This window comes from Aegilops tauschii, chromosome 3 (genome assembly GCF_002575655.3).
Source record: "Aegilops tauschii subsp. strangulata cultivar AL8/78 chromosome 3, Aet v6.0, whole genome shotgun sequence".
In the NCBI taxonomy this organism is placed as follows: Eukaryota; Viridiplantae; Streptophyta; class Magnoliopsida; order Poales; family Poaceae; genus Aegilops; species Aegilops tauschii.
The window spans coordinates 494,046,727-494,190,905 of record NC_053037.3 but is presented as its reverse complement, the minus strand read 5'-3'; positions in this window follow the sequence as shown (position 1 = coordinate 494,190,905).

Genomic DNA, 144,179 nt, shown 5'->3' with positions numbered 1-144,179 from the left:
GCCGTTTGGGGGCCCGACATGGTGGGCCCATTCAAGACAGCCCGCAGCGGCATGACACATCTGCTTGTCGCCGTGGACAAATTCACCAAGTGGATTGAAGCGAAGCCGATCAAGAAGCCGAACGGACCGACTGCCGTGACATTCATCGCAGACATCACTACTCGGTATGGTGTACCACACAACATCATCACACAACGGCACGAATTTCGCCAAGGGAGCACTGGCACGTTTCTGCGCGACACAGGGCATCCGACAAGACTTAGCGTCCGTTGCCCACCCGCAGTCAAACGGCCAGGTCGAACGAGCAAACGTCCTCATCCTCTCCGGCATCAAGTCCCGACTGGTCGTACCACTGAAGCGTTCGGCCGGCTGCTGGCTCGATGAGCTGCCGGCTGTCCTCTGGAGTCTGCGTACTACCCCGAACAAGTCAACCGGCTTCACTCCGTTCTTCCTTGTATATGGTGCCGAGGCTGTCATCCTAACTGACATCGAGTTCGACTCGCCTCGGGTCACCATGTACATGGAGGCGGAGGCCAAGGAAGCGCGAGAAGACGGCGTCGACCTGCTGGAAGAAGGCCGGCTATTAGCACTCAGCCGGTCTGCCATCTACCAGCAGGGTTTGCGCCGTTACCACAACCGGAGGGTAAAGCCAAGATCCTTCCAAGAGGGCGATCTTGTGCTCCGGCTGATCCAGCGAACAGCCGGCCAGCACAAGCTCTCGGCCCCTTGGGAAGGCCCTTTTGTCGTCAGCAAGGCCCTAGGCAACGACTCCTACTACCTGACCGACGCACAGAAGCCAAGAGCACGCAAGAGGGATGATTCCGGCAAGGAGTCGGAACGACCATGGAACGCCAATCTCCTGAGAAGATTTTACAGTTAAAAGCAGTATGTATCATGCTACATTTTTGTATTAAGTACAAGACAACGGGCCCCCCGAGGCGCACTCGGGGACTGCCCTCCTTTATCTATGAATGACGAGTGTCATACCCATGAATGTACTATTACATTTGATTTTCTATCTCGCACCGGGTTCGACTAGTCGGCCTGGGGACTGGCCGCCTTAAGTTAGATTAAAAGTTCTACATGAAGTCAGGCAAGTAGTGTGCCAGCACCCGAGCCCTCTCTTGTTGTAAGTCGCAGCTCGAAGAACCGACTGTACGACTGGCAAGAGCCAAAGGCAGAAAGGATGCCCACACGAAAAACGGCTAAGGACTAACAAACTTATATAACACAAGCCAGCCTCCAACCACGCCTACCGGCTGTCAAAACAGCCGGCTGGCCGGCTTCCCAGTCACTTCGCTACAATCCAACAAAGCTAGAGTACTTGCCCTCCCAACCGGCCAAGTACTTCTCCAGCCACAGACTGCAGAGCAGCTGTCCGGCTGGGAAGGCGGCAACCAAGGGAGGGCGGCAATGGAAACAGCCAAAGGATGAAAAGAAAAGAACAAGGGAAAGCCAAACACATGCATGATTATATTTACACATAAAGCGTTCAACAGGCCGACAGTCAATATAGTTACACCCCTAGTGGGTGGAACTGTGCAAACTTAACAAAATACTGTTCCAAAAGTAATAAAACAGGAAAGTAGAGGCAGCAGATTAGACTAAGGGCATAGCAGGGGAGCCGGGCTGGTCGGTGGAGACGGCAGCGCCGGCTGGAGGAGTGGCCGGCTGGTGAGTCTCGGCTTGATCATCGCTGGCTGCAGGCGGTGCGCTCGCACGCGCCTTGTTGCTGGAGGCACGGTCAAGCTGAGGCTGATCGGCTGCTCCACCATCTGGCGCGGCGTCTTCACCCTCCTCCTCCTCCTCGCCCTCGTCGCTGGAGTCGATCTCCTTCGCCGAGTGCTCACCATCTGGCGGGTTCAGCCCGAACCACTCCTCCGGCTGGGCAACACCGTTGTCGTCCACCTCAGGAGTGAAGGCACTGGTGTCGATGTAGTCAGCGATCGCCGAGGCTCGCTGGATGATAGCCGGCCGCACCGGCTCCAGCTCCGTGTCGGCCTCCTGCCGCCAGGTCGCCAGCTGGCCCAAACTCAACTCAGGATACCAGGCCTTGACGAACTCCAGCGCCCGCCTGGCGCATGACCGAGCCGCACAAGCCTTCCAGGCCTCGAAGCGGCCGGCCGCCACCTCCAGCTAGTCGGCAGTCCGACTGGGAGTGCGGGGAATCACCTTGCCGGGCCAGAGAGCGGCCAGCACCTGCGCCCCAACACGCTGAAGCCGGTGGAGCATGCGGTGAGCCGGCTGGAGGCGGGCTTGAATCGCCAGGAGCTGTTCCTGAAGCGACCGGCGAGCGTTCGACGCAATCTTGGCGCCAGCCTGCCTTTGCGCCTTGCAGTGGGCCTCGACGACCTGGTTGGCGGCAGTAGAGTAGCCAGGGAAGTACTCTGCACCAGAAAGAAAGAGAAACAAGAGAAAAATACCAAGTCAGAAAGTGAACCAAACGGCAAGCGGCAAGCAAGGGGCGAAGAAGAGGGCGGCCTACCGTCAACCAAGTCTTCGATCTGGTCGTTGCCGTTGATCAACGACTGCCTCACCTCGGCCCTGCTCGCCGGCTCTGTCTCATATTCGGCTTGGAGGGCGGCCTCGCTATCCTGCACCGCCTTCAGGGCCGCCTTGTGGCTCTCCTCCTAGTCGGCTAGCTTCTTGACCAGGCGGTCGCGCTCCTAGGCCAAGGCGTCAAACTCGGCTTCCTTAGCACGAAGGGCGGCCTGAGTCCCACCCAGCTGCTCCCTCAGTTTGGCGTTGGCCGCTGCAGACATGGCAAAGAAGAAAAAAGCAATAAGAAAAGAAGTCGTCAAGAAAGATCCGACCCGACTGCTCAGCAGTCGGCCCGAATCTCGGGGACTACACCCAGTGGGTGCGCTGACGCGCCCCCACATGAGATGAAAGATGAAGCACTTACCCTAGCTCTTAGATAGATCAGCATTCTTCTGGGTCAGCTCCCGAGCCTGGGAGTTGAAGGCAGCCGCACGGAGGTTGTGGTAGTCCTGCAAGTCAGGCAGAGAAGCGAATGAGAACAAGATAGCAAACAAAGCCCACTAAGAAGTTCCAAGCCGCTTGCTCAGCAGCCGACTCGGAACTCGGGGACTACACCCAGTGGGTGCGCTGATGCGCCCCCACGGAAGAAACCAAGATCAAGAAGCAAAAATGGGAAGACTTACCCAAATGGCCGCCCGCTTCGCGAGGAACTCGTCATTATATTACCTCAACGCCACGGCCTGCGACTGAAGCCGGTTCCGGACTTCTTGCGCCGCCACATTCACCACGGCCGTCCCTCCACCCGGCGTCCACCCCGAGCTGGCGCTGGCCGCCTTCACATCCTGGGCCGACGAGCTGGACCCCGCGGCCTTCTGCGGGTCCGGAGACGAAGTGGCCTTCCCCGTGCGCTGGCGCGATGGCGACTGGACCACCAGGTCCATCCTTGCAGCCGGCTCGCCCCCAGCCGATGGCGCAGGCGGCACGTTAGGCCGGCTGCCTTGGGCCGCCCCAGTCGGCGAGGACAGTGCCGCCTCTCTCTCCTGGACGACGACGTCGTCCTCCCTCTCCAACCCCGGTAGGTCGCCGCCGGCTTCCTCCGGCGGGGGCTTCGGGTCCTCGGGCGCCGCGACACGCAGAGGGGTGACAAGCAAGGCCCCCTCCGCTGTTGCCGCGGCTGCAGCCTCCGCCTGGGCCTTGGCCGCCGCGTCGGCACGCACCTTCGCCGACTCCTCCTCCTCCTGTGCCCCCTTGGCAGCAGCCGCCCTCAGCTCCTCCTCCTCCCGCTCCTCCCGCGCCTCCCGCGCATTTCGCTCCATCGCCGCTTGAAGCTCGGCGCGGGGGTCCACACGGCGGGTGCTCCGGATCTTCCCGGCGATCCAACCACGGAGGCGGTAGCAACCTGCTCAAGAGAAAGCGGAGCCCTGATTTTTGAGACAAGACAAAGATTCAAAAATCGACAAGAAGAGAAGAAAGAGTATGCAAAAGAATCTACACTTACGCTGACACCGTCTCCGGCTGCTTCACCACCTTGCGGAAGCGGGCCGCCTTTGCGGCCGCCTCATCCCGCCTGGTCGCCGCCGTCCCGCCCTTGGGCTTCTTCGGTCGACTGTCGAACAAGCCCGACGCGGCCCGGCGCTTCTGCCCGCCGCCCCGAGCAGGCGGCGCGGCGGGGGAACCCGCGCCATGGCCGGACGCCGGCTGGCGGCGTGGGACGATTTCCGCCTCGTCGTCATCCGACCAGTCGTCAAAGCTGGCTCCAAGCCCGGAGCCGCCTGCTTCGCCGCCTGCCTCGCCGCCTCCCGCCTCGGTGTTGTCGTCCATGGCGGCCGCCCCCAAGTCGTGGTCCTCCAAGTCATGCTTTGCCCGGTCGGGGAGAAATCGGCGATCCCCCCCGACCCGGCCGCACGTCGAAGGAGAGGGCTCTGCCAAGACGTGCCGACTGGTCAGAGTCGGCCAAGAAAAACTTGGCGACGAAACTAAGAGAAGAAAAGATAAAGAAAGCATACCGTAGGCGGGGTATGAGCACGGGACTACGGCTCCTTGCCAAACCGCCACTCTGCGGAGAGCTTGCAGTTCGCAAGATAATTCACCATATGAGCCACCTCGTCGTGAGGCATATCCTTGGTGCACATCCGACTCGGATCGAGTTGGCCGCTCATCTGACAGATCAGATTAGGGCGGCTTTGAAGTGGAAGCACCCGGCGCGCGACAAAGGCGGCCAGCAAGTCGGACCCAGTCAGGCCTTCCGACTGGATCATCACCCGGAGTCGGGCGACGGCCGCAGCTCTAGCCGGCGACACCGTCACGGCCCGATAGGACCACTGGGCCGCCTCCCAGCCGGTGGGCCGGCTACGTAAGCCGGCAGGTTGACGTAGTCGCCTTGCGGGGCGACGTTCCTCACGTAGAAGTACGACTTCTGCCAGCGCTTCACCGACTGGATCAACATGATGACGGGGAAGGGGTTGTCGGCTGCCGGCCTCTGCATCACGATGAAGGCGCCGCTCTGAGCCGGCACGCCCTGCATGCGGGTGCCGAGCTTGGTCTGGAAGTATTCCCCCCAGAGCTCGAGGGTGGGGAGAACGCCAAGAAAGCCTTCGCACAGAGTGACGAAGGCGGACAACAGCACCACCGTGTTCGGAGTGAGGTGGTGCGGCTGGATTTGATAGAACTCGAGGAATGAGCGGAAGAAGGCGCTCGCCGGTAGGTCGAGGCCGCGCAGGAAGTGTGAGCGAAAGATTACCCGCTCGCCTTCCTCCGGCGCCGGCGTGATCTCCTTCTCCGGCGCCAGACGAACCCGCACCTGGTCTTTGCTGGGCAACCGCCGCGTCTTGCAGAGGAAGTCGATGTGGTCCATATGAACATTGGAGCCGTCCCAGTCCCCGCCGTACTGCATGATGGCGAGGAAGGGTGCGGCGGCGGAGTAAAGCACGGCCTGCGGCGGCAAAGCTGCGGGGTGGAGTGAAGATCGGTGGGACGGCGCGGCGGCGAGACGCTGCTGCGATGGAAAGGAGGAGGAATAAGGTGGCGCACAGAGGAGGAGCGTGCGAGCGTCTGCCGCTTCCCCTCCTCCCCTACTTATAGCCTCGTGCGATGAAGCCGAGGAGGCGAGGCATGGGGGTGAATGTGGGATTAACTGCGCCCACTCCCCTCACGTCCCGCGATTATTGCGCCCTAACGGCGTGCAGAAACTGCCGTCGGAAGGCGTGCGGACAGCTTTGGGCCACAGAGAATCCGCGCCTGGGCCTAGGCGTAGGAGTGGTGGGCCCCGGCCTGCGGCGACGTCCTGTCACGCGCGTGGGTTGGCAGGCTTTTTTCAGCCGGAGGATGCCACGTGGTTCGCGGGCGGGGAGCGGCCGGCCCGCAGCCCGGCGCGCGTGCCAACTGACTCCCGCCTTCCGACTTTAGAAATTTCGCCAAGAGGCGCGCCCAACCGAAGCCAGCTCCCAGCTGCTGCCTCGTTGAGATAAGAAGCTGACCGAGCTTCTCGACCTCCTCTCAGCCTCGAAGCCCAACCAGCTTCGGGGACTACTGTCGGAGTAAATGGCCATGGGTAACCTAACCGACTCCCCCTGGCTCTTCGAAAAATTATCAGGCCATTCGAGCCTTCAAGCATCCAGAGCATGGGGCCGCCTTCCTCCGGCCGGCTATCCCCAGGGCCGACTACCAGAAGGTGACCTGGCCTCAAAAACCTTCCCAAAGAAAGCTACGAGATGGCCGACTCCAGGAAGCCGGCCCCAAGAGGACTGACTCCCAGAAGCCGGCCATGAAGAGAGCCGACTCCCAGAAGCCGGCCAAGACTGCATCCACATAACGGTGATAAGACGGGGCGTGGCCGAAGTACAGCCCACAACCCCCGAATCCCAGAACAGGCATGGCCACAGGGCGCCGTACGGGTCAGCCATCTCCCGTCCGGCGCGGCACTGTAGCCATGTTGACCTCGATGTCACCCACGACAGGCGCCAGTACGGCCCGCGGGCGGCGGGCCCCTTTAGCCAGAGAGACGCTCGAAGGTGGCCCAGCCTCCCCTAGTCGGCCAGGGGCGTAGCCGGCTCCCAATAGCCGGCTACCTCCCTCCCTCAAAACATGTGCATCATTACGGAGACAAGACGAGGTGAGGCTACAGTGAGAGCCCACAAGGCGGCGGCACTGTAGCCACGCTACCTCGACAAAGCCCTCGTCATCAGAGGCGAGGCAACAGTAACCAACCGCCGACAAGGCCCCAAGCGGTGGGGCCGGCCTGTCGGCCAAGAGGCCGGCAGCCGGCGGGACCCACCAGTCGGCGAGCCCCAATGGCCGGCGGAGAAGCCGGCGAACACGGACACTGACGGCTGGGACCCGCGCCCAGCCGGATTACCATTGTACCCCTCGGGGGTAGGCCTATATAAACCCCCCGGGACACCCATGCAAAGGGTTGATCTCACATAGTTTCACACACCACATAGAGAGAAAAGGAGAGCTAGCCTTGCCCTTCTTCTTCCCCTAGCCAAACAGCTCAAGGAGCACTTGTAGCTACTTGTATTGATCTAGTGATCATGCGGAGACCCCGCAGAGCAGGACTAGGGGTGTTATGTCCACGGAGAGCCCCGAACCTGGGTAAGATCCGCCGGCGTGCATGTCTTCGCCTTATCCCGTTTCCAGGCACCGGCGATGTCTTACTGGCTCCCACAATGATAAGCCACCCGTTGGGATATGTCACACCTACCACCCGACAAGTACAGCAGGCACTGCTGACATATTGGCCAACTCAGGTATAGCGTAACAAGTAACAAACAAGCATTCGAATCAAGCAATATAGCAAAGTAGACAACTGAACTATTTATTATTCTGTAGGATTACAGGTTGAGGGCACAAGCCAAGAAAGCAGCCCACACGCATTACATTTCATAGGTACTAAAACACACTGGCTTACCATATGTTGCTGTGAAGCCTCGCTACTATTGCAATGTTCTTTGAAGATATCGTCAGCATCCCGTGGTTGCAAATCTACTTGTTGTAGTTTATTCTGCACCCTCTATTTAGGTAAAATTAATTTTAATCGCATGCACTGGTTCGAATTGATCATCAATGGTTCATCTAAACTAATGAAATAAGGGTGTGTGCATACACGACAATATATCTGCTTCCCTCTATTTTTATGCTTGTTCGAGGTGCCAGCCCCAAAAGAACAAATATTTTGCTTGATGGGGTTGGCAGCTCCATAATTAATAGAAGCATCAAATTAGTCATGCAACTTGGGAAGATCAAGAACACACAAAAAAGAAATGAACAGAGGCTCGGAGCAGTGATGAAATAGCTAGCATCAGAAAATGTACGGTAAAACAAACAAAAACCAGCGGAACCACATGCTAGTTTGCTGATGTGTAATTAAGCATAGAGAACATGAAGCAGTCTGATGGAACCAACAGGTGGCATCAGAACAACACCATTATCATAAATATAGCATGAAAGAATTAAAATACTAGGCAGTGATATCTAGGAAGTACAGTAATACTTAAACAAAACTAAAACATATTAACTATATGTGCACTGGTATGTAATTTAGCACATGTAACATGTTCACTGCCAAAAGTATGGCCCTACAGGTGCAAGCAGAATAACGCGTCTCATGAAAAACTGAATGATGCCCTGAAGAAATTCAAAGGTGCAGTGCTTATGCTAAGAAAGTGAACGTAGGCGCCGGCCGTTGGATAATAGTACCTGATTCTCGGCGGCGTATGGGTATCGTTGGCATACTTGATAGCTAAGGATCGTCGATGGTGCTCGTGTTGCGGTTGAGTTTGGGACGGCTGTCGCCATCGCTGAAGCGGCTCCGGTGCTACGGTTGCGGCGCCTGTCGACATACAAGAAAGCTCATCTGTGGTAAGTGAACAGTTGCACGATAAAGAGAAAAACCGAAGGAGTACAAATCGAAATAACCTGATGAGGCTGCGGCGTCGGTAAAGCAAGGCCGGTGGAGTTGAATATGGCATCCATGGAGCGGGTCTGGTGCAGTGGACGAAGGTTTCGGCGGGCATGTTGTACAGTGCTTTCGGCGAGGCAGATCTGTTGCGGCGGACGAGGGCTTGTATGAAGGGCCAGCGAAGGGACGGACGAGGGAGTCAGTGAAGGGCCTACACTGTGGTGGACGAGGGCGCCGGTTAAGCAGATCCGGTGCGGTGGACCATGATGGCGGTCAAGGAGATCTGGAGCGGTGGACAAGCCAGTCGCTGAAGCGGCTCCGGTGAAGTGGTGAGTTAGCAGTTGGGGGTTCCAAGGTGCGGAAGGTAGATCCGTCGGGGTGTGACGTCCACTGCACCGGCGGAGGACTATATTCGGCGGCTTGCCGTGGTTGGGGGGTGGGGGGTCGGGGAGGGGAAGGGGAGGGGCTCTGGGGAAGAATGTTGGGGGCAAAGAGGGGAAAACAATGGAGTTACCAAAGCAGCCCTTTTCCGTTCATGTGGCAGGGGTAAAACAGGAATATAGCAGGGCTAAACTTTCGGGCGCGAGATATTTCGATGTGAGCGGGAAGTTTGAAAGCTTTTGGCGCCTCAAATTATATTCTGCTCTTGTACGGCCGACTATGATATCATGGCCGAGAATTTGTTTGTTTTGCATGCAAAAAGTGCAAGTTTTGAAAATCAATGTCTCCAACTCGAAACTTAGATTGTCCATTCAATTCAAATATGGATCATTGAGCTACTACAAGCAAATACCATCATACGGTCCAATTCAAATGAAATTCCAAATGTGTTTATCCTAAATATGATGACAAAAGCAAAAATGTGTATGTGTATGAATAAAGTGGATGATTATAAAGTTTGAACATGCCCGTATGTGTATATCTGTAGGTTTGATATATGAATTTGAAATCACGAAATCCCGGCTTAAAAAATGTACCTCCGTTTAAATGAATTACAAAAGCTAATGATGGAGTCGAATTCCAAAATTCCAATCTTAGGTTTGTAATTCTGGTACATCAAGGTATATCACGCATGTTCAAAAGTATCGTTATCTCATAGTCCAAACTGTGAAACAAATTGCTCAACCATGAGTGCACACACTGTTGACCATGTATATCTCTATTATGCTAAAGTCCCTCAAATATAGACACCTCACTCTTTATCTGAAGCCACCCCCCCTCGTCGCCCCCCACACACATAGAGAAGTCATTCTCTCCCCCAAACACCAACACACGAGCACATTCACATCCCTCTCTCTTCTAAAGTTCGGACCCCAATATAGGTCTCTATCACTTTGTCTCTTGGGCATGCACACATCTCTTCCCCCACTCTCTAGCTAGGTCTCCCGACATCTCTCTTTCCCAAGCACATGCACTATGTAGAGTGTATCTTTCCCATACACACAAAACTTCGGCCCTGAACGTCTATCTCCCTAGTTATGTGGTTCTCGCACACTCACCTCACACACCACCCCCACTGCAAACAAGCACACTTTGTCTCCTTGTGCATCACTCTCCTCTTTCCTCGGCTGCCAGGACTTCGGTCCATCTATCCGCTAGTAGATCTTGATCAGCTCGAAGCTGTTGTTGCTTTTTCTTCAGGCTGTTTGCTGTGGCTATAGCCGGTGCTTGAAGCGCTCCTGCTCGACGGGATCCTCAGGCACGACAAATTCTTCATCGCCGAGGCTCACTTCGTCTTCGGAGAGAGGCAAGTAATTGTCATCCTCTGATTCTTTGTTTGCCACCTGTTCTGGAGGGCTAGCTTGTTCATCCTCCCGCTCGAGGTCCGGCTGGAGGGGATTATCGACGTCTTCGGCACTATCAGGAGCGTTATTGTCTCTTGTGCCGGTATCGCTGCTTTTGCTATGGTGAGACTTAGAGCGGCGCCGCTGACGTTGGTGCTTGGGTTGCTTCTTGGAGGGATTATCCTCCGTTGAACATCGAAGAAGGCGATAAAGGGGTGGTGCCTTTTCTCCTAATCGGGAGATAATGCGGCTTAAGGCCGCCACGCATCCAGTTAGTTTCTGAATTTGCTTGAGGTCTATTGGGATAGCCAACTGTGACAGAGCTCGGATTTTAGCCGGATTTGCTTCGATTCCTCTACTGGAGACGTATCAACGCATGATTCAGACATGCTTGGCGGCCTCTACCGGAAAAATGCGTTTTCCCAAGCATGTCTGAATCATGCGTTGATACGTTGCACCGGCGTTCTTAAGCCCGAAAGGCATGGTGTTAAAACAGAAGGGGCCGTATGGGGTGATAAATGCCGTTGCGGCTTGGTCGGACTCCGCCATCTTGATTTGATGGTATCCGGAGTATGCGTCGAGGAAACACAATGAGTCGTGTCCTGCAGTAGCGTCGATAATTTGATTGATGCGGGGGAGGGGGAAGGGATCCTTGGGGCAAGCCTTGTTAAGGTCCTTGAAATCGACACATTGGCGCCAGGATTTATCCTTCTTTGGTACCATCACCAGGTTTGCTAGCCAGTCCGGATGTTTTATTTCTCTAACGAATCTGGCCTCTAGTAACTTGGCTAGCTCCTCTCCCATGGCTTGTCGCTTAGGTTCAGAGAAACACCGAAGAGTATGCTTGACCGGCTTGAATCCCTTTAGAATGTTAAGGCTATGCTCGGCCAGCCTGCGTGGGATTCCTGGCATGTCTGAAGGATGCCAGGCGAATATGTCCCAATTCTCGCGCAGGAACTCCGTAGTGCGGCGTCTACATCGGGGTTTAATTGTGCCCCGATGGATGCTGTTTTTGTAGGGTCCGTTGGGTGGACTTGGAATTTGACTATTTCATCCGCTGGTTTAAAAGAGGTGGACTTGGATCTTTTGTCGAGTATCATGTCGTCCCTGTCCACTGTGGAGCGCAGCGCAGTTAATTCCTCGGCCACGAGGGCTTCGGATAATGCCTCGAGGGCCAGTGCGGCTGTTTGTTTTCGGCGCGGAGTGCTATGTCCGGATCACTAGCTAGAGTGATGATTCCATTGGGCCCGGGCATTTTGAGCTTCATGTACCCGTAATGGGGTATGGCTTGGAAGATCGTGAATGCCTCCCGCCCTAGAAGGGCGTGGTATCCGTTACTGAACGGGGCCACTTGGAATGTGATTTCTTCGGACCTATAATTCTCCAGTGTGACAAATACCACATCTAGTGTGATTTTCCTAGCGCATCATGCCTCCCGACTAGGGATGATTCCTCTGAAGGTCGTGCTGCTTTGCTCAATGCGGTTTCTGTGTATTTCCATTTTTTGAAGAGTCTCCTCATAAATGAGGTTTAATCCGCTGCCGCCGTCCATGAGCACTTTAGTAAGCCGAAAACCGTCCACAATTGGACTAAGGACCAAGGCGGCTGGTGCTCGGGCTGTTCGGAATTTAGGTTCGTCACTGGCATTGAAGGTGATAGCCGTGTCGCTCCATGGATTTATTGCTGCCACGTGGCAGACTTCGGCAAGGCTGCGGAGTGCTCGCTTACGCCTATTATTTGAGGCGAAGGTCTCGAAGACTGTCAATACTGTATTGTTGTTATCCACGGGATGGTGCTCTGCGGTATTTTTAATGAGGAGATCCTCACCGCTCTTGGCCACCTGCCGGAGTACCCAACATGCTCTAAGGCTGTGTGTTGGTATGGTATCCGCTGTACGGTGAATTTTGCATGGCCCATTAAGCCATCCCTCCAATACGGTTCCACGCCCTGTAGTGGGATTTTGCTTCTTTGTAATTGAGTCGGGCGACTTATGAGAGTGCACCCTTTTAGTTCGGACTGGGGGTTTTGTCAGAGCCAGATTATCCCAAAATTTTGTTTGGGTTTTCCAGGCGGTTTCCATCGCACAGTACTTCCGTGCTATGGCCGCCAAGTCAGCGAAGTGTGCTATGTCATGACGACTTATGGCGTTGAGGATTCCCTTGTCCGTGCAATTATTGCAAAATAATGAAATTGCGTCTTCCTCGTGACAATCCTTGACCTTGTTCATTACAAGGAGGAATCTGGCCCAATAGTGATGTACTGTCTCCTGGGGATCTTGTCTAATGTGGGAAAGATCGTTTATATCTGTGTGCGTGGGTGGATTTAAGTCCAGACCCTGACCCGATCTGAGACCCAGGGGCGGAGGAGTTTCCGATCTTGGAAGTTCAGGCTCTGGGATGTTGCCCAGTAGGTCTGGCCCGCTGCCTGATTCTAGGTTCAGGGTTTGGGCGATGTCCTCCCGTAGACGGGTATCCGGCTTAGAGAGCTCGGGAATCCGGACATAGTTTGTCCTCAAGATAGAGGAAGAATCGCCGCATTGCTCCTCCACCACCACTATCTGATGGGTGACCGGTGGGGAGTTAATCTCCCTTTGGTCGGGTTTAAGCCCGATCTGGTCATAGTCTGTAGCGACTCCCAAAGCGGCGATGCGATCCAAGAGCTCGTTCAAAGAAGAGAGCTCTATTTGGATCCAACTGCTCGGCGAGTCCCGAGCTGATGTGGAGGCTGTTTTCGATGACCCGAGAAGTCATCGTCGGCGCAGCGGCCGAACAGGCGGTCATGACGAAACCGCCTAGTCGGAGAGTTTGGCCTACAGCCAGGGCTCCCGTAGAGGTGATGTTGTCCTTGACAACAAGGCGAACCATCCAGCCTTATGATGACGGCATAGTGGAACTCTCAACGAGAGCACCAATGTCGGTGTCAAAACCGGCGGATCTCAGGTAGGGGGTCCCGAACTGTGCGTCTAAGGCAAATGGTAACAGGAGGCGGGGGAGACGATGTTTACCCAGGTTCGGGCCCTCTCGATGGAGGTAATACCCTACTTCCTGCTTGATTGATCTTGATGATATGAGTATTACAAGAGTTTATCTACCACGAGATCGTAGAGGCTAAAACCCTAGAAGCTAGCCTATGGTATGATTGTTGTTGTCCTACGGACTAAACCCTCCGGTTTATATAGACACCGGAGGGGGTTAGGGTTACACAGAGTCGGTTACAAGGGAGAGTCCCATCCGGACATGGGTCGAAGTCTTCAATCTTGTATCTTCATAGTCCAACAGTCCGGCCAAAGGATATAGTCCGGCTATCCGAGGACCCCCTAATCCAGGAGTCCCTCAATCTCTCCCACATGCGGACCCGCCCAGCTCCTCCATGTATACATATATGTCGTGACTCTTTCCATAGCTCCTTAATGTTTCATCGTTCTCGATCTCGCACATTTTTCTCTACGCCATCTATTCTAGATCTCTCATGAAGTCCCTATCACACACACGATGACTCGTTTCCCTTGCGTCTCCGTACATAGGCCAATTTCAAACAACATCAAAATTGTCTCCCTATCTATACGCCATTTATGGACACAAACGCCCCCTCTCTCGCCCCCTCCCTTCCTCTCTCTCTCCGTCGCTAGCTCTCTCTCTCTCTCTCGCTCTCACACCCCTCTCCCACACACACTCGATGTCTCTTCCAAATAGTCTGCTCCCCCCGCCCGCGCCCATGCTATCCCGCTACTACACATGTCACACCATTCCCCCTTCCCTTATACTAGGTTTACATCATTAGTGGTCTCTCTACTCCACATACACACACACCCTCTCACACACAAACGCGCGCACAAACACACACAGACACGCACAAACACCCATTAATCTGGATCCACATCTCTCCCCATGTCCGCATGTGTATCTCACAAACTCACTCTCTAATTATGTATATGTGTCTCCACGTTACACAACACAAAGCCCCATGTACACGTCTCTCTCTATCCTCCACACACATAGACACAAAGAATCTGTTATCATTGCCTCAGTCTCTAGACATATCACACACGCACACTGTCTCTCTCTCTCGTAAACACGCTCAACAAGGGTTTCCCCGTGAATAACTTATCGTCTATTCATCAACAGTCATGGCAGTACGGCGAACACGAGACGTGAAAAAGAATAAATCTACATGTGCTTAGACCACCTAGTATGACTACTAGGACTAGAGCAAGCCAAAAAGCGCGCCGCCGTCACCCCCTCCTTATCGGCAACGGGAAAACCTTTGTTTTACACATTCGAGAAGTCATTGTGCTAAGGCCTCACATGCTGAGGCATTGAATAGAATGTAGATGCTAGTTTACGGAAACAAGTATCGATAATACGTTTGTATCTCCATACTTATATTTCTTCTCTTATAAAAAACCGAGTTGGTGATAATGGTACGCGTGCCATATTGCAATATAGACCGTCCGATCTATATCTGACGGATGGAAATTAAACTAAAAGATACCCGCACCCCTCTCCACATTTGCAGAAAAGGCCTTTCCTCGTTCATCCTTATCTCCAACAACCTCATTGTTGAGCAATTAAGAAAGGAAGCCTCTGGAACAAACTGGCCTGGTGGCCGCTGCGAGCGTCGTCAATCCCCATGCTTCCGCCCAGTCCGACCACCAATCACCACCACGCCCCACTCCTCTTCACCTTATCTCCTATTTCTCGAGATATCATTAGTTTTTACACACGGGATCACTCCCGCATGGGTCAATCACAACAAGTGTTTTTACAAAAAATGCATCTTGATGTTCCGTGCAATGCATGGATCTTGCTAGTACTCCTACAGAAGACTAAGTTGGTGATGATGGTGTATCTGCCATCCATCGTTTGTGACCATTAGATCTACATCTAACGACTATGAGGTAAGTTGTTGCCTTTTCTCACCAACATCCCACTTGTCTACCAATTTGCAGAAAAACCCATAATTAGTATCTTAAAACCAACCACACCCCTCCCTGACCTGACCAGAACAGCCCAAGGAATATATTCTAATTGAAACATAATATATCTCTAGTGATATATGTATATCAAAATTAGAGTGTTTTGTATCAAGTTTGTGAATAAGTATTATTCTAATTATGATCCGTTGCAACGCACATGAACATTGCTAGTATTTCCAACCATGCAATTTTTTTCCTAGTACACTACAGGAAACAGCTATTTTGCCGTCTGCCACGGCGGACGGCAAAGGCTAGAACGGCGGACGGCAAAGGCCTTTGCCGTCAGCCGCGGACGGAAAAAGGCTCCGGCAAAGTAGGCTACGGTAAACAGGTCCTTTGCCGTCTGCTTTTTATGGCGGACGGCAAAGAGTCCTTTGCCTACAGCGGCGGACGGCAAAGTGGAGGGACGGCAAAAATACTGGACGTCCGCCAGCGTTAGTCCGTTAGGCGGCTAACGGCGGCCTTTGCCGTCCGCCAGCGGACGGCAAATTTGAGCGCCTCTTTGACGTCAGCAATGCGTCAGCGCCCGCTGTTTTTTGCCGTCTGCCATGGCGGACGGCAAAGGCAAAGTCTTTGCCATCAGCTTAGCTTTGCCGTCCGCCACGGTAGGCAAATTTGCCAAATGGCCCATCTCTCAGGAAGCACAGGTGGGCGCCACGTGCCCCCTTTGCCGTCTGCCACCGATGGCAAAGGTGTCTTTGCCGTCCGCGGCGGACGGCAAAGAGCCTGCACTGCCTCTTTTTATTCTGTTTTTCTTATATCCAACAATTATCACAGGAAATATATCACAGCAAATATATCACAGGAGCCAGCACATATATCCAACATAATAAATATCCAGCACATATATATCCATACATACATAGTAGGTTGCACATAGTTCCATCGATCCATACATATTACAATATGCAAAGTTTCGTCATAGCAATCTAGTTTCATCATAGCAAGCGAGCAGAATACAAGAAGTGCATCAAAGGAAAAAACAAGCAATCCATCATAGAAAGCTGGCTTCCGTGAAGTGAACGAAACCTGCAAAATGACAAATAAGAAAGTTAGAAAAAGAAGACTAGAAGAAGAATTAGACTAGAAGAAAAAGAATAGAAGAAGAAGAAGACTAGAAGAAGAAGTATATGCCATTTATTAGCTAACCTAGGTGAAATGGATCGTTTATGAGCTATCTTAGGTGAAATGGATCGTTTATGAGCTAAGTTAGGTGAAATGGACCGTTTATGAGCTAACCTAGGTGAAATGGATCGTTTATGAGCTAACCTAGGTGAAATGGGTCGTTTATGAGCTAACCTAGGTGAAATAGGTCGTTTATGAGCTAACCTAGGTGAAATGGGTCGTTTATGAGCTAACCTAGGTGAAATGGGTCGTTTATGAGTTAACCTAGGTGAAATGGGTCGTTTATGAGTTAACCTAGGTGAAATGGGTCGTTTATGAGCTAATTATGCAATTTTTGACATAAGTTAGCTAAGTACATATCGTTTTAGAGCTAACTTAGGTAAAATGGATGGTTTATGAGGCCAGTAAGCTTATTAAGTCATTTTGGAGGAAAAGAAGCTAACTCTAGGTCATTATGGTAAGCATATTGGAGGAAATAAAGCTAAGTCTAGGTCTTTATGCATTTGTTAAGCAAAACACTAGAGAAACTTACCGTGATCAGGGAGGTGTAGGAGCGGGGTGGCTAGTGCCGCTACCTGGAGAAGGATCGTGCGATGCGTTTCTGGAGTTAAGCTGCACCAAAGATCATTTCCAATGTCTCGTTACCATTATGACACTCAAATGTTAAGACTAGCAAGTAATGTCCATTCAAATTAAACTCACCGTGCTTCCAGGAGCAATCACTGGCATCGGCGGAGCGGGCTGACCGGACTTCTCGCACACAGACTGCACATTTGGTTTTCACAACAGAGTCATACTAGTTAGTAATGAGACTCAAATGTTAAGACTAGCAAGTAATCTGCAGAAGAAACTTACCACAAGGAGCTCGTACATGGCCCTTGCCTGCATGTCATTCCGTGCCGTCTCCTCCTCCATCATCTTTCTCGTCCTCTCCTCCATCTCCCGCTGCCTCTCCGCCGCCTCCGCCAGAAGTTTCTCCGTTCTATCTCTCTCAGTCTGTATAGCAGCCTGCAACACCACTCACATGACCATTTGTAATCATTGATGGAAGCGCACACAATGTAATGGAGAAAGATAACTGAGTACGTATCACTAACCTTGATGGCGAGTTGCACTGGCCGTTCACGAGGCCTTATCTCAGGAGCGGAGCTCGACTGGCGCGCCTTGATCTCCGGGAAAGTGCTAGGACAACGGATAAGTCCATCTCCAATGGCTATGGAGCCATGGGACCTCCCGCCACCAGATATCATCACCAGCTCTGGATCAATGCGACCCTGGCTCGGGTTAAAGTCCTCCCCTTTCCTCGCCTTCCCCTCATCTCTATATCTCACGAGCTTGTTGTGGGAGGAGATGTTGGTGAAGTTGTTTGCATCATCGAGGTCAGACTGAGAGAAAGCCTTGAATTTCTTGAAAGAGCCAGTGTGGGCCATGGCATACAGGTCGTACACCTCTGGCACCTTATCCGCCTTATTGTAGCGTGCCTGAAAGAGAGAAACAATGAAAATTAGTAATTAAAGGGCTCAAGCTAGCATGATGAATGAATTGCATGAATCATGAAGCAAACCACATACCCAGTTGCCCCGAACTGATATAAGTTGGAGCTGCCTTGATGGTGTGGCACACCTTCCATTTGGGCATGTTTGTCCTTGGCCTCGTTGTGGAGGGCTAGCCATTCTTTTGAGCACCACTCATCGACCAACACCTCCCAACAATCCATCCGATCCGCACACCATCTCGGAGGCGCCTAAGTTAGCAAATAGAAACTTGAGCGCTACGGCTAAGAATTACTAAATGATGGAACTTAAGTAGAAGGCCTTAAGAATTACCTTCATGTACTGCTCCTTACTCAGGAACTTATCGCGGCACGCCGGCTTGGTCTTCTTGATACCACGCAAGGCGTAGTAGTCTCGAACAGCCTGCACCCGAGCCTCGTGCCATAAGTTCTGGAGTAGGCGCTTGCAGACGTTCTGGATAACATTTGCCGCGTCCTCCTCGTATCCCTCCTCACACCTGTAGAATGTCTGCAATCAAATGAGACAATATTGATTAGTACAATTAATAACTAGCTAGTTGAAGATTTTGAAATGTGTAAAGGAGAAATTACCCAGAACGTCCTGATCACCATGTCTGCCCTCGTGTCGCACACGACACCGTCGATAATGACATCCGGCGGGGCCGGGGCAGCCACGTAGTGCTCCCAGCTCAACCCAAGCTCTGGAAGCCGACCCTCACCAGGCAACGTGACAAACCCCGGGAAGTTTTGCCGGCAAAGAACTCCAAGCACGGAGTTGGGCCGGCGGACACTATGATGGTGGTCCCAACCCTTGCAGCATGACAAGGCCAACGCATTAGTTATTTGAAGAAACATGAATGCAGAAGGTACAAAAATATTAAATGCACGTACGTACCTCTCCACATCAGGGAAAATCAACCACCTCTGCTCGCGGGTCGCCGGCACGGACGGGAGCCGTGTAGCACCACGCTGGTAGACGGTGCCACCCTCCTCCTCAAGATCAGTCGGCTCCCCGCCATCATCAGCATGGCCACTCGGCTCCTCTGGCTGATCCGGCCAGGTACCCCATCCGGACGTGTGCTCCTCCGGGGTCTCGTGGGCCGAACTCTCGTGGGCCGAAGGCCAGTCGACCCGAGGCTCGTGGGCCCAAGACCCGTGGATCGGAGGCTCGTGGACCGGAGTCCGTGTAGCCTCCTCCTCGGACGAGTCCACCCTAGCAGTCACGTGCTCGGGTGAAACAGCTGGGGGTGGCGGCGAGGAAGGCGCCGTAGCAGTCACCCTACCTCCTCTCCCGCGACCACGTGCCCCACCTCCTCTCTTCCTACCTCGTCCCCTGCTGGGCACCGCGGTCGACGAAGAAGGGCCCGGCGGTGTGGACATACTGTCCAGCAACGCTCGGCGGAGAGGTACGTCTGGAATCGAAGACCTCAGACCACGCGCCAACGAAGAAGGGGCCTTGGCGCGCTCCCGACCAGCACCCACCATCTTTCAACACCTGCCATGACAAACAGTAAACGAAATTAGTACAACATAAAAAAAAGACCGACATGAATAATAATATGTGTATCACTTAAGTGTATCATCATCAAGTACAACATTAAAAAATTTAATACCTGACACTACTAATAATCTCGATCAGTATCATCAATAAATGCATAATCATCATCATCACTATAATCAATGACGGCCTCATAGGGTTCAGTGGCATCAACATGTGCAAGGCCACCTTGACGTAATCGGTCAAGCAATGACAGGTCATCCGCAGCAGTAACCTCTTCTTGTTCCGGCTCTTCTTGTTCCTCCTCTGGGGTGATGTCGGGTTCACTGTCGCTGTCTACTTCAATGTTTTGGGGTGAAGTATAGCGGTTCTTGAAACGCTTTTTGGAAAGACGTGTCTCTTGGAAGAATTCTCCTTCATATGTGTCTGGGTTAATGTGAGGTTCATAATCCTCTTCCTTTGGGGGAGATAGTCTAGCACGTGGCGGCACTTCATAAACGACATCCCAACCTTTCAGATTTGGATTAGTTTGGCAGGCCCACGGTAGATAGAATACTTGGGTCGCCTGTTGAGCCGTAATATAGACATCAGGAACATCTAAATGGGTGCTTTGGTTGATTTCAACTAGCCCTATATGTTCATGAGTCCTTCTAGTCTCCTTCGGCTGAAACCAATAACATTTGAAGACTACGACATTCGGTGGGTTTTCACCATAGAATAGAAGTTCATAAATTGCTTCAACTCTCCCATAATACTCGGTACCTCCTTCGCCGATAGCAGATACACAACAATTTGTAGACTTTCGGTCGGCCATAGATAGCTCTTTGCCATAGGTACGAAAGCGATACCCGTTGATGTCGTATTTGTCAAATGAGCGGACCTTATAGTCAAAACCATTAGCAACTTGTCTCAATTCGGCGTCCATAGACTCTGAATTAGCCTACAAGTTTAATATGAAAGGATTGTCGCATTACGCACAAATTAGCGAATGAAACCGGGATAGCCGCCTACAAATTAGCCTACAAGTCTAATAGAAATTACCGTTTGTTTGAACCAAGAGATGAAACCGGGATAGCCCCCTCCTTGCTTTGCGAGAAGCTCATACTCTTCGACATAATCCTTTTGGATCACCGCTCCATACGAGAATAAGGCGACGTATCGACTGTATGAAATATCCAAGAATAAGAGCAGTTCAAAGGAAATAGAAGTTGCGAAACTATGTACCGAGAACTTACTCGATGTACGGCCGCACTTCTATCAGGTTGTTGAAGATATACAATGAAATGGTCCGCCATTGTTCGTTATCCAAAGATACTGGATTTGAAACACTGGCTGGTGCGAGATTCCCTTTGAATAGGCTGAGGTTGGATCCACCCTTTTTAGGGTCGTCAGCATTGTACCGAGGCTTCGGATTATGCAAATGACGATTTTTGGCTTCGTAGTGTGCTGTCACGAAGTTTGCCGCCTCCTCAGTGATGAATGCCTCAGCCATCGATGCTTCAATTCTACGTTTATTTTTACATTTTTGTCGAAGCGTCTTCTGCATCCTCTCAGTTGGGTAGCACCAAAGATTTTGCACGGGCCCCCCCAATCTTGCCTCGGTCGGGAGATGCAAAATCAAATGTTGCATTGGATTAAAGAAGCCCGGTGGAAAGATCTTCTCTAACTTGCAGATCAACTCCGGCGCCAACTCTTCCATTTCTTCTAGCACGCCAGGCGATAGTTCTTTCGCACAAAGAACACGGAAGAAATAGCTGAGTTCTGCCAGTACTAGCCATTCATCCTCAGGGATGAAGCCACGCAACATCACCGGCATTACCCGCTCAATCCATATGTGCCAATCATGACTCTTGAGACCAAATATCTTCAATTTATCAAGACTGGCTCCCCTCTGTAGATTCGCTGCATACCCATCGGGGAACATCAACTGCATTTTCACCCACAAGATAGTTTCCCTCATAGCTGGCCTTCCAAGATTAAACCATGACTTTGGCTTCGTCCAGTTCTGCTTTCCTTTCGGTTCTTTCATGTTTTGTAACGGCCTATCACATAGCGCCTCCAGATCGACTCTAGCCTTAGTATTATCCTTTGACTTCCCATCTATGCCGAACAATGTACCAAAAAGTGCCTCGGCGATATTCTTCTCAGTGTGCATCACGTCGATGTTGTGTGGGCAAAGGAGGTCTTTGAAGTAAGGCAGATCCCATAAGCATGTTTTGTGAGTCCAGGCGTGCTTAGAATTATACCCCTTGAAGTACCCTGGACGCTCTGGATCTGGCTCGAGAGCGTTTAACTGATCCAGGGTCTGTTGGCCTGTCAATGCAGGTGGTGCAGAGTTTTTGACAACTCTACCTCTGATGAAGTTCTTCTTGTCTTTCCTGAACTTATGGCGAGGATTCAGGAACTGTCTATGCATGTCGAAGCAAGAAAACTTGCGACGGGCCTGAAGCCAACGAAACTCAAGAGCTCCCTTGCATGTGGGGCACGGGAACCTTCCATGCACACACCAGCCAATGAATAGCGCATACGCCGGCAAGTCATGCGTCGCGTACATGTACCAGACACGCATTATGAAGTTCCGTTTGCTATAGGCATCGTATGTCTTGAACCCATTATCCCAGGCTTCTTGCAATTCGTCCTTAAGCGGTTGCATGTACACATTCATATTTTTCCCCGGATAGTTGGGCCCTGGAATTATCAACGTCAGGAAAATGTTCTTTCTTTGCATAATCTGTCCGAGGGGGAGATTGAGTGGAAAGACAAATACGGGCCAACAACTGTATTGGGCTGCCGTCATACCAAACACACTGAACCCATCCGTGCTGATGCCGACTCGAGGATGCCTCGGATCTGCCGCTTTGTCACCATGTAATTCATCAAACTTTTTCCACGCAACACCATCCGATGTGTGTACAATCATCAGATTCCCATCTGCATCTAGTTCGGTTCTTTTACCCGTTTTGTGCCATGTCATCTGTCTGGCCGTCTCTTCGACCATGAAAAGACGTTGAAGTCTTGGTACGATTGGCATATACCGAAGAACACTAACGGGGATTTTGGTCTGTGTCTTCTCACCCATACCGTTGTCTACCACAACATACCTAGAAGACTTGCAAATGGGACAATAGTTCAAGTCCGCATAGTCAAGCCTAAACAAGACACATCCTTTCTCACAGGCATGTATCTTATCATAGGGCATCTTCAGTGCACGGAGGATTTTGTCCGACTGGTACAGGTTTGCAGGCATTACATGGCCTTTGGGTAGAAAGCGTCCAAATACTGTCATCATTGCATCGTAGCATTCTCTGCCCAAGTTGAACTGAGCCTTCAGAGCCATTACTTGTGAGATGGCATCCAACTGATAAAGCTCAGTGTGCTCATGGAGCGGACGTTTTGAAGACTCCAACATTTCATTGAAGGCCTTTGCAGATTCCTCCATCTCCTCGTCCGAATCCCGAGCATCATCAAAGTCTTGCACCATGTTTTCCATCCCGGTACCATGCTCGTCGGTGCGACGACGATCCACCTCAGCTCGGTCACGTTGGGCAGACTCACCATGAAATGTCCACACCGTATAATCGGGCGTAAAACCACTCTTCTACAGGTGTTTGCCCATTTCAGCCTCTGTCCTCTTTTCCCAATTGCCGCACCGTAAACAGGGGCACCAGGTTTTGCTCTGGCCATTTGCAAATGCGGCTCGCACAAACCCCTTGGTTTTTGTGAACCATTCAGTGCTCCATTTGTTCTGACCAGTGTGACCGGTGTACATCCATGCACGATCACTCATCTTGACTTTCAGAGCTACTAGACACACAACAAATATATATATATAATTCACCATGTATATATTCATCAGTTGATCTACTTTGTCAATTTTATTACGTCCATGAAACCTACACTCTAATAGGTAATGATAGGTCCTAATCCCACCCGAGTATGTTTAGATTGGGTTCATTTTCCCATGCTATGCTCCGGATCCTACGCAAAATTTCGGCAGCACCTCCCCGCTGTTCTCCTGATACACGTCTCTGCAATAAACAGAGAGGATGTGTACCCGGAGAACAACAGGGGAGGCAAAGCATATGGGAAAACGAACCCAATCTAAACATACTTGGGCTGTCCATGGATAGCGTTGGACAATTCGAAAGAATCAAGGTTACGCATACTGATGATTCAAGACACATATGTAGCTAGCTATCAAGTTTCATCGGAATAGATCAAATAATTAATGGGGGAGGAGGACATGTCATTTGTGCTCACCCACGAACGAAGGGGCAGAGCTCGTCAAACGCACGGCGAGGTCGTCGAACACCAAACCTCGCAGCGATGAAACAACTGCACATTTAAAACTACACGATCAACACAATTATATATGATGTTTTTCATAACAAAATCGAAAGATATATGACCTAACTAATAATTCACAAATATATGACCCCGTCGGCTTCTGGAAGGCCAAAGAACACCTTTTCGGGAGGTGTCGGGGGTCGGGGTGTCGTGTCGGTCTCGGGGTGCCGTGCGGGGTCGGGGTCGGGGTCTCGGGGTCGGGGTGTCGGGTCGGGGTCGGGGTGCCGGGTCGGTGTCGGGGTCGGGGTGTCGGGTCAGGCTCGGGGTCGGGGTGTCGGGGTCGGGGTGTCGGGGTCGGGGTCGGGGTCGGGGTCTCGGGGTCGGGGTGCCGTGTCGGGGTCGGGGTGCCGTGTCGGTGTCGGGGTCGGGGTGTCGGGTCAGGCTCGGGGTCGGGGTCTCGGGGTCGGGGTGTCGGGTCGGGGTGCCGGGTTGGGGTCGGGGTGCCGTGTCGGTGTCGGGGTCGGGGTGTCGGGTCAGGCTCGGGTCGGGGTCTCGGGGTCGGGGTGTCGGGTCGGGGTGCCGGGTCGGGGTGTCGGGGTCGGGGTTGGGGTCGGGGTGTCGGGGTCGGGGTCTAGGGGTCGGGGTATCGTGTCGGGGTGCCGGGTCGGGGTCGGGGTGCCGTGTCGGGTCGGGTTTTTCCCCCTCTTTTTTCCTTTTCTTCTTCTTCCTATTCTTCCTTTTCTTCCTCTTCTTCTTTTTTCTCCTCCTCCTCCTCTTCTTCTTCTTCCTTTCCTTTTTCCTCTTCTTCTTCTCCTCCTCTCCTCTTTTCTCTTCTTCTTCTTCTTCCTCTTCTTCTTTTTTCTTCTCCTCCTCCTCTTCTTCTTCTTCCTTTCCTTTTCCCTCTTCTTCTTCTCCTCCTCTCCTCTTTTTTCTTCTTCTTCTTCTTCTTTCCTCAAACTAAACTAAACCTAAAACTAAAAATACAACTAAAACTAAATCTAAACTAAAACTAAAACTAAAAAGGAAAAAAACAGAAAAAAACAGAAAAAACAGAAAAAAGGAGGGCTCACCTGGGGGGTGGAGGAGGCCGGTGGAGCAGGGGGGCGGGGCGGTGGAGGAGGCGGCCTGGGGCGGCGGGGGGCCGGGCCCTGGCGGTGGGGGGCCGGGGCGGCGGGGGGCCGGGGCGGGTGGGGGGGCGACGGGGCGGTGGGGGCGACGGGGCCCCGGGGCGGCGGGGGCGACGGGGCGACGGGGGGCCGGGCCCGGGCGGTGGGGCGCGGGGCGGCGGGGGGCCGGGGCGGGGGGGGCGATGGGGCTGTGGGGGCGACGGGGCCCTGGGGCGGCGGCGAGCCGGGGCGGCGGGGGCGGCGAGGGCGACGGGGCGGCGGCGGCGGCGGCGGGGTGGGACGAGAGAAATGGCGAGGGAGAGAAGAAGTGAGTAACGGGCGGGGGGTACGGGCCGTTAGGTAGTGAGCTCTTTGCCGTCCGCCCCTCTTTGCCGTCCGCTTTTTTGCCTCTTTGCCGTCTGCTAGCGGACGGCAAAGAGGTGGCCCGTTAAGTTTTTCCCAAACGGGCGGGGGGTGGGGGCCACCTCACTCTTTGCCGTCCGCCAGCGGACGGCAAAGAGCTGGCAGATGGCAAAGAGCTTCTTTGCCGTCTGCCCTTTCTTTGCCGTCTGCTTTTGGGTAGCTGATGGCAAAGAGCTTCTTTGCCGTCAGCTAGCAGACGGCAAAGAGCTGGCAGATGGCAAATTAGCTGATTCCAGTAGTGGTATTCCATAGTTTCGAGTTTTCCATCGAGATATTAGTCACTCATGGTTGATATTTACTTTTAACCATGTACACATATGCACTATGTAACTAGCCTTGCTTATTGGGTTCCAAAGCTTAACTTTCACTCCTACTTACAATATGTAGAGTATTTAACAAAAAACTACCACTTTCAACCAGCCCTAGGAAGAATCTATTGTACAAAAAATAGCAAAAACATACCCAAAATTTCTTAATCCACGCCAAAAACTACTACCTAGTACCGATTAGGTTAGTTTAAACCCATTTATGACAGGGTTGGCCCACACGTCCGTGCTGACGAGGCAGCTTAAACCAACACATTTTGTTTGACAGTTGACACGAGGGACCCACATCTGACCTTCTATCCTGTTATTCCCCCTCAAATCATTATTTTTCCTGAACATTACTTCAAACAGTACTGATGCGTGTTTGTCGGTGGCGTCAGTGATGAGCGAGTTGACCGCCGCTCCGCCGGACGGGCCGGACGCCGCGCTGGCCTCCGCATGGGTTGGCAGGCTGGCCCGAGCGTGACTCACAAGCGAGCAATCCGCCGCACTGGCCTTCGCTCGAGCCAGATGGCTGGCCTTAGCGCGGCGCGCGCGAGCAACCCGCCATGCCGCCGTGCCAATCTAGCTAGCAAACCTCTCAGACAAGCAGATGGACGAAGCTATCTTGGCTAGCTAGTGGCCTCGAGCGCCGGACGAGCTGGCATCCGGGCTGCCGCAAGATGGGCTCTGCACCGCCGGCGGTTTTGACCTCGCCTTCTGCCGGCGGCGGTAGCTGCGTCCCATGGCCGAGGATGACTACATGGATGGGCCGGAGGTAGGAGGTCACTCGGAGATTTTTGTGCAAACTGACATGTAGGTCCCACAAGTCATAACGCCCGGTCGAATAGAAGGCGTTGACTTAATGGGCGACATGGGCCCTGTTTGGATACTCTAAGTCAGAGGTTAGAGTTAGATTCTAACCCTGAACTAACTCTAACCAAAGTGGTGTTTGGATGGCAGGGTTAGATTGACAACAAATGTATCCAAACAGGGCCATGGGTTGAAACGTGCCTATAACGGCACTTTGTAGAGTAGTCGTTTCTTGGTAGGGTTGGTTGGTAAAAGCATGTACAATGGTTGATAAGGTAGTCTTATCCTAAGTCTGCCATGTATGCAAGTGGTAGTAGTTTCTTAGCATTATTAGTGGTTTCTTGGATTATTAGGGGTTTCTTGTAAGGAACAATGTACTACTAGTGACAAAAGGCGATTCTAGGTTGCGTTGTACTCCAACGAGTACTACTAGTGGTCGCGGGAGTGTATACCTCGTTTTGTGGGTTCGATCCCGGCCGAACGCACGGCGGCCTTTCTTTAAATAGTAACTTCATTGCGAGCCAATATTTTACACGGGTAGTTTGAGTTTTGAAGTCAAACGGACGTGCGGCACCACAATCTGGGTGCACTGGATAGCCTAGCCACGTGAACGGGTTTTCCTTCCCAGCATCTCGTGGCTCGCGTGCTCTCCCTAGCCGCACTTCGCTTGCAGCTTCCTCATCAGCTAGTAGCATATTTAAACTAGCGCGTCCCAATTAAGCCCGAGAGCTGGAAAAGCCTGGCGGGGCATTGGGAATTGTGCAATATGGCTCTATACAAATGGAAGCGAAAGTTCGACGAGATCCATTACACCTCCACAAATGGAAGCGAAAGCCTAGTCTCGCTGTATCAAATAACTCAAATATTCTGCCCCCGCAGTAACCGTCACTGATAAACAGGCTGCTAGTGTGTGCGTGAGAGGAGCGGCTGAATAGAGCACTGGGAGTACCCACTAGGCCACTACGTAGGTGTACTTTCCCTGCATTGATAGTACAGCGATGGTTCTAGAGAACAGTAGTACCCTCCACTTCCAACTGTAGCTCCTTGGCCCTGAGATTCAAGAGTTCAAAACTGGTGCACTATACTAGAAGTACAGTACATCACACTACTAGTTGAGAAAGTAGTACTAGTACTGCTACAGTACGAGTACGTACTCCTCTGTAACATAATGTGAGACGTTTTTTGACACTAGTTGGTGTGTACAAAGAATAGCAAAAACATACCCAAAATTTCTTAATCCACGCCAAAAACTACTAGCTAGTGCCAAAAATTTCTTACTCGTGCTATTATTTATAGTATAATGCAATCCCATAACGTCCCATAATGCTAGTACTAGTAGTAAATAATAGCCTCACCCCTTCGCTAAGGAACGATCTACAGTTGGAAGGGACGAGGCCCTGCGGTTACTACGCTCTTATCTCCTCCTCGCCAGTTCCCCTCCGCCCGAAGAGAAGGCAGTTCGTCGATGCTCCCATGGATTCGCCAGGCGGCTCTCCTCCTCGTCGGGGCTGGGAGACCTTGGACGACGATCCTCTGGGAGAAATCGCACGCCGCTCCGACGTCCTCACCGCTGCAAGACTCAGTGCTTCCTGCACCAACTTTTTCAAGACGGTGCTTAAAAAGGCTTGGGAAAAGGCCATGCTTGTTGGTCTTCCATGCGTCCTCAAGGAGAAGGTTCTTCTATGGGACAATCCTTCGAATAGTCCACCGCTTCCTGGCCATGGTTGCACGTTGACTCCGCTAGAGTTGCCGACGTTGAGAGGTAGTCGGATTTTGTCCGATGAGCAGGTCAGTAATGGAGTTTGATCATGTAGTACTTAGTTATTCCATTTCCATCCCGTAATTTCTCCATTGCCCACCGTCTTATATATAGGTCTGGGTCGGTGCCAACAAAGATTGGCTTGCATACCTCCGGCCGGATACCACCATCATTTTGCACAACATCCACAGCAGTGCGGCCGTTCCGGTAGACCCCTTCTCCACCATTGGGATCGGCCTTCCAGACTGGCTGGGCTTGAATACGTATGATGATGCCTACATGAGATTGAAGAAGATAGCAATTACGGGCCCGCCGACAAAGCGACGCGGCTACGACGGTTACTATCTCATCACGGTGTTCGACATAAGGATTGCCATCAATGCAAGAGACAGTAACGGCAGAGGCTAGCGCATGTTGGCGGCGGCAGATTTGTACCCCTACACGTTCGAAGATGCCGTGCGCCATCTAGGCCGCATCTTTGTGGTGACAAGCCAGGGGACTTGTTTCATCTGGTTGCCATCCTACGGTACGGGATATTACAAATGGAATGCACAAACCATCATTTGCATCCCTAACGGTACTCCATTATTTTGCAGGGACCAGTCATCCCGCGATCAAAATAAGATCGCCGATCCTGGATGTGCATTTGCATCCGCGATTCGGTCTAACCTGGAACCTTGTACCTGACTTTGGCATATTGGGATCAACTATCTTAGCAGTCGTTACCCATGGTACCACTGATGTGCAACATGGTCACACAATCTACCACGATCGGACCGTCACCATCTACCCAGGTATTCCATTTTTTAACCCTCTCGCCTTCTCTTTCATTGTTGTACTAGTGCTCTACTTAAGCACTAGTAGGAGTACTTTTTACCTTGGAGGACGCGTATAGCTAGCTAGGCCCTTGAAGACTTGAACCCACTAGCTGCCACCATTTTTGTTTTTCCATGTCTTACTATCTCATCCATGTAGCCAAGAGTGGCTATATATAATAAGCCGGTTATTTTACTTCCTCTATACCGGAGTAGTACTATTTGTTGCACAGTATTACTGACCACCATATTTGAGCACAACATTATTATGCATGGACCTTGACTATGTATGTCACCATGTGTCCAGATTTGAGATGTCGCGTGCACCAGATGAATGGCGCCGAGTTCGACCCCCGTGATGCTACGTGGGTGCCGAGGAACACTCATGGAGAGTACTCACTTTTCATTGGGGACAGCTACCCCATTGTGAAGCGGATGCCACCTTCCGTGCACGACACGGAAGGCCTGCCGTTCATGAAGCATGGTTGTGTCTTCCGTGCATACCGCCGGATGAACGACATGCTGGGACACGCTATCCCTGATTTATGCCGCTTCAGCTTGGATGAGTCTCCATCGTGTGGAACCGGACTAGAAAGTTGCGACAATGATTCCCGTTGCCCACCGCTATGGATCGTGCCATCCATGAAGTACACCTGGGACTGGAACCTGGAGGAGGACATGTAGCCCATCTATAACGTGTAAGTGGAGTACGGTAAATTGTGAACGGTAGCGCTATGAATATATGTAGACTAGTCGTGCACAAATTTATCAGATGAATTGGAGATGAACTTGTGTGGCATACTGGCATTTGTCCTTTAGAATTTATTACTAGTAAATGTGTTATGTGTACGTGCAACTTGTGTGGTTGTTGCACGGGCTCCAACACGCTCTTTGAGAAAAAAAGGTGGCACAACTTTGGATATACGTGACGTGGCGGCATCATACAATAGCATCGTTCGCTATAGTTGCAGTACGCTCCGACTAGGACGACAACTCCTATAAAACCTTGCGCTTGGCTCTTCGCCTCTTCGGGAGGTTCAACAGTTCGTACTCGTGTGAACCTTGCACTTGGCTCTTCGCCTCTTCGGAAGGTCCAACAATGCTGATACTATAGTACACATTATGCTTCTGGCAATCTGACACCGATTGAACTGCTGCACGTCCATCGCGAGGGCGAGGGAGAGGGAGAGGGAGAGGGCGCGCTGTAGTCAAAACCCTCTCCTCGTCCTACGAACCACCGCGCGCGTGGGCGAGGGAGAGGCATAGTAAGCAAGCTTCTCCTCGTTCGGCGAGTTGACGGGACACATCAAGGCAGTACTAGTACTAGTCCATACTGCGTACTTTCCGGTTAATATGGCTTAATTTGAAACGAGAAAAATACACTAGCGGTCAACGTATGTAACAATACGCTCTTTACAGTCACTATATATAGTTTTGCGGTGATTATACGATCACTAGCTCATCGTAGAGCACCGTATTGCACCCTACCGACCGGCCACATAGTCGACGTGGCACTTTGTTGACTGGTTAAATTGTCACCTGGTTTTCGGGTCCCACCTGTCAATTGGCAGAGCAAAGAAATCAGTTAAACAAAACTTTACGCAGGCGCGACAGGAGTCCAACCCTTGCGCGCGAACCACCCTGGCTGTGTATGTGAGTGCATGCACGTGTACTCCCTCGGTCTTCCAACAAAGAGTGTACATCGGCTAAAAAACGAAGAGTATAGTACATCTACACTTCCAATGCATTTAGCCTTTAATTAAATGTCTATCCTTAATTACAGCATGCAACGACCTTCATTTAATCTTCTTCTCTCAATGGTCGCATGCACACATAAGTCTGCTACTTTTGGGCGTTAATTATGCCCTGGTCCATGTGTAAATCTCTAAATGTATAGTCTTTCACGGACGTAGGGAGTAGGTTGAGCACTTGAGCGTGAGCGTGTGTGTTGCGTCGTGTGCTGTGTGCCGCATGGGTGTGTGAGTGTTGCGTGCGTCCATGTGTACGTGTGAGTGTTGCATGTTGCATGCATGCATGCATGGATGGGGCTTACTCCCTCCCATTGACATGTTCATATTTCAAGCCTCCTCTGTTCCCTCCATATGGTGATACTCCCTCTGTTCCCAAATACGGAGTAAAATCCTCCCTCTGTTCCCAAATACGGAGTAAAATCCTCCCTCTGTTCCCAAATACGGATTATTTGTCTTTCTAGAGATTTCAACAAGTGACTACATATGGAGCAAAATGAGTGAAGTGAGCGTAGAGGCATAGGGATAATGTAGAAAGGAAGTCTTCGCGATCCATTATTCCCCATCTAGGTCAGAGAGAACTATTCAACTAGTCTTCGTAGTGAAGTGACAATACACGCTGCAGCAGATGGGACACTTAATGAATATGTTGAACCAGCGTGTTGGTGTTACTAAATCAGCCTTACCTAGTACTACCATCATGTTTGCCAGTAGAGCACGCTTCTGTCCTCCATTAACTGACATATGGGCCCTCTTGTGGTAGACCCACATGTCATCGGTGTAACTATTTACACTCTGAAGGACGGTATACCCTGGTAGTAGTAGTACAATTGAGATTTAATGCACTTTCTTCCCCGTCTTCCACTGTTCTTCCTCCTCTCTTCTTCTTCCTCCTCTCTTCCCCATCGTCGGCCACACACCATTTCCCCCCGCTCACTGCTCGCCCGCCTGCACTATCTTCCTTGGTAGCTCGCGCGTACCATATCCCCCCGCTCACTGCTCGGCCACACGAGGAGAAGCTTCTTCGCTCGCCCGCCCGAATCCACTTCCCCGCTGGCTCACAGGCACCGAAAACCCCAATGGCAGAACCGACTAACACGCAGAGCCGCGATTGGAATTCCCTCCCCGATGTTCTCTTGGAGAAGATCTGTAATCGTATGGACCTACTCAGCACCGTCCATCTGGCCGCATGCTTGGTGTCTTTGTACCGTCTACTCGTCTGCAATCGGCCGGCTCTTTTCAAGACACCCTGCTTGCTGATGCCCGATCCTCGCAGGTGGCCCAGACATTGACTTGACAATCCTACGGAGGTTGCCGTGGTGCCCCTCGACATGCTACCACTACCCGTCCACCTGTCCTTCATGCGCGGCCACTACTGGGCGGGCAGGAAGGCCAACTGGATCGTCCTCATCCGCCAATCCGGTAGTCCGTGGCGTCTCGTGGATATCTACACCCAGCGAGAGATCACCCTTCCATCATTGGATACTGCCGCCATCGAGCCTCGCGGCCTGCCGGACACTCATGCCTACTACGCACGAGACACGTCAAGCTTTTGGCTCGACCTCTATTTGCTGAAAGTTGTAATCTGCGAAGTGCCGACACCATCAGAAGACTACATGGATTACAAGCTCATTGCCTTGTTCAACATGGTATTAGTCTATCTGGAATCCGGTCGCCATACATGGTTATGGCTCATCGTTAATCCTGTTGAGACAACATTTCTGTCTGATGCTATAGTGCATGATGGCATCATTTACGCGGTCGACGCACAGATTGGCTGCCTATACTGGTGGAATCTGTCGTCATGTAATTGTTCTATCTCATATCATCTTTACCTTATGAATATGACTGTCTGTTCATTGTTACAAATTTAGAATAGATAGTATGTCTATAACCACATCATTGCTATATGTTCCTCTCATTTCCTAGATTTTTATGATCACACATGTTATTGTTAGAGTTGATATGAGAACAATTGGCATCTAATGATTGTTAGAATAGATATTATGAGCATAACATCATGATTGCTATATGCTACTCTCATTTCCAAGATTTTTATAACAACGCATGTTATTGCTTAGAGTTGATATGAGAACAGTAGTAGTAAGTGCTATGGTAGAATATGAGTAGGCTCTGGCATAGCTGTTTTCCTCTCATTGTTACATGTTGTTTGAACCATGACATATTGCTAGAATATGAAAGGCATTGGCTTATTTTTTAACTTGGGGTATGATTATGACCACGGCATTGCAATTCTCTGTCTATGATATGTCTCACTGTTATAATAATCTTAATTCCACACACACTCTGAACATGGTTGTTTATTTTTGTCCTTTTGGCCTCCAATTTGAATTGTTGCAACAGACGCAAATGTGTTGGCCTTCATGATTCTAGGACCTGGAATCATACCAGCCGATGGGTGGTGGTTTATCGCTCGTTCAGCTGACGGCGGTCATTTGATGCTCATTCGCACGTACCAAATTGACCAAACCATTACATCAAACCACATGCAGTACAATGCCTAGGGCGTTCGTGACATTGATGGCTATGGTTGCTTCGTGTTCGAGAAAGATCCCAGCTCCGTTGGGCCAGGCGTATTCAACTGGAGGCGGGTTTACAGCCTCGGCAACCACTCCATGTTCCTCGGGATCAATTATCCGATCATCCAACCAATCATCGATCATATCACCGGTGATGATTACCGTGCTATGCAACTTGCATTCGTCAGGGGGGACTGTGTTTACACATCATACCATGGGTTTCAGGAATCACCATATCCAGAGATTCGTCGACACAGCTTGTTGCCAGATAATCTTCAGTGTGTGAAAGGCATCAAGCTTCCATGCGATGGATGGCTTTTGCAAACCCGACATGCGGCGATGTGGTTCATGCCAACAACAAATATGCACAACTTGATTCGTGTTGATATGTAGACTGAGCCATGTATTCTCCTGCTGTAGCACAACCCTCTTTTGTTGGATATTATGTACTGTTGTTAGTTTGAAGCACTCCTCTGGTTTGAAGGATAGATACCTTTCTGGGATCAAGTGCATCCTAACTCACCTGCACAGGATGTACTGATAATGATGATGGAGATGCTGTGCAGTATATATATATCAATTAGGCTTCAAGTGCGTACTTGTTAGTTAAACCTATGGTTAAAATGTGACACTAAATACGACTAGTCAGTACTACAGTAACAGTACTAGTATACATCAGTCAAATTATTCATCATGTCCACACATTGAATTGACGTGACAACACGCTGCGCGTGAGGTGACACAAGAATCCCGGCGGCGTGTTTGGGTATTCTGGACTTCAGATTTGGAGTACCACTTATCTGTCGAAATCTTTCATCATTCACTTAAAACAGTTGATTGATCATACATTGAGTACCATATAACTGGAATTAACCAATGCAAGTCGAAGAAGGATTGGCCGGTGCTACCGGCTGGTGTCAAGTTCGATCCCACGGATCAGGAGCTGATCGAGCACCTTGAGGCCAAAGTGAGTGCTGACAGCGTGAGATCTCACCCTCTCATCGATTTGTTCATACCAACCATCGACAGCGAGCACGGCATATGCTACACCCATCATAAGAAACTTCCAGGTAAGACACCGATCGGCCGTCTACTTGCACAAACATATTCCTTTGTTTATAGCTCTATTTTTCTTTTTAGATGCAGGCCTGGTGAAGCAATTACAATTTGACAGTTAATAAAAAGTGAAACAAGTGACCGCAACATGCCAAAGATGTTATGAAAATGCCAACTACGTACACTAAAACCTGTATTCGACAATACTGCAGGTATCACACTGGGTGGCCTAAGCAAGCATTTCTTCCAGCACAATTCCAGGGCATTCAAAAGGGGCACGTGGACGCCTCGCAAGATACAGTCGGAGTGCGGCATGCACGCGATGTGGCACAACACTGGCAATACCTTGCCGGTGATGGTCAACGGCCGGCAGACGGGCAGCAAAAAGGTTCTGGTGCTGCACACCAACAAGAACTTCGACCAGCAGAGGACCAGCTGGGTGATGCACCAGTACCACCTCGGGGACCTGGAGCAAGAGAAGGAGCGGGAGCTGGTCCTCTGCAAGATTTTCTACCAGACGAACACTAGGGCCAGGAGTAAAAAGATTATAAGTTAGTTTGGTATTGGTACTTGTACTACCTTGTCGTCCGCAAGTTGGTATTGTTGTTAACGATCTTTTGGTATGAACTTGGCATTTGCTTCCAACCATCATGCCAAGGGTCGACGTGGATATAAAGCTGAATCATTTGTTTCGAAACGAATTTTCAGGCAGTTGATTTTTATTTGATGGGTAGCATAAGCACCTGCCGTTCGAATTCCCAGTTCTCCAAATTTTGCGAAACAAGTGCATGCACTTATTATCACGATGAAAAAACAATATCCCTGCTGCATCCCAGTTATCAGTGTGTACTTGCAGAATTCTCTCGTTTATTGAGCACGTATATGGTTTTTTCAGGTCGAGTAAGTTTCAACTGGGTTGTAGACTGCCCAGGCTTGGTTTTGTTTTTAACAGGCCCAGCCCATGACGACAACGGGGCACAAAGATCTAGCAGGTATCTACTGGCCTCTGGCCCGCCAGCGTTAGTTATATTTTGTCTTACAACATCCGCAGGCAGTTCTTTTACTGAATCAAACACACAGCCCAGTTCTATTTTCCTCTTGAAACGCATGTCCCACATCCGTTTTCTAATCTGTACCTATAGTTTTACTAGTTCATATACACATATCATTATATTGAAAATACATAAAATTCCCTTTTCATATTTACATCCTTATTTTTGTTGTTGTTTTCCCTCCCAGCGCTGATTTTTTTACCACTAGTTTTCCCTTAAACCAACTCAATTGTCCTACGTCTTATTTGCTTACAAAAACAAAACAATTTTTTTGGCAAATCAATAAGTTCTTAAAAATTATTATTTTGGGATTACAAAAGTTCGGACTTTACCGAAGTATGCAAAATAAGGTTGAACTTTTTGACCGTGGTCCTGGGCAGAAAATGGGCTGTAATAAATTACTTAAGAATTAGCAAATCGGCTGCAAATTATTAAAAAAATAGCAAATGGGCTCTATGTTGTCTGCCATAGATTTGGAGGCTGACTTGTGGGCCTACTAAGTTCACGCGTACACAAGGTTACTCAAAAAAGAAACTTAGTCAACAATCGACTCTACCAGCGTCAGACCGTTAGATGTCAATCTAACGACAATCGTGCTTCTTCAGTCTATGATCTTCCTGCCCCAGCCGCCCAAACCAGCACCGTCGGAACCGCTTGCTCCCGCCTCCCGTGGCCGGCTGTGCTGCCGGGCAGGCCTCACAGCCCCATCATATACTCGCATCCTTGGCCTGTCTATCCCCCTACTCACCCACACCTCCTGTTATTTTCCGGCGACGGCAGCCGAACCAGTCAACCCTCGTACTGTCCACCGCGTGGGCAACCACTGCCGTGTCTTCCCCGGCTCCGTATCGTTCCCTTTGTAGGCCTCACCGTCGTCCACCGCCCTGGTGCTCTCGGCGCGGCGTGGTCAACATGGTCAACGAACGACATCCATCGGAAGTGGACTGTACGTGGAGAGGCTAACAGCTGGGTCCACGGCCGCACACAAGGAAATGCCTCCTTATTACGCGCAAAATAATGATTCCTCCACTTGACATCTGGGTCCCACCGGAAGGGCCTCTGTATTTCATGAAAAAAGTGCCCCCCGCTGACAGGTCGGACCCACCAGCTATCTTCGCACGCAAGGAAGTGCGTCCTTATTATGCATAAAAAAATGAATACTCCCCCTGCCAGCTGGAACCCAGCATAGTGGGAGACTGACTTGTGGGCCTACCAAGTTGACGGGGATGGAGGGCTTTGTCAACTTAGTCAATATGAATGATTCTAGCTCCAGTTACCGTACGATGTTCATCCAACGGCCGTAGTGCTTCTTCAACCTCTGGTCTTCTTGCTCCAGCCGCCCAAACCAGCGCCGGTCGTGCCGCATGCTCCTGCCTCCCGTGGCTGGCTGTGATGCCGCGGAGGCCTCACCGCCCCCTACTACTCCCACCGCTGGCCAGGGCATCCCTCTACTCACCCACACCCCCTATTATTCTGCGTCGACGGCAGCCTCACACCGCAGCCGAACCAGTGAACCCTCGGACTCCTCTCCGCGTGGGCATCCACTGCCGCATCTTCCCCGGCTCCGCGTCGTCCCCTTCCTAGGCCTTGCCGTCGTCCACCGCCTTGGTGCTCTCGGCACGGCGTGGTCAATGTGGTCGAAGACCGACTTCCATCAGAAGAGTACTGTACGTGGAGAAGCTGACAGCTGGGTCCACGGCCACAACCCAGTTTTTTTGTGATTTGCCAAGTAAGTCACTTTGTCAGGCCTGTTGAGCTGCAAATATTTCAAGACGAGGAGAGCTTCATTCGGCTGGCCGAGAAAATGGCCTATCAGTAATGAGAAATGGGTTGTACATTTTTAAAACACATCAAACCGGCAATTAGTTTCAAATTTCTTTTTTTCATTTTGAGATTTTAAATTGCATTGATTTTTATGCGTGGACAATTTGTTGGATTTTATATTGATATACATTTATTTTTAAAATCAGTTTGAATGTGACTCGAAATTTCAGGATTAAAAACAGTTCGGACAGCACCGTGGCCACAATATGGGCTGTAATGCTAACAAAAAGAATATGGGCTCCAAAAAAACTTTAAGAATTAGCAAATGGGCTATAAATTATTAGAAATAATGGCAGATGGGTTGTATGCTGTTTTCCACAGATTTGAGGCTTTCCTAAAAAAAGGTTGATGCACAAGCAGTGATTGTTGGATGTCCATCCAACGGCCGTCGTGCTTCTTCAATCTCTGCTCTTCCTGCTCCAGCTGCTCAAACAAGCGCCGGCGGGACTGCCTGCTCCCTCCTCCCCGCGGTCGGCTGTGCTGCCGCGTAGGCCTCACTGCCCCACCGTACTCCCATCGCTGGTCTAGCCATCCCTCTACTCACCCACACCTCCTGTTATTCTCTGGCGATGGCAGACGAACCAGTAAACCCTCGTACAGTCATACTCCCCTCCGTGTGGGAAACAACTGCCGAGTCTTCCCTGCCTCTGTGTCGTTCCCTTCCTAGGCCTCGCCGTCGTCCACCGCCCTGGTGCTCTCGGTGCGGCCTGGTCAACGTGGTCAACTACCGACATGCATCTGAAGTGGACTGTACGGGGAGAGGCTGACAGCTGGGTCCACGGCTGCAGCAAGGAAGTGCCTCCTTATTACGCGCAAAATAATTATTCCTCAACCTGACAGCGGGGACCCACCGGACGGGCCACCGTATTTCACAAAAAACGTTTCACCCTGACTGCTGGGACCCACCAGCTACATCTTCGCACGCAAGGAAGTGCGTCCGGGTAAAAAAATACGATTCGCCCTCCTGACTGCTGGGACCCACCAGCTACATCTTCGCACGTAAGGAAGTGCCTGACACTTGGGACCCACCTGGTCGAAGCGTACGTAGCATTGTCATTCTGGTCGCGAAAGTGTACGTACATACTGGTCGATCGGTCTGTCTGCAGGCTGCAGCAGTGAACCGTGGCCGTGCAAGGAAGGGCACGTGTGGTAGTAGAGGCGCGCACGTGTGGTAGTAGAGGCGCGCACGTAGCATGTACACGTACGTACAACAGCCAGTGTGCAAGAAAGAAAATACGGCCACGTACGTACATACGGGCGGAGTCTCGAACGCCTACTCGCGCATACGTACGGCCATGGCTCGTGTACATGGCTGGGTCGGAACGGAGAAACTGCGTCGTCGTCGTGTTCATGGGGAGCCAACCGGCTGGGTCGGAACGGAATGCATCGTCGTGTTCATCGGGAGGGCTTGGACGGAACAGCCGATGGAAACGAGGCCTGGCGTACCACAGAATGGAGGAAACGACCTTGTGTTCGACCGGCCATGGTCGAAACGGGATCTTGTTCATCGGGAGGGATCTGGCGTACCGCAAAACGGAGGAAACGAACCTCCTACGGTCAAAACGGGGGTCCTGTTGATAAGGAGGGGTGTGGCGTACCGCAAAACGTAGGAAACGGACTTGTGTTGGAGCGCTATGGTCGAAATGAGGGTCCTATTCATCGGGAGGGGTGTGGCGTACCGCAAAAAGGGACTCCATGGGATACTGTTCATCTCCATCGTCGACCCCCCTCCAGCCTCCACGGGCTACTGTTCATCCATCGTCGACCTCCTCCAGCCTCCACCCGCGACTGTTCATCCACGGGCTCCTGTTCATCCAGCCTCCACCACGTGCTACTCCACCGGCTACTGCTCAACCAACCCTCTCCATAGGCTCCTGTTCAACCACCCCTCCACGGGCTAATGTTCATCTAGCCCTCCACCGTCTACTGTTCATCCAGCCCTCCACGGGGTGGTCCTGTTCATCCAGCCCTCCACGGGGTCCTGTTCATCCAGCCCCAACTGGCTCGATCGATCGGGGTCCTGTTCATCCGGAGGCAACACCACGGGGTCCTGTTCATCCACCCCCACCGGGAATTGTTCATCCAAACTCCCCCAGCAACACTCACTGTTCATCCAGAGACAGCATCGATCGGCTTCAGTTAGCAGCAGTAGCGAAGGAATCGCTCGATCGGGTTCAGTTAACAGCCATCGATCGATTGCTCGGGTTCAGTAACGTGTAGCCTGCAGTGCAATCGCTTGGGTTCAGTTAGAGCCAAACGCCTCGCTCGGGTTCAGTTAGAGCCCCATGCCTCGCACACACGCGCGTACGTGTACGAGAGAAACGCGCATCGCTCGGCCCCCGACCACCCACCATAACCGGGAACTCCTCGAAATTTTCCTCGCCCTCGCTTCTACCACGGTTTTTTCGTCATGGACGGCCCAAAGAATGTCACGTAGCTGCGTCTCCGGCCCGCCCAGGACGAAAAGCCCATTTTCTGTCATGATTTTTTGTCATAGAAGTAGGAGCCCACTACATCTATGATACCGGGTTTTGTCACAATTATCATCATAGAAGTGTCATAAGTATGACATGAAATTTTTTCGTTCGGCCCAAAATGTCACGGATGTGTCTTTTTGTTGTAGTGGTGAGTTCTTTTTGACTAATGTTGAGTCCATGGATTATACGCACTCTCACCCTTCCATCATTGCTAGCCTCTTCGGTACCGCGCATTGCCCTTTCTCACTTTGAGAGTTGGTGCAAACTTTGCCGGTGCATCCAAACCCCGTGATATGATACGCTCTATCACACATAAACCTCCTTATATCTTCCTCAAAACAGCCACCATACATACCTATTATGGCATTTCCATAGCCATTCCGAGATATATTGTCATGCAACTTTCCACCGTTCCGTTTATTATGACACGCATCATCATTGTCATATTATTGTGCATGATCATGTAGTTGACATCATATTTGTGGCAAAGCCACCTTTATAATTCTTTCATACATGTCACTCTTGATTCATTGCATATCCCGGTACACCACCGGAGGCATTCACATAGAGTCATATTTTGTTCAAAGTATTGAGTTGTAAGTAAATAAAAGTGTGATGATCATCCTTATTACAGCATTGTCCCAAGTGAGGAAAGGATGATGGAGACTATGCTTCCCCCACAAGTCGGGATGAGACTCCGGACGAAAAAAAGAAAGAAAGGAGGCCAAAAAAGAGAAGAAGGCCCAAATAAAAAAATAAAAAAATGAGAGAAAAAGAGAGAAGGGACAATGTTACTATCCTTTTACCACACTTGTGCTTCAAAATAGCACCGTGATCTTCATGATAGAGAGTCTCCTATTTTGTCACTTTCATATACTAGTGGGAATTTGAAATTATAGAACTTGGCTTGTATATTCCAACAATGGGCTTCCTCAAATGCCCTAGGTCTTCGTGAGCAAGCAAGTTGGATGCACACCCACTTAGTTTATTTTGTTGAGCTTTCATATACTCATAGCTCTAGTGCATCTGTTGCATGGCAATCCCTACTCCTTGCATTGACATCAATTGATGGGCATCTCCATAGCCCATTGATTAGCCGCGTCAATGTGAGACTTTCTCCTTTTTTATCTTCTCACACAACCTCAATCATTATATTCTATTCCACCCATAGGGCTATGTCCATGGCTCGCGCTCATATATTGCGTAAAAGTTGAAAGAGTTTGGAAAGGCTAAGTATGAAACAATTGCTTGGCTTGTCATCAGGGTTGTGCATGATGAGAGCATTTGTGTGACGAAAATGAAGCATAGCCAAACTATATGATTTTGTAGGGATAAGCTTTCTTTGGCTATGTTATTTCGATAAGACATAATTGCTTGGTTAGCATGCTTAAAGTATTATTATTTTTATGTCAACATTAAACTTTTATCTTGAATCTTTCGGATCTGAACATTCATGCCACAATAAAGAAAATTACATTGATAAATATGCTAGGTAGCATTCCACATCAAAAATTCTATTTTTATCATTTACCTACTCGAGGACGAGCAGGAATTAAGCTTGGGGATGCTTGATACGTCTCCAACGTATCTATAATTTTTGACTGTTCCATGCTATTATATATTCTGTTTTGGATGTTTAATGGGCTTATTTATACACTTTTATATTATTTTTGGGACTAACCTATTAACCCAAGGCCCAGTGCAAATTGTTGTTTTTTTGCCTATTTCAGTGTTTCGTAGAAAAGGAATATCAAACAGAGTCCAAACGGAACGAAACCTTCGGGAGAGTTATTTTTGGAACAAACGTGATCCAGAGGACTTGGAGTGGACGTCAAGAAATCACCGAGGAGGCCACGAGTCAGGGGGCGCGCCTACCCCCCTGGGCGCACCCTCCACCCTCGTGGACCCCTCGTGGCTCCACCGACCTACTTCTTCCTCCTATATATACCTACGTACCCCGAAACCATCAAGGAGCACCACGAAAACCTAATTCCACTGCCGCAACCTTCTATACCCGTGAGATCCCATCTTGGGGCCTTTTCTGGCACGCTGCCGGAGGGGCCATCGATCACGGAGGGCTTCTACATCAACACCATAGCCTCTCCGATGATGTGTGAGTAGTTTACCACAGACCTTCGGGTCCATAGTTATGACCTAGATGGCTTCTTCTCTCTCTTTGGATCTCAATACTAAGTTCTCCTCGATCTTCTTGGAGATCTATTTGATGTAACTCTTTTTGCGGTGTGTTTGTCGAGATACCATGAATTGTGGGTTTATGATCAAGATTATCTATGAACAATATTTGAATCTTCTCTGAATTCTTTTATGTATGATTGTTTATCTTTGCAAGTCTCTTCGAATTATCAGTTTGGTTTGTCCTACTAGATTGATCTTTCTTGCAATGGGAGAAGTGCTTAGCTTTGGGTTCAATCATGCGGTGCTCGATCCCAGTGACAGTAGGGGAAACGACACGTATTGTATTGTTGCCATTGAGGATAAAAAGATGGGGTTTATATCATATTGCTTGAGTTTATCCCTCTACATCATGTCATCTTACCTAATGAGTTACTCTGTTCTTATGAACTTAATACTCTAGATGCATGCTGGATAGCGGTCGATGTGTGGAGTAATAGCAGTAGATGCAGGCAGGAGTCGGTCTACTTGTCGCGGACGTGATGCCTATATACATGATCATGGCTAGATATTCTCATAATTATGCACTTTTCTATCAATTGCTCGACAGTAATTTGTTCACCCGTCGTAATACTTATGCTATCTTGAGAGAAGCCACTAGTGAAACCTATGGCCCCCGGGTCTATCTTCCATCATATTAATCTCCCGTCAACAAGCTATTTCTATCGCCGTTTATTTTGCTTTCTTTACTTTTAATCTTTATCATAAAATACCAAAAATATTATCTTATCATCTCTATCAGATCTCACTTTTGCAAGTGGCCGTGAAGGGATTGACAACCCCTTTATCGCTTTGGTTGCAACGTTCTTATTTGTTTGTGTAGGTACGAGGGACTTGCGTGTGGCCTCCTACTGGATTCATACCTTGGTTCTCAAAAACTGAGGGGAATACTTACGCTACCTTGCTGCATCACCCTTTCCTCTTCAAGGGAAAACCAACGTATTGCTCAAGAGGTAGCAGGCCCCAGCCTGCATCGTCGATGTAGAGCTTGCCGCAACGACTCTTGGTAATCCGGCCCACAGCGTATCCCTTGATCCCTTCAAAGCTGCCCTGTAAGAACTTGAAACCACCGTGCGCTGGCCCCACGGTGGGCGCTAACTGTCGTGGAATTCTCACAGAAGATGTCCTAGCAGAAGGACTTAGTCGTGGAGCCATCGCAACAGTGTTAGCTTAAAGGGGTTAAACGGGACAAAGGACACAAGGAGTTTATACTGGTTCGGCCCCTTATGGTGAAGGTAAAGGCCTAATCCAGTTTGAGGTGGTATTGCTTATGTCTCAATTACCGGGAAGCGAATACGCTTGACCTAGCTTTCAATCGATTGTTTCTTGTTCTAAACCGCCGTCGGGTCGTCCGTTTATATACACAGGTTGACGCCCAGCGGCTCATAGAGTCCCGGACGGCTCATAAACAATGTGTCCGGCTCGGTGACTAATTATACGTGCCTTACAACACAAGTCATACACATATGGCGGTTTACACCTATGGGCCTTAAGCCGCCTTTGGGCTTTGGGCCCTTAGCAAGTCTGCTTCATGAACCGCCATCTTCAACATCTTCATGGGCTTTGTCTTGATGAACCGCCATTGGTATAACACGGCCCCTAGGCGGGTCATACGCAATAGTCATATCCCCAACACATCACGTCCCAGATTAGTAGACGGACTCCTGCCTGCATCTACTACTATTACTCACACATCGACCGATATCCAGCATGCATCTAGTGTATTAAGTTCATGGAAAAACAGAGTAATGCGATAAGAACGATGACATGATGTAGACAAGATCCGTTTATCTATTGCGTAGATATAGATCCCATCTTTTTATCCTTAATAGCAACGATACACACGTGTCGTTTCCCTTTCTGTCATTGGGATCAAGCACCGTAAGATCGAACCCACTACCGGGCACCTCTTCCCATTGCAAGATAAATAGATCAAGTTGGCCAAACAAAACCCAAATATCGGAGAAGAAATACGAGGCCATAAGAGATCATGCATATAAGAGATCAAAAAACTCAAATAACTTTCATGGATATAAAAAGATATAACTAATCATAAACTCAAAGTTCATCAGATCCCAACAAACACACCGCAATAAGAGTTACATCATATGGATATCCAAGAGACCATTGTATTGAGAATTAAGCGAGAGAGAGGAAGCCATCTAGCTACTAACTACGGACCCAAAGGTCTACAAAGAACTACTCACGCATCATATGAGAGGCACCAATGGAGGTGGTGAACCCCATCCGAGATGGTGTCTAGATTGGATCTGGTGGTTCTGGACTCTGCGGCAGCTGGATGAATATTTCGTCGACTCCCCTGGGGTTTCTAGATTTTTGGGGTATTTATATGGCAAAGAGGCGGTCCGGGGGCACCCAAGGTGGGCAGAACTCACCAGGGCGCGCCTGGGCCTCCTGGCGCACCCTGGTGGGTTGTCCCCTCCTCGGGACTCCCCTAGGTGCAACCAGGGCCCAACTTCTTCCTTTTGGTCCATAAAAAATCATCGTGAAGTTTCGTTGTATTTGGACTCCGTCTGATATTGATTTCCTGCGATGTAAAAAAACATGAAAAAAACAGCAACTGGCACTTGGCACTATGTCAATAGGTTAGTACCAAAAATGATATAAAATGACTGTAAAATGATTATAAAATATCCAAGATTTATAATAAAACATCATGGAACAATCAAAAATTATAGATCCGTTGGAGACATATCAGCATCCCCAAGCTTAACTCCTACTCGTCCTCGAGTAGGTAAGTGATAAAAACAGAAATTTTGATGTGGAGTGTTGTTTATCAAGTCATATCATATTCTTTTCTTTATAGCATGGACATTTGGACTTTTATGTGATTCAAAGCAATAGTCTAGTTTTGACATAATAATTTAGATACTCAAGCATATCACCAAGCAACCATGTCTTTCAAAATATCAATGCTAAAATAAGTTATCCCTAGTCCATCATGCTCAAACATTGATCCATTCATGAAACACACTCGAATATTAGCTACACCCAATACTTAAGTACGATCATATTGCCTCCTAGTTGGTGCTTTTGTAAGAGAAGATGGAGGCTCAAATTCAAAATAAAAATTGCATAAAGTAAAAAAGAAAGGCCATTCGTAGAGGGAAGTAGGGATTTGTAGAGGTGCAAGAGCTCAAAGATAAAAGAATTAGAGATAAAAACATTTTGGGAGGTGCATCCATCCCACCAACGAAAACGACATAGAGCTACGAACAATTTCCATGCTAGAAATGCCGTAGGCGGTTCCCAAATAGAAAATAAAGTTTATTCCTTTTTCCACCATTCTTTCACTTTCCATGGCTAGCCGTATCCACGGGTGCCTTCCATACCAACACTTTCCAAGGGATTTATTATTTGACGACATAAAGTAAATTCATTTTTGCATTTCGGGACTGGGCATCCCTAAAACCTTTGCCTTACTCTCGTGCAATGACAAGTGAATAAACACTCATCGTGAGAATAACACATCCAGCATGGAAAATATTAGCCACCCGTTACCGTTCCGCGAGCGAAACAAACACACAAAAGAGAAGTTCATTTTGAAAATTAGAGATGACACATGATAATTTGCTTAGAACGGCAAAAGAATACCGCATATAGGTAGATATAGTGGACTCATGTGGCAAAACTGGTTTAAAGGATTTTGGATGCACAAGTAGAGGTCATACTTAGTGCAAAATGAAGGCTGGCAAAAAGAATGAGAAGTGACCAACCAAGAAATTAATAATCTCATAAGCAAGAATTAAGCATAATTAACACCAAATAATGCACCACAAGTAGGATATAATTTTCATTCCATGGTTATTGACTTTCGTGCATGCATAGGGAATCACAAACCTTAACACCAATATTCTTACTAGAGCACAATTACTCATCAACATAACTCACATATCACATCATCATATTTTAAAACTATTACTAAGAATCAATTTTATTTTGTCCAATGATCTTCATGACATTTTTTACTTTATCCTTCTTGGATATCTATCACTTTGGGACTAATTTTCAAGTGTTGCTTTTTATAAGTTCAAACAAATATAAGTGAAGATCATGAGCATAACAAATTTTCTTTCTCTCAAAATAACTTAAGTGGAGCAAGAGAGAATTTATTCAAAATTTTACTAACTCTCAAATAAATCTAAGTGAATCAAGAGAGAATTTCTTCAAAAAATACTAAGCACACCGTGCTAAAAAGATATAAGTAAAGCACTAGAGCAAGTCCTGACTCATAAAAGATTTAAGTGAAGCACATAGAGCAATTCTAACAAGTCATGATATAATTTTGGCTCTCTCAAATATGTGTGTCCAGCAAGGATTGATGACTTAAAACACAAAATAAAACAAGCAAAGACACATATCATACAGGATGCTCCAAGCAAAACACATATCATGTGACGAATAAAAATATAGCCTCGAGTAAAATACCGATGGTCGTTAGAAGAAAGAAGGGATGCCACTCGGGGGCATCCCCAAGCTTAGTTGGTTGCTCATTCTTGGATAATAGCTAGGGATGCTGGGGAATCTCCAAGCTTAGGCTCTTCTATCCTTCTTTCATCCATCGTAAGATAACCCAAAACTTGAAAACTTCAATCACACAAAACTCAACAAAACCTTTGTGAGATCCATTAGTAAAAGAAAGCAAACCACTACTATAAGTGTTGTATAAAACCAATTCATATTATGTTTTTGTATTATATCTACTGTATTCCAACTTTTCTATGGCAAAAACTCATCAAATAAAACCATAGAGCCATCAAAATAAGCACACAACACAAAGAAAACAGAATCTGTCAAAACAGAACAGTCTGTAGCAATCTGACTTTTGCGAATACTTCTGGAACTCCAAAAATTCTACCAAATTAGGAAGACCAGGTAATTTGTATAGTAATATTCTGCAAAAATAATCAGGGCAAAAGCTCTTTTCTGTGATTTATGAAAATTAATTTCGTGAGCACAAAGTTTCTGTCTTTTTCAGCAAGATCAAACAACTACCATCCAAGAAGATCCTAAAGGCTTTACTTGGCACAAACACTAATTAAAACATAAAAAAACAATCATACCAGTAGCATAATTGTGTAAACACTCAAGAATGGAATGCAAAAAGCAAAAATAAAATTTGTTCATTGGGTTGCCTCCCAACAAGCGCTATAGTTTTACGCCCTTAGCTAGGCATAAGGCAAGGATCTAAGTTTTGTCATATTTTGTTAGAGATACATAAGATGCCCTCATGATTGATTCATAAGGTGGACTAATTTTTGTTCTAGGAAAGTGTTCTATACCCTTCCTCAAAGGAAATTGGAACTTGATATTGCCTTCTTTCATATCAATCACGGCACCAATGGTGCGTAAAAATGGTCTACCAAGAATAATTGCACAAGACGGATTTCAATCAATATCAAGAATAATAAAATATATGGGCACATAGTTCCTATTTGCAAGAATAAGAACATCATTAATTCTTCCCATAGGTTTTTTAATAGTAGAATCCGCCAAGTGCAAATTCAAAGAACATTCTTCAAGATTGGTTTTCCCAAGCACATCACATAAAGATTTTGGAATTGTAGAAACACTAGCACCCAAGTCACACAAAGAAAAACACTCATAATTTTTAATCTTGACTTTGATAGTAGGTTCCCATTCATCATGCAATTTTCTAGGAATTTAAACTTCTAATTCCAACTTTTCTTCCAAAGCTTTCATCATAGCATCAACAATATGTTTAGTAAAAGCTTTGTTTTGTTCATAAGCATGGGGTGAATTTAGCATGGATTGCAACAAAGAAATACAATCAATCAAAGATCAACTATCATAATTAAAGTCTTTGTAATCCAAAATAGTGGGTGCGTCACTAACTAAAGTTTTGACCTCTCCAAACCCACTTTTATCAATTTCCTCAACAAGATTTTCACCCTCCAAAATATTGGGACGCCTTCTACCTAAAGTTGACTCTTCTCCAGTCCCTTTTTCATCAATCTTATCTTTACTAAACAAGGAATCAATAGAAGAAACACCAATCCTTTTAAGATCTTCATCATTTTTGCAAGAATAATCACTAGAAAAAGTTTTCTCTAAAAATTCTCTTTTAGCTCTAAGCATAGCAGTTCTTTTCTTACTTTCATCCATAGAAACATAAAGAGCTTTAATTGATTCATCTACTTTAGGCACAAAAAATTTCAACTTGAGATTTTCCAAATCATGAGCAATTCCATCAACACTTCTAGACAAATCATCAATCTTATTCAACTTTTCTTCTATGGAAGTGTTGAAAACTTTTTGAGTGTTGATAAATTCTTTAATATTATTCTCAAGGTCAGAGGTATTCCTATTATTATTGTAAGATTGATTTCCATAGGAATTACCATAATTATTAGAGGAATTACTAGGAAAAGGCTTAGGATTAAAATTTCCTCTATAAGCATTGTTGTTGAAATTTTATTGCGAGAAATAAAATTCACATCAATGGCATCACTATTTTGCTCAATCAAAGTAGACAAAGGCATATCATTAAAATCAATAGGAGCACTTTTACTAGCAACCAATTTCATAAGAGCATCAACTTTATCACTCAAAGAAGAAATTTCTTCAACCGAGTTAACTTTTTTACTAGTAGGAGCTCTTTCGGTATGCCATTGTGAATAATTTTCCATGATATTATCAAGAAATTTGGTGGCTTCACAAAAAGTAATTCCATAAAAGTACCACCCGCGGCGGAATCTAAAAGATTACAAGAAACAAAATTCAACCCCGCATAAAAATTTTGTATGATCATCCAAAGATTTAACCCATGAGTTGGGCAATTCCTTGGCATCATTTTCATCCTTTCCCAAGATTGTGCAACATGCTGATGTTCAAGTTGCTTGAAATTCATGATCTGGGTTCTAAGGGAAATAATTTTTGCGGGCGGAAAATACTTAGTGATAAAAGCATCTTTGCACTTATTCCAAGAATCTATACTATTGCGAGGCAAAGAAGAGAACCAATTTTTTGCAGAATCACGCAAAGAAAACAGAAATAATTTCATCTTGACCACATCATTGTCCACATCTTTTTTCTTTTGCATATCGCATAATTCCACAAAGGTATTAAGATGGGACGCGGCATCCTCATTAGGAGTACCGGAAAATTGGTCTTTCATAACAAGATTCAGCAAAGCAGTATTAATATCAAAAGTCTCCGCACTAGTGGCGGGAGGAGCTAGCGGAGTGCCAATAAAGTCATTGTTGTTGCAATTTGAGACATCACATAACTTGGTGTTCTCTTGAGTCATTATGACCACACAAGATTGCACTCAAAAACAGATCCGGCAAGAAAATGACAAACAGAAAAAGAGAGGCGAATAAAACGACAAATTTTGTGAAGTGGGGGAGAGGAAAACGAGAGGCAAATGGAAAATAATGTAAATTGCGAGGAGATGAGATTTGTGATTAGGAACCTGGTTATGTTGAAGATCCTCCCCAGCAATGGCGCCAGAAATTCCTTTTGATTGCTCTCTGACTATAGTGCCAAAAAAGCTCATGTCTGCTAGGACTACGTCGATATTTCCCCAAAGAGGAAGGGATGATGCAGCAGATCGACGGTAGGTATTTCCCTTAGTGAAGAAACCAAGGTTATCGAACCAGTAGGAGAACCAAGCAACACAACGTAAATAGCACATGCACACAAATAACAACACCTCGCAACCCGACGTGATAAAGGGGTTGTCAATCCCTTTCGGGTAACGATGCCAGAAATTTGTAATAGATTGAAATAATAAATCGCAAATAAAATAAAGTACAGCAAAGTATTTTTGTATTTTTGGTTTAATAGATCTGAATAAAAATGCAAAGGAGAAGTAGATCGCAAGCAAATATATGAGAAAGAAGACCCGGGGGCCGTAGGTTTTACTAGTGACTTCTCTCGAGAAAGATAGCAAACGGTGGGTAATCAAATTACTGTTGGGAAATTGATAGAACTTCAAATAATTATGACGATATCCAGGCAATGATCATTACATAGGCATCACGTCCAAGATTAGTAGACCGACTCCTGCCTGCATCTACTACTATTACTCCACACATCGACCGCTATCCAGCATGCATCTAGTGTATTAAGTTCATGGAAAAACAGAGTAATGCAATAAGAACGATGACATGATGTAGACAAAATCCGTTTATCTATTGCGTAGATATAGATCCCATCTTTTTATCCTTAGTAGCAATGATACATATGTGTCATTTCCCTTTCTGTCATTGGGACCAAGCACCGTAAGATCGAACCAACTACCGGGCACCTCTTCCCATTGCAAGATAAATAGATCAAGTTGGCCAAACAAAACCCAAATATCGAAGAAGAAATACGAGGCTATAAGAGATCATGCATATAAGAGATCAAAGAAACTCAAATAACTTTCATGGATATAAAAAGATATAACTGATCATAAACTCGAAGTTCATCAGATCCCAACAAACACACCGCAAAAGGAGTTACATCATATGGATCTCCAAGAGACCATTGTATTGAGAATTCAGCGAGAGAGAGATAGGAAGCCATCTAGCTACTAACTATGGACCCAAAGGTCTACAAAGAACTACTCACGCATCATATGAGAGGCACCAATGGAGGTGGTGAACCCCATCCGAGATGGTGTGTAGATTGGATCTGGTGGTTCAGGACTCTGCGGCGGCTGGATGAAGATTTCATCGACTCCCCTAGAGTTTATGGATTTTTGGGGTATTTATAGAGCAAAGAGGCGGTCCGGGGGGCACCCGAGGTGGGCACAACCCACCAGAGCGCGCCTGGGCCTCCTGGCGCACCCTGGTGGGTTGTCCCCTCCTCGGGACTCCCCTCAGGTGCAACCAGGGCCCAACTTCTTCCTTTTGGTCCATAAAAAATCATCGTGAAGTTTCGTTGCATTTGGACTCCGTCTGATATTGATTTCCTGTGATGTAAAAAACATGGAAAAAACAACAACTGGCACTTGGCACTATGTCAATAGGTTAGTACCAAAAATGATATAAAATGATTGTAAAACGATTATAAAACATCCAAGATTGATAATAAAACGGCATGGAACAATAAAAAATTATAGATACGTTGGAGACGTATTACTGGGCATAATAATGCAGGCATCCTAGAAGCAATTACTCCAAGAGTACACGAAGGCATGAATGATGTGTTGTGTGCCCAATACACCGAGGAGGAAGTGAAGAAAGCGCTACTCAGTATTGGGGATCTCAAAGTGCCTGTTCCTGATTGGATGCCAGCTATATTCTTTAAAAAGTTCTGGCATACCATGGGTGACCAGATAACGAGGGGGGTGCTTAATGTGCTTAATGGTGGAGAGATGCCAGAGGATTGGAATAATACGTTGGTGTTGCTTATACCAAAAATACCAAGGCCAGAAAAAATGAAACACTTTAGACCGATCAGCCTCTGCAATGTTCTCTACAAGGTGGTATCCAAGGTAATAACAAATAGATTAAAGTGTATCTTACCAGACATCATAGGACCCAACCAAAGTGCATTTGTGCCCGGATGTATAATTTCTGATAATATTTTGCTGGACTATGAACTAACACATTTCTTATAGAGGAAAAGAAGCGGTGCAAATGCCTATGGAGCCATAAAGCTGGACATGAGCAAAGCATATGATCGGGTCGAATGGAGGTTCTTGTATGACATGATGACAAGGATGGGCTTCAATGAAAATTGGGTCAATCTGGTTATGAAATGCGTCACCACTGTTAAGTATCAAATTAAGGTGAATAGGGGTGTGACTGATGTAATTATCCCACAAAGAGGACTGCGTCAGGGAGACCCCCTTTCCCCATATCTATTCCTAATATGTGCAGAAGGTTTCTCCGCCTTACTTAATGAAGCTGAAGCCAATGGAAGGTTGAAGGGGATACAAATATGTAGACAAGCACCAAGTGTGAGCCACCTTCTACTCGAAGACGATTCACTTCTGCTAATGGAGGCAAATGCGAATGCAGCACGGGAAGTGAACAATATCCTAAGCGCTTATGAAGGATGCTCTGGGCAAATGATTAATAAGGAGAAGTCAGCCATTTTATTCAGCAAAAACACTTGTGAAAGCAAAAGGAATGAGATGAAAAGAATTCTGGGAATAAATGTTGAAGGGTTTAGAGGTAAGTACTTAGGCCTGCCGGTATATATTGGGAAGAACAGAACAAGGGCCTTCAACTACATAAAAGAGAAAGTATGGAGAGTAATACAAGGATGGAAGGAAAAGCTCTTATCAAAGGCTGGCAAGGAAGTATTGATCAAACCTGTAGCCCGGGCAATACCAGTATACGCAATGTCTTGCTTTGACCTAACAAAATCCTTCTGTGAAGAGTTAAATTCAATAATCGGGTGGTACTGGTGGAGTCAGATGGATAAAACAAATAAGATTCATTGGGTGAGTTGGGACATAATATCAAAACCAAAGGCAGAAGGTGGACTAGGATTTAGGAACCTGCACTATTTTAACTTGGCCATGTTGGCCAGGCAAGCATGGAGGATATTGCAAAATCCTGGTTCATTGTGTGCACAAGTACTCGCTGCTAAATACTTTCCAGACGGTTCAATACTAGAAGCCAAGCCAGTGAATGGTATTTCATATTCTTGGCGAAGTATTCTTAAAGGAGTACAACTGCTCAAAAAAGGAATCATTTGGCGAGTAGGAAATGGAGAAGACATCCGAGTATGGGAGGACCCATGGATCCCAAGGGGAAGCATGAGGAGGATCAGCTCGCCAAAAGGAAGAAACTTAATAGGAAGGGTTTCTGAATTGATAAATCCTACAACAAACCAATGGGATGTTGACCTGATAAAGCAAACATTCTGTCCAGAAGATGCAAATATAATTCTTCAGATACCTATTCAAGAACAAACAGGTGACTTCCTAGCTTGGCATTATGACAAAAAGTGTCTCTTCTCAGTAAAGTCGGCATACAGGGTGGCAGTAGATAATGTAGTAAGAGAATCTTCTGCAGGACTAACTTCAACTTCTAATGCAGAAATAGAGAATTCAGGGTTCGATTGGAAGAAGCTATGGGCACTTCCCCTACCAAGCAAAGTGAGGCATTTTCTATGGAGAATAGCGACATACAACCTGCCTTTAAAGACCAAGCTAAAAAGAAAAGGTAAGCCTATTGACACTAGATGCCCAGTATGTTTTAGATTTGATGAAGATGGTGGACATATATTTTTGAAATGCAAAAAAGTAAGAGAATTGTGGAGAACATCCATTGTTAGAACACATTAGAATTAAACTTCTTGATTGTCCTGATTCAAAAAAGGTACTTGAGGAAATTTTTAAGCTAAAACAAGATGAATGCCTTAAAGTCTGCTTCTTAATGTGGCTATGGTGGAATGAGAGAAATAAAGCTAGTAAAGGTGAAAAAATTAGATCCATAGGGGAAGTTTCATCTTTAGCTGATTATCATCTTTTTAACTGTATGAAGGCCAAGACTCAAGGGAAAGAGAAGAGCACCAGGAAAATGCAGAAATGGAAATCACCTCCAGTGGGGAACCTGAAGATTAATTTTGATGGGGCTTTCATCGAGGCATCAAATATAGGAGGCTGGGGTTTCATGCTTAGAAATGATCAAGGAGTTTTATTGGCTGCTGGTGCAGGTAAGCTGAAGCATGTGTCTGATCCACTACACGATAAAACGCTTGCCCTGCAACAAGCTACGAATATTGCGATTGAAATGGGCTGCCAGTAGGTAATATTTGAAACGGATTCCATGATGCTGAAACAAGCAATCACTAGTCCTGAGTATGATTTATCAAAGTTGGGATCCTTATTCCAAGATGTAAAATTTTAGATGCGTGTAGGTGTGATAGTTGTAAGCTTTGAACATTGTAATCGAGAGTGTAATAAAGCAGCACATGTTTTAGCTGCGCATGGTCTCTGTATGGAAAATGGTTGCTTTAAGACTTGGCTTGGCAACTTCCCAGAATTTGTACTGGATGTTGTTGTTGGAGATATGCCAAATGCTCTAATGTAATGGAATACAATGTGTTCCTTTCAAAAAAAATCCTATTTAGCACTGCAGGCGCCTGTTTCTCCTTTTTTTGCTAACCGGCGCCTGTAGCAGGATCTCGTGGGCCGGCCCATCTTTCATTTTTTCCGCTTTCTAAATTCTATGGAAAACTGCAAAAACACAGCGCGAGCTAGGATTCGAACGCAGAGTCTTTTTTTATGTGGCTGCCGAGTCTTTTTTGCCCTCACGGGTAAGAGGAGAGCAAGCGCGGCCCACCCTGAAAATCAGGGGGGACATTTAGTTTTGGTGGAAGGAAGTTACGTAGCAACACGTAAAAGCTTACGTAGGTGCATTTCCTATTTAGCGCTGCAGGCGCCGGTTTCTACTGTTTTTGCTAACCAGCGCCTGGCGCAGGATCTCGTGGGTCGGCCCATCTTTCATTTTTCTTCCGCTTTCTAAATTCTATGGTAAACTGCAAAAACACAGCGCGAGCTACGATTCGAACCCAGCGTCGCTGGTTATCAGTGATCGTGGGGTGACCAACCCGACTACCTGACTTACTGTGATAACAAACACGCTTTTCATCCATTTCTATCTACCTTTTTTTCCTTTTTCTTTCTTTTTCTTTTTTCTCTGTTCTTTTCTTCTTTCTTTTTCCAAATTCGTAATTGTTTTCTTCAAATAGATGAACTTGTTTTCAAAATCCATGAATTGTTTTTTTAAACTCTTGAACCTTTTTCAAAATTGATGAACTTATTTTTCAAATTTGATGAACTTTTTCATTTTTTTGAATTTTTTCTCAAAATCGATGAACTTTTTTTCAACGTTGATGAACTATTTTCAAAATTGATGAACTTTTTCCAAATCCGATGAACTTTTTTCAAATTGATGAACTTTTTTTCAAATTCAATGAACTCTTTTTATTCAAATCGATGAACTACTTTCATTGTCCGATGAACATTTTTGAAAATCGATGAACTCTTTTGAATCTGTGAACTTGTTTTTGAATACATGAACTTTTTTCAATATTTTTCCAAATCCGATGAACTTTTTTCAAATTCGATGAACTTTTTTTATTCAAATTGTGAAATAATTTTATTGTTCGATGGGCATTTTTTGAAAATCGATGAACTCTTTTGAATCTGTGAACTTTATTTTGAGTACATGAACTTTTTTTATTTAGTGAACTATTTTTTGAATACGCAAACTTTTTTTGCATGTGTAATTGGAAAATCTAAACACTACAGTGTAATGCGAAATTAATAGTGCGTCTATGTTTCTATTCTTTAAAACGTTCACGCTCTAAATAATCATTACAATTTGGTTGGTCAAGTGGTTAGCCTCGCTCTTTGGAAGCGTGAGGGCGCGAGACCGATCTCGGTCGGGAGCACTTTTTCGGTCGCCTTTTTTCACGACGCGCCATTGTGGGCCGGCGCATCCAGCCGCGGCTGCAGGCGCCGGTTAGCTTGCGCGGCGCTGAAGGCGCTGACTAGGAGTTCCCTTACGTAGGTCTAGGATTTTCGAGTAGGTACCTGTCCGCGCATGGGTGGGCGACTGGCCTCGGGGTATGGATGAAATTGGGGTGGAAATTTTCCCTTTTTTCGAGGAAATATGAAAATAAAAATGAAATTTGTTTTGTGGAAACGAACAAAAAACAGAACAACGTTTCCCAGTGAAACAGGCGTGAAAATGAAACTTTTCGTTTCCATGAATATGGAATTTTCATTTTTATTATAGGCCTATAGCTGCTTCATAGCACAACCATCAAACAACACACAATGCCGCAATGAGCAAAATAGACCATTTAGGCCCAACTTCTACTACTACACACGTACTTAACTAGATCCTATACGCAGCCCAGTACTTGTATAATACAATGCCAAGTTGCTAAAATAATCAAATTATTTTGTAGCCATGTTAACGATTCATTAAACTGTGTGTTTTTTATATTTCTCTACCACTCATGGTGTGTTTAAGTTCCGGTTAATGCCCACTTCTGTTTTCGTGTTTGCTTTGTATTCATTTCATGTCTATTTTCGGTTGTATTTGTTTTTGCATTCATTTCCGGCGTTTCTGTATTCATTTCTGCATTTCCAAAAGAATATGAAAACAAATATGGTAGCACCTAGTTCCGTCTACTTCCACTCTGTTTTCATCCCTACGTCGGAGCTTTGTATGACGATGTGCGTGGGTTTGTTCGTCATCTTTTTTTTCAGAGTACAGATGCATGCGCTCATATACACGTGCATACACTCACCCTTACGGATGCATACACACCCTACCCTATGAGCACCTCCGAGAGATTTGTTAGAATAAATCCGAGGCCACCGTCGATCTATCGAGGACCAAGCAATCACACAAGCACGACACCAAGATTTGTTAACGAGGTTCATCAATATGACTACATCCCCGGGGCCTGACTACGGGCGCTCCTCCCCATGATAACGCTACAATACCGCACCCCGGCCGCCCGGGCGCCGGCACACGCCTCCGGCACCCCCGCGTGCCTGTACTGTTATGTTGGCATAGGTTACATCGTATGTCTACCTCCGATATATATGAGAGGCCTAGGATACAAGTGTCATTTTAGGACACAAGTCCTACCCTGTCTACACACGCTCCAAAACCATGTCCAACTTTAACCTACCTTGTACAATAATATTCGACACAACTCTAACAAACTCCACCTTGGCGAATATTCTCCACCACCTTGGATTTATCCATGCGTCAACCCTCCATGTACATTGGACTTGAGATACGCCATGAGTACCGCTGCTACTTCCAGACTCTATGTGACTCCACCTGCAACTGTAGTCCCTTCTCGTCTTCTTCACAATCAACACTCGAGCAAAATTAAGTTCCTCATTACTCTACTTTGTGCTTCCAAGTTCCGGAGTATCCATTCAGCGTCATCACACACCGATCACTGTCTGCGTGAAAGTGAACAACTCACATATTGGACACTACATATAAGAGTTACCTGAACTCAATGTCATCGCTCTTCCTTGACTGTCTCTTTGAAACTTGAAGGAATTTCACCGTCGCCCGGTGTCACCCTGAGTCAAATTCGCAGTTGTCTCACCCTTCTTCCTGAATAGTCTCTTACATGTCCCACAGCTATAGCACTCTGCCTCCTTCTGTACTTGTCGTCCGCACTTTGCCATGTGCACTGAACGCCGCAGAATATACGGCCGCGTACTCTCTCAACTTTTGACAATTTCAGACTTTCCGCCACTTTCTCAGATTCTCCATGGTCAACTTCTGTCCATCAACTAGCACCGATAGACCCGGTCACCAACTTAAATCTGATACTCATTAACACCGCTTCAGCACCCCTGCACACTTTGTCTGACCACATGTCTCACCATTGAAAGTGCGTTATATCGACTAGAGGGGGGTGAATAGGCGATTTTTATGAATTCTTCACTGAGGAATTTCAGGGTGAGGAAATACCTAAGCGAAGAACTACTTGCGGCGGAATAAGTACTCAGATGTAAGCATAACGAAACACAAGCATGGTCATCATGATGAAATAAAGACAAGCACAGAGTACAGAAAGCGTAAACATAGGATAGCACAGGATAAAGACAAACAGACTGAAGAAATTGAGCTGAGGAAATTGAGAAAGTCTTCAGTCAAAGTCTTCAAACAGATATGAACAAGCACACAACACAGTTATGAGGAAATGAAAGAGTTGAGGAAATAGAACCAGTAAGCTTGGTGAAGACAATGATTCGGTAGACCAGTTCCAACTGCTGTCTCAGTTGTACGTCTGGTTGGAGCGGCTAGGTATTTAAACCTGAGGACACACAGTCCTCACTGTAGGGACAGCTGGTGGAGTTTTATAGCCTAGGGAGCAGCCCGACATGATAAGACATAAATACCCTTCAATGATATGACCGTTAGGTGGGTAGATATTTTGGGACAGCTGGTGCGTAGCACAGCAACGGTCGCAATTTTAGGCTCGAATTCCTCAGGGCTATCATGTTCCTCACTGTGTAGGCAATCCGCACTGGCGAATTCCTAACTCCTCAGTCAGAACAAATTCCTCAGCGACTAGAAGAACTTCGTCTCTGTCACTGAAGAAATTGACTGAACTGTATGAGATTTCCAATGGCTTTACTCGAAGGGATTGGTAGGTGTAGGATTTTGAGTTAAGCATCACATGGAAAATTTTCCTTAGTATTTCCTCGACCCCCTTTAACAGTACGGTGTTTGCTATGACTCAAGAAAGAGAAAATGAAACTATGAAAACAAAAGTCTTCACGCTTCATGTTCCTCGAATGGATACCAAGTCTTCAAGGTCACACCAATTTCTTCACTATCAAAATCTTCAGAAAGTCTTCAGAATTACAAAGTCTTCAGGTGAAGAACTTCATTTTTAGGGGTCGACTTTCTCTATAAATATCAAAATCCTCATAGACTTATAGACCTGTGTACACTCATAAACTCATTAGTCCCTTAACCTATAAGTCTTCAATACACCAAAATCACTAAGGGGCACTAGATGCACTTACAATCTCCCCCTTTTTGGTGATTGATGACAATATAGGTTAGGTTTTCAATTGGGATAAACATATGAATGACCAAACAACGGGGATAAACATATAAACTAACTCAAATTTCTCCCCCTTTGCCATCGAATGACCAAAAGGATCGAAAAATGAGGACTAACGCCCCTGAAGAATATCATGTTGATGGAGGAGCGCCAGCGTTGTTGGGGTCGGTTGTTATTGTAGGGCCTGCCACAGTGTCGTCCAAGTCTTCATGCTCGTCGGTTTTGCGTGATGAAGAATATGAGCTGGCCACCAAGGAAGGAACCTTGACCTTCTTGAATTTCTTCGGTGGAGGAGCAGACCAGTCAAAATCTTCCTTGAGACCCATTTGCTTCAGATTTTCTTCACCGTACAGATGTGACAGAATAGCCCAGGTGTGACCGAAGACTTCATGGAGGTAGTAATGGTTTTTCTTCACAGCATTATGTGTAGTAGTCATGTTGTGAAGAATAGAACCAAACTGACGCTTAACCCATTTGTGGTTTCGATCCACCTTCTGGTGAAGAGTAAGAAGAAGCTCACGGTCAGTCATCACTCTTGGAGCAGTGGCTTGAGGATTTGGCTTTGATGCATTAGCGGCAGAATCATGAGTAGCAGAATCATCATTAGTGGAGTAAGATGCAGCTTTGCGAAACTGACCATCCAATGGACGATTGCCTTCATCAATAACAGCAGCGGCCTTTCCCTTTTCATCAGCTAAGGAAAACGTCCCCTTGAGGACTTCAATTGGGGGCAAGTAGCTGAGGTGATTCTGAAAATCAGCTTTGTAGTTGAGTGAAGACCTAATTCTGAGGAATCTCATAATCCAGGGTGCGTAAGGCTTCAACTCAAACGGAGAGAGTGCAACATTTGCCAGAGTCCTCATGAAGAAATCGTGATAATTGACACGAATGCCATGTATGATGTTGAATAGCAGATTCTTCATGACGCCAACAATTTCCTCATCAGACGAGTCGTGGCCTTTGATTGGACTCATAGTCTTCGTCAGAATGCGATAGACGGTTCTTGGCACATGTAGCAATTCCTTCACGAAGAATTTGGTTCTTGGGGCTTGACCGGGCTTCAGAGGCTTCATTAGCACTTGCATGTAATGAGCAGTGAGTTCAGGCTCTTGGTATAGACAACGAGCACCTTCAAGGGGAGGACTGATTGGCAGGGCATGAAGTAATTCAAAGGCCGGTGCTTTGTAATGCGTATTTTCGGTCATCCAGTCCAACACCCAAGGGTTGATATCATCTGCATCGCTTGTGATGTGCAGGGTTGCATAGAATTGAAGAATGAGCTCTTCATTCCAATTGCAAATATCCGTGCAAAAGTTGAGCAGTCCTGCATCATGAAGCACACTGAGGACTGGGGTAAAGCAAGGCAGTGATTCCAAGTCCACGTGAGGAATATGCTCGTGGTCGAAGACTTTGTCCTTGTTGAAGAGAAGTGAAGAATAAAAATTAGCATGGCTGGCAGTCCAGAAATGCTTCCTTCTAAGATGAGCAGAGTCATATGGGTCGTCGTCAGTGAAGAAAACATGCTTGTCGAAGAAGTCATCAGCCTTGAATTTCTGCTTCTTCGAGAAGGGATCCTTTGGCTTGGGCTGAGGAGTATCAGTCAATTGCATCACCACCTCAGGAATCGCAATCTCAGGATCCACAGGGTGAGGAATTTCAGGTTCTTCTTCAGTGACAGCATGGGTCTTCACTTCTTCATTAACATTTTCATCAGCACTAGTGGCTGGAATTTCTTCATGGACAGATGGGGTTGCACGAGGTTCTTCAGATCCCATTTGTACTGTAGTCACTGGGGACTGAGGAATTTGTTGCAGAGGTGTGAACAGAGGAGAATTGGGGTGCTGACTTTCCCAAGAGTCATCATTCAGCACTGGTGTTGTACATCTAATGTCCACATCTTCATCTTCACTCTTTTCCTCAACGCCGGCCTCTTCAGCAGTGAACTGAGGCATGGGCGATGAGACAATTGGGGTTGAAGGGATTGCATCCGCTTCAATTTCTTCATCCAACTGCTCTGGCGAAGCAGCAGAAGGAATCTCTTCATCTGATTCACTTGGAATCACATATTCTTCATCAAAAGGAACAAGGTCCTTTGATGGAATGGATGAGACAGGAATAGCATCAATTGGATTTGCAAAAGAGCTGGTCAATGGCTTAATCTTCTTCGGAGCTGAAGAATCTGATGAAGTTGATGCTTTACTTTTCTTCACCGCTGCACGCTCTGCAGCCTTGGTTTTCTTCACATCTGATGCAGACGGAAGGATCAGAGTTGAGGTAGGTGCAGGAGGAGCAGAGGAATTTGGTTCAATAACTTCAGGCACAACTGATGCAGTTGCCCTGACTTCTTCAGCTTCTTCAGGCGCAACACTAGTGGTTGCCCTGGTAATTTCTTCAATGGCTGGAATGCAGTCATCAGCCCTGGTACTTTGAGTTTCTTCAGCAGCCGGATTGTCATCAGCGGTGCTAGCATTTTCTTCAGTCGGCTGAGCAGATGCCTCAGCCTGAGGATTTTCTTGTTGCGTTGGGGCTGCAACATTGGAATTGAACTTCTCAGTCAAATTTACAAACCTGACTTTGGCTCCAAGCCAATCAGCGCGGTATACGTCAAATTCATCACTGAGTTTCTTGATCTCAGATTGAATTGTGACAAGTTCTTCAGTTGTCATAGAGACAACGGTTTTTCTTCAGGAAGCGCTCCTTCTTGTACTGCGCTTTCTTCAACTGCCTGGCCTTTTCAAATTTCCATTTTTCTTCTTGTATGAAGGCAGTCAGCATATGACTTTTGCCAGGAGTCAATTTGAAATCATGCATAGGAGTGTTGGGGTCCTTGTGCCAGAGATCAATGTAATCATGGATCAATTTTGGATCCAAAAGCAGAGGCACATTTGTGCCTTTGGTTCTAGTGGCCTTGAGCTGCCTGTCTCTGATGATTTCAGCAAGTTCTTCATCATCAGCTTCGTCTTCATCAGACGGTACTTGGAAGGCGACCTCTTCTTGTGAGGACTTGGGCGAGAGCCTCGTCCAGCAGTGGCCTTTTTCTTCAGCAGAGAGGGGCCAGTTGATGAATTTGGTGCAGCTCAAGAACTAGCATAAGCTCCTGAGGCAATAGATATGCCTGTAGTCCTTTGGCACGTGGCGAGATGCACAGGTGCTGAGGATTTTGTCGGAGGAGCTGAGGACTTTGGCGGAGGAGTTGAGGACTTTGGAGGAGCTGGAGCAGCTTGAGGAGTTGTCCGTGAGGGCTATAAAGAGTCTGGCCGTGAGGGCATTGCTGAGGAACTTGGCGGTGAGGGCATTGGGAGTGAAGCACTTGGCTTATGAGCAGGCTTCTTTGCCATGGCCTTCTTTGTTGGGGAACGTAGTAATTTCAAAAAAATTCCTACGCACACGCAAGATCATGGTGATGCATAGCAACGAGAGGGGAGAGTGTTGTGCACGTACCCTCGTAGACCGAAAGCGGAAGCGTTAGCACAACGCGGTAGATGTAGTCGTACATCTTCACGATCCGACCGATCAAGTACCGAACGCACGACACCTCCGAGTTCAGCACACGTTCAGCCCGATGACGTCCCTCGAACTCCGATCCAGCCGAGTGTTGAGGGATAGTTTCGTCAGCACAACGGCGTGGTGACGATGATGATGTTCTACCGACGCAGGGCTTCGCCTAAGCACCGCTACAGTATTATCGACGTGGACTATGGTGGAGGGGGCACCACACACGACTAAAAGATCAAACGATCAATTGTTGTGTCTCCAAGGGGTGCCCCCTCCCCGTATATAAAGGAGTGGAGGAGGGGGAGGGCCGGCCCTCTCTATGGCGCGCCCTAGGAGGAGTCCTACTCCCACCGGGAGTAGGATTCCCCCCTTCCAAGTAGTAGGAGTAGGAGTCAAGGAAAGGGGAGAGAGAAGAGAAGGAAGGAGGGGGCGCAGCCCCTCCCCCTAGTCCAATTCGGACTAGGCCTTGGGGGCGCCCAGCCTCTCCTCTCTCTTTCCCCTAAAGCCCAATAAGGCCCATATACTCTCCGGCGAATTCCCGTAACTCTTCGGTACTCCGAAAAATACCTGAATCACTCGGAACCTTTCCGATGTCCGAATATAGTCGTCCAATATATCGATATTTACGTCTCGACCATTTCGAGACTCCTCGTCATGTCCCCGATCTCATCCGGGACTCCAAACTAACTTCGGTACATCAAACCACATAAACTCATAATATAACCGTCATCGAACTTTAAGCGTGCGGACCCTACGGGTTCGAGAACAATGCAGACATGACCGAGACACGTCTTTGGTCAATAACCAATAGCGGAACCTGGATGCTCATATTGGCTCCCACATATTCTATGAAGATCTTTATTGGTCAAACCGCATAACAACATACGTTGTTCCCTTTGTCATCGGTATGTTACTTGCCCGAGATTCGATCGTCGGTATCTCAATACCTAGTTCAATCTCGTTACCGGCAAGTCTATTTACTCGTTCCGTAATACATCATCCCGCAACTAACTCATTAGTTGCAATGCTTGCAAGGCTTATAGTGATGTGCATTACCGAGTGGGCCCAGAGATACCTCTCCGACAATCGGAGTGACAAATCCTAATCTCGAAATACGCCAACCCAACAAGTACCTTTGGAGACACCTGTAGAGCACCTTTATAATCACCCAGTTACGTTGTGACGCTTGGTAGCACACAAAGTGTTCCTCTGGTAAACGGGAGTTGCATAATCTCATAGTCATAGGAACATGTATAAGTCATGAAGAAAGCAGTAGCAACATACTAAACGATCGAGTGCTAAGCTAACGGAATGGGTCAAGTCAATCACATCATTCTCCTAATGATGTGATCCCGTTAATCAAATAACAAATCTTTGTCCATGGTTAGGAAACATAACCATCTTTGATTAACGAGCTAGTAAGTAGAGGCATACTAGTGACACTGTGTTTGTCTATGTATTCACACATGTATTATGTTTCTGGTTAATACAATTCTAGACCGAATAATAAACATTTATCATGATATAAGGAAATAAATAATAACTTTATTATTGCCTCTAGGGCATATTTCCTTCAGTCTCCCACTTGCACTAGAGTCAATAATCTAGTTCACATCACCATGTGATTTAATACCAATAGTTCACATCACCATGTGATTAACACCCATAGTTCACATCGTCATGTGACCAACACCCGAAGGGTTTACTAGAGTCAATAATCCAGTTCACATCGCTATGTGATTAACACCCAAAGAGTACTAAGGTGTGATCATGTTTTGCTTGTGAGAGAAGTTTAGTCAACGGGTCTGCCACATTCAGATCCGTATGTATTTTGCAAATTTCTATGTCAACAATGCTCTGCACGGAGCTACTCTAGCTAATTGCTCCCACTTTCAATATGTATCCAGATTGAGACTTAGAGTCATCTGGATCAGTGTCAAAATTTGCATCGACGTAACCCTTTACGACGAACCTTTTTTGTCACCTTCATAATTGAGAAACATATCCTTATTCCACTAAGGATAATTTTGACCGCTGTCCAGTGATCTACTCCTAGATCACTATTGTACTCCCTTGCCAAAATCAGTGTAGGGTATACAATAGATCTGGTCCACAACATGGCATACTTTATAGAACCTATGGCCAAGGCATAGGGAATGACTTTCATTCTCTTTCTATCTTCTGCCGTGGCCGGGCTTTGTGTCTTACTCAATTTCACACCTTGTAACACAGGCAAGAACTCTTTCTTTGACTGTTCCATTTTGAACTACTTCAAAATCTTGTCAAGGTATGTACTCATTGAAAAAACTTATCAAGCGTCTTGATCTATCTCTATAGATCTTGATGCTTAATATGTAAGCAGCTTCTCCGAGGTCTTTCTTTGAAAAACTCCTTTCAAACACTCCTTTATGTTTTGCAGAATAATTCTACATTATTTCCGATCAACAATATGTCATACACATATACTTATCAGAAATGTTGTAGTGCTCCCACTCACTTTCTTGTAAATACAGGCTTCACCGCAAGTCTGTATAAAACTATATCCTTTGATCAACTTATCAAAGCGTATATTCCAACTCCGAGATGCTTGCACCAGTCCATAGATGGATCGCTGGAGCTTGCATATTTTGTTAGCACCTTTAGGATTGACAAAACCTTCTGGTTGCATCATATACAACTCTTATTTAATAAATCCATTAAGGAATGCAGTTTTGTTTATCCATTTGCCAGATTTCATAATGCGGCAATTGATTCGGACAGACTTAAGCATAGATACGAGTGAGAAACTCTCATCGTAGTCAACACCTTGAACTTATCGAAAACCTTTTGCGACAATTCTAGCTTTGTAGATAGTAACACTACTATCAGCGTCCGTCTTCCTCTTGATGATCCATTTAATATCAATGGCTCGCCGATCATTGGGCAAGTCAATCAAAGTCCATACTTTGTTCTCATACATGGATCTCATCTCAGATTTCATGGCCTCAAGCCATTTCGTGGAACCTGGGATCATCATCACTTCCTCATAGTTCGTAGGTTCGTCATGGTCAAGTAACATGACCTCCAGAACAGGATTACCGTACCACTCTGGTGCGGATCTCACTCTGATTTACCTACGAGGTTCGGCAGTAACTTGATCTGAAGTTACATGATCATCATCATTAGCTTCCTCACTAATTGGTGTAGTAGTCACAGGAATAGATTTCTGTGATGAACTACTTTCCAATAAGGGAGCAGGTACAGTTACCTCATCAAGTTCTACTTTCCTCCCACTCACTTCTTTCGAGAGAAACTCCTTCTCTAGAAAGGATCCATTCTCAGCAACGAATATCTTGCCTTCGGATCTATGATAGAAGGTGTACCCAACATTTTCTTTTGGGTATCCTATGAAGACACACTTCTCCGATTTGGGTTTGAGCTTATCAGGTTGAAACCTTTTCACATAAGCATTGCAACCTCAAACTTTAAGAAACGACAGCTTAGGTTTGTTGCCAAACCATAGTTCATACGGTGTCATCTCAACGGATTTAGATGGTGCCCTATTTAACGTGAATGCAGTTGTCTCTAATGCATAACCCCAAAACGATAGTGATAGATCGGTAAGAGACATCATAGATCGCACCATATCTAATAAAGTACGGTTATGACATTCGGACACACCATTACACTGTGGTGTTCCAGGTGGCGTGAGTAGTGAAACCATTTCACATTGTTTTAACTAAAGGCCAAACTCGTAACTCAAATATTTTACCTCTGCGACCATATCGTAGAAACTTTTATTTTCTTGTTACGATGATTCTCCACTCTGAAATTCTTTGAACTTTTCAAATGTTTCAGACTTGTGTTTCATCAAGTAGAATACCCATATCTGCTCAAATCATTTGTGAAGGTCAGAAAATAACGATACTTGCCGTGAGCCTTAACACTCATCGGACCGCATACATAAGTATGTATTATTTCCAATAAGTCAGTTGCTCGCTCCATTGTTCCGGAGAACGGAGTCTTAGTCATCTTGCCCATGAGGCATGGTTTGCAAGCATCAAGTGATTCATAATCAAGTGATTCCAAAAGTCCATCAGCATGGAGTTACTTCATGCGCTTTACACCAATATGACCTAGACGGTAGTGCCACAAATAAGTTGCACTATCATTATTAACTTTGCATCTTTTGGCTTCAATATTATGAAAATGTGTATCACCACGATCGAGACCCAACAAACCATTTTCATTGGGTGTATGACCATAGAAGGTTTTATTCATGTAAACAGAACAACAATTATTCTCTAACTTACATGAATAACCGTATTGCAATAAACATGATCCAATCATATTCATGCTCAACGCAAACACTAAATAACATTTATTTTAGGTTCAACACTAATCCTGAAATTATAGGGAGTGTGCGATGATGATCATATCAATCTTGAAACCACTTCCAATACACATCGTCACTTCACCCTTAACTAGTCTCTGTTCATTCTGCAACTCCCGTTTTGAGTTACTACTCTTAGCAACTGAACCAGTATCAAATACCGAGGGGTTGCTATAAACACTAGTAAAGTACACATCAATAACATGTATATCAAATATAGCTTTGTTCACTTTGCCATCCTTCTTATCCACCAAATACTTGGGGCAGTTCCGCTTCTAGTGACCAGTCCCTTTGCAGTAGAAGCACTTAGTCTCAGGCTTAGGTCCAGACTTGGGCTTCTTCACTTGAGCAGCAACTTGCTTGCTGTTCTACATGAAGTTCCCTTTCTTTCCCTTTGCCCTTTTCTTGAAACTAGTGGTCTTGTTAATCATCAACACTTGATGCTCTTTCTTGATTTCTGATTTCATCATCATGAAAAGCTCGGGAATCGTTTACGTTATCCCTTGCATACTATAGTTCATCATGAAGTTCTACTAACTTGGTGATGGTGACTAGAGAATTCTGTCAATCACTATCTTATCTGGAAGATTAACTCCCACTTGATTCAAGCGATTGTAGTACCCAGACAATCTGAGCACATGCTCATTGCTTGAGCTATTCTCCTCCATCTTTTAGCTATAGAACATGTTGGAGACTTCATATCTCTCAACTCGGGTATTTGCTTGAAATATTAACTTCAACTCCTGGAACATCTCATATGGTCCATGATGTTCAAAACATTTTTGAAGTCCCGATTCTAAGCCGTTAAGCATGGTGCACTAAACTATCAAGTAGTCACCATATTGAGCTAGCCAAACGTTCATAACGTCTGCATCTGCTCCTGCAATAGGTGTGTCACCTAATGGTGCATCAAGGACATAATTCTTCTGTGCAGCAATGAGGATAAACCTCAGATCACGGATCCAATCCGCATTATTGCTACTAACATCTTTCAACTTAGTTTTCTCTAGGAACATATAAAAATTAAACGGGGAGCAGCATCGCAAGCTATTGATCTACAACATAGATATGCTAATACTACCAGGACTAAGTTCATGGTAAATTAAAGTTCAATTAATCATATTACTTAAGAACTCCCACTTAGATAGACATCCCTATAATCATCTAAGTGATCACGTGATCCATATCAACTAAACCATGTCCGATCATCACGTGAGATGGAGTAGTTTCCATGGTGAACATCATTTATGTTGATCATATCTACTATATGATTCACGCTCGACCTTTCGGTCTCAGTGTTCCGAGGCCATATCTGTTATATGCTAGGCTCATCAAGTTTAACCTGAGTATTCCACGTGTGCAACTGTTTTGCACCCGTTGTATTTGAACGTAGAGCCTATCACACCCGATCATCACGTGGTGTCTCAGCACGAAGAACTTTCACAACGGTGCATACTCAGGGAGAACACTTATACCTTGATAATTTAGTGAGAGATCATCTTATAATGCTACCGTCAATCAAAGCAAGATAAGATGTATAAAAGATAAACATCACATGCAATCATAATATGTGACATGATATGGTCATCGTCATCTTGTGCCTTTGATCTCCATCTCCAAAGCATCGTCATGATCTCCATCGTCACCGGCATGACACCATGATCTCCATCATCTTGATCTATATCAATGTGTCGTCACATGGTCGTCTCGCCAACTATTGCTCTTGCAACTCTTGCTATCGCATAGTGATAAAGTAAAGCAATTATTTGGCGCTTGCATCTTATGCAATAAAGAGACAACCATAAAACTTTTGCCAGTTGCCGATAACTTCAACATAACATGATAATCTCATACAACAACTTCTATCTCATCATGTCTTGACCATATCACATCACAACATGCCCTGCAAAAACAAGTTAGACGTCCTCTACTTTGTTGTTGCAAGTTTTACGTGGCTGCTACGGGCTGAGCAAGAACCGTTCTTACCTACGCATCAAAACCACAACGATAGTTCATCAAGTTAGTGTTGTTTTAACCTTCTCAAGGACCGGGCGTAGTCACACTCGGTTCAACTAAAGTTGGAGAAACCGACACCCGCCAGCCACCTGTGTGCAAAGCACGTCGGTAGAACCAGTCTCGCGTAAGCGTATGCGTAATGTCGGTCTGGGCCGCTTCATCCCACAATACCGCCGAACCAAAGTATGACATGCTTGTAAGCAGTATGACTTGTATCGCCCACAACTCACTTGTCTTCTACTCGTGCATATAACATCTACGCATAAACCTGGCTCGGATGCCACTGTTGGGGAACGTAGTAATTTCAAAAAAATTCCTACGCACACGCAAGATCATGGTGATGCATAGCAACGAGAGGGGAGAGTGTTGTCCATGTACCCTCGTAGACCGAAAGCGGAAGCATTAGCACAACACGGTTGATGTAGTCGTACGTCTTCATGATCCGACCGATCAAGTACCGAACGCACGGCACCTCCAAGTTCAGCACACATTCAGCCCGATGATGTCCCTCGAACTCCGATCTAGCCGAGTGTTGAGGGAGAGTTTCGTCAGCACGACGGCGTGGTGACGATGATGATGTTCTACCGACGCAGGGCTTCGCCTAAGCACCGCTACAGTATTATCGAGGTGGACTATGGTGGAGGGGGGCACCGCACATGACTAAAAGATCAAACGATCAATTGTTGTGTCTCCAAGGGGTGCCCCCTCCCCGTATATAAAGGAGTGGAGGAGGGGGAGGGCCGACCCTCTCTATGGCGTGCCCTAGGAGGAGTCCTACTCCCACCGGGAGTAGGATTCCCCCCTTCCAAGTAGTAGGAGTAGGAGTCAAGGAAAGGGGAGAGAGAAGAGAAGGAAGGAGGGGGCGCAGCCCCTCCCCCTAGTCCAATTCGGACTAGGCCTTGGGGGCGCCCAGCCTCTCCTCTCTCTTTCCCCTAAAGCCCAATAAGGGCCATATACTCCCCGGCGAATTACCGTAAATCTCCGGTACTCCGAAAAATACCCGAATCACTCGGATCCTTTCCGATGTCCGAATATAGTCGTCCAATATATCGATCTTTACGTTTCGACCATTTCGAGACTCCTCGTCATGTCCCTAATCTCATCCAGGAATCCAAACTACCTTCGGTACATCAAAACACATAAACTCATAATATAACCGTCATCGAACTTTATGCGTGCGGACCCTACGGGTTCGAGAACAATGTAGACATGACCGAGACACGTCTCCGGTCAATAACCAATAGCGGAACCTGGATGCTCATATTGGCTCCCACATATTCTACGAAGATCTTTATCGGTCAAACCGCATAACAACATACGTTGTTCCCTTTGTCATCGGTATGTTACTTGCCCGAGATTCGATCGTCGGTATCTCAATACCTAGTTCAATCTCGTTACCGGCAACTCTCTTTACTCGTTCCGTAATACATCATCCCGCAACTAACTCATTAGTTGCAATGCTTGCAAGGCTTATAGTGATGTGCATTACCGAGTGGGCCCAGAGATACCTCTCTGACAATCGGAGTGACAAATCCTAATCTCGAAATACGCCAACCCAACAAGTACCTTTGGAGACACCTGTAGAGCACCTTTATAATCACCCAGTTACGTTGTGACGTTTGGTAGCACACAAAGTGTTCCTCTGGTAAACGGGAGTTGCGTAATCTCATAGTCATAGGAACATGTATAAGTCATGAAGAAAGCAGTAGCAACATACTAAACGATCGAGTGCTAAGCTAACGGAATGGGTCAAGTCAATCACATCATTCTCCTAATGATGTGCTCTCGTTAATCAAATAACAACTCTTTGTCCATGGTTAGGAAACATAACCATCTTTGATTAACGAGCTAGTCAAGTAGAGGCATACTAGTGACACTTTGTTTGTCTATGATTCACACATGTATTATGTTTCTGGTTAATACAATTCTAGCACGAATAATAAACATTTATCATGATGTAAGGAAATAAATAATAACTTTATTATTGCCTCTAGGGCATATTTCCTTCATTCTTTGGCTTGCTTGCAGAGGCCTCAGCAGTGGTAACAGCAGCAGCAGAGTCTTCATTAAATTTCCTCACTGCTTCCTTAGACATTTTGGCTAGTTTGGCCTGGCGCTTCGCCCATACATTAGGATAGTCCTCACCACGCTTGAGGCTGGTGGGATCTGCTTCTTGGCCAGGTGCCAATGGAGGTCTTGGGCATGGAGGATTTTGAGCGAATTTCTTCATATACTTGGGAGTAACATACCTGTACTCCCTCCATTCCCGTGCCCATCTCCTCTCTATTCTTTGAATACGCACCTTGCGCTGATTTTTTTCCTCCTTGCCAAGTTTGGCCTCATCAGGAGTGCAATAATCCTTGTATATGTCATCAGGGATCTCGAAAGCAGTATTGACCTCAGGCCTCTTTCCTCCCTTCTGTGGCTTTTTACCGTCAGCCATTTTCTTCAGCTGAGGAATATGAACAACAGAATTTTCTAAAGAGGTATGCAACTTTTCTTCGAGGAAGGCTGCAAATGAGTTAAGTTGATGAGAACCTAGTGATTCAGCAGCGGACATGAGTACCTGTGAACAGAGTATAGTTGCGAGGAATTTGGAGAGGTCATATGCGTTCTCAGAAGTTTTTCAAAAAGAACAAGTTTGAGGAATTTGACCAGATGAGTCTTGAAGAATTTCACTAAGCGTTCTTTGTCTTAAGTTCCAGAGTTGTACAGATCGAAAATCCACACAATTGAGGAATCTTGAAGAAATATGTTGCTTAGAGAAACGGATCAAGAACAGATGACATGTGAGGTGTTTAGTGTGTGAAGATTTGAAGAATAGAACACCTTTGAAGATTTTGTAGAAAACACTTGAATCAAAGAGGGCAGTAAAAGTAACTTTTAATTACCCTTGATGAATAACACGACGAACTGGGAAGTGTAGATGTGAAGCTCGTCAGTTTAGATCTTCCACGCCCTAACTTGGCAGAGGAAGACAGCTACGGCGGCGGCGGAGTGAAGAAATCCGCAGCCGGCGCGAGTACGACGGCGACGAGGTCGAGGCAGTGAAGCTCTTCCTCACCGGCGACGATGGAAGTAGCGGCGGCGCTAGGGTTTGAGAAGCTCGAGCGCGAAAGAGAATGAGTGGAGTAAAAACGAAGTGAGGAAGGGGAGGGGGTATATATAGCCAAGGTGAAAAACTGTTCACCCGAAGAAATTGGACGAACGTGCCCCTGACCCTTCTCATTCGCTTGACATGTGTCACCCACGTACCGAGAGGTGGCGATCATGTGAGATCGTGGGTGAATAGATAAGTATTATCGAGGGATGCGGAACGGTTTAGGCGACAACAGCCGAAAATTGAGATAAGATAAGTTTTAAAGTTCCGTTCGCAAATTCTTCAGCTGACAAGGACACAGTGAAGATTTTGAACGAGTTTCAAATAGAACGCACATGAAGAATTTGTGAATAGACTAGGTTGAATTTAGCATAGAGGGGGAAGGGTCCGATCACATTCACTTAGTAGAAAAGGCAACTTGAAGAAATAGCAATAAGTGAATGTTGTAGAGGACATAAACTCACATATATATATATAGCCAATGAAGAAAAACTATGGAAATAGTGAAGACAATGCAAAGTAGAAGAAAATGAACAACTCAGGAATTTCAAAAACTGAGGAAAAACTCAAATTGAAGATTTTTCAACTTTTGGTGGTGGCGTAACCCACCGTATAAGAATGATGATTTCAGACACCGTGTACAATTGTCGTAGGGTTCTGAGAATCAAATTCTTCGTTAATTTCTTCACACTTAGAGTGTTAGTCTTCATTGATTGAAGAAAAACGTTTCTTCATGTGTTGCACATCTAAGTCATCAAGTTTGCATAAGTGTTAGGATGAGTGTCCTTTTCAAAGAACATTCAAAGATTCTAGGATATTTAGCTCACACCGCAACTTGCTAAATCTCTTCTCATCCAAGGGCTTTGTGAAGATATCAGCTAGCTGTTCTTTAGTCCGTACATGCTCAATAGAGATGTCGCCCTTCCACACATGATCACGAAGAAAATGATGACGAATTTGAATGTGCTTTGTCTTCGAGTGCTGAACTGGGTTGTGAGGAATCTTGATTGCACTCTCATTGTAATTGTAGAGAGGCACATTCTTCATGTTGACGCCTTAGTCCTTGAGAGTTTGCTTCATCCACAGCAATTGAGCACAGCAAGAACCAGCAGCAATGTACTCAGCTTCAGCAGTAGAGACACGCAGTTCTGTTTCTTCGAGGACCAACAGACCAAATATCATCCGAGGAAATGGCATGTGCCTGATGTTGACTTGCGGTCCACACGATCACCAGCATAGTCAGAGTCTGAATATCCCATGAGATCAAAAGCCGAGCCCTTGGGGTACCATAATCCAAGTGTTGGTGTGTGAGCTAGATATCGAAGAATATGTTTCACAGCTTTATGGTGTGATTCCTTCGGTGTAGCTTGAAATCGGGCACACATGCAAACACTAAGCATAATATCTGGCCTAGATGCACATAAATACAATAAAGAGCCAATCATGGAGCGGTATACCTTTTGATCGAAGTCAGTACCATTTTCATCAGTGCATAGGTGGCCATTTGTGGGCATAGGAATTTTGACACCTTCGCAATCTTGCATGCCGAATTTCCTCAGTACATCCTTGAGGTATTTCTCCTGACATATGAATATGCCATTGCGCTGTTGATGAATTTGAGACCTAAGAAGAATTTCAATTCTCCCATCATAGACATTTGATATTCTTCACTCATCATATAGGCAAATTCATCACTGTAACGTTGGTCAGTACAGCCAAAAATTATATCATCAACATATATTTGGCACACAAACAATTCACCATCATAAGATTTAGTGAAAAGAGTTGGGTCGAGTGAACCGGGTTTGAAGCCTTTCTTCATGAGGAATTCCTTCAAAGTATCATACCACGCCCGAGGGGCCTGCTTGAGGCCATAGAGGGCCTTATTGAGTCTGAAGACTTTGTCAGGATGCTTTGGATCTTCAAAACCTAGGGGTTGAGAAACATATACTTCTTCCTCAAGCTTACCATTGAGGAATACACTTTTCACATCCATTTGATATAAAGTGATATCATGATGGTTAGCATAAGCAAGTAATATGTGAATAGCCTCAAGTCTAGCAACAGGTGCAAAAGTTTCATCGAAATCAATTCCTTCAACCTGTGTGTAGCCTTGAGCTACAAGTCGTGCCTTATTCCTCACCACAAGGCCATTTTCATCTTGCTTGTTGCGGTAGATCCTCTTTGTGCCAATGATATTGTGCTTGCGAGGATCTGGACGATTAACCAGTTCCCAGACGTTGTTGAGCTCGAACTAATGTAATTCTTCTTGCATAGCTTGAATCCACTCAGGCTGCCGAAATGCTTCATCTACCTTAGTGGGCTCTGTGATAGAGATGAAAGCAAAGTGCCCACAAAAGTTAGACAAATGTGAAGCTCTTGAGCGTGTGAGAGGACCTGGAATGTTGATGTCACTGATGATTTTCTCAATCTGAACTTCATTTGCAACGCGAGGATGAGCGGGTTGTTGTTGAGGAATTTGATCAGCATTTTCTTCAGGTGCATCAGCATGACGTTCTTCATGTTCTCGAATGATTTCTTCAACAGATTCTTCGGTAGGAATGACATCCGCAGTAGCCTTGAACTTGATAGTTTCCTCAGGTGATTGTTCATCTAACACAGAAGGTAGGTGCTCTCTTTGCGAGCCATTAGTTTCATCGAACCGCACATCTACAGTTTCAACAACTTTGTGGTGGACGTTGTTCAAGACTCTGTAGGTGTGCGAGTCCTTTCCGTAAGCAAGCATAAAACCCTCATGTGCTTTCGGTGCAAATTTAGAGTTGTGATGGGGATCTCTAATCCAACATTTAGCACCGAAGACTTTGAAATAACTCACATTGGGTTTCTTGTCAGTGAGGAGTTCATAAGCAGTCTTCTTGAAGAATTTGTGAAGATATACCCTGTTGATGATGTGGCACGCAGTATCAATTGCCTCAATCCAGAAACGGCGAGGCGTCTTGTACTCATCAAGCATAGTGCAAGCCATCTCAACAAGAGTCCTGTTCTTGCGCTCCATGACGCCATTCTGCTGAGGACTATAAGGAGCAGATAACTCATGAGTAATACCAAGTTCATCAAGATAGTCATCAAGACCAGAATTCTTGAACTTAGTTCCATTGTCACTTCTGATGTGCTTGATCTTCACTGTTGGAGCTATGCCCTAGAGGCAATCATGTGATGATGATATTTCCATATGTATTCATGAGTCCTTTGTATTGTCCTTGAACAACACCAATGATATGTATCAATAAGTATGTGACTTGTTTGTGGAACTATGTATCGTATGATGATTGTTTTAATGGTCCCTAGTTGATAAGGTTATGCGGACACATATCCTTGACTAGTATACGACTCGGTTGATGACTATGTTTCACAAGTCATGTGCATGGAGATGCTAAACCGATAGTATGGGCTCGGGGATGGAGATCACCGAGCCGGACAGACCCACTTTGAGACGCAGCGAGATATAGTCATCTGTTAGTCTCAAGTGCAATGTCTATGCCATGTCCTAGACCTGAGGTCCTCGCATGTTCTCGGGATGAGGATCGACTCACTTAGGGTCTATCAAACGCTACTCCGTAACTGGGTAGTTATAAAGGTAGCTTTCAGGTGAGTCGTGAGACATGCCGCGAGACATGGTTGACCAAGATGGAATTTGCCCCTCCTATTTGGAGAGATATTCTCTAGGCCCTCTTGAGTGATCAGATTCGGAAAGCATGGCCATGCGACTTGGGTTAAGTGTTAACCCAGTTCGGGAATCTGTATCATGGTTTCGAGAAGAGAGGTCGAGCTAACACAAGGGTGACAAGTACTCGCCTTGAGCTCGACAACAAATATCTTGAGGCAAAAGGAATGTTGCATATGCCACATTGTTGAGGTTCGTTAAACGACTTTACGCCCACATGGGAGTTGGCACGTTCTGCTAGGAGCCGCTACCAACTATCGACTCTGGTCGTGTCCATGTGTACGCGAACCTATAGGGTCGCACACTTAAGGGGCTGCAGCCCATTCGGATTGGATCTGAGTGGAAAATGGATGTGGACTCCTAGTGGGCTCAAGTGTTGAGCCCACCTCGGAGGTCTATATAAAGGGGAGTGGGCACACCACTTAGGGTTGATCGGATTGAACCCTGGTTAGCCACAGCCACTCCCCATGCCCATGCCGCGCGACCGGACCTAGCAGTCCGCCGCTCGACGCTGCTCCCCGTACGTGTGGATACCTTGGAGGCATCGCATCTGCGGTGCTTGGACGAACCGTTCGAGGGAACCGCGAGGTGCCGTTCACGGGAGATCACCGTTCACGGGTCTTCGCTGTTCGCGGGAGATCGGCAATGTGAGGAGGAGACGGCCCGGGAGATCAGCTACACGCATCACGAACTCTACTTCCGCTGTGGTGACTACGCGTCTAGTGGTAAACCCGATCCCGTGATCTATTTCCAGCAGCATGATCTTGGGTGCGCGGTAGAAAATTTTATTTGGCGCTAGCATAGCGTACCGCGTGTTCCGACATTCACACCAAAGTTGGTTGAAGCCCTCGAGGAAAATCGTTTGAAGACTTCCTGCACCTCATGTTTGTAAGTGACAGTATGCACCCATGTGTAACGAGAGTAATCATCAACAATAACAAAGCCATATAGAGATGCATTATTTGTAACTGCTGAATAATGATTAGGACCAAAGAGATCCATGTGAAGCAATTCAAATGATCGAGTGGAAGTCATGATAGTCTTCACTGGATGTTTGGCCTTGGTCATCTTTCCAGCTTCACAGGCTCCGCATAGGTGATCCTTGAGGAATTTGACATTCTCAACGCCAATGACATGCTTCTTCTTCGCGAGCGTGTGCAGATTCCTCATGCCTGCATGACCAAGTCGTCGATGCCATAGCCAACCTTCTGAAGCTTTTGCAAGTAGACATACGGCTGGTTGAGGTCCTGTAGAGAAATCAACAATATACAAGTCTCCTCTCCTAAAGCCTTCGAAGACTTTGGAATTGTCAGCTTCCATGATCACAACACAACAATACTTTCCAAAGACAACAACCATATCAAGATCACAAAGCATTGATACATACATGAGGTTGTATCCTAAGGACTCGACAAGCATGACTTTGTCCATGTGTCGATCCTTTGAGATCGCAACCTTACCTAGACCCAATACCTGACTTTTGCCTTTGTCAGTAAAGATGATATGCTTTAGATGCGATGGAGATAAGGGAACATCCATCAATAGATTCTTGTCACCAGTCATGTGATTTGTACATCCACTATCGAGGACCCACTCATTGGCTTTGGGTTGATCATCCTGCAGATGAATTAGTGCAGCTTATGAACTCATATACTTCATCAGTGAAGAATATGACATCAATTTCATCAGATCGATTTCATCAAGCAATAGAACAGATAAAGCAGTATGAGGACATGAGAAATGAGGATTCATTTCATCATGATTAGCCTGCGTCCTTTCAGGCATTTTCAGGTCTCCAGCAAATTCTTCAGACGTTTAAGCACGTCTGGAGACCTGACCCTGCATAAGAGATTAGTTCTTTTTCTTCACCACCCACATCCGAAGGGGTGGCAAAGAGTTCATCACTATGCGAGCTCCATATGAGAAAGGTGGCATAGAAGCTAGTCCACTTTGTTTCACATAAAAGGAGTTAGGGTAAGCATATGAATAAGCAGAGAAATTCTTCGAGGACTTATGAACATAATGGTTTGAAGAATAATGCACATATTCATAGCCCTTAGCTCTTCCCTGCGAAACAGAGGTGTTAGCACGATGATGTTCATGTGAGGACTTTGATCCTTTTGAGGAATTTGATCCACGTGAGGAATTTGGTCCGTATGAGGACTTGGATCCATATGAAGAACTTGGTCCATATAAAGAATTTGATCTGGGGTTCCTATTCTTCACAGGTGGTGTCATGATGACATTCACCTGAAGACTTTCAAGGCACCTTTTGGGAACCCAGATTTTCCTCACAGGGGAACCGTTCCTGCAGTTAGTGCCAACATATCTAGCAAATACTTCACCATTCTGATTTTTGAACAGTTTATAGTTGGAGTTAAATGACTCATCAGAAGAATGAGGAGATTCACATGTAAAGCCAGATAAAGTAGATGGATCTACTAGAGGTCCCTTTGCAGCAACCCATGAGGTTTTGGGGTACTGCACAGGCTTCCAATATGTTCCATCAGCATTGATTTTCCTCTCAAAGGCAATACCCTCTTTCCTAGGGTTCCTGTTGAGGATCTCCTTTTTAAGCACATCACAAAGAGTCTGATGCCCTTTGAGGCTTTTGTACATGCATGTCATGTACAATTCCTTCAGCCCTGCATCATCAGTGATACTAGCAATGTCCTCAGATGAGGAATTAGTGATAGCAGAGACAGGTGAAGAACTTGTAGCATTAGAAGCATTTGAACATTCAGGTGAAGAATTAGCAGATTCTCGTTTAATGCACTTCAAACATGGAGGAATGAATTCTTCCGGAGTAGCGCTGATTTGTTGATCAAGTAATGAATCGCGCTCCTTCTGAAGATCTTCATACTCACTCTTAGCTTTTCAAGATCTTGCTTTCTTTGAAGAAATTCATAAGAAAGCTTCTCATGATCAGATAAGAGGGTGTTATGATGACCTTGATGTTGGGGAACGTAGTAATTTCAAAAAAATTCCTACGCACACGCAAGATCATGGTGATGCATAGCAACGAGAGGGGAGAGTGTTGTCCACGTACCCTCGTGGACCGAAAGAGGAAGCGTTAGCACAACGCGGTTGATGTAGTCGTACGTCTTCACGATCCGACCGATCCAAGTACCAAACGTATGGCACCTCCGAGTTCAGCACACGTTCAGCTCGATGACATCCCACGAACTCCGATCCAGCAGAGCTTCATGGGAGAGTTCCGTCAGCACGACGGCGTGATGATGGTGATGATGTTGCTACCGACGCAGTGCTTCGCCTAAGCACCGCTACGATATGACCGAGGTGGAATATGGTGGAGGGGGGCACCGCACACGGCTAAGAGATCAAGAGATCAATTGTTGTGTCTAGAGGTGCCCCCTGCCCCTGTATATAAAGGAGAAAGGGGGGAGGAGGGCGCGCCAAGGGGGGAGTCCTACTCCACTACAAAAAAAGACACATCTGTGACATTTTGGGCCGAACGAAAAAAAATTGTGTCATACTTATGACACTTCTATGACGATAATTGTGACAAAACCCGGTATCATCATAGATGTGGTGGGGTCCTACTTCTATGACAAAAAATCATGACAGAAAATGGGCTTTTCGTCCTGGGCGGGTCGGAGACGCAGCTGCATGACATTCTTTGGGCCGTCCATGACGGAAAAAACCGTGGTAGAAGCGAGGGCGAGGAAAATATCGGGGTGTTCCCAGTTACGGTGGGTGGTCGGGGCCGAGCGATGCGCGTTTCTCTCGTACACGCACGCGCATGGGTGCGAGGCGTTGGGCTCTAACTGAACCCGAGCGATTGCACTGCGGGCTATGCGCTACTGAACCCAAGCGATCGATCGATGGCTGTTAACTGAACCCAATCGAGCGATTCCTTCACAACTGCTGCTAACTGAAGCCGATCGATGCTACCTCTGAATGAACAGTGAGTGTTGCTGGGGGGTTTGGATGAACAGTTCCCGGTGGGGTGGATGAACAGGACCCCGTGGTGTTGCCTCTGGATGAACAGGACCCCGATCGATCGAGCCGGTGGGGGCTGGATGAACAGGACCCCGTGGAGGGCAGGATGAACAGGACCACCCCATGGAGGGCAGGATGAACAGTAGACGGTGGAGGGCTGGATGAACAGTAACCGGTGGAGAGGGCTAGTTGAACAGTAGCCGGTGGAGTAGCGCGTGGTGAGGCTGGATGAACAGGAGCCCGTGGATGAACAGTCGCAGGTGGAGGCTGGAGGAGGTCGACGGTGGATGAACAGTAGCCCATGGAGGCTGGAGGGGGTCGACGGTGGAGATGAACAGTATCCCGTGGAGTCCCGTTTTGCGGTACGCCACACCCCTCCCGATCAACAGGACCCCCGTTTCGACCGTAGCGCTCCAACACAAGTCTGTTTCCTCCGTTTTGCGGTACGCCACACCCCTGCCGATCAACAGGACCCCCGTTTCGACCATAGGAGGTCCGTTTCCTCCGTTTTGCGGTACGCCAGACCCCTCCCGATGAACAGGATCCCGTTTTGAACGTGGTCGGTCGAACACAGGGCCGTTTCCTCCGTTTTGCGATACGCCAGGCCTCGTTTCCATCGGCTGTTCCGTCCAAGCCCTCCCGATGAACACGATGACGCATTCCATTCCGACCCAGCCGGTTGGCTCCCCATGAACACGATGACAACGATGTTTCTCCGTTCCGACCCAGCCATGTACACGAGCCCTGGCCGTATGTATGCGTGAGTAGGCGTTCGAGACCCTGCCCGTATGTACGTACGTGGCCGTATTTTCTTTCTTGCACACTGGCCGATGTACGTACGTATACATGCTATGTGCGCGCCTCTACATCGACCAGTATGTACGTACACGTTCGTGAGTAGAATGAGAACGCTACGTACGCTTCGACCAGGTGGGTCCTGACTGTCACGCACTTCCTTGCCTGCGAAGATGTAGCTGGTGGGTCCCAGCTGTCAGGGGGGGCGAATCGTTTTTGTTTTTGCCCGGACGTACTTCCTTGCGTGCGAAGATGTAGCTGGTGGGTCCCAGCAGTCAGGGGGAAATGTTTTTTTCGTGAAATACGGTGGCCCGTCCGGTGGGTCCCTGCTGTCAGGTGGAGGAATAATTATTTTGCACGTAATAAGGAGGCACTTCCTTGCTGCGGTCATGGACCCAGCTGTCAGCCTCTCCACGTACAGTCCACGTCCGATGGAAGCCGTTCCTTGACCACGTTGACCACGCCGCGCCGAGAGCACCAGGGCGGTGGACGACGGCGAGGCCTAGGAAGGGGACGACGCGGAGCCGGGGAAGACGCGGCAGTGGATGCCCACGTGTAGAGGAGTATGAGGGTTCACTGGTTCGCTGCGGTGTGAGGCTGCCGTCGCCACAGAATAACAGGGGGTGTGGGTGAGTAGAGGGATGGCCTGGCCAGCGGTGGGAGTAGAGGGGCGGTGAGGCCTCCGCCGCATCGCAGCCGGCCACGGGAGGTAGGAGCACGAGGCACGACCGGCACTGGTTTGGGCGGCTGGAGCAAGAAGACCAGAGGTTGAAGAAGCACTACGGCCGTTGGATGGACATCGTACGGTCACTGGAGCTAGAATCGTGCATATTGACTAAGTTTACAAAGCCCTCCGTCCCCGTCAACTTAGTAGGCCCACAAGTCAGCCTGCCACTATACTGGGTCCCAGCTAGCAGGGGGGGTATTCATTTTTTTTTGTGCGTAATAAGGAGGCACTTCCTTGCGTGCGAAGATATAGCTGGTGGGTCCAAGCAGTCAGCGGCGGTAACGTTTTTTCACGAAATACAGAGGCCCTTTCAGTGGGTCCCAGATGTCAGGTGGAGGAATCATTATTTTGCGTGTAATAAAGAGGCATTTCCTTGCGTGCGGCCGTGGACCCAGCTCTCAGCCTCTCCACGTACAGTCCACTTCAGATGCATGTCGGTCGTTGACCACGTTGACCAGGCCGCGCCGAGAGCACCAGGGCGGTGGACGACGGCGAGGCCTAGGAAGGGAACAACACGGAGGCAGGGAAGACTCGGCAGTTGTTTCCCACACGGAGGGGAGTACGACTGTACGAGGGTTTACTGGTTCGTCTGCCGTCGCCGGAGAATAACAACAGGTGTGGGTGAGTAGAGGGATGGCTAGGCCAACGATGGGGGTACGGTGGGGCGGTGAGGCCTGCGCGGCAGCACAGTCGGCCGCGGGGAGGAGAGAGCAGGCAGTCCCGCCGGCGCTTCTTTGAGCAGCTGGAGCAGGAAGAGCAGAGATTGAAGAAGCACGACGACCGTTGGATGCACATCCAACAGTCACTGCTTGTGCGTCAACCTTTTTTTTAGGAAAGCCTCAAATCTGTGGAAAACATCATACGGCCCATCTGCCATTATTTCTAATAATTTATAGCCCATTTGCTAATTCTTAAGGTTTTTTTTGGAGCCCATATTCTTTTTGTTAGCATTACAGCCCATATTGTGGCCACGGTTAAAAAATTATACAAAATTTGCATATTTCGGTGCGGTCCGGACTGTTTTTAATCCCGAAATTTCGAGCCACATTCAAACTGATTTTAAAAATAAATGTATATCAATATAAAATCCAACAACTTGTCCACGCACAAAAATCAATACAATTTAAAATCTTGAAATGAAAAAAAGAATTTTGAAACTAATTGTCGGTTTGATGTGTTTTAAAAATGTACAGCCCATTTCTCATTACTGATAGGACATTTTCCGAATGAAGCTCTCCTCATCTTGAAAGATTTGCAGCCCAACAGGCCTGACAAAGCGACTTACTTGGCAAATCACAAAAAACTGGGCTGTGGCCGTGGACCCAGCTATCAGCCTCTCCACGTACAGTACTCTTCTGATGGAAGTCGGTCGTTGACCACATTGACCACACCGCGCCGAGAGCACCAAGGCGGTGGACGACGGCGAGGCCTAGGAAGGGGACGACACGGAGCCGAGGAAGACGCGGCAGTGGATGCCCACGCGGAGAGGAGTACGAGGGTTCACTGGTTCGGCTGCGGTGTGAGGCTGCCGTCGCCGCAGAATAACAAGGGGTGTGGGTGAGTGGAGGGATGGCCTGGCCAGCGGTGGGAGTAGTATGGGGGCGGTGAGGCCTCTACGGCAGCACAGCCGGCCACGGGATGCAGGAGCAGGCGGCACGACCGGCGCTGCTTTGGGCGGCTGGAGCAAGAAGACCAGAGGTTGAAGAAGCACTAAGGTCGTTGGATGGACATCGTACGGTCACTGGAGCTAGAATCGTTCATATTGACTAAGTTGAAAAAGCCCACCGTCCCCGTCAACTTAGTAGGCCCACTGAGGGAGTCCTGGACTAAGGGGTCCTCGGGCGTCCGGGCAGTTATCTGTTGGGCCAGACTGATGGGCTTTGAAGACATGAAGACCGAAGACTATACCCGTGTCCGGATTGGACTCTACTTGGCGTGGAAGGCAAGCTAGGCGACCGATTATGAAGATTTCCTCCTATGTAACCCACTCCATGTAACCGTAGATCTCTTCGGTGTCTATATAAACCGGAGGGCATAGTCCGGATAGGACAGATTCATTACCATATACTCATAGGCTAGACTTCTAGGGTTTAGCCATTACGATCTCGTGGTAGATCAACTCTTGTAACACTCATATTCATCAAGATCAATCAAGCAGGAAGTAGGGTATTACCTCCATAGAGAGGGCCCGAACCTGGGTAAACATTGTGTCCCCCGTCTCCTGTTACCATCGATCCAAGACGCACAGTTCGGGACCCCCTACCCGAGATCCGCCGGTTTTGACACCAACATTGGTGCTTTCATTGAGAGTTCCACTGTGCCGTTGACGAAAGGCTCGATGGCCCCTTCAATCGTCAGTAATGGCGTCGTTCAGGGAGAGACTTTGTGTTCGGCGGCTTCGTACTGCGGGCCAACTCACTTGGCCATCTGGAGCAGGTCGATAGCTACGCCCGTGGCCATCAGGTCAGATTTGGAAGCTTGAACTACGTCGCGGATATCCGTGGAGACTTGATCTTCGATGGATTTGAGACCGCGGTGATCGCTCTCCTTCTCGCCGATGAACATGACCTAAATCTGTCATCGGAGCACACCCAGGAGATGGATCCTGTTGCTGCAACGGCCTCAGTACCAAAGCAGATTGCGCCCTTCGAGGCCATAAAGTCCGCGGCGTTGGAGCCGCACACGGACTCGACAGCCTGCAATGCTTGCGTCAACGGAACCCCGAACTCGTTTCCGGCTGCACGTTCCGGACCGGATACACCTGCGGACACCGAGCTGGATCGGTTGTTGATTTTCGAATTTAGCGCTGCAGACGTCTTCCAGCATTTGCCTTTGGGTGACGTGCTAAATTCTTTGAAGAACTTGTCCTTGGAGGAAGACTCACAGCTGAACTATGTTCGGTTCGAGCTAGAGGCGGACGATGAGGAATTTTGCTTCCCACCCACCACCCATCATAGCCACCGTCGACGACTTAACCGACATGCTTGACTATGGCTCCGAAGACATCACCGGTATGGACGACGATGCCGACAATGAGCAAGGCCAAGACCCACCATTCACTGGACGTTGGACGGCCACCTCTTCGTACGACGTATACATGGTTGATACACCCAAAGGATCTAGCGACGACAAAGAAGAGCCAGATAAGAATAAACCTTCTGAGACGCAGTCCAAACGCTGGCGCCCCAAACGCCGTTCTAAGCCTCGCCGCTCAAAAGACAGCAACACTGGTACCGGAGAAAATAGCACTCCGGGCGATGCCGAAAACAATGAAGACCCTGTCGGTACTGTATCCGAACAGGAGGAACATGAGGACAGACAAGACAACCCTGATGAGCAGGCTATAGAGGACGACTCGGGGGGACGATAGTTACCATCCACCCTCCAAAGAGGAGACAAGCCTCGGCAACGAATATTTCATCGTGCCTGAGGACCCTCTGGAACAGGAGCGCTTTAAGCTTCAACTCATAGTCACCGCAAGGAGCCTGAAATAGAAACAGCAGCAGCTTCAAGCTGAACAAGATCTGCTCGTCGACAGATGGACTGACGTCCTGACAACGGAAGAAAACAGCCTCAAGCGCCCAGCCAAGAGCTACCCGAAATGCAGACTGCTACCTCAATTCGATGAGGAGGCACCAGAGCACACATCTCCCTCGCGCAATGCGGAACGACCACCACGTGGTCGAGACAGGGCGGCCGACCGACCACCACGCGGTCGGGATAAAGCGGCAACTCAGGCCGAACAGCAGCCTGCCCAACCGCCCCGCAAAAATAAAGACGGAAGAGTCCGGGGTCACACGTATGACCTCCGGCAGACCCTGGACCGTAGAGCAGGACATACAAGATCGATCTACGGATCACGAGGACGTGCCCCGAGGCATGAAGACGGCTACCTATTCGGACGTGACAAACCTAACCCTGCCCGGTCCGAGCGCCGCAGACGGACTCCATCAGAGCTATGCCTAGACACGGCTCGGTACAGAGGTGCCGCACACCCTCTCTGCTTCACAGACGAGGTACTGGATCACGAATTCCCCGAGGGATTCAAGCCCGTCAATATCGAATCATACGATGGCACAACCGATCTCGCAGTGTGGATCGAGGATTTCATCCTCCACATCCACATGGCTCGAGGAGATGACCTCCACGCCATTAAATACCTCCCACTCAAGCTCAAAGGACCAGCTCGGCACTGGCTCAATAGCCTGCCTGAAAATTCTATCGGCAGCTGGGAGGACTTGGAAGAAGCTTTCCTAGACAACTTCCAAGGAACATATGTCCGGCCACCAGACGCAGATGATCTAAGCCACATAGTTCAACAACCTGGATAATCAGCCAGAAAATTCTGGACTAGGTTCCTAACCAAAAAGAACCAGATCGTTGACTATGCGGATGCCGAGGCCTTAGCAGCCTTCAAACACAGCATCCGTGACGAATGGCTAGCACGCCACCTCAGCCAAGAAAAGCTGAAGTCCATGGCAGCCCTCATGGCACTCATGACCCGCTTTTGCGTGGGAGAGGACAGTTGGCTAGCCCGTAGTAACAACACAGCCAGCGAGACAGGCCCCTCCGAGGCCAAGAATAGCACTGGCAAGCTCCGGCGCAATAGGCACAAACGCCGAAGCAATGACAACAACACCAATGACACCACAGTCAATGCCGGATTCAGTGGCTCCAAGTCCGGCCAACGGAAAAAGCCCTACAAAAGAAATAATGAAGGACCTTCCAGCCTGGACCGCATACTCGACCGTCCGTGCCAGATACACGGCACCCCGAACAAGCAAGCCAATCATACCAATAGGGATTGTTGGGTTTTCAAGCAGGCTGGCAAGTTAAATGCCGAAAACAAAGAAAAGGGATCTCAAAGTGAGCACGAGGATGAAGAGCCCCGGTAGCCGAACACTGGGGGGCAGAAGAAGTTTCCCCCTCAAGTCAAAATGGTGAACATGATATACGCTACACACATCCCCAAAAGGGAGCATAAGTGTGCACTCAGGGACGTCTACGCGGTAGAGCCAGTCGTACCCAAATTCAATCCATGGTCGTCATTTCCGATCACCTTTGATCGTCGAGACCACCCAACCAGTATCCGTCATGGCGGTTCGACCGCATTGGTCCTCGACCCAATCATCGACGGATTTCACCTAACGCGAGTCCTAATGGACGGTGGTAGCAGCCTCAACCTGCTCTATCAAGACACAGTTCGGAAGATGGGCATTGAACCCTCACGAATCAAACCAACAAAGACTACCTTCAAAGGAGTCATACCAGGCGTCGAGGCCCGCTGTACGGGCTCAATCACGCTGGAAGTGGTCTTCGGTTCTTCGGACAATTTCTGAAGCGAGGAGTTAATCTTTGACATTGTCCCATTCCGCAGCGGCTACCACGCACTGCTCGGAAGAACAGCGTTTGCTAGATTCAACGCAGTGCCACACTACACTTATCTCAAGCTCAAGATGCCCGGTCCACACGGCGTCATAACAGTCAATGGTAACACGGAATGCTCCCTCCGAACAGAGGAGCACACCGCCTCCCTAGCAGCAGAGGTACAGAGCGGCCTTCTCAAACAGCACCATAGTGTGGCTGCCGAGCCCCTGTACACCGTCAAGAGGTTCTGAATTACACTGCAGCAGGATAGCAAGGCTCGTCAAGAGCTCAACTAGCAATTCGGCCTCCGTCCCAGTCCCGACGAAGCAGAGGCATTCGTACCACACGTACATAATTACGCACTCGAAATTCCATGGACATCGACAGAGGCACAAGCTAACCCGGGAACTACAGTTCGGCTAGACCGACCCCGGACACACTTTTTTCTTTCTATTTCAGGTTCATTTTCCCACGAGCCTGATCGCCAGCCCCTTCGAATGATCGGCATACAAAGGGCGCATGCAGCATAGGTGCGTAGGGTAACCTCCATACGTTCTTCTTCACGGTATTTTTACTTATTCCCTAGGACCTGCACACTGCTCCTTCTTGATCCCGGCATGTTAAATAGTCCGGGTGCTTATCGCACTATTTGTATAAGATACGCCTTGACGTATCCATTCAGTTATAATAAAAATTATTTGCGGCCCAGTTTCTGTGGTTTTCGCTTCTTACTTCATTTCATTTAGATCTGCTTATCAGCTACATCGGTACTCTTTTGTACATTTCATATTCGCCAGGGGCTGCTTTTCGCCCCATAACACGGCAACAAAGTCCGAACACTTCTTGTATACAAGTTCGGCACCCCGAATTTAGCATTATATGCATTGGCTCTGAATCATGTCTTTGGTCAATAGTTGGGTTGCCCGGCTCCTGTGCTTGCTACCCTATGTTCCGCTCCATCATCTAGGGTAGCAAAGGGAGAACTACTACGATTGTGCCATGGCCCTGACCGAATGAGCACCTCAGTAGAGAAAGCCGAAAACTGACTGTCATGATACGGCGAGAGCCGGTCAGCTGTTCAAGGGTTACAAAATCGTTGGAGATTTTTTTCCGCGTCACACGAACGGTCGGCACTTCCCGATCAGATGCTGACAGCACCCTGGCTTGGACCAGGGGCTACGCACTTGCTTAATTATAAAACTCCTATGGCTAAGTGAGGGCATTTAAGCTGTATAGTCTGATTGCCTTCTTCGTTGCGCTAAACAACTCCTTCAAGGACCATAAAATTGGATCAAGATTGTTTAGATCCCATCCCGAACACCTCCGTACTAATTATGTGAGGGTAGAAGCCGACGACTGGCCAACCCTCAGATTGCATATAACACGGCCGCACAGGAGGAAACAATTTAAAGCATAACGAAATTACATTACAAAACAAGCTTTGTCTTTATAATACAAGGCAAAGGACAACATGAATGTATTCATTCAAAAATAATGTCCTTTGAACATTGAGCTGCCACAAGTCGAGACCCTTCTATGACATCCGCAAAATATTTCTCGGGTGTGCGGTGCTCCTTGCCCTCCGGCGGCCCGCTGGCAACTTCAACAGCGTTCATCTTCGCCCACCACATCTTGCAAGGAGTGAAGGCCATACGGGCACCTTCAATACATGTAGAGCGCTTGACGACGTCCAGCCGCGGACGGGCTTCCATTAGGCGCCTCACGAGTCCGAAGTAGCTGTCGGGCATAGCTTCGGCTGGCCATAGCCGGATTGTCAAATCCTTCATGGCTAGTTCGGCCACCCGGACAGCTCCACTAGCTGCTTCAGCTGATCGGTGAAAGACACGGGATGCTCTGGCGCCGCATACTGCGCCCAGAATAGCTTCTTCGTAGAATCTCCTCCTTCGGATCGGTAGAACTCTGTAGTGTCTGATACGCTGCGTGGTAGATCCACAAAAGCTCCTAGGGAACTCCGAACCCGGGTTAGTAAAAGGTACTGCCTCTCCGCATACTTGCTTTACATCTTAAAAGCCTTACCCGCTGTCATTTTCCTGGCCTCTTGGATCTCCTGGATAACGGCCCGGGCCTCATTCCGCGCGGTCTCCGCACCCTGACGAGCCTTGGTGAGTTCGGCTTCTCGAGCCGACGCATCATTCTCCTAGGTCTCACATTTTTTCACTGCATCTTGGAGCTCTGCTGGATTTCCTTGACACGGGCCTCGAGCTTCTTACGGGCGGCTTGCTGCTGGACAGCCTTCTCCTCGGCCTCACCCAGGGCCTTCCTCAGGGCCTCGACCTCGGTCGCGGCTCCTGCATACATTTCGACATTACAGTCAATACACAGCGTCTCCTCTTTCCGAACACACAGCAAGACATTACTTACCTTGCTTCTCCTGCAACCGCACCCTAACCTTGCTGAGCTCGTTCTCGGTCCGCTCCAGCCTCTGCCTCAGTTCAGAGACTTCGGTAGCATGTGAGGTTGCGGCCAACAGCGACGCCTGCTTATGCACACATATCACGTTAGTCTCCTTCACTAGAGGATTGATCCTCTGTCCGGTTCCTCTTACCGAGCACCGGACAGCGTCTCAGGGACTACTGACTATATGGGGTTTTTTCTCTGTTATTTACCTCGAAACCTGTCAACAGGTTGCTGCAGGCTTCGTTCAGTCCACTCTTGGCGGACTGAACCTTCTCGATCACCGCGCTCATAAGAGCATGGTGCTTGTCCATAATGGGGGCGCCTCCATCAGGTTATCCGGCGCCCCTGGATGGACAGGGGCCACCGGTGGAAGCGGAGCACCCCCCCTCCTTCAAAGGGGGCTGCCCGCCCGACTCCGGAGCCATATGGGTCTCCAGAATCGTATCTGGCTGAGGGCCAAGCTGGATGCGGCCCTCTTCGCCAGTCTCCATGGGGATCGTACCCTCCATGTGTCCAGCAGTGGAGGCTTCGCCTCGCGGCGCCTCCCGGACAGCGTCCCGGGTTCCTTCCCGGCTCGGATCGGCCCTCCGGGACAGCGCCTCGGCGTCGTCCCCGGGCCCGGGGGAGTAAGCAGGCGGTGGTGACTGGCTCGCCATCTCCGACGGAGCCAACGAACTTCCAAACGAGTATCGCTGGATTAGGTCGCGGGCCGCACTGCAACAGTACGGTTAACTATGTCAAGATAATGGAGAGAAGGGGCTGGATATGCGCATAAATAAGCCATGTCACTTACGATGCGGCCTGGGGCTTTGTGCAAGGGCGTCGCTCCGGACTACTGTCAACGTCCCACGCGGCGTTGGCCGCCGGAACGTCCTTCCCCTTTTTAGGCGCCTCCGCCTCCAGATGTGTCGGAGCCGCCCTCTTCTTCTTCCTCTCCTCAGGAGGAGGATTGTTTTCTTCCTCCTCTTCCTCTCCCCCATCATTGTCATGGGGACAGAGGAATGAGTTTCGTCGTCTTTGGACGGCGCGTCCGAAGTACCCTTACGACGGAGGCCGCTCTTGGCCCCCTTTGGCTTCTTGGCCTTCTTCTCCGGTGCCTTATATGGCGCCGGTACTAGCATCTCCACCAAGCGCGGGATGACTGGTTCTCCGGGCAGTGGAGCCGGACACTGGATCCGCTTCGCCCTCTCCGTCCAGTCCTGAAGGAGCAATAACAAAGGCTCAGACATCATCCTTGAAACAATTAGGTTGAGGACTCGTTCGAAATGACATACCTTGCTGGCGGGGTGTGTCCAATCGTGACCATGGTCCGAATCCGTGGTCGGTGGTTTCTCATTGCCCTTGAAGAGCAATTTCCATGCGCCCTCGTGCGTAGTCTCGAAGAGCCTCACCAGGGTCCGATGCTTCTTGGGATTGAACTCCCACAGCGGCCGGCTTCGGCGCTGGCATGGAAGGATCCGGCGAACTAACATCACCTGGATCACATCAACGAGCTTGACGCTCTTGGTCACCATGCTCTGAACATGCATCTGCAGTGCTATTAGCTCGTCAGGCGAACACCAGTCCGGACACTTCTCGACCCAGGAGGTGAGTCGCATAGGAGCGCCGCGGCAGAATTCGGCAGCCGCGGCCCAGGAGGTGCCGCGTGGCTCTGTAACGTAGAACCACTGCTTCTGCCACTCCTTTACCGTATCCACAAAGGTGCCTTTGGGCCAAGAGACGTTGGACAATTTACTCACCATTGCCCCTCCGCACTCCGCGTGCTGGCCATCTACCACCTTCGGATTCACGTTGAAGACTTTGAGCCACAGTCCGAAGTGGGGGTCGATGCGGAGGAAGGCCTCGCATACGACGATAAATGCCGAAATGTTGAGGAAAGAATTCGGGGACAGATCGTGAAATCTACCCCGTAATAATACATTAGCCCGCGGACGAAGGGGTGAAGTGGAAACCCTAGCTCGCAGAAGAAATGGGGGATGAATACCACCCTCTCTGTGGGCTCCGGCGTGGGGACGATCTGTCCCTCGGCCGGCAGACGGTGGGCGATCTCTTTCGCCAAATATCCGGCCGCCCGGAGCTCAGTAATGTCCTCCTCCGTGATGAAGGAGACCATCCACTTGTCTTGACCACCGGATCCGGACATGGTTGCTGGGGTGGAAAGGAGATTGGAACTTGGGCGGTGGAGCTCAAGGTTGGGAAGGCAGAGACAGAGTGAAAGCGTGCGAAGAGGAAGGGGGAATCCTTATCTCCTTATAAAGGCAACAAATATTAAACGTCTCCTCACTCGCCTTGAGATTCGCCTATTCCCAAGGGTTGTGTAAACGGCACGGTTGGGTTACCCATGCCCGCATTGATGAGAATCCTGCTATAAGGGGACACGATCTCTGCTTTGACAAGACGTGCGAATGAAACCGCTTCCCGAGACGTGGGGCGACAGGCTAGCCAACAGTTGGAAATAATAACCGGGCAGGCATAATACAATGTCGTAAACAATTCTCAGCGGATGCGACTCGTATAAAATATATAAGTTCTCTCTGCGGTTGTACGTGGTGTGTAAAAGGTGCGGATACAATCATCGCATCAGAAGACTATCTTGGAGTTCAGAAAAGGGGGAACCCGCCTTGCAATGCCAAAGATAATCCGTGCGCCGGACTCCTCGTCATTGAAGCCAGGTTCAGGGGCTACTGAGGGAGTCCTAGACTAAGGGGTCCTCGGGCGTCCGGCCAGTTATCAGTTGGGCCGGACTGATGGGCTTTGAAGACATGAAGACCAAAGACTATACCCGTGTCCGGATTGGACTCTACTTGGCGTGGAAGGCAAGCTAGGCAACCGATTATGAAGATTTCCTCCTATGTAACCGACTCCATGTAACCCTAGATCTCTTCGGTGTCTATATAAACCGGAGGGCATAGTCCGAATAGGACAGATTCATTACCATATACTCATAGGCTAGACTTCTAGGGTTTAGCCATTACGATCTCGTGGTAGATCAACTCTTGTAACACTCATATTCATCAAGATCAATCAAGCAGGAAGTAGGGTATTACCTCCATAGAGAGGGCCCGAACCTGGGTAAACATTGTGTCCCCCGTCTCCTATTACCATCGATCCTAGACGCACAGTTCGGGACCCCCTACCCGAGATCCGCCGGTTTTGACACCGGCACCCACAAGTCAGCCTCCCACTATGGTGGGTCCCAGCTGGCAGGGGGTATTCATTTTTTTGTGCGCCATAAGGAGGCACTTCCTTGCGTGCAAAGATATAGTTGGTGGGTCTGACCTGTCAGCGGAGGGAATGTTTTTTTCACGAAATACAGAGGCCCTTCCGGCGGATCCCAGATGTCAGGTGGAGGAATCATTATTTTGCGCGTAATAAGGAGGCATTTCCTTGTGTGCGGCTGTGGACCCAGCTGTCAGCCTCTCCACGTACAGTCCACTTCCGATGGATGTCGTTCGTTGACCACGCCGCGCCGAGAGCACCAGGGTGGTGGACGACGGCGAGGCCTACGAAGGGAACGACATGGAGCCGGGGAAGACACGGCAGTGGCTGCCCACGCGGTGGAGAGTAAGAGGGTTGACTGGTTCGGCTGTCGTCGCCGGAAAATAACAGGAGGTGTGGGTGAGTAGAGGGATAGACAGGCCATGGATGTGAGTATATGATGGGGCCGTGAGGCCTGCCCGGTAGCACAGCCGGCCACGGGAGGCGGGAGCATGCGGTTCCGGCGGCGCTGGTTTGGGCGGCTGGGGCAGGAAGATCAGAGACTGAAGAAGCACGATTGCCGTTAGATTGACATCTGACGGTCTGACGCTGGTAGAGTCGATTGTTGACTAAGTTTTTTTTGATAAACCTTGTGTACGCACAAACTTAGTAGGCCCACAAGTCAGCCTCCAAATCTGTGGCAGACAACATAGAGTCTGTCGTGGTTTTGTCACGGCAGATGTCCTAGAGAAAGGACTTAGTCGTGGAGCCATCGCTACGGGTTAGCTTGAAGGGGTTAAAGCGGACAAGGGGCGCAAGAGAGTTTTATACTAGTTCGTCCCCTTCGATGAAGGTAAAAGCCTACGTCTAGTTGTGATGGAATTGATGGGGTTTCGATGACCAGGGAGCGAATACGCTTTGCCTGAGTCTCGAGTTGTTGTCTGTTGTCCCTGAACCGCCGTCGGGTCGTCCCCTTATATACATGGGTTGACGCCCGTCGGTTTACAGACTCCGAGGCCGGCTCATAATCGTGTCCGGCTCGGTCTCTACTACGCATATCTTACAACACAAGTTTACATCTCAATACCAGTTTGTGTCTACATGCCTTAAACCCGCTTTGGTCCCTGGGCCTTCATGAAGCGTCACCGTCTGTCTTCATGGGCTTCAGATACAGATGAACTACTTATGAAGTTAACCCGGCCTCTCCTGACCGGTTTACGCCAAATGGTAATATCCCCAACATTAGGCCCAGATTGATTTGAACGGGTTCATGTCAATCCTCAATACTTGAGAAAATTTCGTCTTCAACATCTTCACACAGTCTTGTAAACCGCCATGACATCATCTTCTAGGATCTTGGTAAACCGCCGTCACATCACTTGTCATTAACGAGCCTCCGAGAATCGAGGCGACATCATCACCTTATATCCAAAAATCCGGCTCCTCGATTTTCGCATCTGTCGTTTTATCTCCTTATAAATAGGGCCAGGGGGTCTTTCCAGTTTCCCCCTCGTGCCTCTTCGCTTCATCTTCATCCTCGCGACGCCCGAACCTTCGACCTCAGCCGCCGCCGTCAACATTCGACTGCTGCACCAACCTTGGCTGCTGCATCGACCTGAACGTACCAGAGCTCCTCCGCGCACCGCCGCTGCTCAACAGCATCCGTAAGTCTCCCCTTTCTCTTACCATAGATCTGCACTTAGGGTTTCTGTCGTTCATCGGTGTTCGTCGTCGCCCTTCTTTTCCCTTATTTATATCCATGGGTTAGATCCAAAAACCACATAGGTCTCGTGCGGTAGTAGTTTAAACCACATAGATCTCGCGCTTTAGCAGTTTCAGCACCTGTTTGATATCCAACTCATCTCATCTTGGTGAACCTTCAGTACACTGGAATTTAGGTCAGAATATATTTTGTTTTTCCTACGCGCGGTAGATCTGAAATTACCATAGCAAGATGTGAAACTTGTTTCTTCCTTCTCTTACACCCTTTGAATACCAGATTGGCCGGTTTAACCTCACAGAAAAAATGATGACCCGGTAGATACCATTAGTCCCCTGTTGAACCGCCAATGCATTACACCGTTCCATTTCGGTTTACCAATATGCTAGTATCCTCATACCGCTGTATAGTTGTCCACTGTAAATCTTAAACCGGTAATACTCATGTTTCAGATTTTCCTTGCCATGGCTAAACAAGTTTATGAGTGCAATTGGGCTCCCTCTCGAGTAACCGAGGAGCAATTAAACAACCTTGTTAAAACGGGCGCCTTAGCCAAGAAAGATGTCATCCACTAGAGGGTCCCTGGCCCGGAAAATCCTCCTACACCCAAGGATGGAGAAGTAGTCGTGTTAGCTGATCATCTTGGACGAGGTTTTAGCCCTCCCGGTTCAAAAAATTCCGAGATGTGCTAGCCAATTTTCAGCTGCGCCCTCAAGACATCGGTCCCAACTCTGTTACCAACATCTGCCATTTCCAAGTATTCTGTGAAGCTTATCTGCAAGAGGAACCTACGATCGAACTGTTTAGGGATTTCTTTCACTTAAACCGTCGCACCGAGTTCTCAGATGGACCCAATACGGAACTGGGCGGAATGGCGGTTCAGAAGAGGAAAGAAGTCACCTTCCCCCATCCCAAACTCCACAGTCACCCCAAAGAGTGGAACCAAACTTGGTTTTACTGCATGGATACCACTCCATCTGATGAAAACCCCCTGTCGGGTTACCGCCCTGAACGCCTGAGCAACACACACACCCGTTTCCTCAGAGGTTGACAGCAAGAGAACGAGCCAACTATGCTCCCCAACTATCAAAGCTTAGAGCCTTCATGGCGAACGGTTTGACAGGAGTTGATCTTGCTCGTTGCTGGATAAGCTGGAGCATTCTGCCCTTAGGCTGGCGCCCCGGTTTGATGTGTGAGTACACGGGTAGTCTGAAGGATGCTCAGCGGCACATTATATTCAGCTTACAGACGAAGAAGTCACTGGGGCTGTAAAGAAAATACTGAACGAACCGGAGGCCGTCTGTGCCCAAATCGGACTACTCCCTTTCTGCACCTTCAACAAACCACCAGCTGTAAGAATCATACAATCCTTTGTATCTGAATTTGCTTCTGTCCAAATATTCTCTGAGAGTGTGATTATTTTCTGACAGGGTGATGATCCGTTCTGGAACAAGAAACCATCACAAGATAAACCGGCAAAACCGCAACACAAACCGGTCAAGCCAGTTCGTCCAAAGACCAAGGTTGTTAAGAAACCTGCCAAGAGAAGGACCACGGCATCCTCCGATCTACCAGCTGATGACAATGTGCGTAATCCGGAATCAAAGGTAGAACTTGACTCTCTTGGTTCATTTTTCGTACATCTCATTGACAATGATTATTATCAGGACGACGCTAAAGGCAGTCACGCTGAGGACGTAGAGGTAACTATTCTTTCCTCCAATTCAGATCCTCTGCCAACATCAAAAATTCGTCAAGCAAACCGGAAAGTAAAATTTTCTCACCCTCTTGCTTATTTGGACCCAAACTTTCTTTTGAAGACGCAGCAGCACGAAGCTCGTCCTACAACCCGGCACGGCGGCCAGGTAGTTACCTCCGCCGGTTTACCGAACAGTCCGATTCGGAAACGCCGATCAGAGGTCTCTTATCCCATTGATACTTCATGCCCAAAAGCAGGTTGTTTTCGCCAGCCTCTTAACCCGTCTGATTCAAATTATCAGGGTACTTCTCACTCATCCTCTGGCGAGTCTTCGGCCACACAGCTTCCACCCCTCAAAACAGTTCCTGGGTGAGTTATGCACATGTCTTTATTCTTGATATGTTATCTTTTCATACTGTACTGATCCTTATGTTCTTATCTTTTCGCAGCGCCAAGCCAAGACCCAGCAAGAAAGCTCGGTTGAACAAACCGGCTGATGATAATGTAGCTGCTAAACCGGAAACAACTCCAGATCTGGAAGAAACCGATGTTGACGCCATGCTTCACGATCCGCCGCTTCAAGACCATGATTTCCTTGCTGAACAAGTGCAAGTTGATACTACAAGTCATGCAGACCGGCCAACCAGCCCTGTCCGAACTGGTGACAAATCGGTCAGTCCAGGGAAGGACACTGATAAACCGCCAACTCCAGCAAGAGCTGCTGATGAACAAGATGATGATGTTATGATTACTGGCACTGGCCACTCCACTCCAGGCAACCCTGTAGCTTTGTCAAAGCATACTGCCAAAGATGATCTCTCTGCTATCGGCAAAGGCAAATGGAATGCCGATTTATCAAGCTTTGCCCACCTCAATGTTCAAGATATTCACTCTGGCTTCTTGAACCGTCTGTATACCAGCCGTGACTATGAAGCTAGTTTGGTAAACTTGATGAAGGAGCGATATGAGGTAACTACTGTTTTTCTCCTTTGTCGAATTGCAGTTCATCGACTCGTAGTAGCTCCCAAGTGACGGTTTATGATACCAATCTAAACCGGGACTTTTGTCATAATTTAACTTTGCCTATTTAGCCTCCAGGGACCGGATTACCTTGTTAAGATGAACCGGTTCCTTAAAGTTTGCCATACTGCTCTTTCGCCGGTATAGTCCCCAAGGGCCGGTTTAACTTTATAAAGATGAACCAGGACTGTAGAAGAATTCCCATATCAACAGCTTTTTGAGCAAACACACATTAGCCCCCAAGTGCCAAGGGCATAACTTGTTATGTGCTTGGTACTTCAAATATGTACTGTCAACTCATTATGTATCTGTCTCTTTATAGGCGGAGCTGAGCAAGAAGGAACGCCAAACCGCTGATCTGCAAGAGAACATCAAAACCCAGCAAGCTGAAGCCTCCAAAGCGAAGGAAGAGTTGACCCGCGCTCTAGGCGCTATGAAAGAAGAGGGGTCAGAATTTTGCACTGAAGATCTCCGCGCCATAAACCGGGAAGTACGTCCACTGGCTTGTCAACTTGCTGAAGAGGATGATCTTTCACATTATCAGGCGAGTTATGATATCAATAACAACCGGGTTGCTGCACCAGCTCTTGAGGCTCAAAACCTGATCCCTCCAATCCGTAAGCACACTTATGCCCCTGATATTGAACCGTCCACCCTTATAAGCGACGAAGCTGTGTTCCAAGCTTTAACTGGGATCGACTGGACAACTGTTGACTTCCAGCCGCTGGGTAGGGACGAAGAAGAAGAACCGGTGCAAGATGACCCGCAGCCGTCAGGTCAAGCTGCTCAGTGATCATAACCCGGGGGCCGGTTTAATCTTCCATACTGCAATGTTTATTGAGAAACAATTATTCCTTTGGGCACTGAAACGCCTTGTAATAGGCTAGTTAAAACACTTGGTCTGTTATGCCTTCGTGCATATTTATCTGCAACTGATGCGTGTTAATCCGCCATGCTTGAGATATGATGTTCCTAATCCATAGCTATTTATTCCAGTTGTTCCTGCAGATAAAAAGCTTAAAGCGCCCTGGCGGTTTACCACCGGGTGGGTCATGATACCCAACTATATATATGCCCAAGTTTTATAACCAAGGTTGTAAAAGATAACCAAGTATGGAAATATATGATACCTGCGACCTTTAGGCATAGTGTTGGCTGACCAACCTTGTAATGAAGGTAATAACCTTAATCCGGAGTAAAAGTATCTCCTGTTATATAATGCCGGTTTACAACAAAACCGTTCCGGGTTGTGCTAAACACCGGCTTATTCCATACTGGTGACTATGAGTCAAAACCAGACCGGGCTGATAGTCTCCGGATTATAACTTGGTCATGTACTGACAACTTGTAGTTGACAGCCCAACCGGGTTGATAAACACTGGTTTGAAAACATCACAAATCTTAGCAAAAGAAAAATAAACTTAGCAAAAGGCAAATAAAACCATTGTAGTCGAGGCTTTTCACGGGCTGCCAGGCCCCAAATTTGATCAAGAGGTGTTGCTATGGTTCGGGTTCGACCAAGCCCCCAAGTGATGCTGTGGCATTACGCCGATCAAAAGGCATTGATATGGTTCGGGTTCGACCAAGCCCCCAAGTGATGCTGTGGCTTTACGCCGATCAAGAGGCGTAGCCATGGTTCGGGTTCGACCATGCTCCCAAGTGATGTTGTGGCATTACGCCGATCAAGAGGCGTGGCTATGGTTCGGATACGACCAAGCCCCCAAGTGATGTTGTGGCATTGCGCCGATCAAGAGGTGTAGCTATGGTTCAGATATGACCAAGCCCCCAAGTGATGTTGTGGCATTGCACCGATCAAGAGGTGTAGCTATGGTTCGGATACGACCAAGCCCCCAAGTGATCTGATATCAAGCTTTAAGAAGCTAAATCAAGGGGTAAACCAGACGCTGCTTTGTAAGATCCATGTAACCACACGTGATGTAAGAAAACAACAGATACCCCGCTTTAGCTGAGGTTCCGGTTTATTATATTGATCATAATATATACAATGTCATAATATGTACATAAGCAGAGCATGTAGCTCAAGTATAGTAGGGCCGAAGATGAGCAATATTCCATGGCCGGTTGGTCTCCTCCTCCGATTTACGTGAGTCTTTGTGCTCTCGAACATCGATTAGGTAGTACGACCCATTGTGCAGATCCTTGCTGACCACAAAAGGTCCTTCCCAAGGGGGGATAGCTTGTGCATATCTGTCTGATCATGGATGAGTCGAAGCACCAAATCTCCTTCTTGAAAGGTTCTGGTTCTAACCCGGCGGCTATGATAACGACGCAGATCTTGCTGATAAATCGCCGAACGGGTTGTCGCCATGTCACGTTCCTCATCTAACAGGTCAAGAGCTTCTTGCCGTGCTTTCTCGTTATCCGCTTCAACATATGCCGCTACACGAGGCGAGTCATGACGGATGTCACTAGGAAGAACCGCTTCCACTCCATAAACCATGAAGAACGGCATGTAGCATGTCGATCTGTTGGGTGTGGTATTGATGCTCCATAACACTGAAGGTAACTCCTCAACCCAACAACCCGGCGTCCGTTGCAAAGGAACCATAAGCTGGGGTTTGATGCCTCTCAAGATCTCTTGATTGGCCCTCTCCGCTTGACCATTGGACTGGGGGTGAGCCACTGATGACACGTCAAGCCGGATGTGCTCACGTTGACAGCACTCCTTCATGGCACCCTTTGACAGATTGGTACCATTGTCTGTTATAATGCTATGTCAAAACCCAAACCGGAAAATCACCTTTTTGATGAATTGAACCGTCGTGGCTGCGTTACACTTACTAACTGGCTCTGCCTCTACCCATTTTGTGAACTTATCAACCGCCACCAAAAGGTGGGTCTTCTTGTCCTTGGACCTCTTGAAAGGCCCAACCATATCCAGCCCCCAAGTTGCAAACGGCCAGGTGATTGGAATAATTCTCAATTCTTGAGCTGGTACATGAGCACGCCGTGAGAATTTCTGACAGCCATCACATCTTTTAACCAAGTCCTCGGCATCAGCATGAGCTGTCAACCAATAGAAACCGTGATGAAACGCCTTGGGCACCAAAGATTTTGAACCGGCATGGTGCCCACAATCTCCTTCGTGGATCTCACGCAAAATTTCACGGCCTTCCTCAGGAGATACACAGTGTTGAAACGCCCCTGTCACACTGCAATGATGTAACTCTCCATTGATAATAATCATGGACTTGGACCACCGGGTTATCTGTCTGGCCAAAGTTTCATCCTCTGGTAACTCGCCCCGGTTTATATACGCCAGATACGGAACCGTCCAATCCGGGATAACATGTAGAGCTGCCACCAACTGAGCCTTCGGGTCAGGAACAGCCAAATCCTCTTCACCAGGGAGCTTGACGGACGGATTATGCAAAATATCCAAGAAGACATTAGGTGGAACCGGTTTACGTTGGGAACCCAGGCGGCTTAAAGCATCTGCTGCTTCATTCTTCCGCCGGTCCACATGATCCACCTGATAACCTTTGAAGCGACCTGCAACAATATCCACCTCACGACGATATGCTGCCATTAGTGGGTCCTTGGAATCCCAAGTGTCGGACACTTGTTGAGCCACCAAATCCGAGTCATCGAAGCACTTAACTCGGCTGAGATTCATCTCCTTAGCCATCCGAAGACCATGGAGTAAGGCCTCATATTCACCTGCATTATTAGTGCAAGGGAACATTAAACGGAGAACATAACAAAACTTATCACCTCATGGGGAAGTTAACACGACTCCAGCCCCCGAGCCCTCCAATTGCCTGGACCCATCAAAATGAATAGTCCAATAAGTGTGATCCGGCTTCTCTTCTGGCGCTTGTAATTCTGTCCAATCATTAATGAAATCCACAAGTGCCTGAGATTTGATCGCCGTTCGGGGTATGTATTTCAACCCGTGAGGCCCGAGCTCGATAGCCCACTTAGCAATTCGACCAGTTGCCTCCCTATTTTCTGTATTATATCCCCCAAAGGAGCAGAACTGACCACCGTGATGGGATGACCTTGGAAATACTGCTTAAGCTTCCGGCTTGCCATGAAAACCCCATACACCAATTTTTGCCAATGCGGGTACCTCTGCTTGGATTCAATGAGTACCTCACTAATATAGTAAACCGGCCGCTGAACCGGATATTCCTTTCCTGCCTCCTTGCGCTCCACCACAATAGCCACACTAACAGCCCAAGCGTTAGCTGCCACATATAGCAGCAATGGCTCTTTGTCAATTGGAGCAGCGAGAACCGGCGGATTAGCTAGCTGCCGCTTTAAGTCCTCAAATGCTTCATTAGCGGCGTCACTCCAGACGAATTTATCCGTTTTCTTCAGCATCTGATACAAAGGGGTGGCCTTCTCGCCGAGGCGACTAACAAAACGGCTCAACGCGGCAATCCGGCCTGCCAGGCGTAGAACATCATTGATACACTTCGGTTTAGCCAAGGAGGTGATGGCTTTGATTTTTCCGGATTAGCTTCAATGCCCCTGTTAGACACCAAAAAACCCAAGAGCTTGCCTGCAGGTACACCAAAGACGCACTTGGCCGGATTAAGCATCATTTTATAAACCCGCAGGTTATCAAAGGTTTCCTTCAAGTCATCAATCAATGTCTCCTTTTTCCTTGATTTCACCACAATATCATCCACATAGGCGTGAACATTGCGGCCGATCTGTTTATGAAGACAATTCTGCACACACCGTTGATAAGTTGCCTGTGCACTCTTGAGCCCAAAGGGCATGGACACATAGCAGAAGGCTCCAAAGGGAGTTATGAAGGCCGTCTTCTCCTGGTCCTTAACTGCCATTTTGATCTGATGATAACCAGAATATGCATCCAAAAAACTTAACCGCTCACAACCCGCTGTAGCCTCAATAATCTGATCAATACGGGGGAGGGAAAAAGGATCTGCTGGACAAGCTTTGTTGAGATCTGTGTAGTCCACACACATACGCCAAGTGCCATTCTTCTTGAGGACCAGCACCGGATTAGCCAACCACTCAGGATGGAATATTTCAACGATAAATCCAGCCACCAAGAGCCTAGCTACTTCTTCTCCAATAGCTTTGCGTCTTTCTTCATTGAACCAGCGGAGAAACTGCTTGACCGGTTTATACTTAGGATCAACATTGAGAGTGTGCTCAACGAGTTCTCTCGGTACACCAGGCATGTCAGAAGGCTTCCATGAAAAGATCTCCCGATTCTCACGGATGAACTCGATGAGCGCGCTTTTCTATTTCGCATCCAAGTTAGCGCTGATGCTAAACTGCTTGGACGAATCGCCAGGCACGAAGTCAACAAGTTTAGTCTCATCAGCCGATTTAAACTTTAGGGCCGGATCATGCTCCGTAGTTGGTTTCTTCAACGAAGTCATATCTGCCGGATCAACATTGTCTTTGTAAAACTTCAACTCCTCTGTTGCACAAACCGACTCAGCATAAGCCGCATCACCTTCCTCACACTCCAGAGCAATCTTGCGGCTTCCATGCACAGTTATAGTTCCCTTGTGACCCGGCATCTTGAGCTGTAGATAGACATAACAAGGCTGTGCCATAAACTTAGCATAAGCTGGCCGTCCAAATAGGGCATGATACGGGCTTCTGATTTTCACCACTTCAAAGGTCAAGGTTTCTGATCTCGAGTCATGCTCATCTCCAAAAGCCACCTCCAGAGCTATCTTACCAACAGGATATGCCGACTTACCAGGCACCACACCATGGAACACCGTATTGGATGGTTTAAGATTTTTATCTGTTAGCCCCATGCGACGGAAAGTTTCATAATAAAGGATATTGATACTACTCCCTCCATCCATGAGTACCTTAGTGAACTTATAACCTCCCACCTGAGGTGCCACCACCAGAGCCAGATGACCCGGATTGTCAACCCCAGGTGGATGGTCGTCTCTACTCCACACAATGGGCTGCTCGGACCAGCGCAAATAATGGGGCACCGCCGGTTCAACGACATTCACCACCCTTTTATGAAGCTTCTGATCGCGCTTGTCCAAGCTAGTGGTGAAGACATGATACTGTCCGCTATTCAACTACTTCAGGTTGCTCTGGTAACCTGACTGCTGCTGTTGCTGCTGATTGCCCTGATGATTATAGCCACCTTGGTTACCTTGATTACTTTGATTGTTATGTCCACCCGGATTGCCATGGAATCCTGAACCGGAATTTCCTCCGCCTGAAACGCCTCCTAATCCATGATCATACCGGAGAGCGACAGAATTTTTGAACTCTTGCATGATGTAACAATCTTTCCAGAGGTGTGTGGATGGTTCCTCCTTCGTCCCATGCTTTGGACAGGGCTGGTTTAACAAATACGACAAACGGTCCGGGTTAGGATTTGGCATTCCATTGCGCCGGGGCGGTTTACCCTTACGCCACTGGCCCTTGTCATGTGTATTAGTGTTAGCCACAAAGTCTAAACCATGGTCCGCTTTACGCTAGCCGTTTCCATGACCCGTCGGGTTGTGGTGCTGCCCCTTGCGTTGCCGCTCTTCTTTCCCTTCCCTGTCTTATCATCGTCAGACTCGGGATCCATGGTACTATCAGAGTCGGCATACTTCACTAGTGCAGCCATGAGGGTTCCCATGTCATTACAATGACGTTTAAGTCGTCCCAACTTCAACTTCAATGGTTCAAACCGGCAATTGCCTTCCAATGTTAAAACTGCGGTGTCAGCGTTTATGCGGTCTGATGAATGCAAAATCTCTGAAACCCGACGCACCCAATGGGTTGTTGACTCTCCTTCCTCCTGGACACAGGCAGCTAGGTCCACAATTGACATGGGCTGCTTGCATGTATCCTTGAAATTCTGAATGAACCGGGCTCTCAACTCGGCCCATGACCTGATAGAATTAGCCGGTAAGCTCTTTAGCCAAGTGCGGGCCGTTCCTTCTAGCATCATGGTGAAGTACTTCGCACATGCCGCATCATCCACGTCCAGCATCTCCATGGCCATCTCATAGCTTTCGCCCATGTTTCAGGGCATAAATCGGCGGTGTAATTCGGCACCCTGCGCGGGCCCTTGAAATCTTTGGGCAGGCGCACATTGCGCAACGCCGGGACAAGACATGGCACTCCCAAGGAACTAGAGGTAACTCCTAGTTCCACCGATGTGGTTGGACGAACCAGAGTAAGCTGACAGGCCTCGTGCTGCGCCGCTAACTCGGCCTCTCTGTGTGCCCGAGCCCGGTCCACCACCTCCTGAGCATCACCGGCACCACCCGCCGGGTTATGGCCACGGGGCGGATCACGGTTCCGCGCATTGCTTGATACTGCCGGTTCATCCATACGCCTGCTGTAACTCCGGCTTGGACGGGGAGTGGAATGAACCCGATCGCGACTATATGAATAGGCCTCCTATTGAATCAAGACTGTCTGAAGAAGCTCCTTAACCCGACGCATCTCGACCGCTGCTGGAGAATCGCCTTCGATCGGGATGGCCGCCAGCCGTGAAGCGGCAGCGACAATGTTGTCCATTGGGTTGGAATAATGACCCGGTGGTGTGGGGACATGAGGTACCACAATGTTGTTCTGACGAGGCAGATCCACCAAACGAGGCTGAACCGGCGCCCCTGCTCTGGGTGCCTCTGCCCGGTTTACCACCGGCGGATTACTGGTTCCTACTCCTGGAGTGCTAAAGAGATTTCTAGCCTCATAAACCGGCGGCAGGCGAGATCGGTGCCTCCTCTTCAGGACTTCATTTGACGCACTCTGATCCAGCATAATCCGATAAGCTTGTGCATCCAAAGCAGCCCGCTCCGCGGCTATCCTGGTATCCTCAGCTGCTAAGTCGGCTTTTGCCTGGGTGATCTGATCTTTCACTTTCGCGATTTCCGCATTTTGTGTATCCTGATCCGCCGGGTTAACCTCCGCCATCAGCGTTGCCAACATGTCAAACAAATCAGATAAAACCTGAGCCGGCGGTCGCACAGGGCCTCTTGCCCCAGCCGTTGCCGCCGCTGCTGATCCGAAAATCAACGCCACTGCGGTCGAAGAGTGGAGCGCTGGTTGTGTGCCGGCCATGAAGATCGCCACCCGGCTTGGCAGATCAGAGGGGTCCGGAATACTGTCGCCATGGGAACAACCCCCAATCCGGCCATCTTGTAACTGATATAACGACTCGGTCTCTCCAGTCGATGACTCGTCGCCGGAATAAACGACGGTCTCACCACCAGATTCCCCTCCATGGATAACTCCCACGAAGGCACGCCTCATGACAGGCTTGACCCGGGCAGATCTCGCACGCTGAGCCGTTTCGACGAGGTCGGTGCAGATGTCCGGCTCAGGGCCCGGTTCGCCGATCTTGCCAATGAAAACATGTATACTACCAAAGGGGACCCGGTACCCGTACTCGATTGAGCCGGCCTCGGGGCCCCAGCTTGCATCGTCGATGTAGAGCTTGCCACGATGACTCTTGGTCATCCGGCCCACAGCGTAACCCTTGAGTCCTTCGAAGTTGCCCTCCAAGAACTTGAAACCATCGTGCGATAGCCCCACGGTGGGCGCCAACTGTCGTGGTTTTGTCACGGCCAATGTCCTAGAGAAAGGACTTAGTCGTGGAGCCATTGCTACGGGTTAGCTTGAAGGGGTTAAAGCGGACAAGGGACGCAAGAGAGTTTTATACTAGTTTGGCCCCTTCGATGAAGGTAAAAGCCTAAGTCTAGTTGTGATGGAATTGATGGGGTTTCGATGACCAGGGAGCGAATACGCTTTGCCTGAGTCTCGAGTTGTTGTATGTTGTCCCTGAACCGCCGCCGGGTCGTCCCCTTATATACATGGGTTGACGCCCGTCAGTTTACAGACTCCGAGGCCGGCTCATAATCGTGTCCGGCTCAGTCTCTACTACGCATATCTTACAACACAAGTTTACATCTCAATACCGGTTTGTGTCTACATGCCTTAAACCGGCTTTGGGCCCTGGGCCTTCATGAAGCGTCACCGTCTGTCTTCATGGGCTTCAGATACAAATGAACTACTTATGAAGTTAACCCGGCCTCTCCTGGCCAGTTTACGCCCTGTGGTAATATCCCCAACAGAGCCCACTTGCTATTTTTTAATAATTTGCAGCCCATTTGCTAATTCTTAAGTAATTTATTACAGCCCATTTTCTGCCCAGGACCACGGTCAAAAAGTTCAACCTTATTTTGCATATTTCGGTGGAGTCCAAACTTTTGTAATCCCGAAATGATAAACATTTTTAAGAACTTATTGATTTGCCAAAAAAATCCTTTTGTTTTTGTAAGCAAATAAGACGTGGGACAATTGAGTTGGTTTAAGGAAAAACCAGTGGTATAAAAAATCAGTGCTGGGAGGGAAAACAACAACAAAAATAAGGATGTAAATCTGAAAAGTGAATTTTATGTATTTTCAATATAATGATACGTGTATTTGAACTAGTAAAACTATAGGTAGAGATTAGAAAACGGATATAGGACATGCGTTTCAAGAGGAAAATAGAACTGGGCTGTGTGTTTGATTCAGTAAAAAAAGTGCATGCGGATGTTGTAAGACAAAATATAACTAACGCTGGCGGGCCAGAGGCCAGTAGATACCTGCTGGATCTTTGTGCCCCATTGTCGTCATGGGCTGGGCCTGTTAAAAACAAAACCAAGCCTGGGCAGTCTACAGCCCAGTTGAAACTTGCTCGACCTGAAAAAACAATATACGTGCTCAATAAACGAGAGAATTATGCAAGTACAGACTGATAACTGAGATGCAGCAGGGATATTGTTTTTTCATCGTGATAATAAGAGCATGCACTTGTTTCAAAAAAATTGAAGAACTGGGAATTCGAACGGCAGGTGCTTATGCTACCCATCAAATAAAAATCAGGTGCCTGAAAATTCGTTTCGAAACAAATGATTCAGCTTTATATCCACGTCGACCCTCGGCATGATGGTTGGAAGCAAATGCCAAGTTCATACCAAAATATCATTAACAACAATACCAACTTGCGGACGACAAGGTAGTACAAGTACCAATACCAAACTAACTTATAATCTTTTTACTCCTGGTCCTAGTGTTCGTCTGGTAGAAAATCTTGCAGAGGACTAGCTCCCGCTCCTTCTCTTGCTCCAGGTCCTCGAGGTGGTACTGGTGCATCACCCAGTTGGTCCTCTGCTGGTCGAAGTTCTCGTTGGCGTGCAGCACCAGAACCTTTTTGCTGCCCGTCTGCCGGCCGTTGACCATCACCAGCAAGGTATTGCCGGTGTTGTGCCACATCGCGTGAATGCCGCACTCCGACTGTATCTTGCGACGCGTCAACGTGCCCCTTTTGAACGCCCTGGAATTGCGCTAGAAGAAATGCTTGCTTAGGCCACTCAGTGTGGTACCTGCAATATTGTCGAATACAGGTTTTGGTGTACGTATTTGGCATTTTCATAACATCTTTGGCATGTTGCAGTCACTTGTTTCACTTTTTATTAACTGTCAAATTGTAATTGCTTCACCAGGTCTGCTTCTAAAAAGAAAAATAGAGCTATAAACAAAGGAATATGTTTGTGCAAGTAGACGTGTCTTACCTGGAAGTTTCTCAGGATGGGTGTAGCATATGTCGTGCTCGTTGTTGATGGTTGGTATGAACAAATCGATAAGAGGCTGAGATCTCGCGCTGTCAGCACTCACTTTGGCCTCGAGGTGCTCGATCAGCTCCTGATCCGTGGGATCGAACTTGACGCCAGCCGGTAGCACCGGCCAATCCTTCTTCGACTTGCATCGGTTAATTCCCGTTATATGGTACTCAATGTATGATCAATCAACTATTTTAAGTGAATGATGAAAGATTTCGACAGATAAGTGGTACTCCAAATCTGAAGTCCAGAATACCCAAACACGCCGCCGGGATTCTTGTGTCACCTCACGCGCAGCGTGTTGTCACGTCAATTCAATGTGTGGACATGATGAATAATTTGACCGATGTATACTAGTACTGCTACTGTACTACTTACTAGTCGTATTTAGTGTCACATTTTAACCATTGGTTTAACTAACAAGTACGCACTTGAAGCCTAATTGATATATATATATATACTGCACAGCATCTCCATCATCATTATCAGTACATCCTGTGCAGGTGAGTTAGGATGCACTTGATCCCAGAAAGGTATCTATCCTTCAAACCAGAGGAGTGCTTCAAACTAACAACAGTACATAATATCCAACAAAAGAGGGTTGTGCTATAGCAGGAGAATACATGGCTCAGTCTACATATCAACACGAATCAAGTTGTGCATATTTGTTGTTGGCATGAACCACATCGCCGCATGTCGGGTTTGCAAAAGCCATCCATCGCATGGAAGCTTGATGCCTTTCACACACTGAAGATTATCTTGCAACAAGCTGTGTCGACCAATCTCTGGATATGGTGATTCATGAAACCCATGGTATGATGTGTAAACACAGTCCCCCCTGGCGAATGGAAGTTGCATAGCACGGTAATCATCACCGGTGATATGATCGATGATTGGTTGGATGATCGGATAATTGAACCCGAGGAACATGGAGTGGCTGCCGAGGCTGTAAACCCGCCTCCAGTTGAATACGCCTGGCCCAACGGAGCTGGGATCTTTCTCGAACACGAAGCAGCCATAGCCATCAATGTCACGAACACCACAAGCATTGTACTGCATGTGGTTTGATGAAATGGTTTGGTCAATTTGGTACGTGCAAATGAGCATCAAATGACCACCGTCAGCTGAACGAGCGATAAACCACCACCCATCGGCTGGTATGATTCCAGGTCCTGGAATCATGAAGGCCAGCGCATTTGCATCTGCTGCAACAATTCAAATTGGAGACCAAAAGGACAAAAATAAACAATCATGTTCAGAGTATGTGTGGAATTAAGATTATTATAACAGTGAAACATATCATAGACAGAGAATTGCAATGTCGTGGTCATAATCATACACCAAGTTTAAAAAAATAAGCCAATGGCTTTCATATTCTAGAAATATATCATGGTTCAAACATCATGTAACAATGAGAGGAAAACAGATATGACAGGGCCTACTCATATTCTACCATAGCACTTACTACAGTTATCATATCAACTCTAAGCAATAACATGCGTTGTTATAAAAATCCTGGAAATGAGAGTAACATATAGCAATCACGATGTTATGCTCATAATATCTATTCTAACAATCATTAGACGCCAATTTTTCTCATATCAACTCTAACAATAACATGTGTGGTCATAAAAATCTAGGAAATGAGAGGAACATATAGCAATGATGTGGTTATAGACATACTATCTATTCTAAATTTGTAACAATGAACAGACAGTCGTATTCATAAGGTAAAGATGAGATGAGATAGAACAATTACATGATGATAGATTCCACCAGTATAGGCAGCCAATCTGTGTGTCGACCGCGTAAACGATGCCATCGTGCACTATAGCATCAGACAGAAATGTTGTCTCAACAGGATTAACGATGAGCCATAACCATGTAGGGCGACCGGATTCCAGATAGACTAATCCCATGTTGAACACGGCAATGAGCTTGTAATCCATGTAGTCTTCTGATGGTGTGGGCACTTCGCAGATTACAATCTTCAGCAAACAGAGGTCGAGCCAAAAGCTCGACGCGTCTCGTGCATAGTAGGAGGAGTGTCCGGCGGGCCGCGAGGTTCGATGGCGGCGGTATCCAAAGATGGAAGGGTGATCTCTCACTGGGTATAAATATCCCCAAGACGCCATGGACTACCGGATTGGTGGATGAGGACGATCTAGTTGGCCTTCATGCCCGCCTAGTAGTGGCCGCGCATGAAGGGCAGGTGGACGGGTAGTGGTAGCATGTTGAGGGGCACCATGGCAACTTCCATAGGATCGTCAAGTCGGTGTCTGGGCCACCTGCGAGGATCGGGCATCAGCAAGCAGGGTGTCTTGAAAAGAGCCGGCCGGTTGCAGACGAGTAGACGGTACAAAGACACCGAGCATGCGGCCAGACGGACGGTGCTGAGTAGGTCCATACGATTACAGATCTGCTCCAAGAGAACATCGGGGAGGGAATTCCAATCGCGGCTCTGCGTGTCAGTCGGTTCTGCCATTGGGGTTTTCGGTGCCTGTGAGCTAGCGGGGAAGTGGATTCGGGCGGGCGAGCGAAGAAGCTTCTCCTCGTGTAGCCGAGCAGTGAGCGGGGGGATATGGTACGCGCGAGCTACCAAGGAAGATAGCGCGGGCGGGCGAGCAGTGAGCGGGGCGAAATGGTGTGCCGCCGACGATGGGGAAGAGAGGAGGAAGAAGAGTGGAAGACGGGGAAGAAAGTGCATTAAATCTCAATTCTACTACTACTACCAGGATATACCGTCCTTCGGAGTGTAAATAGTTACACCGATGACATGTGGGTCTACCACAAGAGGGCCCATATGTCAGTTAATGGAGGACAGAAGCGTGCTCTACTGGCAAACATGATGGCAGTACTGGGTAATGCTAATTTAGTAACACCAACACGCTGGTTCAGCTTACTAATTAAGTGTCCCATCTGCTGCAGCGTGTATTGTCACTTCACTACGAAGACTAGTTGAATAGTTCTCTCTGACCGAAATGGGGAATAATGGATCGCGAAGACTTCCTTTCAACATTAACCCTATGCCTCTACGCTCACTTCACCCATTTCGCTCCGTACGTAGTCACTTGTTGAAATCTCTAGAAAGATAAATACTCCGTATTTAGGAACAGAGGGAGGATTTTACTCCGTATTTGGTAACAGAGGGAGGATTTTACTCCGTATTTGGGAACAGAGGGAGTATCACCATATGGAGGGAACAGAGGAAGCTTCAAATATGAACATGTCAATGGGAGGGAGTAAGCCCTATGCATGCATGCATGCATACATGCATGCAACATGCAACACTCACACGTACACATGGACGCACGCAACACTCACGCACCCATGCGGCACACAGCACACGACGCAACACACACGCTCACGCTCAAGTGCTCAACCTACTCCCTATGTCCGTGAAAGACTGTACATTTAGAGATTTACACATTGACCAGGGCATAATTAACGCCCAAAAGTTATGTGTGCATGCGACCATTGAGAGAAGAAGATTAAATGAAGGTCGTTGCATGCTGTAATTAAGGATAGACATGTAGCCTATACCTAGAGCACAAGTTGTTGCATTAGTCAATCAATATCGATTTAGATTAAAGGCTAAATGCATTGGAAGTGTAGATGTACTACACTCTTTGTTTTTTAGCTGATTTCTTTGCTCTGCCAACTGAAAGGTGGGACCCAGAAACCAGGTGACAATTTAACCAGTCAACAAAGTGCCACGTCGACTATGTGCCCGGTCAGTAGGGTGCAATACGGTGCTCTACGATGAGCTAGTGATCATATAATCACCGCAAAACTATATATAGTGACCGTAAAGAGCGTATTGTTACATACGTTGACCGCCAGTGTATTTTTCTCATTTCAAATTAAGCCATATTAACCGGAAAGGATGCAGTATGGACTAGTACTAGTACTGCTTTGATGTGTCCCGTCAACTCGCCGAACGAGGAGAAGCTTGCTTACTACGCCTCTCCCTCGCCCACCCGCGCGGTGGTTCGCGGGACGAGGCGAGGGTTTTGACTACAGCGCGCCCTCTCCCTCTCCCTCTCCCTCGCCGTCGCCCTCGCGGTGCACGTGCGGCAGTTCAATCGGTGTCATATTGCCAGAAGCATAATGTGTACTGTAGTATCATCATTGTTGGACCTTCCGAAGAGGCGAAGAGCCAAGTGCAAGGTTCACACGAGTACAAACTGTTGAACCTCCCGAAGAGGCAAAGAGCCAAGCGCAAGGTTTTATAGGATTTGCTGTCCTAGTCGGAGCGTACTACAACTATAGCGAATGATGCTACTATATGATGCCGCCACGTCACGTATATCCAAAGATGTGCCACCTTTTTTTTCTCAAAGAGCGTGTTGGAGCCCATGCAACAACCACACAAGTTGCACGTACACATAACACATTTACGAGTAATAAATTCTAAAGGACAAATGCCAGTATGCCACACAAGTTCATCTCCAATTCATGTGATAAATTTGTGCACGACTAGTCTACATATATTCACAGCGCTACCGTTCACAATTTACCATACTCCACTTACACGTTATAGATGGGCTACATGTCCTCCTCCAGGTTCCAGTCCCAGGTGTTCTTCATGGATGGCACGATCCATAGCGGTGGGCAACGGGAATCATTGTCGCAGCTTTCTAGTCCGGTTCCACACGATGGAGACTCATCCAAGCTGAAGCGGCAGAAATCAGGGATAGCGTGTCCCAGCATGTCGTTCATCCGGCGGTGCGCACGGAAGACACAACCATGCTTCATGAAACGTCAGCCCTTCCGTGTCGTGCACAGAAGGTGGCATCCGCTTCACAATGGGGTAGCTATCCCCAATGAAAATCTAGTACTCTCCAAGAGTGTTCCTCGGCACCCACGTAGCATCACGGGGGTCGAACTCGGCGCCGTTCATCTGGTACACACGGCATCTCAGATCTGGACACATGGTGACATACATAGTCAAGGTCCATGCATAATAATGTTGTGCTCAAATATGGTCGTCAGTAATACTGTGCAGCAAATAGTACTACTCCGGTATAGAGGAAGTAAAATAACCGGCTTATTATAAATAGCCACTCTTGGCTACATGGATGAGATAGTCAGACATGGAAAAAATGGTGGCAGCTAGTGGGTTCAAGTCTTCAAGGGCCTAGCTAGCTGTACACGTCCTCCAAGGTAAAAAGTACTCCTACTACTAGTACGTAAGTAGAGTGCTAGTACAACAATGAAAGAGAAGGCGAGAGGGTTAAAAAATGGAATACCTGGGTAGATGGTGACGGTCCGATCGTGGTAGATTGTGTGACCATGTTGCACATCAGTGGTACCATGGGTAACGACTGCTAAGATAGTTGATCCCAATATGCCAAAGTCAGCTACAAGGTTCCAGGTTAGACCGAATCGCGGATGCAAATGCACATCCAGGATCGGCGATCTTATTTTGATCGCAGGATGACTGGTCCCTGCAAAATAATGGAGTACCGTTAGGGATGCAAATGATGGTTTGTGCATTCCATTTGTAATCTCCCGTACCGTAGGATGGCAACCAGATGAAACAAGTCCCCTGGCTTGTCACCGCGAAGATGCGTCCTAGATGGCACACGGCGTCTTCGAACGTGTAGGGGTACAAATCTGCCGCCGCCAACATGCGCCAGCCTCTGCCATTACTGCCTCTTGCATTGATGGCAATCCTTATGTCGAACACCGCGATGAGATAGTAATCGTCGTAGCCGCGTCGCTTTGTCGGCGGGTCCACAATTGCTATCTTCTTCAATCTCATGTAGGCATCATCATACGTATTCAAGCCCAGCCAGTCCGGAAGGCCGATCCCAATGGTGGAGAAGGGGTCTACCGGAACGGCCGCACTGTTGTGGATGTTGTGCAAAATGATGGTGGTATCCGGCCGGAGGTACGCAAGCCAATCTTCGTTGGCACCGACCCAGACCAATATATAAGACGGTGGGCAGTGGAGAAATTACGGGATGGAAATGGAATAGCTAAGTACTACATGATCAAACTCCATTACTGACCTGCTCATCGGACAAAAGCCGACTACCTCTCAACGTCGGCAACTCTAGCGGAGTTAACGTGCAACCATGGCCAGGGAGCGGTGGACTGTTCGAAGGATTGTCCCATAGAAGAACCTTCTCCTCGAGAACGCATGGAAGACCAACAAGCATGGCCTTTTCCCAAGCCATTTTAAGCACCGTCTTGAAATAGTTTGTGCAGGAAGCACCGAGTCTTGCGGCGGTGAGGACGTCGTAGCGGCGTGTGATTTCTCCCAGAGGATCGTCGTCCAAGGTCTCCCAGCCCCGACAAGGAGGAGAACCACCTGGCGAATCCATGGGAGCAGCGACGAACTGCCTTCTCTTCGGGGGGAGGGGAACTGGCGAGGAGGAGATAAGAGCATAGTAACCGGAGGGCCTCGTCCCTTCCAACTGTAGATCGTTCCTTCCAACTGTAGCGAAGGGGTGAGGCTATTATTTACTACTAGTACTAGCATTATGGGACGTTATGGGATTGCATTATACTATAAATAATAGCACTAGTAAGAAATTTTTGGCACTAGCTAGTAGTTTTTGGCGTGGATTAAGAAATTTTGGGTATGTTTTTGCTATTTTTTGTACACGCCAACTAGTGTCAAAAAACGTCTTACATTATGTGACGGAGGAGTACGTACTCGTACTGTAGCAGTACTAGTACTACTTTCTCAACTAGTAGTGCGAGGGTACTACTAGTGCTATGTATTGTACTCCTAGTATAGTGCACCAGTTTTGAACTCTTGAATCTCAAGGCCAAGGAGCTACAGTTGGAAGTGGAGGATACTACTGTTCTCTAGAACCATCGCTGTACTATCAATGCAGGGAAAGTACACCTGTGTAGTGGCCTAGTGGGTACTCTCGGTGCTCTATTCAGCCGCTCCTCTCACGTAGCTGGCCTACTCAGCCGCTCCTCTCACGCACACACTAGCAGCCTGTTTATCAGCGATGGTTACTGCGGGGGCAGAACATTTGAGTTATTTGATACAGCGAGACTAGGCTTTTCGCTTCCATTTGTGGAGGTGTAATGGATCTCGTCGAACTTTGTTAGTAGTTCCTTCTTTATGAATGAGATGAAACAAAGCTTTTGCCTCTGTTTCAAAAAAACACGTCAAGAGGAATTTCTTTTATAGTAGAGCCGATAATGGAGTGAAGTCAATGCGTGCAACGCCACAAGCTACAGAGTAGTAGTAGAGCACTTTACGTACAGAGCCATATTGCACACTTCCCAATGCCCCGCCAGGCTTTTCCGGCTCCTCGGGCTTAATTGGGAGGCGCTAGTTTAAATATGCTACTAGCTGATGAGGAAGCTGTAAGCGAGGTGCGGCTAGGGCGAGCATGCAAGCCACGAGATGTTGGGAAGGAAAACCCGTTCACGTGGCTAGGCTATCCAGTGCACCTAGATTGTGGTGCCGCACGTCCGTTTGACTTCAAAACTCAAACTACCCGTGTAAAATATTGGCTCGCAGCGAAGTTACTATTTTTAAAAAAACCGCCGTGCGTTCGGTCGGGATCGAACCCAAAAAACAAGGTATACACTCCCGCGCCCATAGTAGTACTCGTTTGGCGTGGATTAAGAAATTTTGGGCATGTTTTTGCTATTTTTTGTACAATAGATTCTTCCTAGGGCTGGTTGAAAGTGGTAGTTTTTTGTTAAATACTCTACATATTGTAAGTAGGAGTGAAAGTTAAGCTTTGGAACCCAATAAGCAAGGCTAGTTACATAGTGCATATGTGTACATGATTGAAAGTAAATATCAACCATGAGTGACTAATATCTTGATGGAAAACTCGAAACTATGGAATACTAGGGAAAAACTTTTGCATGGTTGGAAATACTAGCAATGTTCATGTGCGTTGCAACGAATCATAATTAGAATAATACTTATTCACAAACTTGATACAAAACACTCTGATTTTGATATACATATATCACTAGAGATATATTATGTTTCAATTAGAATATATTCCTTGGGCTGTTTTGGTGAGGTCGGGGAGGGATGTGGTTGGTTTTAAGATATTAATTATGGGTTTTTCTGTAAATTGGTAGACAAGTGAGATGTTTGTGAGAAAAGCTAACAACTTACCTCACAGTCGTTAGATGTAGATCTAATGGTCACAAACGACGGATGGCAGACACACCATCATCACCAACTTAGTCTTCTGTAGGAGTACTAGCAAGATCCGTGCATTGCACGGAACATCAAGATGCATTTTTTTATAAAAATACTCGTTGTGATTGACCCATGCGGGAGTAATCCCATGTGTAAAAACTAATGATATCTCGAGAAATAGGAGATAAGGTGAAGAGGAGTGGGGTGTGGTGGTGATTGGTGGTCAGACTGAGTGGAGGCATGGGGAATGACGACGCCGGCAGCGGCCACCAGGCCAGTTTGTTCCAGAGGCTTCCTTTCTTAATTGCTCAACAATGAGGTTGTTGGAGATAAGGATGAACGAGGGAAGGCCTTGTCGGAAAATGTGGAGAGGGGTGCAGGTATCTTTTAGTTTAATTTCCATCAGTCAGATATAGATCGGACGGTCTATATTGCAAGATGGCACGCGTACCATCATCACCAACTCGGTTTTTTATAAGAGAAGAAATATAAGTATGGAGATACAAACGTATTATTGATACTTGTTTCCGTAAACTAGCATCTACATTCTATTCAACGCTTCAGCATGTGAGGCCTTACCACAATGACTTCTCGACTGTGTAAAACAAAGGCTTTCCCGTCGCCGATAAGGAGGGGTGACGGCGGCGCGCTTTTTGGCTTGCTCTAGTCCTAGTAGTCATACTAGGTGGTCTAAGCACGTGTAGATTTATTCTTTTTCACGTCTCGTGTTCGCCGTACTGCCATGACTGTTGATGAATAGACGGTAAGTTATTCATGGGGAAACCCTTGTTGAGCGTGTTTGCGAGAGAGAGAGAGAGAGAGAGACAGTGTGCATGTGTGATATGTCTAGAGACTGAGGCAATGATAAAAGATTCTTTGTGTCTATGTGTGTGGAGGATAGAGAGAGACATGTACATGGGGCTTTGTGTTGTGTAACGTGGAGACACATATACATAATTAGAGAGTGAGTGTGCGAGATACACCTGCGGACATGGGGAGATGTGGGGATCCAGATTAATGGGTGTTTGTGCGTGTCTGTGTGTGTTTGTGCGCGCGTTTGTGTGTGAGAGGGAGTGTTTGTATGTGGAGTAGAGAGACCACTAATGATGTAAACCTAGTATAAGGGAAGGGGGAATGGTGTGACATGTGTAGTAGCGGGATAGCATGGGTGCGGGGGGGGGAGCAGACTATTTGGAAGAGACATCGATTGTGTGTGGGAGAGGGGTGAGAGAGAGAGAGCTAGCGATGGAGAGAGAGAAAGAGAGGAAGAGAGGGGGCGAGAGAGGGGGCGTTTGTGTCCATAAATGGCGTATAGATAGGGAGACAATGTTGATGTTGTTTGAAATTGGCCTATGTACGGAGACACAAGGGAAGCAAGTCATTGTGTGTGTGATAGGGACTTCATGAGAGATCTAGAATAGATGGTGTAGAGAACAATGTGTGAGATCGAGAATGATGATACATTAGGGAGCTATGGAAAGAGTCACGACATATATGTATACAGGGAGGAGCTGGGCGGGTCCGCATGTGGGGGAGATAGAAAGAGGAGAGTGGTGCACAAGGAGACAAAGTGTGCTTGTTTTTGCAGTGGGGGTGGTGTGTGAGGTGAGTGTGCGAGAACCACATAACTAGGGAGATAGACGTTTGGGGGCGACGTTTTGTGTGTATGGGAATGATACACTCTACATAGTGCGTGTGCTTGGGAAAGAGAGATGCCGGGAGACCTAGCTAGAGAGTGGGGGAAGAGATGTGTGCATGCCCAAGATACAAAGTGATAGAGACCTATATTGAGGTCCGGACTTTAGAAGAGAGAGGGGTGTTAATGTGCTCGTGTGTTGGTGTTTGGGGGAGAGAACGACTTCTGTGTGGGGGGCGACGAGGGGGGGGGGGCTTGGCTTCAGATAAAGAGTGAGGTGTCTATATTTGAGGGACTTTAGCGTAATTGAGATATACATGGTCAATAGTGTGTGCACTCAAGGTTGATCAATTTGTTTCACAGTTTGGACTATGAGATAATGATACTTTTGAACATGCGTGATATACTTTGATGTACCAGAATTACAAACCTAAGATTGGAATTTTGGAATTCGACTCTATCATTAGCTTTTGTAATTCAATTAAACGGAGGTACATTTTTAAGCCGGGATTTCGTCATTTCAAATTCATATATCAAACCTAGAGATATACACATACGGGCATGTTCAAACTTTATAATCATCCACTTTATTCATACACATACACATTTTTGCTTTTGTCATCATATTTAGGATAAACACATTTGGAATTTCATTTGAATTGGACCATATGATGGTATTTGCTTGTAGTAGATCAATGATCCATATTTGAATTGAATGGACAATCTAAGTTTCGAGTTGGAGACATTGATTTTCAAACTTGCACTTTTTTTGCGTTCAAAACAAACAAATTCTCGGCCATGATATCATAGTCAGCCGTACAAGAGCAGAATATAATTTGAGGCACCAAAAGCTTTCAAACTTCCCGCTCACATCGAAATATCTCGCGCCCGAAAGTTTAGCCCTGCGATATTCCTGTTTTACCCCTGCCACATGAACGGAAAAGGGTTGCTTTGGTAACTCCATTGTTTTCCCCTCTTTGGCCCCAACATTCTTCCCCAGAGCCCCTCCCCTTCCCCTCCCCGACCCCCCCCCCAACCACGGCAAGCCACCGAATTTAGTCCTCCGCCGCAGCGGTGGACCTCACACCCCGACGGATCTACCTTCCGCACCTTGGAACCCCCAACTACCAACTCACCACTTCACCGGAGCCGCTTCAGCGACTGGCTTGTACACCGCTCCAGATCTCCTTGACCGCCATCATGGTCCACCGCACCGGATCTTCTTAACCGGCGCCCTCGTCCACCACAGTGTAGGCCCTTCACTGACTCCCTCGTCCGCCCCTTCGCTGGCCCTTCATACAAGCCCTCATCCGCCACAACAGATCCGCCTCACCGAAAGCACTATACAACGCGCCAGCCGAAGCCTTCGTCCACTGCACCGGACCCGCTCCATGGACGCCATATTCAACTCCACCGGCCCTGCTTTACCGACGTCGCAGCCTCATCAGGTTATTTCGATCTGTACTCCTTCGGTTTTTCTCTTTATCGTGCAACTGTTCACTTACCACAGATGAGCTTTCTTGTATGTCGACAGGCGCCGCAACCGTAGCACCGGAGCCGCTTCAGCGACGGCGACAGCCGGCCCAAACTCAACCGCAACATGAGCACCATCGACGATCCTTAGCTATCAAGTATGCCAACGATACCCATACGCCGCCGAGAATCAGGTACTATTATCCAACGGCCGGCGCCTACGTTCACTTTCTTAGCATAAGCACCGCACCTTTAAATTTCTTCAGGGCATCATTCAGTTTTTCATGAGACGCGTTATTCTGCTTGCACCTGTAGGGCCATACTTCTGGCAGTGAACATGTTACATGTGCTAAATTACATACCAGTGCACATATAGTTAATATGCTTTAGTTTTGTCCTAAGTATTACTGTACTTCCTAGATATCACTGCCTACTATTTTACTTCTTGCATGCTATATTTATGATAATGGTGTTGTTCTGATGCCACATGTTGGTTCCATCAAATTGCTTCATGTTCTCTATGCTTAATTACACATCAGCAAACTAGCATGTGGTTCCGCTGGTTTTTGTTCGTTTTACCCTACATTTTCTGATGCTAGCTATTACATCACTGCTACAAGCCTCTGTTCGTTACTTTTTTCCAAGTTGCATGACTAATTTGATGCTTCTATTAATTATGGAGCTGCCAACCCCATGAAGCAAAATATTTGTTCTTTTGGGGCTCGCACCTCGAACAAGCATAAAAATAGAGGGAAGGAGATATATTGTCGTGTATGCACACACCCTTCTTTCATTAGTTTAGATGAACCATTGATGATCAATTCGAACCAGTGCATGCGATTAAAATTAATTTTACCTAAATAGAGGGTGCAGAATAAACTACAACAAGTAGATTTGCAACCACGGGATGCTGACGATATCTTCAAAGAACATTGCAACAGCAGCGAGGCTTCACAGCAACATATGGTAAGCCAGTGTGTTTTAGTACATGTGAAATGTAATGCGTGTCGGCTACTTTCTTGGCTTTTGCCCTCAACCTGTAATCCTACAGAATAACAAATAGTTCAGTTGTCTGCTTTGCTATATTGCTTGATTCGAATGCTTGTTTGTTACTTGTTACGCTATACCTGAGTTGGCCAATATGTCAGCAGTGCCTGCTGTACTATCGTAAAGAAATGCATGCCTAGTTTATTTGAGTCCTTAACTTTTCCTCTGAACTTCATCACAAGACTGTCTTTGTAGTTTATATGAGGCCACACTGTTAAGTGCTTTCTTAGATTATTTCAACTGCTTAGATGCCTTGGCAACTTAAATATAGCGGTGGTACACTCCCTTTCAACTAGGGATGTCAATTGGGTCCCGGTTAATCCCGATTAAAGTCCACTAGTGGTATGATAGTTCAAAAGAGTTTTTGTTTTTTGAGGAAAATGAACCAGGGAGCTAGCAAAAACTAACTAGATGGGACTGGCGGATGTCGTTTATTTGCCACTTACATCCCTAGTTTCCTCTTACCATTTTAATTTCTTTTCGGCTGATGCTGCTTCGAACCATTTAAATATAGCTTGCCATGCTCGGCAATAATTCGTATGTCGTTTACCATGTAAGCTTACTGCCTGGATCATGCGATAACTATCTCTTACTTATGTCCAGCGGAAACCTTTCAGGATGCCGTTCACACTAGGACACAATGTACAACTCCAAAATCTATTTTCGGAAGCAGTGCGCCATCCATGTTACCAGATGGTAGCAGTTCAGAGGAAACACTGCCGGAGAGCAGTCTGAGCACAGATATTATAGTTCTTGAGGCTCTACTAGAGGCAGAAAGAGATGGTGTGGCTGCCATGAATGAGGTAATCTCGATCTTGAAGCTGGAAATTATGCAATTAGCTGCACGCATTATGCAAGCAACCCAAGAATTGGAGGAAGTAAGAATGTTGCATTTGAAGACGGAGGAGGTCCTGCTGCTTCTGCTATCTGAAGCCCAGGGTAATCCCAGTTCTTCTTTAGATAGCAGTTGAAATTGTCATTAGATAATTGTACTTGCATGTTGTGTCATGTCTCTGAATGGATTATGTTGTAAGACCCCCTATGTTGTCCATGTGTTGTAATGATCCGAATTTTTTAGGCGAGGTAATCCTCAGTACTTGTATGATTGACATAAGGTGAACTATTTTTTGTGTGAGCATATTGTATTGGATGAAATAACGGTTTGACTCAAAGTGTATCCAACCTACTGAATTCGAAGATCACGGCATTTCTAAATCATAATCATATATAAAGGTGGAATAAATCTTTGTTGTGGTTTTGAAGAAATAAATAACAAAACATAGGATTATCTGTGGATATTCGTAATCGAATAAAAATTGGATTTGGATTTAGTTGCCAGGGCCCAGGGCAAACGTGAGTGCTAATTCTCCCAAGTTTTGAATGAAGCGGCTAAACACCCACTATCATTTGTGGGCTGCCCGAAGCAAGTGTTTGCGAGATGGAAATTACTGTCTACCCCTGACACTTGACATCCTTATCGACCGGATTTACACTGCTGTCGATAGGGGTAGACTAGTAACATCAATCAGATGTGACACGACGGCCTCTGAGCCCATTCAGACACGGTGGGCGCCAAACGTGGGCGGCAAAACACATTTGATTCAAGCTCGTCCGAAAGACATGTGTCTCTCCCTCCATTTCCCCATTCATCCACGGTGGGCGGCAAAACAAACTCTCCTCGTCCGAAATCGATGTAGGCTAATATTTTAAATAGGGGCAGATGTGACACAACCGCCCTACCTGTCAGCCATGTTCATACACCGTGGGCGCCAACCGTGGGCGGCAAAACACCCTCTCCTCGCCTAAAATCGTTACCGGCAAATATTTGGGAGATGCGAGATTGCCGTCCTATCCCCAACCGACGTGATGTCCGAAATTTTAAACGGGGGATAAGTTCGTAACTTTCCCACATTTCAGACAAGCGCGTCCCAAAGTTTGAGATCCCCCCTCCCCCTCCATTTCCCCATTCATACATCGTCGGCGCCACGACAACCTCCCCACTGCGGCCAGCCTCCTCCGTCCGCCACCCCATCCTCCGCCTTGCCGGAGCCGCTACCCCTACCCCATCGTCCACTTCAAGAGATAGCCGTCTCTCATCCACGGCGCCGGACCAGGATCCTTTCATCGCGTCGTCTTGCTTCATCGGCGCCGTCGTCCACTTTGCCGTTGCCACTCCTACGACCGCCTCGTCCATGGCAACAGGATTTATCCCCCAACCTGGCCGTCTGCCATCTAAAGCCTTCTTCCCCGCCGCCGATAGCCATCGCACCCGCAGCACCCTCAACGTATCAGTAGGGGCCTACACGGCGTCGCAAGAGAGGTGGTACTCTTCCATATGTGCTTAAGTTATTGATCTCACCCGGAAAATAGATCTTAAATTGTTTACTGTACTTTTCTTGTCCGTACCAAATCGTAGTGGCTAGTTGAGTGCAAACATTGGTTGCGAAGTAGCTTTGTCTGGTTTGCACCTTCAGATCCGCCATGTCACGGTCACTATACTCGTAAAGCTTATGGTTTACCCCCTTTATATTCACTACCATCATCGTAGGTGCTTCACTGCTTCGTGTCGTGATAGCACTGCTCCTCAAGACCTCAACCCATCAAGCGAAACAACATGCCACTCATAATTCCAAAGCTTACGTGTTGAAATACGAATCTGATATGATGCTCATATTACTAAAATAGAGAATGTTTAATTGGTCACCTAATGTTCCTATATTCGTTTCGAAAAGCATGTGCGCCACCCACTGGTCCAGCTAGTTCCATTTTCCTGATTTTACTCTTGATGCTTAGGGTTTTCCCCTTTTATCTACTCTACTATGATCTACGTAGGTGCTTTCTGTCATACTAGCATTACTCCACCCTTCAAGCTAAACAACACAACACTCAAAATTCCAAAGCTTAGTTGTTCAAATATGATTGTGATATGATATTGATATTAGTTAACAGACACATTTAATTGGTTAGCTAAAGGTCCCACTTGAGTTTCCAAATGCATGTCGCGACATATAGAGAGACAGCAGAATTGCATTTCTTTGTCACTTGTTGACTGTACTTTCTTGTCCATACCAAATCTTAGTTGTTATTTCAAAGCAAATGTCGGTTGCTAACTACCCTTTGCGTGGTTTGCAGCTTCAGATCTGCCATCCCACTGCCACGGTCAACACTATACTCATCATGCTTACGGTTTCCCCATTTTATGATGACCACGATCAGCCTACGTGGTTTGTGTCATAATAGCACTGCTCCACCCATCGACCTAAACAAGCTTGGTTGTACAAATTCAAATCTGATATTATGCTGATATTAGTAAAACTGAGAGATGTTTAATTGGTCAGCTAAATGTTCCTACTTTAGTTTCGAAATGCATGTGAGCCACATATGGAGAGACCGGAAGGAATAGTATTTCTCTGTGCGCTCTGGTTCATCATGGGTGGCCAACCAACATTGTATAGAAAGACTTGCAATATCTTCAATCTGCTTGCTCTTCTGCTCTTCTTTAAGATGATCCTCTTCACTTGCGGTCGACTGGTCAGGTCGAGTTATTCTCCCTTAGTATATTTTGAATCTGTCAGGTCAGGTCGACTTGTTCTTCTTTACTATATGTTGAAGCTGTCATCTGCGAAGTATCATCACTTCTGGAGCTCTCATATTTTGAGTAGTAGGCCACATTATATTAATGCACACACCAAATTACAGCATGCATGGCACCTCTTAGAAGAATTGCAGAGATAGCACAAAGGGGTTTACAGGGAGGTAGTATTGGATTAGAATCACTTCTACATTACAAAGATAATCTCACTTTTTTATGTTTTCATGCATGTCAGGTATTGAACGTTATCAAAATGAATATGAGAATGGGTGCACGAGAGGAATATTGCGGAACAATCCACTGGCTAACAAACTTGGCATGGTGGAGGATGGTCTATCTTATTCACCCATTAAGGTGCATGCTCTGACTTGGCAAGGTTGTATCGGTCGCACATATTTTGCATCTGACCTCTTGCATTACTTCTACTTTGTTACACCATCTGCTTAGTTTAAGCATCATATATGAGTATATGCCATACCTATCCATTTTCTGTACCTATTCCATGTGTCGTCATACTATGTTTTTCCAGTCAAATGTTGTTCTTTCGTAATAGATGTACAAAAGGAAGAGTGTGATTGCAGATCCTCAAGGAGTACAAACTAGGTATTTGGAGAAGGTAGTGATGCCTATTAAATCAGATAGATCAGCAGCCACAAAAAACACAGGCCCAACTGTAACAGACTTTACCCCTACTCCAGTGGTCAAACCCCTATTAGAACTGCTGACAGCCCAGCGTCAGGTACTGTCTATGATATCAATTCAAAATTTGAACTCCTAAATTTCTGCATGTGCCTTACCTTCTCTCTTGTATGAAAACTAATTTCAGATGAATCTCCTTGCTCAAAGGATCATAGGATCTCATGACAATACTGGGCTCTGCATTGCTCTTGTCAATACCTCTTGCCCTTTGTCAGCATACTTACACTCATTGTTGTTTAATTATGTAGCATCACTGTAAATGTTTGCTTCTTTATCCTCCCTTTGCTTGAGATTATAAGATCTATATTTACTCTTAGATAAATGTAGAATTAACACAATGGTTATGAAGTTTTGGATTGCTCATGTAAGTACCTTTTGTCATGTACTCCCTCTGTATCGAATTAATTGTTGATCAATTGGATGTATTTAGAACTTAATAGTGCTAGATACATCCATTTGAGCGAAAACTAATAACGGACGGTGGTGGTATTACTGTACATGTATCGCGAGATAGTTGATTGTCTAGCATTACTCTGCATCTTATCTGCCCTGCCCTCCACTTTCTCCAAATTATCATATCTACATTTACTCTTACCAAAATGTTGAATAAAGCCAATGCCACTGCACACGTTGATGTCTGCATTCCTATTGTCAGTACCTTTTGCCTTGTAACGCTGTACTTAATTAATTGCTATTTGATTATGTATCATCAGTCTCCACCTGAGCTTCATTATCCTCTATTTCTTCCAATATTATTTGATCTATATTTACTCTTTGCAAAATGTAGAATAATGGCAACGCTTATAAAGATTTTTCTTTGGGGAATTTGTTGAATTATCTTTCCATCAACATGGAGAAGGGCTTTGTCCAGCCCGTGTTAACATGTAATGTAAGTTCATCCTTCTCAAGCCTTCAAACTTGTTTCTAGTATCGATTTGGATAGGCATCATTTCCTCCACTGCTGTTTACATCTGATTGGATGTTTGCAACAACTACCAGTTTTAAATTGTAGTTGTAAAAACATGTTCCTTATGCAGAACGGATCCATTTATTTGCTTATATAATTGTGAAACCTGTTACGTGTCTCCTTGTTTCTCTTTCAGAGTCGTATCTCTTATGCCAGGCAGAACTTTAGGAAAGATAGTGAGCCAAACCATCTTGAGGACAGCGAGATGACCCCAAGGTCCTGTCTTGATGAAGACAGTGAGTTGAAGCTACTCACCAGCAGGTGTGAGACAACCTCTATGCAGTCGCTGCCTCAATCAGTTCGACTTCTTCAGTCTCAACTTAAAGCGGAAAGGCTTGCTTTAGCTCAGCTCCGACTTGAAAGTCAAAGATGTAATGAAGATGTCAGGGGACTGCCTTGCGCACTATGGTGCCATACAGCTAGGGATGAAGCATCTATCGTTGACACAACTGAGGTCTCATCGGCTTGTTCGGCTGCTTGCGGGGCCCGAGCTTGCCAGGTCTAGTGCCTTCTAAAGTGCTCTCAGTTTTGTATATTCTTTTGTCGGTGCGTTTATATGCACTAGTGGCGACCTTTGATATCCAGTGTATGTAATCCACGGTCATGTTGCGCTTCATTATCACCGGTAGCGAACTTTGATTCCCAGTGGATGTAATATGCCGTAATTTCTTTGTTGTATAGTCTAGGTTTATTCTTTGGTCGGTATGCTGTAATTTAGGCCGAAAGGTTTAGTGGATCTCAGTGTTGTCGGTCTTCAGGTCGGCCCGTTACTCATATGAGCCAAAACGTGGGCCTATAATCATCTTGGGCCATTAACAGGTCTAAACCTATAGTAGTTTCCCGCCTTTAACAGGCCATGGGCTACATATTTACTGTAGTGACACTGGGCTTCCTACGGGTCGTAGAAACAATGGGCCTTCTACGGGTCGTATCATCAATGGGCCTCAGATGGGCCATATGATCGATTGGCCAAACATTGGACAAAAACAGACCGCATTATGGTCGTAAACGGGCTAGAGTTGGAGTTGTCTGTTCATGGGCCGACCATAACGGGCCGTCGTTAATAGGTCGTATTGGATGACGCTACGAAAACGGCCCAACGTATTAACGGGCCACAAACGGGCCGACTATAACCACGGGCTGAATTTGGCCCACAAGCAGAAAATGGCAGTAACGGGCCGTAAGTAACCGAATGCTGGAAATGAGCCCAAGAATAAATGGGCCCTGAGAAGGCCGAAAGATAACATGGGCTGGAAACGGCCCAACGGAATAATGGGCCGTTGATGGGTATAAAGTGATACACTATTCATTATGGGCCAGTTTCACCACGGGTCGTTAATGGGCCAAGAGTTACAAAGGGCCTCATATGGGTCGAAAGAAGTCATGGGCCATACATGGGCCAGAACTTAAAACGGGCTGGAATTATATTGGACGGCCCAGATGACGCTACTGGGCCTAATTCGGATAGGCCGTAAACGGGGCCTGGGTTAGCGGGCTGTAAATGGGCTATATGCGAACAGGCCGTTAACAGGCTTTCCGTGGGCCGGCCCGCCACCTTTTGACCAAGTCAAACGGGCCGCCCTTTTCACAGGAATGGGCCTCTGTTGGGCCGTGCCATGTGTCGACGTATCATAGGCGCTTTTGGTCCAATGAGTGGATGACATCTGTCCCAACGGTGAGCCGACACGTGTTTCCTCCAGCCAATGATGATTTCACACGTGGAAAATCCCCATTGGTCGGGGCTGTTAACGGGTTATCGGATCCAAAACCAGACCCGATAGCTTAACGGCGTTCCGTTACGGTGGATGCCACGTGTCGGTCACCCTTGACGAAAGCACTTCTGTGACACGCGATTTATCGTCATGGAAGTGGACACTTCCGTGATGATAATTTTGGTAATGTCATGGAACACTTCTACGACAGCACAGGTATGACTATCTTGATTCTGTCATAAATTTGTCATGGATGTACATGCATGACAGAAAACGTGACCTACTGTGACAAACATGTATCATCACGGAAGTGTATTTTTTTTGTAGTGCTCCCACCGGGAGTAGGACTCCTCGTTTTCCTTGTTGGAGTAGGAGAGGGAAGGAAGTGATAGAGGAGGAGAAGGAAAAAGGGGGGCGCCCCCCCCCCCTCCTTGTCCAATTCGGACTAGAGGGGAAGGGGGCGCGCGGCTGCCCTGGCCGCCCCTCCTCTTCTCCCACTAAGGCCCATGAGGCCCTATTAACTCCCCGGGGGGTTCCGGTAACCCCCCCCCCCCCCCCCGGTACTCCGGTAAATGTCCAAAACCTCCCGGAACCTTTCCGGTGTCTGAACATAGTCGTCGAATATATCGATCTTTACGTCTCAACCATTTTGAGACTCCTCGTCATGTCCGTGATCATATCCGGGACTCCGAACTACCTTTGGTAGATCAAAACACAAAAACTCATAATACCGATCGTCACCAAACTTTAAGCGTGCGGACCCTACGGGTTCGAGAACTATGTAGACATGACCGAGACACGTCTCCGGTCAATAACCAATAGCGGAACCTGGATGCTCATATTGGCTCCCACATATTCTACGAAGATCTGTATTGGTCAAACCGCATAACAACATACGTTGTTCCCTTTGTCATCGGTATGCTACTTGCCCAAGATTCGATCGTCGGTATCTCAATACCTAGTTCAATCTCGTTACCGGTAAGTCTCTTTACTCATTATGTAATGTATCATCCCGCAACTAACTCATTAGTCACATTGCTTGCAAGGCTTATAGTGATGTGCATTACCGAGAGGGCCCAGAGATACCTCTCCGACAATCGGAGTGACAAATCCTAATCTCGAAATACGCCAACTCAACAAGTACCTTCGGAGACACCTGTAGAGCACCTTTATAATCACCCAGTTACGTTGTGACGTTTGGTAGCACACAAAGTGTTCCTCCGGTAAACGGGAGTTGCATAATCTCATAGTCATAGGAACATGTATAAGTCATGAAGAAAGCAATAGCAACATACTAAACGATCAAGTGCTAAGCTAACGGAATGGGTCAAGTCAATCACATCATTCTCCTAATGACGTGATCCCGTTAATCAAATGACAACTCATGTCTATGGCTAGGAAACTCAACCATCTTTGATCAACGAGCTAGTCAAGTAGAGGCATACTAGTGACACTATGTTTGTCTATGTATTCACACATGTATTATGTTTCCGGTTAATACAATTCTAGCATGAATAATAAACATTTATGATGATATAAGGAAATAAATAATAACTTTATTATTGCCACTAGGGCATATTTCCTTCAGTCTCCCACTTGCACTAGAGTCAATAATCTAGATTACACAGTAATGATTCTAACACCCATGGAGTCTTGGTGCTGATCATGTTTTGCTCGTGGAAGAGGCTTAGTCAACGGGTCTGCAACATTCAGATCCGTATGTATCTTGCAAATCTCTATGTCTCCCACCTGGACTTGGTCCCGGATGGAATTGAAGCATCTCTTGATGTGCTTGGTTCTCTTGTGAAATCTGGATTCCTTTGCCAAGGCAATTGCACCAGTATTGTCACAAAAGATTTTCATTGGACCCGATGCACTAGGTATGACACCTAGATCGGATATGAACTCCTTCATCCAGACTCCTTCATTTGCTGCTTCCGAAGCAGCTATGTACTCCGCTTCACACGTAGATCCCGCCATGATGCTTTGTTTATAACTGCACCAACTGACAGCTCCACCGTTCAATGTAAACACGTATCCGGTTTGCGATTTAGAATCGTCCGGATCAGTGTCAAAGCTTGCATCGACGTAACCATTTACGAATAGCTCTTTGTCACCTCCATAAACGAGAAGCATACCCTTAGTCCTTTTAAGGTATTTCAAGATGTTCTTGACCGTTGACCAGTGATCCACTCCTGGATTACTTTGGTACCTCCCTGCTAAGCTAATAGAAAGACACACATCAGGTCTGGTACACAGCATTGCATACATGATAGAGCCTATGGCCGAAGCATAGGGAACATCTTTCATTTTCTCTCTATCTTCTGTAGTGGTCGGGCATTGAGTCTGACTCACCTTCACACCTTGTAACACAGGCAAGAACCCTTTCTTTGCATGATCCATTTTGAACTTTTTCAAAACTTTTTCAAGGTATGTGCTTTGTGAAAGTCCTATCAAGCGTCTTGATCTATCTCTATAGATCTTGATGCCCAATATGTAAGCAGCTTCACCGAGGTCTTTCATTGAAAAACTCTTATTCAAATATCCTTTTATGCTATCCAGAAATTCTATATCATTTCCAATCAGTAATATGTCATCCACATATAAAATTAGAAATGCTACAGAGCTCCCACTCACTTTCTTGTAAATACAGGCTTCCCCAAAAGTCTGTATAAAACCATATGCTTTGATCACACTATCAACATGTTTATTCCAACTCCGAGGTGCTTGCACCAGTCCATAAATGGATCGCTGGAGCTTGCACACTTTGTTAGCTCCCTTTGGATCGACAAACCTTCTGGTTGCATCATATACAACTCTTCTTCCAGAAATCCATTCAGGAATGCAGTTTTGACATCCATTTGCCAAATTTCATAATCAAAAAATGCGGCAATTGCTAACATGATTCGGACAGACTTAAGCATCGCTACGGGTGAGAAAGTCTCATCGTAGTCAACCCCTTGAACTTGTCGAAAACCTTTCGCAACAAGTCGAGCTTAGTAAACAGTAACATTACCGTCAGCGTCAGTCTTCTTCTTGAAGATCCATTTTCGTGGCCTCAAGACATTTTGCGGAATCTGGGCTCACCATCGCTTCTTCATAGTTCGTAGGTTCGCCTTGGTCAAGTAACATGACCTCCAGAATATGACTACCGTACCACTCTGGTGCGGATCTTACTCTGGTTGACCTACGAGGTTCAGTAGTAACTTGATCTGAAGTTTCATGATCAATATCATTAGCTTCCTCACTAATTGGTGTAGATGTCACGGGAACCGGTTTATGTGATGAACTACTTTCCAATAAGGGAGCAGGTACAGTTACCTCATCAAGTTCTACTTTCCTCCCACTCACTTCTTTCGAGAGAAACTCCTTCTCTAGAAAGGATCCATTCTTAGCAACGAATGTCTTGCCTTCGGATCTGTGATAGAAGGTGTACCCAACAGTTTCCTTTGGGTATCCTATGAAGACACATTTCTCCGATTTGGGTTCCAGCTTATTAGGTTGAAGCTTTTTCACATAAGCATCGCAGCCCCAAACTTTAAGAAACGACAACTTTGGTTTCTTGCCAAACTACAGTTCATAAGGCGTCGTCTCAACTGATTTCGATGGTGCCCTATTTAACATGAATGCAGCTGTCTCTAAAGCATAACCCCAAAACGATAGCGCTAAATCAGTAAGAGAAATCATAGATCGCACCATATCTAGTAAAGTACGATTACGACGTTCAGACACACCATTACGTTGTAGTGTTCCGGGTGGCGTGAGTTGCGAAACTATTCCGCATTGCTTCAAGTGTAGACCAAACTCGTAACTAAAATATTCTCATCCCCGATCCGATTGTAGAAACTTTATTTTCTTGTTACGATGATTTTCCACTTCACTCTGAAATTCTTTGAACTTTTCAAATGTTTCAGACTTCTGTTTCATTAAGTAGATATACCCATATCTGCTCAAATCATCTGTGAAGGTGAGAAAATAACGATACCCGCCGCGAGCCTCAATATTCATCGGACCACATACATCAGTATGTATGATCTCCAACAAATCTGTTGCTCGCTCCATTGTTCCGGAGAACGGCGTTTTAGTCATCTTGGCCATAAGGCATGGTTTGCAAGTACCAAGTGATTCATAATCAAGTGATTCCAAAAGTCCATCCGTATGGAGTTTCTTCATGCGCTTTACACCAATATGACCCAAACAGCAGTGCCACAAATAAGTTGCACTATCATTATCAAATCTGCATCTTTTGGCTTCAACATTATGAATATGTGTATCACTACTATCGAGATTCAACAAAAATAGACCACTCTTCAAGGGTGCATGACCATAAAAGATATTACTCATATAAATAGAACAACCATTATTCTCAGATTTAAATGAATAACTGTCTCGCATCAAACAAGATCCAGATATAATGTTCATGCTTAACGCTGGCACCAAATAACAATTATTCAGGTCTAAAACTAATCCTGAAGGTAGATGTAGAGGTAGCGTGCCGACGGCGATCAAATCGACTTTGGAACCATTTCCCACGCGCATTGTCACCTCGTCCTTAGCCAGTCTTCGCTTAATCTGTAGTCCCTGTTTCGAGTTGCAAATATTAGCAACAGAACCAGTATCAAATAACAAGGTGCTACTGCGAGCTCTAGTAAGGTACATGTTGGGGATCGTTGCAGAAATTAAAAAAATTCTACGCATCACCAAGATCAATCTATGGAGCTTACTAGCAACGAGAGGGGAGTGCATCTTCATACCTTTGAAGATCGCGATGTGGAAGCGTTGCAAGAACGCGGTTGGTGGAGTCGTACACGAAGCGATTCAGATCGCGGCCGAATCCGATCTAAGCACCGAACAACGGTGCCTCCGCGTTCAACACACGTGCAGTCCGGTGACGTCTCCCGCGCCTTGATCCAACAAGGAGAGAGGGAGAGGTTGGGGAAGACTCCGTCCAGCAGCAGCACGACGGCGTGGTGGTGGTGGAGGAGCGTGGCACTCCAGCAGGGCTTCGCCAAGCACTGCGAGAGACGAGGAGGGAGAGGGGTAGGGCTGCGCCAGGAGAGAGGGAGACTCGTGTCTCTGGCAGCCCCAAAACCCCCACTATATATAGGGGCAGGGGAGGGGGCCGGCCCCCTAGATCCATCTAGAGGGGGGCGGCGGCCCCTCGGGGGGGCAGCGGCCCCCTTAGGGTTCCAACTAGGGGGGAGCCCGCCCCCACGGGGGGGCAGCGGCCCCCTAGGGTTTCCAACCCTAGGCGCCTTGGGCCCTTGGGGGTGCACCAGCCCACTAAGGGGTTGGTTCCCACCCAACTACAGCCCATTAGGTCCTTCGGGGCAGGTGGACCCTCCCGGTGGACCCCCGGAACCCCTTCGGTGGTGCCGGTACAATACCGATAAACCCCAAAACCTTTCCGGTGACTGAAACTGGACTTCCCATATATAAATCTTCACCTCCGGACCATGTTGGCTCCCACATGTTCCACGATGATCTCATCGGATGAACCACGATGTCAAGGATTCAATCAATCCCGTATACGATTCCCTTTGTCTACCGATATAGCACTTGCTCGAGATTCGATCGTCGGTATACCGATACCTTGTTCAATCTCGTTACGGCAAGTCTCTTTACTCGTTCGTAACACATCATCCCGCGACCAACTCCATTAGTCACATTGAGCTCATTACGATGATGTCTTACCGAGTGGGCCCAGAGATACCTCTCCGTCATACGGAGTGACAAATCCCAGTCTCCATTTGTGCCAACCCAACAGATACTTTTGGGGATACCCGTAGTGTACCTTTATAGCCACCCAGTTACGTTGTGACATTTGGCACACCCAAAGTACCCTTACGGTATCCGGGAGTTGCACAATCTCATGGTCTAAGGAAAAGATACTTGACATTAGAAAAGCTTTAGCAGACGAACTACACGATCTTGTGCTATGCTTAGGATTGGGTCTTGCCCATCACATCATTATCCTAATGATGTGATCCCGTTATCAATGACATCCTATGTCCATGGTTAGGAAACCGTAACCATCTATTGATCAACGAGCTAGTCAACTAGAGGCTCACTAGGGACATGTTGTTGTCTATGTATTCACACATGTATTACGATTTTCGGATAACACAATTATAGCATGAACAATAGACAATTATCATGAACAAGGAAATATAATAATAACCATTTTATTATTGCCTCTAGGGCATATTTCCAACAGTCTCCCACTTGCACTAGAGTCAATAACCTAGTTACATTGTGATGAATCGAACACCCATAGAGTTCTGGTGTTGATCATGCTTTGCACGTGGAAGAGGTTTAGTCAACGGATCTGCGACATTCAGGTCCGTATGCACTTTACAAATCTCTATGTCTCCATCTTGAACATTTTCACGAATGGAGTTGAAGCGACGCTTGATATGCCTGGTCTTCTTGTGAAACCTGAGCTCCTTGGCAAGGGCAATAGCTCCAGTGTTGTCACAGAAGAGAGTCATCGGGCCCGATGCATTGGGAATAATTCCTAGGTCGGTAATGAACTCCTTCATCCAGATTGCTTCATGTGCTGCCTCCGAGGCTGCCATGTACTCCGCTTCACATGTAGATCCCGCCATGACGCTTTGCTTGCAACTGCACCAGCTGACCGCCCCACCATTCAAAATATACACGTATCCGGTTTGTGACTTGGAGTCATCCAGATCTGTGTCGAAGCTAGCATCAACGTAACCCTTTACGACGAGCTCTTCGTCGCCTCCATAAATGAGAAACATATCCTTAGTCCTTTTCAGGTACTTCAGGATATTCTTGACCGCTGTGCAGTGTTCCATGCCGGGATTACTTTGGTACCTTCCTACCAAACTTATAGCAAGGTTTACATCAGGTCTGGTACACACTATGGCATACATAATAGACCCTATGGCCGAGGCATAGGGGATGACACTCATCTTTTCTCTATCTTCTGTCATGGTCGGGCATTGAGCCGCGCTCAATCTCACACCTTGCAATACAGGCAAGAACCCCTTCTTTGACTGATCCATATTGAACTTCTTCACTATCTTGTCAAGGTATGTGCTTTGTGAAAGACCAATGAGGCGTCTCGATCTATCTCTATAGATCTTGATGCCTAATATATAAGCAACTTCTCCAAGGTCCTTCATTGAAAAACACTTATTCAAGTAGGCCTTTATGCTTTCCAAGAGTTCTATATTATTTCCCATCAATAGTATGTCGTCCACATACAATATGAGAAATGCTACAGAGCTCCCACTCACTTTCTTGTAAACACGGGCTTCTCCATAAATCTGCGTAAACCCAAACGCTTTGATCATCTCATCAAAACGAATGTTCCAGCTCCGAGATGCTTGCACCAGCCCATAGATCGAGTGTTGGAGCTTGCATACCTTGTCAGCATTCTTAGGATCGACAAAACCTTCCGGCTGCATCATATACAATTCTTCCTTAAGGAAACCATTAAGGAATGCCTTTTTGACGTCCATTTGCCATATCTCATAATCATAGAATGCGGCAATTGCTAACATGATTCGGACAGGCTTCAGCTTCGCTACGGGTGAGAAGGTCTCATCGTAGACAACCCCTTGAACTTGTCGATAACCCTTAGCGACAAGCCGAGCTTTATAGATGGTCACATTGCCATCCGCGTCCGTCTTCTTCTTAAAGATCCATTTATTTTCTATGGCTCGCCGATCATCGGGCAAGTCCATCAAAGTCCATACTTTGTTTTCATACATGGATCCTATCTCGGATTTCATGGCTTCAAGCCATTTGTCGGAATCCGGGCCCGCCATCGCTTCTTCATAGTTTGAAGGTTCAACATTGTTTAACAACATTATTTCTAGGACAGGGTTGCCATACCATTCTGGCATGGAACGTGTCCTTGTGGACCTACGAAGTTCAGTAGTAACTTGATCCGAAGTTCCTTGATCATCATCATTAACTTCCTCTCTGGTCGGTGCAGGCACCACAGAAACATTTTCTTGAGCTGCGCTACCTTCCGGTTCAAGAGGCAGTACTTCATCAAGTTCTACTTTCCTCCCACTTACTTCTTTCGAGAGAAACTCTTTCTCTAGAAAGGATCCATTCTTGGCAACAAAGATCTTGCCTTCGGATCTGAGGTAGAAGGTATACCCAATAGTTTCCTTAGGGTATCCTATGAAGACGCACTTTTCTGACTTGGGTTCGAGCTTTTCAGGTTGAAGTTTCTTGACATAAGCATCGCATCCCCAAACTTTTAGAAACGACAGCTTAGGTTTCTTCCCAAACGATAATTCATACAGTGTCGTCTCAACGGATTTCGATGGAGCCCTATTTAAAGTGAATGCGGCAGTCTCTATAGCATAACCCCAAAATGATAGCGGTAGGTCGGTAAGAGACATCATGGATCGCACCATATCCAATAGAGTGCGATTTCGACGTTCGGACACACCATTACGCTGAGGTGTTCCAGGCGGCGTGAGTTGTGAAACAATTCCACATTTCCTTAAGTGCGTGCCAAATTCGTGACTCAAATATTCTCCCCCACGATCTGATCGTAAGAACTTGATTTTCCTGTCACGTTGATTCTCAACCTCACTCTGAAATTCCTTGAACTTTTCAAAGGTCTCAGACTTGTGTTTCATTAAGTAGACATACCCATATCTACCTAAGTCATCCGTGAGGGTGAGAACATAGCGATAACCACCGCGGGCCTCAATGCTCATTGGACTGCACACATCAGTATGTATGATTTCCAATAAGTTGGTTGCTGGCTCCATTGTTCCGGAGAACGGAGTCTTGGTCATTTTGCCCATGAGGCATGGTTCGCACGTGTCATGATTCATAATCAAGAGATTCCAAAAGTCCATCTGCTTGGAGTTTCTTCATGCGTTTGACACCAATGTGACCAAGGCGGCAGTGCCACAAGTATGTGGGACTATCATTATCAACCTTACATCTTTTGGCATTCACATTATGAATATGTGTACCATCATGTTCGAGATTAAATAAGAATAAACCATTGACCAGCGGGGCATGACCATCAAACATGTCTCTCATATAAATAGAATAACCATTATTCTCAGATTTAAATGAGTAGCCATCTCGCATTAAACGAGATCCAGATACAATGTTCATGCTCAAAGCTGGTACTAAATAACAATTATTGAGGTTTAAAATTAATCCCGTAGGTAAATGTAGAGGTAGTGTGCCGACGGCGATCACATCGACCTTGGAACCATTCCCGACGCGCATCGTCACCTCGTCCTTCGCCAGTCTCCGCTTATTCCACAGCTCCTGTTTTGAGTTACAAATATGAGCAACCGCACCGGTATCAAGTACCCAGGAGCTACTACGAGCGCTGGTTAGGTACACATCAATAACATGTAAATCACATATATCTTGGTATTGCCGGCCTTCATATCCGCTAAGTACTTGGGGCAGTTCCGCTTCCAGTGACCGTTTCCCTTGCAATAAAAGCACTCAGTCTCAGGCTTGGGTCCATGCTTTGGCTTCTTCCCGCCAACTGGCTTACCGGGCGCGGCAACTCCCTTGCCGTCCTTCTTGAAGTTCTTCTTACCCTTGCCTTTCTTGAACTTAGTGGTTTTATTCACCATCAACACTTGATGTTCCTTTTTGATCTCCACCTCCGCTGATTTCAGCATTGCATATACCTCAGGAATGGTCTTTTCCATCCCCTGCATATTGAAGTTCCTCACAAAGCTCTTGTAGCTAGGTGGGAGCGACTGAAGGATTCTGTCAACGACCGCATCATCCGGGAGATTAACTCCCAGCTGAGATAAGCGGTTGTGCAACCCAGACATTTTGAGTATGTGCTCGCTGACAGAACTATTCTCCTCCATCTTACAACTGTAGAACTTGTCAGAGACTTCATATCTCTCGACCCGGGCATGAGCTTGGAAAACCATTTTCAGCTCTTGGAACATCTCATATGCTCTGTGCTGCTCAAAACGCTTTTGGAGCACCGGTTCTAAGCTGTAAAGCATGCCGCACTGAACCAGGGAATAATCATCACTACCCGACTGCCAGGCGTTCATAACGTCTTGAGTTGCTAGGAAAATAGGTGCTTCACCTAGCGGTGCATCAAGGACATATGCTTTCTTGGCAGCTATGAGGATAATCCTCAGGTTACGGACCCAGTCCGTGTAGTTGCTACCATCATCTTTCAGCTTGGTTTTCTCTAGCAACGCGTTGAAGTTGAGGGCAATATTAGCGTAGGCCATTTGATCTACAAGACATATTGCAAAGTTTTAGACTATGTTCATGATAATTAAGTTCATCTAATCAAATTATTTAATGAACTCCCACTCAGATAGACATCCCTCTAGTCATCTAAGTGATACATGATCCGAGTCAACTAGGCCGTGTCTGATCATCACGTGAGACAGACTAGTCATCATCGGTGAACATCTCTATACGACTCATGTTCGACCTTTCGGTCTTCCGTGTTCCGAGGCCATGTCTATACATGCTAGGCTCCTCAAGTCAACCTAAGTGTATTACGTGTGTAAATCTGGCTTACACCCGTTGTATGCGAACGTTAGAACCTATCACACCCGATCATCACGTGGTGCTTTGGAACAACGGACCTTAGCAACGGTGCACAGTTAGGGGGAACACAATTCTTGATATTTTAATGAGGGATCATCTTATTTATGCTACCGTCGTTCTAAGAAAATAAGATGTAAAAACATGATAAACATCACATGCAATCAAATAGTGACATGATATGGCCAATATCATTTTGCTCCTTTTGATCTCCATCTTCGGGGCGCCATGATCATCATCGTCACCGGCATGACACCATGATCTCCATCATCATGATCTCCATCATCGTGTCTTCATGAAGTTGTCTCGTCAACTATTACTTCTACTACTATGGCTAACGGTTTAGCAATAAAGTAAAGTAATTACATGACGTTTATGTTGACACACAGGTCATAAATAAATTAAGACAACTCCTATGGCTCCTGTCGGTTGTCATACTCATCGACATGCAAGTCGTGATTCTTATTACAAGAACATGATCAATCTCATACATCACATATATCATTCATCACATCCTTTTGGCCATATCACATCACACGGCATATGCTACAAAAACAAGTTAGACGTCCTCTAATTGTTGTTGCAAATTTTTACGTGGCTGCTATAGGTTTCTTAGCAAGAACGTTTCTTACCTACGCCAAAACCACAACGTGATATGCCAATTTCTATTTACCCTTCATAAAGACCCTTTTCATCGAATCCGATCCGACTAAAGTGGGAGAGACAGACACCCGCTAGCCACCTTATGCAACTAGTGCATGTCAGTCGGTGGAACCTGTCTCACGTAAGTGTACGTGTAAGGTCGGTCCGGGCCGCTTCATCCCATGATGCCGCCGAATCAAGATAAGACTAGTAACGGCAAGTAAATTGACAAAATCGATGCCCACAACAACTTGTGTTCTACTCGTGCATAGAAACTACGCATAGACCTAGCTCATGATGCCACTGTTGGGGATCGTTGCAGAAATTAAAAAAATCTACGCATCACCAAGATCAATCTATGGAGCTTACTAGCAACGAGAGGGGAGTGCATCTTCATACCTTTGAATATCGCGATGCGGAAGCATTGCAAGAATGCGGTCGGTGGAGTCGTACACGAAGCGATTCAGATCGCGGCCGAATCCGATCTAAGCACTGAACAACGGTGACTCCGCGTTCAACACACGTGCAGCCCGGTGACATCTCCCGCACCTTGGTCCAGCAAGGAGAGAGGGAGAGATTGGGGAAGACTCCGTCCAGCAGCAGCACGACGGCGTGGTGGTGGTGGAGGAGCGTGGCACTCCAGCAGGGCTTCGCCAAGCACTGCGAGAGACGAGGAGGGAGAGGGGTAGGGCTGCGCCAAGAGAGAGGGAGACTCGTGTCTCTGGCAGCCCCAAAACCCCCACTATATATAGGGGAAGGGGAGGGGGCCGGCCCCCTAGATCCATCTAGACGGGGGCGGCGGCCCCTCGGGGGGGCAGTGGCCCCCTTAGGGTTTCCAACTAGGGGGGTGCCCCCCACCCCCGGGGGGGCAGCGGCCCCCTAGGGTTTCCAACCCTAGGCGCCTTGGGCCCTTGGGGGGCGCACCAGCCCACTAAGGGGCTGGTTCCCACCCAACTACAGCCCATTAGGTCCTTCGGGGCAGGTGGACCCTCCTGGTGGACCCCCAGAACCCCTTCGGTGGTCCCGGTACAATACCGATAAACCCCGAAACCTTTCTGGTGACTGAAAGTGGACTTCCCATATATAAATCTTCACCTCCGGACCATTCCGGAACTCCTCGTGACGTCCGGGATCTCATCCGGGACTCCGAACAACATTCGGTAACCACGTACATCTGTTCCCTATAACCCTAGCGTCATCGAACCTTAAGTGTGTAGACCATACGGGTTCGGGAACTATGCAGACATGACCGAGACATCTCTCCGGCCAATAACCAACAGCGGGATCTGGATACCCATGTTGGCTCCCACATGTTCCACGATGATCTCATCGGATGAACCACGATGTCAAGGATTCAATCAATCCTGTATACGATTCCCTTTGTCTACCGATATAGCACTTGCTCGAGATTCGATTGTCGGTATACCGATACCTTGTTCAATCTCGTTACGGCAAGTCTCTTTACTCGTTCCGTACACATCATCACGCGACCAACCCCATTAGTCACATTGAGCTCATTACGATGATGTCTTACCGAGTGGGCCCAGAGATACCTCTCCGTCATACGGAGTGACAAATCCCAGTCTCGATTCGTGCCAACCCAACAGATACTTTCGGGGATACCCGTAGTGTACCTTTATAGCCACCCAGTTACGTTGTGACGTTTGGCACACCCAAAGTACCCTTACGGTATCCGGGAGTTGCACAATCTCATGGTCTAAGGAAAAGATACTTGACATTAGAAAAGCTTTAGCAGACGAACTACACGATCTTGTGCTATGCTTAGGATTGGGTCTTGTCCATCACATCATTATCCTAATGATGTGATCCCGTTATCAATGACATCCTATGTCCATGGTTAGGAAACCGTAACCATCTATTGATCAACGAGCTAGTCAACTAGAGGCTCACTAGGTACATGTAGTGGTCTATGTATTCACACATGTATTACGATTTCCGGATAACACAATTATAGCATGAACAATAGACAATTATCATGAACAAGGAAATATAATAATAACCATTTTATTATTGCCTCTAGGGCATATTTCAAACAGTACACATCAATAACATGTATATCACATATACCTTTGTTCACCTTGCCATCCTTCTTATCCGCCAAATACTTGGGGCAGTTCCGCTTCCAGTGACCAGTCTGCTTGCAGTAGAAGCACTCAGTCTCAGGCTTAGGTCCAGACTTGTGTTTCTTCTCTTGAGCAGCAACTTGTTTGTTGTTCTTCTTGAAGTTCCCCTTCTTCTTCCCTTTTCCCTTTTTCTTGAAACTGGTGGTCTTGTTGACCATCAACACTTGATGCTCCTTCTTGATTTCTACCTCCGCAGCCTTTAGCATTGCGAACAGCTCGGGAATTGTCTTATCCATCCCATGCATATTATAGTTCATCACGAAGCTCTTGTAGCTTGGTGGCAGTGATTGAAGAATTCTGTCAATGACACTATCATCCGGAAGATTAACTCCTAGTTGAATCAAGTGATTGTTATACCCAGACATTTTGAGTATATGTTCACTGACAGAACTATTCTCCTCCATCTTGTAGCTGTAGAACTTATTGGAGACTTCATATCTCTCAATCCGGGCATTTGCTTGAAATATTAACTTCAACTCCTGAAACATCTCATATGCTCCATGACGTTCAAAACATCGTTGAAGTCCCGGTTCTAAGCCGTAAAGCATGGCACACTGAACTATCGAGTATTCATCAGCTTTGCTCTGCCAGACATTCTTAACGCCGTCAGTTGCATCTGCAGCAGGCCTGGCACCCAGCGGTGCTTCCAGGACGTAATTCTTCTATGCAGCAATGAGGATAATCCTCAAGTTACGGACCCAGTCTGTGTATTTGCTACCATCATCTTTCAACTTTTCTTTCTCAAGGAACGCATTAAAATTCAACGGAACAACAGCACGGGCCATCTATCTACAACAACATAGACAAGCAAAATACTATCAGGTACTAAGTTCATGATAAATTTAAGTTCAATTTAATCATATTACTTAAGAACTCCCACTTAGATAGACATCCCTTTAATCATCTAAGTGATCACGTGATCCAAATCAACTAAACCATGTCCGATCATCACGTGAGATGGAGTAGTTTTCAATGGTGAACATCACTATGTTAATCATATCTACTATATGATTCATGCTCGACCTTTCGGTCTCAGTGTTCCGAGGCCATATCTGCATATGCTAGGCTCGTCAAGTTTAACCCGAGTATTCTGCGTGTGCAAAACTGGCTTGCACCCGTTGTAGATGAACGTAGAGCTTATCACACCCGATCATCACATGGTGTCTCGGCACGACGAACTTTGGCAACGGTGCATACTCAGGGAGAACACTTTTATCTTGAAATTTAATGAGAGATCATCTTATAATGCTACCGTCAAACAAAGCAAAATAAGATGCATAAAGGATAAACATCACATGCAATCAATATAAGTGATATGATATGGACATCATCATCTTGTGCTTGTGATCTCCATCTCCGAAGCACCGTCATGATCACCATCGTCACCGGCGCGACACCTTGATCTCCATCGTAGCATCGTTGTCGTCTCGCCAACTATTGCTTCTACGACTATCGCTACCGCTTAGTGATAAAGTAAAGCAATTACAGGACGATTGCATTGCATACAATAAAGCGACAACCATATGGCTCCTGCCAGTTGCCGATAACTCGGTTACAAAATATGATCATCTCACACAATAAAATATATTATCATGCCTTGACCATATCACATCACAACATGCCCTGCAAAAACAAGTTAGACGTCATCTACTTTGTTGTTGCAAATTTTACGTGGCTGCTACGGGCTGAGCAAGAACCGTTCTTACCTATGCATCAAAACCACAACGATAGTTCGTCAAGTTAGTACTATTTTAACCTTCTCAAGGACCGGGCGTAGCCACACTCGGTTCAACTAAAGTTGGAGAAATAGACACCCGCCAGCCACCTGTGTGCAAAGCACGTCGGTAGAACCAGTCTCGCGTAAGCGTACGCGTAATGTCGGTCCGGGCCGCTTCATCCAACAATAACGCCGAACCAAAGTATGACATGCTGGTAAGCAGTATGACTTGTATTGCCCACAACTCACTTGTCTTCTACTCGTGCATATAACATCTACGCATAAACCTGGCTCGGATGCCACTGTTGGGGAACGTAGTAATTTCAAAAAAATTCCTATGCACACGCAAGATCATGGTGATGCATAGCAACGAGAGGGGAGAGTGTTGTCCACGTACCCTCGTAGACCGAAAGCGGAAGCGTTAGCACAACGCGGTTGATGTAGTCGTACGTCTTCATGATCCGACCGATCCAAGTACCGAACGTACGGCACTTCCGAGTTCAGCACACGTTCAGCTCGATGACGTCCTGCGAACTCCGGTCCAGCAGAGCTCCACGGGAGAGTTCCGTCAGCACGACGGCGTGATGACGGTGATGATGTTGCTACCGACGCAGGGCTTCGCCTAAGCACCGCTACGATATGACCGAGGTGGAATATGATGGAGGGGGGCACCGCACATGGCTAAGACATCAAGACATCAATTGTTGTGTCTAGAGGTGCCCCCTGCCCCGTATATAAAGGGGCAAGGGGGAGGCGGCCGGCCAGGAGGAGGGCGTGCCAAGGGGGGAGTCCTACTCCCACCGGGAGTAGGACTCCTCCTTTTCCTTGTTGGAGTAGGAGAGGGAAGGAAGGGAGAGAGGAGGAGAAGGAAAAGGGGGGGGCGCCCCCCCCCCTCCTTGTCCAATTCGGACTAGAGGGGGAGGGGACGCGCGGCTACCCTGGCCGCCCCTCCTCTTCTCCCACTAAAGCCCATGAGGCCCAATTAACTCCCCAGGGGGTTCCGGTAACCCCCCGGTACTCCGGTAAATGTCCGAAACCTCCCGGAACCTTTCCGGTGTCTGAACATAGTTGTCGAATATATCGATCTTTACGTCTCGACATTTCGAGACTCCTCGTCATGTCCGTGATCATATCCGGGACTCCGAACTACCTTTGGTACATCAAAACACAAAAACTCATAATACTGATAGTCACCAAACTTTAAGCGTGCGGACCCTACGGGTTCGAGAACTATGTAGACATGACCGAGACACGTCCCCGGTCAATAACCAATAGCGGTACCTGGATGCTCATATTGGCTCCCACATATTCTACGAAGATCTTTATCGGTCAAACCGCATAACAACATACGTTGTTCCCTTTGTCATCGGTATGCTACTTGCCCGAGATTCGATCGTCGGTATCTCAATACCTAGTTCAATCTCGTTACTGGCAAGTCTGTTTACTCGTTATGTAATGTATCATCCCGCAACTAACTCATTAGTCACATTGCTTGCAAGGCTTATAGTGATGTGCATTACCGAGAGGGCCCAGAGATACCTCTCCGACAATCGGAGTGACAAATCCTAATCTCGAAATACGCCAACTCAACAAGTACCTTCGGAGACACCTATAGAGCACCTTTATAATCACCCAGTTACGTTGTGACGTTTGGTAGCACACAAAGTGTTCCTCTGGTAAACGGGAGTTGCATAATATCATAGTCATAAGAACATGTATAAGTCATGCAGAAAGCAATAGCAACATACTAAACGATCAAGTGCTAAGCTAACGGAATGGGTCTAGTCAATCACATCATTCTCCTAATGATGTGATCCCGTTAATCAAATGACAACTCGTGTCTATGGCTAGGAAACTCAACCATCTTTGATCAACGATCTAGTCAAGTAGAGGCATACTAGTGACACTATGTTTGTCTATGTATTCACACATGTATTATGTTTCCGGTTAATACAATTCTAGCATGAATAATAAACATTTATGATGATATAAGGAAATAAATAATAACTTTATTATTGCCTCTAGGGCATATTTCCTTCAATCTCCCACTTGCACTAGAGTCAATAATCTAGATTACATAGTAATGATTCTAACACCCATGGAGTCTTGGTGTTGATCATGTTTTGCTCGTGGAAGAGGCTTAGTCAACGGGTCTACAACATTCAGATCCGTATGTATCTTGCAAATCTCTATGTCTCCCACCTGGACTTGGTCCTGGATGGAATTGAAGCATCTCTTGATGTGCTTGGTTCTCTTGTGAAATATGGATTCCTTTGCCAAGGCAATTGCACCAGTATTGTCACAAAAGATTTTCATTGGACCCGATGCACTAGGTATGACACCTAGATCGGATATGAACTCCTTCATCCAGACTCCTTCATTTGCTGCTTCCGAAGCAGCTATGTACTCCGCTTCACACGTAGATCCCGCCACGACGCTTTGTTTATAACTGCACCAACTGACAGCTCCACCGTTCAATATAAACACGTATCCGGTTTGCGATTTAGAATCGTCCGAATCAGTGTCAAAGCTTGCATCGACGTAACCATTTACGACTAGCTCTTTGTAACCTCCGTAAACGAGAAACATATCCTTAGTCCTTTTCAGGTGTTTCAGGATGTTCTTGACCATTGTCCAGTGATCCACTCCTGGATTACTTTGGTACCTCCCTACTAAGCTAATAGCAAGACACACATCAGGTCTGGTACACAGCATTGCATACATGATAGAGCCTATGGCTGAAGCATAGGGAACATCTTTCATTTTCTCTCTATCTTTTGCAGTGGTCGGGCATTGAGTCTGACTCAACTTCACACCTTGTAACACAGGCAAGAACGCTTTCTTTGCTTGATCCATTTTGAACTTTTTCAAAACTTTGTCAAGGTATGTGCTTTGTGAAAGTCCTATCAAGCGTCTTGATCTATCTCTATAGATCTTGATGCCCAATATGTAAGCAGCTTCACCGAGGTCTTCCATTGAAAAACTCTTATTCAAATATCCTTTTATGCTATCCAGAAAATCTATATCATTTCCAATCAGTAATATGTCATCCACATATAAAACTAGAAATGCTACAGAGCTCCCACTCACTTTCTTGTAAATACAGGCTTCTCCAAAAGTCTGTATAAAACCATATGCTTTGATCACACTATCAAAACGTTTATTCCAACTCCGAGATGCTTGCACCAGTCCACAAATGGATCGCTGGAGCTTGCACACTTTGTTAGCTCCCTTTGGATCGACAAAACCTTCTGGTTGCATCATATACAACTCTTCTTCCAGAAATCCATTCAGGAATGCAGTTTTGACATCCATTTGCCAAATTTCATAATCATAAAATGCGGCAATTGCTAACATGATTCGGACAGACTTAAGCATCACTACGGGTGAGAAAGTATCATCGTAGTCAACCCCTTGAACTTGTCGAAAACCTTTTGCAACAAGTCGAGCTTAGTAAACAGT